Here is a 133,594-nt window from a genome sequence, read left to right on the forward strand (position 1 = left end):
ACAAATATAGTAATCGATGCTTTTCCTCTATGAGGACCATTTTATTTTCAATGTCGAATGGCTCAATCTATTTCTATCCACCTCAAGAAGCAAACACTTCAGTGAACTCTGTGCATTGATTCCTACATACTTGCTTATTGCACTTATTATATTACTCTATGTTGACAATATCCATGAGATACACATGTTACAAGTTGAAAGCAACCGCTTTCGAAACTTAATCTTCCTTTATAGTGTTGCTTCGATACCTTTACTTTGATTTATCGCTTTATGAGTTAACTCTTATGCAAGACTTATTGATGCTTGTCTTGGAAGTGCTATTCATGAAAAGTCTTTGCTTTATGATTCACTTGTTTACTCAAGCGTCATACATTGTTTTGATCGCTGCATTCTTTACATATGCTTTACAAAGATCATCGAATCATTGTTCACAAACCCTAGTTTTCATAATCGTCGAGTACTTTTCGGCTGAAACCTTCGAGATCTACTTGCCCTCTACTTCTAACTAAACCTTAGCCTATAACCCGTAGGCATTGACAAGTTAATCCCTTGTCATACATAGAGGATGACATGTGGGTCCCTGATACGTCTCCAACGTATCGATAATTTCTTGTGTTCCATGCCACATTATTGATGTTATCTACATGTTATATGCACACTTTATGTCATATTCGTGCATTTTCTGGAACTAACCTATTAACAAGATGCCGAAGTGCCGGTTCCGTTTTCTGCTGTTTTTGGTTTCGAAATCCTAGTAACGAAATATTCTCGAATCGGACGAAATCAACGCCAAAGTTCCTATTTTACCCGGAAGCCTCCGGAACACACGAGAACCGCCGGAGAAGGGAGGCGGGGCCACCAAACCCTACCCCGGCGCGGCCAGGGGGCGCGCCCCCTAGGGTGTGGGCCCCCTTCGACCTTCCCGCGCCGCCTCTCCGCCTATAAGAAGCCCCTGGATCGAAAACCCGACACCAATTGACGAAAACCACGAAACCTTCCGTAGCCGCCGCCATCGCGAAGCCAAGATCCGGGGACGAGGATCTCCGTTCCGGCACCCTCGCCGGAGCGGGGAAGTGCCCCTGAAGGCTTCTCCATCGACACCGCTGCCATCTCCACCGCCATCTTCATCACCGCCGTTGCTCCCATGAGGAGGGAGTAGTTCTCCATCGAGGCTCGGGGCTGTACCGGTAGCTATGTGGTTCATCTCTCTTCCATGTACTTCAATACAATGATCTCATTGAGATTCATATGAGTTTGTATCACAATTTATCTATGTGCTACTCTAGTGATGTGTTATTAAAGTAGTTTTATTCCTCCTGCATGTGTGCAAAGGTGACAGATGCGTGCACCATGTTAGTACTTGGTTTATGCTATGATCATGATCTCTTGAAGATTGCGAAGTTAACTATTGCTATGATAATATTGATGTGATCTATTCCTCCTACATATGCATGAAGGTGACGAGTGTGCATGCTATGCTAGTACTTGGTTTAGTCTGTTGATCTATCTTACACTAAAGGTTACTAAAATATGAGCATTATTGTGGAGCTTGTTAACTCCGGCATTGAGGGTTCGTGTAATCCTACGCAATGTGTTCATCATCCAACAAAAGTGTAGAGTATGCATTTATCTGTTCGTTATGTGATCAATGTTGAGAGTGTCCACTAGTGAAAGTGTAATCCCTAGGCCTTGTTCCTAAATACCGCTGAGTTACTACTGCTTGTTTACTTGTTTTACTCGTGTTACTACTGTCTGCAATACTACCACCATCAACTACACGCCGGCAAGCACTTTTCCGGCACCGTTGCTACTGCTCATACTTATTCATACCACCTGTATTTCACTATCTCTTCGCCGAACTAGTGCACCTATTAGGTGTGTTGGGGACACAAGAGACTTCTTGCTTTGTGGTTGCAGGGTTGCATGAGAGGGATATCTTTGACCTCTTCCTCCCTGAGTTCGATAAACCTTGGGTATCCACTTAAGGGAAACTTGCTGCTATTCTACAAACCTCTGCTCTTGGAGGCCCAACACTGTCTACAAGAATAGAAGCTCCGTAGACATCAAGCACTTTTCTGGCGCCGTTGCCGGGGAGGAAAGGTAAAAAGGCACTCATACTACGGTCCTAGGTAAAGTATTTTTCCGGCGCCGCTGTGTGTGTGCTCAAAGCTATTTCCTTTAGATCCTGCAATTGCATCTTGTTGTTTCTTGTTTACACTAGTTTGGCATAATGTACAAGAGTGAGCTTCTTATTCTATTTCCTGATTTAAAACGTGGATTGTTTGATGCGAAAATTAAAAAACCTATGAAATCTTATTTGCATGCTGGTAGTAATATTAGTATGAACGCTTTGAACACCATTGTTGATAATGATATAGAAAGTTCTAAGCTTGGGGAAGCTGGTTTTCATGATATTTTTAGTCCCCCAAGCATTGAGGAGAAAATTTTCTTTGATGATACTTTGCCTCCTATTTATGATGATTATAATGATAGTGGTCTTTTGGTGCCACCTACTATGGAGAGTAAATTTTGTTGTGATTATACTATGCCTCCTACACTTGATGAGAATAATAATGATAGCTACTTTGTTGAATTTGCTCCCACTACAACTAATAAAATTGACTATGCCTATGTGGAGAGTAATTATTTTATGCATGAGACTCATGATAAGAATGCTTTATGTGATAGTTATATTGTTGAGTTTGCTCATGATACCACTGGATATTATTATGAGAGAGGAAAATATGGTTGTACAAATTTTCATGTTACTAAAATGCCTCTCTATGTGCTGAAATTTTTGAAGCTACACTTGTTTTATCTTCCTATGCTTGTTACTTTGCTCCTCATGAACTTGTTTATTTACAAGATTCCTATGCATAGGAAGCATGTTAGACTTAAATGTGTTTTGAATTTGCCTCTTGATGCTCTCTTTTGCTTCAAATACTATTTCTTGCGAGTGCATCATTAAAACTGCTGAGCCCATCTTAATGGCTAAAAAGAAAGAACTTCTTGGGAGATAACCCATGTGTTATTTTGCTACAGTACTTTGTTTTATATTTGTGTCTTGGAAGTTGTTTACTACTGTAGCAACCTCTCCTTATCTTAGTTTTGAGTTTTGTTGTGCCAAGTTAAGCCGTTGATAGAAAAGTAAGTACTAGATTTGGATTACTGCGCAGTTCCAGATTTCTTTGCTGTCACGAATCTGGGTCTAATTCTCTGTAGGTAACTCAGAAAATTATGCCAATTTACGTGAGTGATCCTCAGATATGTACGCAACTTTCATTCAATTTGAGCATTTTCGTTTGAGAAAGTCTGGTGGCCTAATAAAATCCATCTTTACGAACTGTTCTGTTTTGACAGATTCTGCCTTTTATTTCGCATTGCCTCTTTTGCTATGTTGGATGAATTTCTTTGATCCATTAATGTCCAGTAGCTTTATGCAATGTCCAGAAGTGTTAAGAATGATTGTGTCACCTCTGAACATGTTAATTTTTATTGTCCACTAACCCTCTAATGAGTTGTTTCGAGTTTGGTGTGGAGGAAGTTTTCAAGGGTCAAGAGAGGAGGATGATATACTACGATCAAGGAGAGTGAAAGCTCTAAGCTTGGGGATGCACCCGGTGGTTCACCCCTGCATATATCAAGAAGACTCAAGCGTCTAAGCTTGGGGATGCCCAAGGCATCCCCTTCTTCATCGACAACATTATCAGGTTCCTCCCCTGAAACTACATTTTTATTCGGCCACATCTTATGTGCTTTACTTGGAGCGTCGGTTTGTTTTTGTTTTTGTTTTGTTTGAATAAAATGGATCCTAGCATTCACTTTATGGGAGAGATACACACTCCGTTGTAGCATATGGACAAATATGTCCTTGGTTTCTACTCATAGTATTCATGGCGAAGTTTCTCCTTCGTTAAATTGTTATATGGTTGGAATTGGAAAATTATACATGTAGTAATTGCTAAAAATGTCTTGGGTAATGTGATACTTGGCAATTGTTGTGCTCATGTTTAAGCTCTTGCATCATATGCTTTGCACCCATTAATGAAGAAATACATAGAGCATGCTAAAATTTGGTTTGCATATTTGGTTTCTCTAGAGTCTAGATAATTTCTAGTATTGAGTTTGAACAACAAGGAAGACGGTGTAGAGTCTTATAATGTTTTCAATATGTCTTTTATGTGAGTTTTGCTGCACCGGTTCATCCTTGTGTTTGTTTCAAATAAACCTTGCTAGCCTAAACCTTGTATCGAGAGGGAATACTTCTCATGCATCCAAAATACTTGAGCCAACCACTATGCCATTTGTGTCCACCATACCTACCTATACTACATGGTATTTTCCCGCCATTCCAAAGTAAATTGCTTGAGTGCTACCTTTAAAACTCCATCATTCACCTTTGCAATATATAGCTCATGGGACAAATAGCTTAAAAACTATTGTGGTATTGAATATGTAATTATGCACTTTATCTCTTATTAAGTTGCTTGTTGTGCGATAACCATGTTTACTGGGGAACGCCATCAACTCATTGTTGAATTTCATGTGAGTTGCTATGCATGTTCGTCTTGTCCGAAGTAAGGGCGATCTACACTGAGTTGAATGGTTTGAGCATGCATATTGTGAGAGAAGAACATTGGGCCGCTAACTAAAGCCATGATTCATGGTGGAAGTTTCAGTTTTGGACAAACATCCTCAAATCTCTAATGAGAAAAGAATTAATTGTTGTCAAATGCTTAAAGCATTAAAAGAGGAGTCCATTATCTCGTTGTCTATGTTGTCCCGGTATGGATGTCTAAGTTGAGAATAATCAAAAGCGAGAAATCCAAATGCGAGCTTTCTCCTTAGACCTTTGTACAGGCGGCATAGAGGTACCCCTTTGTGAAACTTGGTTAAAGCATATGTATTGCGGTGATAATCCGAGTAGTCCAAGCTAATTAGGACAAGGTGCGGGCACTATTAGTATACTATGCATGAGGCTTGCAACTTATAAGATATAATTTATATGATGCATATGCTTTATTACTACCGTTGACAAAATTGTTTCATGTTTTCAAAATCAAAGCTCTAGCACAAATATAGCAATCGATGCTTTTCCTCTATGAGGACCATTCTTTTACTTTTAATGTTGAGTCAGTTCACCTATTTCTCTCCATCTCAAGAAGCAAACACTTGTGTGAACTGTGCATTGATTCTTACATATTTGCATATTGCATTTGTTATATTGCTTTGCATTGACAATTATCCATGAGATATACATGTTACAAGTTGAAAGCAACCGCTGAAACTTAATCTTCTTTTGTGTTGCTTCAATGCCTTTACTTTGAATTATTGCTTTATGAGTTAACTCTTATGCAAGACTTATTGATGCTTGTCTTGAAGTGCTATTCATGAAAAGTCTTTGCTTTATGATTCACTTGTTTACTCATGTCATACACATTGTTTTGATCGCTGCATTCTATACATATGCTTTACAAATAGTATGATCAAGTTTATGATGGCATGTCACTCCGTAAATTATCTTTGTTATCGTTTTACCTGCTCGGGACGAGCAGAACTAAGCTTGGGGATGCTGATACGTCTCCAACGTATCGATAATTTCTTGTGTTCCATGCCACATTATTGATGTTATCTACATGTTATATGCACACTTTATGTCATATTCGTGCATTTTCTGGAACTAACCTATTAACAAGATGCCGAAGTGCCGCTCTCGTTTTCTCGCTGTTTTTGGTTTCGAAATCCTAGTAACGAAATATTCTCGGAATCGGACGAAATCAACGCCAAAGTTCCTATTTTACCCGAAGCCTCCGAACACACGAGAACCGCCAGAGAAGGGAGGCAGGGCCACCAAACCCTACCCGGCGCGGCCAAGGGGGGGCGCCCCTAGGGTGTGGGCCCCCTTCGACCTTCCTCGCGCCGCCTCTCCGCCTATAAGAAGCCCCCGGATCGAAAACCCGACACCAATTGACGAAAACCACGAAACCTTCCGCGAGCCGCCGCCATCGCGAAGCCAAGATCCGGGGGACAGGATCTCTGCTTCCGGCACCTGCCGAGCGGGGAAGTGCCCCGGAAGGCTTCTCCATCGACACCGCTGCCATCTCCACCGCCATCTTCATCACCGCTGCTCGCTCCCATGAGGAGGGAGTAGTTCTCCATCGAGGCTCGGGGCTGTACCGGTAGCTATGTGGTTCATCTCTCTTCCATGTACTTCAATACAATGATCTCATTGAGATTCATATGAGTTTGTATCACAATTTATCTATGTGCTACTCTAGTGATGTGTTATTAAAGTAGTTTTATTCCTCCCTGCATGTGTGCAAAGGTGACAATGCGTGCACCATGTTAGTACTTGGTTTATGCTATGATCATGATCTCTTGAAGATTGCGAAGTTAACTATTGCTATGATAATATTGATGTGATCTATTCCTCCTACATATGCATGAAGGTGACAAGTGTGCATGCTATGCTAGTACTTGGTTTAGTCTCGTTGATCTATCTTACACTAAAGGTTACTAAAATATGAGCATTATTGTGGAGCTTGTTAACTCCGGCATTGAGGGTTCGTGTAATCCTACGCAATGTGTTCATCATCCAACAAAAGTGTAGAGTATGCATTTATCTATTCTCGTTATGTGATCAATGTTGAGAGTGTCCACTAGTGAAAGTGTAATCCCTAGGCCTTGTTCCTAAATACTGCTGAGTTACTACCGCTTGTTTACTGTTTTACTCGTGTTACTACTCGTCGCAATACTACCACCATCAACTACACGCCAAGCAAGCACTTTTTCTGGCACCGTTGCTACTCGCTCATACTTATTCATACCACCTGTATTTCACTATCTCTTCGCCGAACTAGTGCACCTATTAGGTGTGTTGGGGACACAAGAGACTTCTTGCTTTGTGGTTGCAGTGGTTGCATGAGAGGGATATCTTTGACCTCTTCCTCCCTGAGTTCGATAAACCTTGGGTATCCACTTAAGGGAAACTTGCTGCTGTTCTACAAACCTCTGCTCTTGGAGGCCCAACACTGTCTACAAGAATAGAAGCTCCGTAGACATCAGTCCCATTTAGCAGCAGCGGTATCACCGTTTGAGAGGCTGCACGGGATCAAAAGAAAAAGGCAAGTGACCAAATATCAGGAGCCAAAAATAATCCAAGAAAAGAAATTTTATTGTAAATAGAGGATGACATGCGGGTCCCATTTTGCAGCAGCGGTCTCAACGTTTCCAAGGCGGCACAGGACCAAAAGAAAAATGAAGTAGCCAGAAATCAGGGGGTGAAAAAAATCCAAGAAGAAAGATTTCAATGGGCTGCATCTGGACATCTGGGCCTTCGAACTATCCTGCTTGGCCTTTTGACTCGTACAATTTCAGCCCACTCCAAAACAGGAAAGTTTGGAATTTTCTAAAAAAAAACAGGAAAGTCCTATGCTTCGCAAAAACAAAAAAACAAGGAGATTCAACATATAAGTTTGTTTATGTAAAAATAAAGATTTAATTTATCCGTTTGAAATAGCTCAGAGCGCAATACTCTGTTTATTGTCTGCAAAATAATCAAGATATCACATGTTTCTTGTACGGGGAGGCTGACATCGGGGACCCATGGGCCAGCAGCGTCGTCAACGTTTTAAAGCCGGTAGGGGATCGAAAGAAAAAATAAACCAAAAATATGTTGGTACAAAATCCAAGAAAAGAAACATTTTCGTTCTAAGAGGATGACATACGGGACCCATGAGGCAGCAGCATCCTCAGCGTTTATTGTTCATAGAGGCTGACATGTGGGACCCGTGAGCCAGCTGCGTCCTCAATGTTTTAAAGGCGGCAGGAGATCGAAAGAAAAAATTAGCCAAAAATCATTTGGTAAACAAAATCCAAGAAAAGAAACATTTACCATTCTGAGAGGATGACATGCGGGACCCATGAGGCAGCAGCATCCTCAACGATTCCAAGGCGGCAGGGGATCAAAGGAAAAAAATCCAGAAATTAATTAGGGGTTCAAAATAAATCCATCAAAGGAAATTAACTTTTATTGTTCACAGAGGATGACATGTGGGACCGACCTGCCAACAGCGTCCTCATCGTTTCAAAGGGGGGAGGAGATCAAAAGAAAAAGGCAAATTGCCAGAAATTAGGGGTAAAAAATAACTCCAAGAAAGGAAACTTTTATTGTTCGTAGAGGATGACATCCGGGACCCATGAGCCAGCAGCTTACTCAACGTTTCAAAGGCGGCATGAGATCGAAAGAAAAAGGCAAGGGACAAAATATCAGGAGCCAAAGATAATCCAAGAAAAAACTTTATTGTACATAGAGGATGACATGCGGGTCCCAATTAGCAGCAACGGTCTCAACGTTTCAAATGCGGCTTGAGATCAAAAGAAAAAGAAAGTTGATTGTACATAGAGGATGACATGCGGGTCCCATGAGTCAGCAGCTTACTCAATGTTTCCAAGGCGGCAGGGGATCAAAATAAAAAGGAAATAGCCAAAAATCAGAGGGTGAAAAAAAACCCAAGAAAATAAACTTTTATAGCACATAGAGGATGACATGCGGGTCTCATGAGCCAGCAGGGTCCTCAACGTGGCATGAGATCGAAAGAAAAAGACAAGTGCCCAAATATCAGGAGCTAAAAATAATTCAAGAAAAGAAACTAGATTATACATAGAGGATGACATGCGGGTCCCAATTAGCAGCAGCGGTATCACCGTTTGAGAAGCGGCAGGGGATCGAAAGAAAAAGGCAAGTGACCAAATATGAGGTGCCAAAAAAATCCAAGAAAAGAAAGTTTTATAGTACATAGAGGATGACATGCGGGTCCCATGAGCCACGGGTCCTCAACATTTCAAACGTGGCATGAGATTGTAAGAAAAAGGCAAGTGACCAAATATCAGGAGCCAAAAATAATTCAAGAAAAGAAAGTTTTATAGTACATAGAGATGACATGCGGGTCCCATTTAGCAGCAGCGGTCTCAACGTTTGAGAGGCGGCACGGGATCGAAAGAAAAAGGCAAGTGACCAAATATGAGGTTCCAAAAAAATCCTAGAAAAGAAAGTTTTATAGTACATAGAGGATGACATGCGGGTCCCATTTAGCAGCAGCGGTCTCACCGTTTGAGAGGCGGCAGGGATCGAAAGAAAAAGGTAAGTGACCAAATATGAGGTGCCAAAAAAATCCAAGAAAAGAAAGTTTTATAGTACATAGAGGATGACATGCGGGGCCCATTTAGCAGCGAGCGGTATCACCATTTGAGAGGCGACGGGGATCGAAAGAAAAAGGCAAGTGACCAAATTTGAGGTGCAAAAAAAACTCCAAGAAAAGAAAGTTGATTGCTCATAGAGGATGACATGCGGGTCCCAATTAGCGCAGCGGTCTCAACGTTTCCAAGGCGGCAAGGGATCAAAAGAAAAAGGAAGTAGCCGGAAATCGGGGGTCAAAAAATCCAAGAATAGAAAGAATTTTGGTTCATAGAGGATGACATGCGGGACCCATGATCCCGCATCGTAAACGGCTCGATCGGAGAGCGTTGAACGAGATGGTGCGATCGAGAAAAAAACAATGCCAGAGAGGCTGCCATCTGGGCCCTACATCCCTCGGCAGTGCGGATTTGCGTTGACTCGGCCGGCGAACCCGAGAATTCGAGATGCACCACGTCCCGGGACATCATACGCCATGTTTTGGCCGTTTTCGTCGGGCTAGGTTGCCTCAAAAACGAGAAAAAAAACGTTTTGACATGCACAACGGAGAGACCAAAAATCGTCGACCATGGTACACCAGCAACCACGGCGTGAATTCAACTTCGTCGGCCATGACAACTTTTCTTGTAGTGTGGGAACCCCGTTGCCAGCTCTTTTTGCAAAATTATTGGATAAGCGGATGTGCCACTAGCCCATTGGTGAAAGTTTGTCAGGAGTAAATGACAAGGTTGAAAGATAAAACACCACATACTTCCTCATGAGCTATAAAACATTGACACAAATAAGAGATAATAACTTTTGAATTGTTTAAAGGTAGCACATGAAGTATTTACTTGGAATGGCAGAGAAATACCACATAGTAGGTAGGTATGGTGGACACACATGGCATAGGTTTTGGCTCAAGGTTTTGGATGCACGAGAAGCATTCCCTCTCGGATACAAGGCTTTGGCTAGCAAGGTTGTTTGAAGCAAACACAAGTATGAACCGGTACAACAAAACTTACATAAGAACGTATTGCAAGCATTATAAAACTCTACACTGTCTTCCTTGTTGCTCAAACACTTTTACCAAAAAATATCTAGACCTTAGAGAGACCAATCATGCAAACCAATTTCAACAAGCTCTACGGTAGTTCTCCACTAATAGGTTTAAACTACATGATGCAAGAGCTTAAACTTGATATACTTGAGAGCTCAAAACAATTGCCAAGTATCAAATTATCCAAGACAATATGAGGCATTTTCTGTTTCCATCCAAATAACAATAAGTGCAATAGCTTCCAACTTTTATCATGAACATTAAAAGTAAAACGAAGAATACCAGTGTTCAAATGAAAAAGCGGAGCGTGTCTCTCTCCCACACAAGGATTGCTAGGATCCGAATTTATTTAAACACAAACAAAAATAAAAACACACAGACGCTCCAAGTAAAGCACATAAGATGTGACCGAATAAAAATATAGTTTCACTAGAGGTGACCTGATAAGTTGTTGATGAAGAAGGGGATGCCTTGGGCATCCCCAAGCTTAGACGCTTGAGTCTTCTTGAAATATACAGGGATGAACCACGGGGGCATCCCCAAGCTTAGACTTTTCACTCTTCTTGATCATATATCATCCTCCTCTCTTGACCCTTGAAAACTTTCTTCACACCAAACTTCTCATAAACTTCATTAGAGGGGTTAGTACTCAAAAAAACTTTAATCCACTTTACTCCTGTAGTGACACATTGCAAGAACTCAATAAAACATTAGCTACAGCTCTCCATGTCTAGAAAGCCTTGCTTAAAGTTCACAAGAGACAATGCAAAAAAACAGAGACAAAATCTGTCAAAACAGAACAACCAGTAAAGACGAATTTTTAAGAGGCACTTACGTTTCCCAAATCAGAAAACTCAAAACTAATGAAAGTTGCGTACATATCTGAGGAACACGCATGAAAATTGGTAGAATTTTTAGAGTCTCCTACAGAGAGACTTACTCAAATTCGTGACAGCTAAAAATGCTGTTTCATGCAGAAATCCAAATCTAGTATCAACTTTATATTAGAGGCTTTACTTGGCACAACATTGCAATAAAATAAAGATAAGGAGAGGTTGCTACAGTAGTAACAACTTCCAAGACACAACAAAACAGTAGCAAAATAAAAACATGGGTTATCTTCCAAGAAGTGCTTTCTTTATAGCCATTAAGATGGGCTCAACAATTTTAATGATGCTCACATAAGGAATAAGAGTTGAAGCAAAAAGAGCATCAAGAAGCAAATTCAAAACACATTTAAGTCTAACCCACTTCCTATGCATAGGAATATTGTACACAAATAAATTCATGAAGAACAAAGTGACAAGCATAAGAAGATAAAACAAGAGTAACTTCAAAAGTTTCAGCATATAGAGAGGTGTCTTAGTACCATGCAAATTTCTACAACCATATTTTCCTCTCTCATAATAATTTTCAGTAGCTTCATGAATAAACTCAACAATATAACTATCACATAAAGCATGTTTTTCATGACCCACAAACACATAATTTTTATCAAGCTCAAAAATAATAGGATCAAAACTTTCAAAACCACTTTTATCAGTAATATAACAAGATGATTGATCAATCTCAAAAGATATGGGACTCCTAGATAAACTCAAGACCTCTCCAATCCCATTTTCATTAGTAGTACAATTAATATTATCAAGTAACTTAGGACCATCATCTAGAGATTTATCATAAACATTTGCCAAGCAAAACTCTTTAGTACCATGCATATCGACATCAGGCACAAACAAAGCATTATCATACGATTTATCAAAATAGCATGGATTATCATAGATAACAGGAGCATAATTATTCTCACAAGTTTTACTCATAGGGAATATTTCAAGAGAATCCACAGGAACATAACATTCATCCTCCTTTGGTATGCATGGAGGACAATCAAATAGTGTAAGAGATAAAGAGTTACTCTCATTAGAAGGTTGGCATGGGTAGCTAATCCATTCTTCCTCCTTTTGTTCATCACTCTCCTCTTCTTTTTCATCCAATGAGCTTTCAGGTTCATCAATTTCCTCCTCTTTTTCATCCAATGAGCTTTCATGTTCATCAATTTCTTCTTTCACAGGTTCCTGCAAATTGTGAGTGCATTCTTGTGCATTAATGAGTCTCTCTTTATAATCAATAATATAAGGATCATCTCTGTAACTTTCTATGAAAAAATCAAGGATAGAAGAGACATAATATTTAAGGTCCTTACAAACAACACAAGTTTCATAATTTTTAGCCATGACGGATTCTATTTCAGAAGCTCCCATAAACAAAACAAATTGTTCTACTTCTTCGAACCCAAAATGAATATAGCTATTCCAATTATAGTTCTTAATTAAAACTTCCTCACTAAAGCCACATTGAAATTTAAGATGTTTAGTATCATGTTTAGAGCAACAGTTTATATCATGGCGTTTAAGCAAGATTTTAGCAATTGTATTCAATTTTTCTATCACGGCACTCATAACTTTTCCCGTTCTTGATTCTCTGTAATTATTATATAATTCTATAAGCTCCAAATAGGTTGTGGGTTCTTCCATAACAACAGTTTTTAATTTTTCGGTTTTTCAATTTTTTATGGATTTTTGGGTATATGAGAAAAGTAAAACAAAACAAAAACAAACTAGACAAAAGTAAACTAAGCAAAATAATACTAGACAAAAATAAACTAAGGAAAAAAAATAAAAAAAATAGAGAGAGAGGTGGAGTGTACTCCCCAGGTGAACTTATGAGTAGAGCTATGCCTCCCCGGCAACGGCGCCAGAAAATAGTCTTGAAGACCCACAAGTATAGGGGATCGCAACAGTCTTCGAGGGAAGTAAAACCTAAATTTATTGATTCGACACAAGGGGAGGTAAAGAATAGTTATAAGCCTTAACAACTGAGTTGTCAATTCAGCTGCACCTGGAAAAGTACTAGTAACAGGGGTGATGTGAAAGCAGCAGTAATATGAGAGCAGTAGTAACAGTAACACATCAGCAGTAGCAGTAATATGAGAGCAATGGCACCAGAAAATAGTTGATACTACTTCCAATGACATATAGGACCGAGTATATGATGATGAGAGATGGACCGGGGTTCCCAACTATCTACACTAGTGGTAATTCTCCAATAACAAGTGTTGGGTGAACAAATTACAGTTGGGCAATTGATAGGATTGAAATAGCATTAAGACAGAATCATCAAGATTATTAATCATGTAGCTAGGCATGTTTTCCATATATAGTCATACGTGCTCGCAATGAGAAACTTCCATAACATCTTTTGTCCTACCAGCCGGTGGCAGCCGGGCCTCTAGGGAATCTACTGGAAATTAAGGTACTCCTTTTAATAGAGCACCGGAGCAAAGCATTAACACTCCGTGAAAACATGTGATCCTCATATCTAAGCCTTCCCCTCCAGTTATCCAAGTTGCTGTCACTCTGGGGCCTCGGGTTCCGGACATAGACATGTGCAAAAAACTTGTAGATACAATCTAAACAATAAGTATAGAGCTTAAATCTAAGATCATGCCACTCGGGCCCTAGTGACAAGCATTAAACACAACAAGATTGCAGCAACAATAACTTCACAAACTTTATAGATAGACTAATCATAATGTAACAATCCATCGGATCCCAACAAACACAACACCGATTACATAAGATGAATCTCAATCATGTAAGGCAGCTCATGAGATCATTGTATTGAAGTACATGGGGGAGAGAATACCAACTAGCCACAGCTAGAACCCGTAGTCCATGGGGGAACTACTCACGGAGCATGATGGAGGCGGTGGCATCGATGGAGATGGCTTACGGGGGCACTTCCCGTCCGGCGGCGTGCCGGAACAGAGATTCTGTCCCCCGAATTGGAGTTCCGCGATGGCGGCGGCGCCCCTGGAGTCTTTCTGGAGTTTCGTCAATTGGTATCACGTTTTTAGGTCGCAAGGGCTTATATAGGCGAAGAGGCGGCGTAGGAGGGGCACCAGGGCGCCCTCCCCACACCGGTGGCGCGGCCGGGCACGGGCCCGCGCCCGGTGTGGTGTGGTGGCCCCCCGGCCCGCCTCCGGCTTTCCTTCGGTGTTCGGAACCTTAGGAAAAATAAGATATTTGGTCTTCGTTTCGTCGAATTCCGAGAATATTGCCCGAACAGCCTTTCTGGAACCAAAAACAACAGAAAACAGGAACTGGCACTGTGTTAATAGGTTAGTTCCGGAAAATGCATGAAATCATTATAAAGTGCGAGCAAAACATGTAGGTATTGTCATAAAACTAGCATGGAACATCAGAAATTATAGATACGTTGGAGACGTATCATGCCACCATTTCCCTCTCTCGCCTTCACACTCCTTGGCCTTGGAGGTCTTCTTCTGTTTAGCATCAGCAACTTTCTATGCCATTCTAGCTTGGCCTTCTTGTTCTTCTAGGATCTCAACTTCTGTCGGAATGATCTGAGATAACGGGAAGCTAACATTATAATGGCAATGTTGGGTGGAAGAAATGATAAAGGTTGAACATATAAAGGTTACAACTAGTTGAAAGGAATGGTTTTCGTCATGTTTTCAGTGGTACTGTGAGCTGGGTTTTCCGACATGTTTCCACCTACAAGTATAATGCTAAGGACTTAGGGAAAAAGCTAATGCATATTTACTTCATCATCTCAAGGTCCGGCGAAGCTTACCGGGAATGTTGTGGCAGTTCCCCATCATCGGCGGTGAGCTAGTGCGACAAGTTGAGGAAGAGGAAGACGTCTTCGCCGCTGCGATTCAAGAGCGGAGGAACACCTCCGTTCAACCATGCAGATCTTGGATGAAGGGAAGTCCTAGACTAGCGGCACGGCGAGGTCAACCGAGAGTGCTCTCCGGAAGCCTAGATCTAGGTGGCGGCGCGAGCGAGAGGTTGAAGATGAAGAGGAGGAGAGCGGTGAGAAATAAGAAGCTCACCAGCCCCTCGAGATATTTATACCCTCGGCCTCTAGATATGTGCACTGAATCCTATGGTGGCAGCTCAGCAATCGCTCCTTTACACTTCCACCACATGTCCTAGGTCTTGAGTGGTGAAACGCCACGAAGGTACTTTCTTGATGAAATCACTATCTTCCAAGAAAGCTATCTTTGCCGAGTTTCCGCCCTGAATTTAGGAAGATTCTCGGTACAAGCGTTGCCATGGAATACACGTGAAATCCGCGTAGTTACCATCGACAGATCATTTGACCGTTGGGAGTCCATCTTATGAAGTTTCTGACCAATATTGGTCTAAGACATAAATTTTGGAGTCCTTCGAGATTATCTATTATTCGTTCTAGGAGAAGACAAAGATGTACGCGCGAAGTGAGCTGGACAGAAGAATGGCGAATCTCGGAGAACTCTGGGGCCTACTGTTGGGGATATTCCAAGTAGGTATACCACAACAGGGTCTTGATTCTAGCAAGCACGGGTGGCCCATAGATGGTGGTGAGGCTTATGGCCCAACCGGGCGGGCCAATTGTCGCATAAGAACTGTGGCCGGATCCGGCTTGGAGACAAGCAGCCAGATTTGGCCCATGACTATGTCGGTCGGTTCCGTGACATGCATGTCAAGGAATACTTAGCATAAACTAGGCTTAGTTATATCCAATAGGATCTGTACCCCTAGATCCGGAGCCTTTATAAGACGGATCCTGGGAGCCCTCGATGCACAACTTAACTCATTGTAAACTCGCACTGGTTTCCTGAATAATTCTAGACAAGCAACAGTATGGCCTCGCTACCGTCGTGAGGTTTCCGAAGCTGGGTAGTTCGTGTGTTCCCGTCCTAGTGACTCCTCGCCCTATGACCCCCTTGCTCTTCCTCTCGTGAGGCTCCCCTCACTGGAGTACCTCGAACACGCAATGACAAAAGGTTACTTTTCGTCCCAAAAAATGTTTTTTTGTTTAAAACGGATCTTGAACTCTAAGAATAATCCACTTTTCATCCTTTTTCGGTTGAGTTGATGAAATCACACACATGGAAAGAAGAAACAGTCAACCAACCGAATTGGTTTTAAACCAGACCAAACATAAGCTAGTTGTGATGTGGAACCCAACATCTTAATGCAAAAAATTCAAACCCCTGTGTCCCACAACCAGTCACTCGCTTGGTTTCTTCCTCCCTCAATTCACTTGAAGCGTTGCGCCACGAAAAACCGCTTGCTTCATCCATCAGCGTTGTCCTGCCTCTCTACCCTTGCACTATTTCCTTGAGTTTTTGCCACCCGTGGCTCAACCAAGATAAGAACTCGAAGCGAATGATTCTCAAAGTTAAAGGTTTATCTTAAGCCAAACGAAAGTTCTAGTACCCAAAGTAAACTTTCACTAGAATTTAACGATGAAAATGGACTTTCTTCCTAAAAATACATTGAGCAAATTTCCGAAACTGAAAATTTTCATTTACGATCATGCCACCGCCAAGTATACCTAGCCATGTCTCGGGCTAGGCCAAGAAAAGGGTGACGATGGAAAATCAAGGCCAAGCTCGACCCAACCCAGTCAAAAGCCCGAAAAATCCATCGGGTCGCCGGGTCGCGTCGGGTCGTCAGGCCACAGGCCAGACCGCTTTGTTAAACATCGTTTTTGGGCTACCCAGACCGGCCCAGCCCAGGTGTCGGGCCAACGTTTTCAGGCTTCGGGCCGGGCTTCGGCCGGGCTGCCCGTGGCCAGGTATAGACGCCAAGTGAGACTTGTCTGTTTCATTTTGTTCCTCTGCGGCTATGCGCATGCACGTGACGTGATGCACAGGTCAATACCCGAGAGAAAGAATCGAACGATTCTGAAAAAAAAAAAATAGCAAATCGAACTCACACGGGCCCTTCCTCACCCGACGAGACGAACCCTATCGCAGCCACGATCTCCATCCCCACCGCCGCACTTCCGGCGCCAACCCTGCCGCCACCGACGCCACCCCGCCGCCGCACTGCTCCTCCTCGCGCCGCCCCCGAGGCCGCTGTCTTCTTCGTCGCGAGTACCCACCCCCGAGATCGGCCGGATCCAGTCCCCGTCTTCCTCCAGCAGCCTACTCCGTCCGCCGCGTCCCCGACCTCCTCTTCCAGCAGCAGCTCCGCCCGCCTCTGCCAAAACCTCCTCCTCCTCCTCCTGCAGCAGCTCCGGCCTCCGACCTCAACCTCCCGCTCGTGTACCCGCATCACCAGCTCAAGGTGAGGTTTCGCAGAAACCCAACGGGGCCTGTGCTACTGCTTCCACTGTTAGACTGCTATGTGAAATTGCTATTTGTCTTCCTATGTGAAATTGCTGTGTCTATTTGCATGTAAAATTGCTATGCACACGATTGGTTAGTCGGAATTGCTATATACAATTTTTTTTGGTATGAGGGTAGTGGAATTGGCTACATAAAATTGCTATGTGCAAAATTATGCGTTAGAAGTGACGCCAATTTTAAGGAAGACTTTCAACCAGTATGGTAGTATGTACATGCATGAAAAAGGGTCAAAGGGTTCTCACACCGAGTCAGAGTGGTTTAATCCACTTTTCTCAAGACACAAAAAGGGAAACCCACTGTATCTGGTGATGGCATCACCTGCTGCGCGTGGTGGGATTGCAAAAAGTCGGTGTTTGGAAATTTGCTATAAATGCAGATGCTGCTAAGTCAGTCGGTCTCCATTTGGGTGCACTCACCAAATCAGTCTCTTCCTATTATCCCTTTTATATGTCCAAATTTTGCTCCCTGAGGTCTTGCAAAGAAAAGAAAAGTCTAACTTCAGTTGACATGGTTGGTGGTATTTTGTTTAGTAGATGTGTAAACCGGTTGCTTCCATTGTTTTACAGAAGTTCTAGGGTGATCACCATTATATCTGCTCTGATATGTCATTGGTTAAATTATATATTACCACAATACATGATTGTTATATGGAAACTGTGATTATGTTCGTGCTTCTTTAGCATTGTGAGTTAATGGAACTACAAACTTGCACAATTGTTGTTGCTCACTTAAATGCTATCATGATTGTTGAACACATAAACGTGGATTTTATTTTAATCTTTATCTTCGCAATTTTATTATGCAGGAATCATAATGTCTTTCGAAGATAAAGCAATAGCTAGCCGTATGACCTCACCCTCACCGAAAGCTGCGGTATCAGAATCAGATCTTCGGATCATAAATGCTGCATCAAATGTGGATCATTCCCAAGCAAATAGCCAGGCAAATGCAGTCCTTGGTCCAGTGGCTATCTTTTGGGACATTGAGAACTGCCCTGTTCCAAGTGATGTACGGCCAGATGATGTGGCTGGGTATATAAGGACAGCAATACGGATGCATCCTTTTGTTAAGGGTGCAGTTACGATGCTATCTGCTTATGGAGACTTCAATGCTTTCCCTAGAAGACTCAGAGAGGGTTGTCAGAGAACTGGAGTCAAACTTGTTGATGTTCCAAATGGACGGAAAGATGCAGCTGATAAGGCCATACTGGTAGACATGTTTCTCTTTGCTTTGGACAATCGGCCACCGTCGTCAATTATGCTTATATCTGGTGACGTAGACTTCGCTCCTGCACTCCATATACTTGGTCAGCGTGGATACACTATTGTCCTTGCCATTCCATCTTCAGTTACTGTCGCATCAGCTTTGAGCAGTGCTGGGAGTTTTGTGTGGGACTGGCCTAGTCTTGCCCGTGGTGCAGGCAGTGTGCCCCCCAGATCCTTAGGACATCGTGCTCCTGATCCTTCATTCTGTCTCAATAGTGTAACGGTGGGGAAATTTCCTGAAATACAGACTGAAGAGGAGGCTATTGTTTATATGGGAACTTCGAGGAGCGAGTACGGTGGCAGAACAAGCAACCAGACATATTGCTATAACTCTTCACAGGTGACTGGCGAATCATGCAAAGCTTTCTATACTGTCGGAGATGGGAATTGTGGCACTAGCACATCATTGAGGTCACATAATGTATCATGTGGTTTGAATGAAGTCCCAGTGGTAGACCAAGGTTTTACAGGTGAACAGTCATGGTGGGTTCGTCCTGGTGATCTTCAGGGCTTGAAGGGTCAACTTATAAGGTTATTTGAGTTATCTGGTGGATCTGTTCCACTTTTCCGTGTTCCTTCAGAGTACTTGAAGCTCTTCGGAAGGCACCTGTATGTAGCAGAATATGGAGCTGTTAAACTTGTGCATATTTTCGAAAAGCTATCCGAGTCTTTTGTTGTCATAGGGAAGGGTCAGAGAAAGATGATTTGCCTCCGCAATTCTGGTGATAGGAACCTGAAGAAATTCTCGAGTACGCCAATGATTCTGAAAAATGATAAGAGAGGCAATGCTACTCTTGAGGTAGGTACTACCGGAACATGTCGGCAGGTGAGCAGTTCGTCAGATGATTTCTCAGAGGATGAACAGAACATTAGCCCTGATGCCATTGGAGCATATGTGTTTGATAGCCATCTGGACAATTGCAGCAAGGAGATTGAGGCTCTTCTTGTTTGCTACTTGCACTACCCTATTCCACTGTGTCAGTTTGAGGACATGTACGAGCAACGGTACAAGAAGTCTCTCGACTACCAGAGCTTTGGAGTCGATGGTCTGGAGGAACTACTTTGCAAGTTAAATGATGTTGTCGAGTTGACTGTGGATGAGGACGACACAAAGTTTATCAGAGCCAAGTTAGGGAAACGCTAGTCTCTCACAGCCAATTTAATCAGCGATTTGGCCTACTGTTGTTTTAATATCAGTAGTACAATTACTTCAGTACTTCAGATTTGGTTTCCTCGCCGAGCGTTTTTGTCAAGCACTTGAGCCGACGTCTATTTTTATCATGTCGGTACGATAAGTGCAGGCGCACAGCAAATGCTTGTAACAGTATATTGGTTACTAATCTAATCTTATACTCTTTTAGTTGTTCATCTTTTGAAACGAAGCCATCTTTTAGTTGTTCATTACTTGCATGCTGGATACCTATGTTTTGTTTAGGTTGGACATGACTTGTCTCGTGTTGGTGAAGAATTCTGGAAGTCCCTTTTATTACTCTCTCCGATCCATATTACTTGATGCGACATCTATATTAGCATCAATTAATATGAATCGGAGGGAGTAACATATGCAAATATATACCCTCTCTCCGTTCCTTAGAACGCAAATCACAAATGTAGCATCAGCTACATTTTTTGAAATAATTGAAAACGGCATTTAAATTTTTTTAAAAAAATCTGGATGTATACAATGTTTTAATCTATCAACATACAAAACTTCAACTCGAACTACCTTATAATTGGAGTAGCATATGCAAATATATACCCTCTCTCCGTTCCTTAGAACGCAAATCACAAATGTAGCATCAGCTACATTTTTTGAAATAATTGAAAACGGCATTTAAAGTTTTAAAAAAATTCTTAAAAAATCTGGATGTATACAATGTTTTAATCTATCAACATACAAAATTTCAACTTGAACTACCTTATAATTGGGATTATACAAAAATGAAAAAAATGTAACATATAGTAAAGAATAGTGTTAAATTTCAAAACCTTACAATCTGTCACATTTTGTCATTTTTGGGAAGCTTCAAATATAAGTATCTTGAGTTCAAATTTTACATTTTGGTACATTTTTCAAAAAAGGAGAAAAAACTTCAAAATGCCGTTTCCATTTTTTTAAAGAGCTACAGGCCCCGGCTAAAAAAATCCATTACAAAATAATATCTTTTGAAAACATGCAAATACGGAAGCGCATGCATGTAGTCTAGGTTAATGACACCAAGCAGTATCGACGTGCCACCCACCAGTCCTCTGCTTTCTATTCATGTCCACATTGCTTCGTTTTGTATATGTTTTCGACAATCTAGACCTCCCCATCGTGGCGGTGGTGTGCAGTGGCGGCGTCCGGAGCTAGGCGGCGGCGCGACGCGATCTCGGCCCTTGGGGCCTAGAGGAGTCCGTGTCGGCTACGCCTCTTGCGCGCGACGGGTTGCTCTGTCCGCATCATATGGAAGCTGGGATGGTGCCCTCAGGAACGATGACCACGACCTTGCGGGGGCAATGATGGTGTGGGTAGCGGCGGCCATGACCGAGTGGCGGCACGGCTACGCCGACGTTCGTCAGGCGAGCTCGATATGGGATGCTAGGCTCGTTTCTGGGCCACACGGACTAGATTTGGATCGCGCGGGCCTCAGCTGCTGCTTGTCCACCGAGCCTCCTTCATCGTCGTTGGGCGGTGGATATCGGCGTGGGGACTTGCTCGTCCGCATAGAAGAATAAAGATGGCAGTCCTAGGTTTCCTCTTCTGCGAAGATGGTGACCATCCTCAGGTCGGTCCTAATTCATCTGGCCGGAGTGGTGAGTTTCGAAAGGCTCCACCAGCGAATGTAACAGTGCACCTTATGTCTGGAGTTTCTTTGGATCGGCTGGTACTCGGTCGTGTGCACCCATGCTTTTATTCCAACCGTTTGATTCTGGAGGAAGTGGTGCGGAGCTCTGTTCTGTGTTGCCATCAGATGACATTCTGCCCCATGGTGAAATCAGAGTGGAGAATATCATGAATGCCGGATTGGAGTACTAGCAATGGAGGTTCGAGTATCTATGACGTTGAGGGACTTGCTTGGTGTTCTAAATTTCGCAGCAGCAGTATACAAGTGGGGGCGACAACACATGAGTCTCAGCTTTCAGGTCGAAAACCCAAGATCTGGCTTTAATTGGTTGTGGTTGACAGTGGTCTTGTTGAAGATATTGTTTTAAGAGTGGAAACTTTATTGCAGAGACGGTGTAAAATTGGTATCTCTCAATATTAATATATTTTGTTTATCGAGAAAAATTCGGCCCGCTTCCATTCCGATTTGTGACGTGGATGACCATGCCATACGAACAGTGTGAAAGCTTCATGCTACATAGAAGACTGAAGGGAAAGGAGCAAGGACGCACGGACAGGCAACAACCGACCAGACCAGCCCTGCGTCCCAACTGATACTACCGACTCATCAAAGCCATCGTCTGAAGGCGCGAGCGCGCACCGATAGTCGACGAGAAAAGAGGGCAGATCGCTCGTTCGCAGCTTGCATGCTGCCCGTGCTCCTGCTCCACCACCCAACAACCGGCCTCACCACCTGACATTGCGGCAGCAGGCTGCTAGCGCTCATGTTCGGGTGTGGAAAGTTTTCCCTCCACGCACCTGTGAGATGTTCACATCCACCAGGTCTCGTTGGCTATGGATAGGCCCCATTTTTCACTCATGTTGTCAGCGTTGATTAGCATTTATTTTTTGGCAGGACGATGGATATAACTACAACGTGAACGGGGCCAGAGTTGAGAGTACGATAATTGCCAAATGCAGACCGTTGTAGAAAAGGAACAAAAATTTAGTAGAGTCACGGACGGAATCCTTTCTCCCAAACCTATATACTGCTACACGATCATGCCATGTGGCCATAAGAGCATCTTAGCTCTAAATCGTACTAGCCAACAGTGATTTGGAGGTTCTGACAAAAAACTGCTCATAGCGCCGGTCCCAATAAAAATTCACGTCACTTTGCTCTCAATAAAATCGTTAGGAAACCCAACCCGCGACCTGTACAAGGGGGTTAGATTAGCGCCGGCGCGGCCGACAAACAACTCCACATCGGATTCTCTTCGATATAGCCCACATGCTAGTGACATGAACTAGCAGGCCCCATCCTTTTCTCTCTCCCGAACTACCACCACATCTCTCTATCCAACTGCGTCGACACTGGTTTGGGTTGAACACTAGTGTGGGCACCTTTCCTAAAAAATTGGCGGCATTGTCACCGACGCTCCCCAAACGTGTTCGACATGTGCACTGCCGTCTAATATTTGGGGCTGCTTAGTGAAGATTCTCTAATTAAAATCTTTCGATCTCACACACTTGTTTGAGCCGTAACAAAGAAAGGTACATATTTTCGATCAATGGTCAAGGATAGAGTCTACAAATATTAACAAGCACATTGATGGCCTTTTTTAACTATTGCCTTCAACCGGTCGAACTAATGCAAGAACAGTTAGGCGATAAAACTTAGGAAATATGATGTGCTTTTCAAATATTAAGACAATTCTGAAATCTTTTTTTTAAACGGAGGCAAAATCTTTGCCTCATCTATTAATTAAGAAGAGAGTGCTTAGTTTAGAAGAAAACCGAGCGAAAACCTACAACAACAGGGCCAAGAACACACCTACAAGAGAACAACACCAAAAGAAAGCAACCTCTAAACCAACTAGAACCGACAACCTAAGAGCACAACATCGCAAAGAAGACCCACTAAAAGAATATGACAACCCAAAAAGAGTCCAACAATTAATCAGCTTCTGAAACTTCCCTTGTTACGGCTCTCTTCCTTCTTATCCTTCTAATAGATACCTTCCTAAGAGACTTTTCCAACTTTTTGATCATGTCCTTCGAGGCCTTACCCGTCAAGACAAAGGCATTTTTCTTGCCATAACCAGAGCTAGCCGTCTCCAAACTAGCGAGCAAGCCACAAAACTCCTTTGCAAAACCACAAATTCTGAAATCTTTAGTTCTCTACATATGAATAATGAATAGCTCAATATTATCTTGTACATGCTCATGCTCATAATAAGATCCATAATAATACAAATTAACTTTACTTACATTGAACCTAAAAATGAGTCTCTTAAGTCAAGCTACAGAAGTTCCGAAGCAACTCTAAAGATAGCTCATTAAAAGTGAAGGCAAAAATCGGTGGAAACAAAGTTTATTGCAACGTAGAAGGTGCCCACACTATAAAAATAATCAATACTAATATGGTATTTTCCCATCTTTTATCTGTCCCCCCATTTGTACCATTTCATCTATAATTAGGATTGTGATGTCATTTTCTCTATGAATCGACATCTTCCAAAATAGGCTTTCAACCATCATTTCTTGCCCGGCCTCTGCAATTATTAAGCGAAAAAAGAAAAAGAAATCCTCAGCCCCAGCAAAGTGTGCGTCTCACACAGCAGCAGGAAACAATTTTCACACCATTGTTAACACGTAGAACGCGAAAGAAATGTTTTCGGAACAACAACACCTACATTACAGGAATGGAAACAGTTGAGCAGAACATGATCTTTGCGGGTTAGTAACCCTGAGCAATGGACCTTCGGCCCACATGGCAGTGACACGGCCAAGATAAACATAGCCAAAAGAACAGCGGTCCGTCAGTGGTAAACTGGTAGCTCAACAACCTCTGCAGTTTGCTCCGCTCCCCCACAAAAGTTAGCAGCCAAAGCGCCTCTTTTCCCCTTCATCATCTTCTTCCCGTCGCCCCCTATCTATCCTCCCCTCCCCTACCCTGGGCCCTGCCCTCTCTCATGTCGCCACCCATCTTCCGAGCCCACGAGGACCCGACCCAGATCTTGCCGTGAGTAGCTCAAGTGCCCAACTCCCCGTGTAGGTGAGCCGGCTCATCACCCCCACCCCACCACCGGAGACGACCAGGCGCCTCTTCTTCAAAAGCGCTCTCTTTGCTTCCCTTCTGGCGTTCCTGGAGGTTTTGGTCCGCCGAGGAGGGTTTTGGTGCGCTTGGTAGCGCCGAATCTTGGCAACAAGTGCCCCCTACTCTCCGCTCGGTTGGTTGGTAGGGGGTTGGTGCCGGTACAGTCATGGAGGCAGCCGCAATGTCGCCATCCTCCGTCTCGTCCCAGTCCCACAACCTCGACGCTGCCTCCACCAGCGACGACATGCCGTCCTTGCAAGAGGGCCTCCTCTTCTCGGACAGCCTCAAGGTACCGCAAGACGCAATCTCTGCGTTCCGCCCCTCGTTTCCTCTCTCATGGATCTAGGCAGATATGTTCTTGCGGAAATCGGGCTGCATTTCTTGATTTTGCGGCTGCGTCACCGGGAAATCTGGCGGCCGGTCTAATTTTGGGGGCCGCACTGGACTGTGGCCCGCGATGTCCCTGTCAATCACAAGATTTTCTATTTTGGGAGTCGACTCTGCACTGACCTTTCCATACTGAGTGTAGTTATTATAACTTCTGAAAATGTTCTACGAATTCCTTCTATTTTTGTAGTCCTTGTAGTTTGTATATGCAACCATGTAGTATTACTTGTTTTAATAAGATCTCATGCTGGTTACTACATAATTGGGCGTGCAACTCTGTAATGGCTGAAACTTTTTCTGCTTTTCCCCCTAATTGAGCAAAAGCGCCACCACATTAAGATTTTAAAAATGCGTGGTTTGTGCAGTGTGGTGGCTGCCTGGTACTGATGCTCTTTAACTAATAAGCCGCACCCAAGTAGGTTGCCACACATAGTTTGTAGTACAGCATCGTGTATACGGTAGCCTTTTGCTCTTTTGAAGTTTGAATTGTAGCTCCCAGGAAGCTTATTGGTCTGTTAGTGTCAACCGTTAGCACGCTGTTGTCATCCCTTGTCAAATTTGTCGCTATTCGAGGTAAAGAGATTAGGACCCTTGTTCACGACGAAACCCCACATGGCTGCAACTTAGTTAATTGGGGATGTTTCTCCAATATGGCATTTCTTATAGTATCCCTATGCTGAGCTTAAACTATGTTTGTTTGTAGGACTTGAGGAATCTGCGGTCACAACTATACTCAGCGGCAGAGTATTTTGAAGTATTCTACACAAACAACTCGCACAGATCTACGTATGATATCTTATTTTGTTTTTTTTCTTGGTCTGCTTGTTAACTTTGCTGGTATGTTGCATCTCATTTACACCGATCTTTTCTAGGGTGGTGACAAGTTTAAAAGACTACGCAGTTGAAGCCCTTGTTAGCACTGTTGACCATCTGGGTTTTGTGTCGTACAAGGTGGATAATCTTGTCAATGAAAAAGCGGATGAGGTTAACGATACAGAACTTCGAGTGTCGTCGGTTGAACAGGTATTTACGTGAATGCTGAATGAAGTGAATATTCTTTTTGTAAATCCTCTTTTTATCTATGCTGTCTATCATATCATTGAATAGATGTGAAATGCCGTCATTTGTCTCCCTGCTAAGTCCTAACTGTCACTGCATTGTTTCACATGGTTGTAGAGGGTAAGGATTTGCCAACAGACGATCGACCAAGAGGGAAGATCTCAACAGTCTCTTCTTATTAAGGCACCACGGTACCACACACGGTACATATTACCAGGTAAATTCACGGCATAATTTTGTTTGCTAGTGTTTTACATAATAACCTTCACGTGCTATTTAAATAATTGTTACTATGTTGTATAGGCGCAGATATAGCGGAGTCTGCTATCCATCCGGTCTCAGAGCCCCCGCGATATAACAGGCAATATGCGGGTCGCAAAATGCGCAAGTCTCAATCTGGTAAGTTTACTGCATTTCTGATTTCTGAATCTAAGAGAGTTTGCTGTCTAACTGGTTTTTTAATGGTTTATGTTACAGCAATTTCCACTCCAGTTAGTAGGCAGACTACAATGAGGTAAACAGTGGTTTGGATGTTTTTTTTTGGGTTGAAATGTTCATAAGACACCCTTCTGACTGTTCTTTGTCAAGAAAGACATAGTACAGGCTTATTTAAAGTATGTTCTATTGCAGGAGTATCCGTTCACAGTCTCCTACAATTCGTGAGACACATCATCGATCACGGTCCATGTCACCTTCTCGAAAAGCACGAGGGAAATCACCATCGCCGCAGCCAGGGTGGCCCCAGCCTGAAGTTGTGAACTCAAATCCAAAAGGTATAGGTATTGTTCTAATCTGACATCTGAATGAGAAATCACTGCATTTTTTTAATGATCAGCTTGCAGAAAATAATTTAAGCGGACAATAATTGCAATTTGATCTACAGAAACACCAAGGGCAGAAACAAGGGCAGAAACAAGAGCAGGTTCGCCGATACCAACTCCTAGTCCCCTTGCGCGATCTACTACAGTCGCAAGAAGACCACCTCTGGATCCGAAGCATTTTGTATGTTTTCTTTCTGTTTACTCGTATTATATATTTTGGAACCACTTTCTTTCTAGTTTCTTTCTAGTTTCTGATGTGATAATATCTTGCAGAGACAAACTTCGATGCAGCTCCATTCCGACTGGGAGAACCAAAAAGACAAAGAGCGGGAGAAAAGCTCGAGCAAAGGCCGGGGTTTCCTCAAGTCATTGCTCTCAAGACGTCGGTGGAGGAACGACGAGTCGTTGTACAATTACTTGGATGAGTATTGATTGCTAGATAAATGTTTCAAACTAAATTTCCATATAGTATGATGTTTGAGATCTCTGTTCAAGTCATGTGCCCTGTTGCTTGATGGGTGTCTGCTTGATGGGTGTCGATTTCCATGGGTTTATATAACGACGGAAACAGAAACATCCTCAATGTTGCTCATGGCATTGCGCAAGCACGTCCATGAGCAACTGAATACAATCTCAGATAAGCAACTTCAGCACGATGACCATTTTTTTTGTTTTTTGTTTTGCCATTTCTTTGATGACTGGTTTGTGATCTCAGTGGCAGCAACAGTATGCCTGAATGATGCAAGCAGGGGCCCTAAGCTAAGAGATACACAGTAATCTGTTTGTGTAAATTAAGAAAACTGGAGTCGTAGCTCTCCCGTTGCGCCCACCAAGGCCCATCATAAGGTAATGTGCAAAGCCATCATTAAGCTCTAATATAATATCATTGGATGATACATTGGAGCTAAAACTTGTAGAGGACATTTTAACCGAGACAGTGACCAAGCTGCTAAGCAAGCAGTACAGTACTAATAGTAGCCTGGTGCAGTAGTAGTGCAGTAATCTAACATGGACACTTGCTAGGTTGCTGTGCACGTCCCATTGTTTCGATTTCTTACCCTTTTTCGGAGCCCACTAGAGTCCCTTTTCTTTTCCTCTCATGTGATCACCATCAGGGTTACACGATGCAATGTCTTGTTTTAAGGAACCATGTCGTTTTGCGTGTCAGGTAACTTTCCCATAAAACATGTTCAGTCCAAATTCTTGACCATTGCCCATTTCACCTTGAGTAAACATGGACTCGACTATCCGGTTAAAAGCAAGACAGGCCTAAGTGCATCAATCTTAGCTCAAAATTCTGCAGCTCCTTGGTGGTGAGGACTTCGTGCCCTGGCGTCACGACAAACAGGCCTGTACACAGTCAAGTTGGCCTATTACCTAGCTCGATCTGAATCTTCCCATGGTGACAGAAGTGGAGATGGCCGTGGTTTATCCTCCGATGTTGGGGCTGAGGAGAAAAATTACAAGTCTTTGTGGAAAGTACTGTACAAGGTTTGGGCATGACTGACTGTTCGCCAAATGGTTTTCATTGCCAAATTAAGCCGAATACTACCAAAATGGACCACCAGTAGGTAAGCTTGAAGGCCCTTCTTGGTGGAACGCTCATATCAAACCAATTGATCTATACAAGCAACACGCATCATGCAAGCTAAATAATGGGAAATCTATCCTTTTTTTTGGTCAGAAAATTGGCAAGATCAGACACAGTAAGAGCAGATACCAGAATTATTTTCCTTCTCAGTCAACTCACAAATTTCAGCTGCAAATCTCCTGACTGTGGGCGACCTACAGGAACACTTCCGCAGACCTTTATCAATGCAAGCTTATCACCAATTCAATCAGCTGCTAGCAAATCTGGCAACTCCTGACCAATGGTCTTATACTTGGGGAACAATTACTCCTCAATGAAGATGTTTAAAGTTTTAACGCACAAGGAACCAATTCATGACTTGTATAATTCGATTTGGAGAAGTGCTTGTCAGCTAAAACACAAGGTCTTTCTTTGACTGCTAATGCAAAATAGGTTAAATACAAGGGGAATGCTGCAAAGGAAAAAACTTTCATCTTCCGAGCTATAATTGCGTTATCTGTTCTGAAGCAGTGGAATCACAATTGCACCTTTTGGACTGTAGCTTCGCTCAAGGCTGTTGGAATTCAATATTAGCATAGAGGAAAAGAGGAACATGTTCATATGATCAAATCAACGGTGGAAGCAGGAAAAAAGTTTAAGGGGGGGGCCGACCAAAGAAGCTCACAGATGGCAAAAAAAGGCAAAAACTGGCAAGAAGTGATAGAGAAATATTTCATTGATTACACCATCATTCGCTGAATAATTAATGATGACAAAAGGATGCACAAAACAATCTATTACCGAAAAGGAACAATCTAGCTAACAGGAGCTAGAGCAACTAACACTTCTAAATTAAAGTCGTCTCGGCGAGGTGCTTCATCGAACTCATCTATAATTGCATACTATCAATATTCCAACAAAAATCTCCTTTTCAATGTAAGTTACCAAGCAATCTCTTAGGAATCCATCTTTCACTTTATTCTGAAGCCTTGTTTTCACAAGTTTCATTGCAGAAAAGGCGCGTTCAGTAGTTGCGGTTAAGACCGGTAAAGTAAGAACAAGGCGAATCAATCTGTCCATTAAAAGAGTTAGTACTTTTAGCAATGATTAAATCAACTCGTATAGCAGCAAACAACAATACATACCTATCAATCAAGTGATAATCATCATTTTTCAAAGCTCTGATATAGTTGTCAAATTCTGAAACTTTGGATGTACAAGTATATCATGCTCATAATAACGCAATTGACATCTCAGAATCTCCCTTTCTTGTTCTTCAAAATCAGCGGGATAGAATTTAGAAGCTAGAAAACACACATTATCAATGTCAAATGATCTGAATGAGTTTTGGGGGTCGAAGGAAGTGCACATAATGAGAAGCTCTGTTGCTTGTCTGTTGAATCTACTATTCAACTCTTCTGCTTGTTGATCCACAACAACCATGAAAATATCACACCGATAATGGTATTCAATTGTACTCTCATCCTCTGCATGAGAATTAATGAATTCCACATATAACTCACCAAATTCTGGAGTTTTAACCCCATGTTTGGCACAAAACGAAAGCACATCAGCTTGAAGCTTGCTCCAACCATTATCTTTTAGCTTCTGAATAACTTTGCAGTCTTCACATCATCCATGGCATTCACAATATCTTGAGACTTTAATTGCAACATTTTGCATAAGATATCCGTGATTCCCATAAGTTTTTTCATGACATGCACAATAAATAGGAATTTCATCTCATTTTTATTGAAACAAGGCAAAAGACTTGCCATTTTCATTGATAAAGAAGAATTTTTAGAGTTTTACATTCCCATACTTGGCCAAGCCAAAAAACGAACACCTACTCTCGTGGAATTACATTACTCAATGCTTTCGCTCCCGTCATACTCCATGTAGCAACCTCATCTTTGACCTTTGTTATTACCATGTCCGCGATAAAATTCATTTGCTCAAACAGAATCTACATAAGCATTTTCTTTTGTGAATACATAAGCATTTTTCAATGGAAGTCATTACGCTGGGATGCTGGACCATTTGGTCAGAAAAATGGGAAAATATTAAGAATGGTCATAAAGAAATGGCAAAATATTAAAAAATAAAAGATGTTCGATTCAAAACTAGAAGAGAAACCTCAAAGAATAAATGTTCTTGTTTATCCATAGGGCTAAAAAAAAAAAATTCTGGACTGGATACGAACTTTCCTATTTTTGTTCTCCTTTATTGGTAATTATGTAAATATTTGCTATAAATGAAAATCGTGCGGTAAGGGCTTTGGCTTTACTGTTTTCCCACTCAAAAAAAAATTAAGCCGAATACATCTAAGGCCATTACTATGGTGTAAGATATGACATGATTGCTTTGATTTTTTTTCTCACGCAAACCTTTGGTTTGATCTGGTCTGAGCCTCTGAGGAGAATATTGAGCCAGGGACCGGCGGGCTCTGTCTCCATGTGTGATGTGTCCCATGGTGACCACCAACACCTGGGTCCAAGGCCTTAGTGGGCCTATGGAGTTTAAACCTCATTATGTTGGGCCAAGCCTACATAATGCTAGTCATTGACCCACGAAATACATACAGCGCGAATTCGTACACTATCATCCTACTTCTGGGAAGTAATGGTCTATAATTGATTTGCAGCCTGATTGTCCTTTAAACAAATAGAATAGAAAATACACACAGATATGTACATAAAATGCAGTCAAGCGATATTTCCATCTATGATCCTTCCTAGTTGAGTACATGATAAATGGCATCGATTTGTATAAAGTATGTTGAATGAGAATCTTCGACCAATTTGACAAGCAACAACACTACTTTTCTTTCTTCCCAACAAAAAAACATTATCTTTCTTCACAAAATTAGTGGTTGGGACCAATCAGCAGAAGCTTCACACGGTTTCTTTCTCCCTGATACTTGTGGAGCATATGGATCCATGTGTATCTTCTAGTTTTATTTATGTCTCTTGGAATCATCCGCGATTGTCAAAACAGCCGTGTGACAACAAATCTAGAAAGATAAACATTCTGTCATATTCATCAGATTTTAAAATATTTCTTCTACTCCCTCAGCAACTCAAACCCGAAAAGATCAAGGTGCAACAACCTGGCCGAAGTACAAATAGTTTTTATTTGGTCAATTAATTAAACCAACTAACCAAATCAAATGAAACTGCAGCATGTCGTAAGAGTATTGGGGGTTACATATTTATATTCGCTCCTATGTTAGCACACGGCACATCTGCATTGTATAATGCATATAAGAGGTAAAAGAAACCATTGACTTCTAATACCAAGTTTAAGTCTTGTCGAGAAGGACCATTAGTGATTAAATACCCCAGTAGATGAGGAGTTTTTGTTTAGGGTATGAGACAACTATGTGTAATCATGAGACGGGAAACGGGAATGGTTTCAGACATTCAGTTGAGTGTTTGGTTGAAGTGTGGTATTAATTAATTGGATGAGCAGAAGCAATTTAAACAAGTAAGTTAATACAATTGGAAGCCTAAGCTGCAAGCTACAAGTCACTACAGGAGAGCTGCAGTCTGCCGACGGCCGTCAGCCGTCGGCACAGCAAGGAAGGCCGTCGGCACAGGCTGTGCCGACGGTGACCGTCGGCATAGCGTCGTCGGCATAGTTCTGGTCGAGGACTACCTGATCACCGTCGGTACAGACTGGCCGTCGGCATAGATTGTTGTGCTGACGGTTTAACCGTCGGCATAGTATTTCAAAAAATTTAAATTTATTTTTAAAAAAATATTCAAATTATGTTTTTTGAATTTTTTTATTTTTTCCAATTTTCTTCTTATACTTTTTTACTTGTTAATCTTTCACAATCACACTTAGTACACCTAATCTTATGTCAAATCACACTTGTTGTCAAACTTCCCGGTTGGTCACCCATCCTCACACTACTCCCGCCCCAGCACGCTTAACTTCTTGGTTCTCTTCGGATGAGCTTCCATGAAAGAAATGACACCTTGTTGTTAATACTACCATATCAATCATATTAACCCTTTGGCCGTGATGCCACACCTCTATATTTTTGAATTCTAAACAATTACTTAAGTAAACAACAATGAATATATATAAAAATAATAATATAGAATTTGAAAAACAAATTAAATAATTTTATTTTTTTGTCTTTTTTATTTAATATGAAATAATTAATATCAGTAAATGCGAATTTGGCAAATAATATGTCTAAATTGATCATAAAAATGAGAGGAATACAAATATGACATCCATATCATATTTTGAACCAACAAAGTTAATTTCCCAAAAATCATGAGCATTAGATCAAGTACCTCTAGTTTAAATCTGATTGACTTTATCAGAAATGAGGTGGGAAATAACCTCGGCATGGCATAATTTACCGAAATGAGGTCATATTTGGCACGTGTGTGGGCCCTAGGATGGGAAGCAAGATCCCGGACGCGGATTTCAAATCCGACCCACGGACGACCATATTTTCATTTTTAGCGTGCCCAAACGGTTTTTATTTGTGAAGCAGCTACATGAGAGCCATTTTAGTATGACGTGAAACCTCTGTGTGTTGCAAGTAGACCACTTACACACCACCTATCACATGACACGTGCACGTGTTAGCTTTTTGGGAGCACATGCGGCTTCCGACGGTGTCTTGTCGAATCCGCTGGAAACTGATCGGATTTGAACTAGGGGTCAAGTATCCGTCGCTCCAGAAATTCTGGAAAAAATGTTTTTAGTTGTACGAAGCATCATTATATGTGCGAATTTTTGTCCGTTTAGTTTTTTCGCGAATGGGTGCACCCGCACACCTGGTACGGCGATACCGCATATCCCGGGGCCCTGTTTTGGCCAGATGACAATTTGAAAGAAGTAAAAAAATCTTATGGAGCCGTGCAGCGTCATTTTATATGTTATAGTAATTATTCTGTTTGTCAAAACTGGGATACGGTAATTATTTTGAAAAATCCTTCACGAAAAGGGCTATCACGTCTGGAGTTCTTTGGATTTTAGGGGAAATGAGGTGGGAAACGGCCTCGGTATGACATAGTTTGCCGAAACGAGGTCATATTTGGCACGTGTGTGGGCCCTAGGATGGTAAGCAAGACCCCGGGTGCGGAATTCTAATCCGACCCACGGGCGACCATCTTTTCATTTTTAGCGTGCTCAAACGACTTTTATTTTTGAAGAAGCTACATGGGGCGCATTTTAGTATGACGTGAAACCTCCGTATGATGATAGTAGACCACCTACGCACCACCTATCACATGACATGTGCACGCGTTAGCTTTTTGGGAACCCATGCGGCTTTCGGCGGTGTCCCGCCGAATCCCTTCACGAAAAGGGCTATCACATCTGGAGTTCTATGGATTTCAGGGGAAATGAGGCGGGAAACAGCCTCGGCATGGCATAGTTTGCCGAAACGAGGTCATATTCGGCACGTGTGTGGGCTCTAAGATGGTAAGCAATACCCCGCACGCGGATTTCTAATCCGATCCACTGGCGACCATTTTTTAATTTTTTCGTGTGTGAAAGTCATGAAACCTCGAACATTATAGCTCATTTCTAAGAAGATTTTTTAGGTATTTGAAATATTCCATTTTTTATATTTTTCTATGATAGATCTTGTTTTTCTGCAAAATTTGATATATTATACTTATTTTTCTCAATTAGAATGATTTAGTTATTCTTTTTTGAAGACTGCCGTGGAGAAAAAAAAGCTATGCCGACGGTATAACCGTCGTCACAGGTCTGTAGTGAAAAAAAAAAGAAAAAAAATGTTGTGCCGACGGCCAGACTGGTCCTGTGCCGACGGCCAGAACTGTGCCGACGGTGACCGTCGGCACCTCCCAGCTCGTACGCAGACGGCCAATTTAACGCCGACGGCCATCCTTGTCGCCGCGCTCCGGAGGCTCCTGTGCCGACGGCCCCGACATTTGGCCGTCGGCACATCGCCTGGCCGTCGGCGTACGGCAGTTCTCCCGTAGTGAGTTTAGTTACTAAGTGTATCACAAAACTATAGATTTGGGATGTATCTTGTAAAACTCAAGCCCATATGGCATGTAGATTCTCAAAATTATAGTTTTGTAATACGAGTGATTGCTAAGTCAGTGGTTTTGTGGAGGTACATCCAAGGAAAAAAAACATTTTTCTCTTGTAAAGAAGTTCTGGACAAAACGAGAGCTGTAAATGTTGTAATCCTTTATATGCATGTAATTATAATGGAAACATGTCATTGTTGCGTCGTCTGCAATAAAACAAGGTGAAGCGGAGGGATTATATTTTATATTATATGCATTATTTCGAGGTTATAGATGTTCTTTGGTACGTAGCATAAGATGATGAGTGAATATTCATTTATATGCATTTGGTATTTTATATTGTGAATACTTATTTGTACTTGTTCAGACATTAGATAGTTTAACTTTGATTAAGCTCAGAGTGCACATGATAGCTATGAACTGAGGAGGGAGTAGAGTTTCAACTAAACTAGGAATTGCTACTATTTATCGCCGGTAAGTTATACATAGCGGTACCGCGGTTTGTCCTAGTAGTTCATCCATAAGGTAACGGTCGAAATCAGTGCATATAAAAGAAAGAAATCATGAACCCCTTGTTGTCGGCCTTGGTAGCCAGCCAGGACGATCCAATAACCCAGCCGCAATCTTTTTGGACGCCCAGATCAGCCAATGGATGATCATGAGAAACGCAAGCTGAACTCGTCTGAGACTAGCTTAACCTTTACCGTCCCTGTCCTCCGATGCAAACAAAGATTGCTTGACTGACGGACGCATCGACGGGCCGGCCAGTCAATCCATGCCTGCCGGCTGCAGCTGGTGGCCGAGAAGTCGAGCGATGGTTATCCGGGATACGGGTAATGCAAGCAGCCGTCGCCGTCGCCGTCGACGTCCGGTCCCGTCCGCGGATGCGATTCCGATTCTCCCCTTGTCCCGAACGCGCGATGCGGCATCTGATGTGCTTGCGGCAGTCCACAGAGGACGGGGGTTCGGCTGCCGGAGCGGGCAAGTTGCGCCCGTCGCCGTCGGCCCCGAAAGCGACCGGAGATGCCCGTGGATCCACCGGAAAAAGCGAGCAAATCTCTAGAGTGGAGCTGACTGTGCCGGACGCGAGCGAGATTGATCGCGCGGCATAGTGAAATCCGCCGGGGAAGAAGAGGGCGTTCCGCCGTCGTTTTCACGCGGCCACGCGCGGTCGGCGGCCTGCGGCTAGATCGGCAGCCGCGCGAACTACCGGGTCTATGCTAGCACCAGGTGGATCGACATGGACCGGCGCAGGCATTTGACTGCACAAATCTTTATCGATTTTTCTTTTGACTGCACAAATAAATACTAGGAAAAAGTACAAAACAAACCCCGACCCTGTAGGTTTTTCGATAAAGGGAATATATTAATATCAAAAGATACCAATTACACCCAGCTTCTGCAACAACGCTCCACCCTAATGGCAGTACGGATGCACACAGCCAAAAAAGAGAAAAGAAAACTAAGAAATAAAAGTCCCGCTACAACCTTCTAGACCTAGCAACAGCAATACAACCACCACCGTGACAACACCTGAAGTACAGACTCTCTAAAAGCGACGCCTCCAAGAAGGAAACAGTGCACCAGTATCGTCGTCGCCCGACCAAAGGTCTTAGGATTTCTCCCTGAAGATAGTCCCCACTCTCAAAACAATACCTCCAACAAGAACATTGCCAGGCACAACCAGTTAAGGCCAGACCTTGAGTTTTCACCCTGAGAGGTAAGACTCCGAACTTCCCCTGTGCTGCCGCCCCACATGCATACCACTGCCGCAGGCCCGGAACGCCAAGCGGATCCCTCAGACATCACGTTGACTCGAACCTCGTTTAGTCGAGTCCACCAATCCGGCCTTCATGATATTCCTTCTTCCGACTTCACCATGGACCAAAAAGTCACCGGATGTCAACACGGAATATAGCTTCGCGGCGCTCCCTCCGGAACCAAACGGTCGGAATAAAAACATGGGTGCGCGCGACCGAATACCACCCGATCCGAGCAAGCTGCAGGCAAAATATGCACTGTTCCATTCGCCAGCGGAGCTTTCCGGAACTCATCTCTCCAGCCAGATCAAAGCAAACTGACCTCCTGTAGATCTTCATCTTCGCTTGCGAGAAACCCGAGGACCGCCACCAAAAACAAAGCAAGACCAGCAGCCCCCACGCCGTCAGTCCCTCATGTTGGATCACCAGGGAAGAAGACGGCGGCGCGGATCATGCGTACCACCGCTGAACCACCGGGGGCGGAGGCCGCTACCGCTCCACCGAATCCTCCATGGCTACCGACGGAGAGCATCAGGCCCCGGCCAAGTAGCCATGCCGCCCGGCTTCCTCCACCGGCGCTTCATCACCTCCCATGGAACGCCACCGTGGAAACCCTCTCCTCCCCCTCGCCGTTCGACGGAAGGGGCGCCGCCACTGCCGCCGTGGCTGAGGCCGGGGCTGTGGCCGGGCCGGGGCCGAAGCCGGGGCCAAGGCCAAGGCAGGGGCCGGGGCCGAGGCCGGCAGCAGCGGCGGCTGAGGTGCGGCGATCCGGGGGCGGCTGCTCGGAGCGGGGCAGGTAGATCCTCCGCCGCCGCCCGGGAGGGGGGCGGGAGAGGAGGAGGCGGCGGCTAGGTTAGATGAGGAGGTTGAGAAGATATACCCATGTAATAGATTTCCTGACCCTGTAGGTAAACGCTAAATTGGACGCCCAACTCCTAATCACCGAAATTGGCACTCTAAATGTACCAATCTTGATCTATTCTACTAAATCTTTAACATGTTCGACACACCAGGAAAGCAACGATTGGAACCAGTGAAAGTGCATGGAGCCCCCATGTGTGGTTTTGGTAATTAATGACAATCCCTATGGACTAATGTTTGCATTGAGTTATATTTGTAGGAGTTGTCCATAGGCAATTCTTGAACCATATGTTGGCTTCAAGGTTGCAATAAGAAGAAATTGATGAAGGATATCAAGTGTCAAGTATGTCTTGAAGATGAAGATGTAGTGAGCCCTCAAGTTGCTTCAAGACATCAACATGATGAAGAATGAAGAAATGTAGTGCAAGTTCAAGATGAGCCAACTCGAAGAGTTCATAAGCTTGAAGCTTTCCATGGAGAAATGATGTGCAAGTTCAAGATGAGCCATCTCGAAGAGATCCTTTGCTTGAGTCTTGCCATCCATATGATGATCATGGATATGTGAAGATGCGCCGAAGAAGAAGCTCTCCCATGGTGGATTATGGGGGAGCAATCCACATGGTGGTCATGGTTATGTGAAGATGCGCGAAGAAGAAGCTCTCCCATGGTGGTTTATGGGGGAGCAATCTACAAGACTTCGTCAAGCAAGCACAAGCAAGAAATGCGTTCCATCTTGTTGAGGTCAAGATCGTCGTCATCAAGCTCAAGTGGAATGCGCAAGTATAAGGTTTGCTCTTGATAAGGTTTCTTTCTCACCGGTCTCATAGTGTAGTTGGAGACCGGTTTATAGTTTAGTTGCCGTACTATCAAGAGGGCTCTCGAGTGAGTAACTCGATCGTATCGTTCGGAGAGAGCTCAAACCTTTGCATCCTTGCATCATCTTTCTTGGTTGTCATTTGGACCTTATCCATGTGATGTTTTAGAGCTTGTGCTTATTCTCATGACAAGCTCTAGTTCATCGAAAACGGATTTCGCATAGATCACTTGTTGCGTTTTCGAGTTTGGTTCATCATCTTTCTTGGTTGTCATTTGGATCTTATCCATGTGATGATTTAGAGCTTGTGCTTATTCTCATGACAAGCTCTAGTTCATCAAGAATGATTTTTGCACGGGCAACTTGTTGCATTTTCGAGATTGGAGGTTTTACCGGTATGTCTTTTTTAGATAGGTCAAACCTTTCATCATTTGTTTCTATCCTCCCTTGTTGGACTATGATGGTTACCTGCATGATCTTGTAGAGCTTGTTCCTAGCTTCAAAACAAGCCCAAGATCATCAAAATCGGAGTCCGGATGCTAAAGTTATGCCCGTTTTAGTTTTGGTGTTTCGCAGTTTACTTGGGCCGGATATTTCGGAAATATCCGGCCCCTCGAAATCGACTAAGGACTCGGGGAATTGCTGCTCAGTATAGGGGCCGGATTTTTGGCCGGATTTTGACCAGGTTTTGTCCCCGAGGCCGGATTATCCGGGGGCGGATTATCCGGCCCCAACTTAGGCCGGATTATCCGGCCCTCGAAAGTCTGCAACGGCTCGATTTTCTTGGGGGGTATAAATACCCCCTTCTTCCTCCTTGGGCTGTTGCTTCTTCCACTCTCTCTCTCCTCCATTGTTGTTCTTGAGAAGCTTGCCCTATCTCTCTATCCCTCCATGATTCTTGCCCCATTTTGAGGGAAAAGAGAGAGGAGATCTAGATCCACACTTTGACCAAACCAAATCATCTCTTTGTGAGTGAATCTTTGGGATCTAGATCTTGGAGAATTTTGTGTTCTCCTCTTTGTTCTTCCTCTCTTATTCCCCCAATAGCTTTTGTAGCTTTGTTGGAATTTGAGAGAGAAGGACTTGAGCATCTTTGTGGTGTTCTTGCCATTGCATTTGGTGCATCGGTTTGAGTTCTCCACGGTGATTCGTGGTGGTGAAAGCAAGAAGGTTGTTACTCTTGGGTTCTTGGAACCCTAGACGGATTCTAGGCCTTTGTGGCGGTTTGTTGGGAGCCTCCAATTAAGTTGTGGATGTGTGCCCCAATCTTTGTGTAAGGCCCGGTTTCCGCCTCGAAGGAAATCCCTTAGTGGAACCGTGACCTAGGCCTTTGTGGCGAGGGTCACCGGAGATTTAGGTGAGGCGCCTTCGTGGCGTTCGGTGTGTGGTGTGAGTACCGCATCTTGGGGTGAGGCCTTTGTGGCGTTGGTGTGCATCGAGCAACCACACCTCAAGGTGAGCCTCTTGTGGCGTTCGGGAGCACTAAGCAACCGCACCTCTCCACCGGAGATTAGCACTCGCAAGAGTGTGAACTCCGGGATAAATCATCGTCTCCCGCGTGCCTCGGTTATCTCTATACCCGAGCTCTTTACTTATGCACTTTACCTTGTGATAGCCATCGTGCTTGAAGTTATATATATCTTGCTATCACATACTTGCTTGTATTGCTTAGCTTAAGTTGTTGGTGCACATAGGTGAACCTTTGCTTAGAATAAGTTGTTGGTGCACATAGGTGAACCATAGTATATAGGCTTTGGGCTTGACAAAGTAAACACTAGTTTTATTCCGCATTTGTTAAGCCCATCTTGTAAAAGTTTTAAACCGCCTATTCACCCCCCCTCTAGGCGACATCCGTGTCCTTTCAATTGGTATCAGAGCAAGGTCTCTCATTCTTAGGCTTAACCGCCTTGAGAGTAAAGATGTCGGTTAGGGTATTAGTGCACAATAACTTGTTTATATTTGATGGCACAAATTATGATCTATGGAAAATTTATGTGCTTAATATTTTACGGCGTATGTCCCCGGACATGGAGCGATTTCTTGGCATGGGTTTTTCTTCTCCTAAGGATCCTCAAAATTTATCTCTTGAGGAGGAGAAAAACTCTTGCCTCGATGCTCTTGCTTCTCATGTGTTTTCCATTGTTGTGAGCAATGTAGTTACTTCTTCAATCATGCCTTTTGGGAGCGCTCATGAATTATGGACAAAGCTTCAAGATAAATATGATGTGTCCAATATCATTGAGGATGATTGTTTTGCTTCCACTTCCGGCCGTGATGAGTTCTCATCTTCATCCACTTCACCAAAGTGTGGTAAGACACAAGGTAATGATATGGTGAGTGGTGATGAAAATTGCAATGTTGATATTGAGCTTACTATTGATGATTCTTCATCTCTATCTCATTGCAATGCTTCATCTTTGGACTTAAACACATCTAGCACTAGAAATGATTTACATGCTTGTGTTGATAGTCCTTGCATATCATGTGTAAGTTGCTTAAATAAATCTCATGATGATATGCTTGATTTGTCTTGTGGCCATGATAAAAATGCTTCTATTTCCTCTAGTTGTTGTGTGTCTAACAATGTAGAGGAAACCAAAGATTCTATTGGTCAAGACAAGATCTTGAAAGGAGCCTCAAGTAACTCCTCATCTTTATCTCACGGTCCTCATATATGCCTTATGGCCAAGGGTTCCACGGTACCTCCTACCATGGAACCTAATATTTCTCGTGGTGATAAGGATGAGGATGAATATGAAGAAGAGGATTGGGTTGTCTCTCTGCGATAAAGGTGAGAGTGTATTCAAGGTTCTTTACAAAGATAAAATTGCTAGCTCTCACTTCTTTGAACTCTTGACTACCGCTATTGAGAGCCAAAAAATTATTTGGATGCATGAGAACACCATTGATAAAAAGGGTGCTCTTGAACGAGAGTATGCCGATGATGTAGCATCTTTAAAGAATGACCTTGAAGAAGAACAAGAGACCGTAGCCTCTCTTGAGGAGCAACTTGAAACCCTTGAGGTGTCTCAAAATGAAATATTTGCTAAACTCACTAAAAAAGAGACCATGCTAAAGCTAAATTAAAATTGCTTAAAAATGAAAAGTCCAAAGTTGGTGTTGGTCATGATAAACTTGTTAAGGATCTAGATGATCTAGACAAGGCCCACAAGGCCTTGGAGAGCGAACACTCTATCCTCACCAAGTCCTATGAGCAACTACAAGCTTCATATTTAAAAGAGCATGCTATGTTACCCTCTCTTCTTAATATGTCTTGTGATGATGCTTGTGCTACTAACTCTACTTCTTGTGAAGCATCTATCTTGAAGGAGAATGTTGAGCTAAGGGCTCAACTTGAGTTGCTAACTAGAAATTATGGGAAATTGGAAGAAAATCATGGAAAGCTTTCTAGCTCCCATGAGGATCTTCTAGCTTCTCATGATAGGCTAAAGTTAGCTCATGAGGCTATCATATCAAAGGAAACACCTTGTGAGCCTCATGTGGATACTAGCACTACTACCCAAAATGCTATATTGCCATGTGCTAGTCCTAGTAATTCATCAACTCATAGTATTGCTAAATCTTGTGATGAATTATCTTCCTTGCCTTGTTGCTCTAACAATGAAGGTTCTACTTCCTCTAGTACTTGTGTTGTTACTAACCATGTAGAGGAAATCAAAGAGCTCAAGGCTCAAGTCACTTATTTGAAGAATGACTTGGTAAAGAGTCATGAAGGGAAATGCAAACTTGACACGATGTTAAGTGTGCAACAATCCCCCAATGACAAGAGTGGACTTGGATTCAAGTCCAACAACAACAACAAGAAGAAGTGCCAAGTACAAGTCAAAGACCCGGCCAAGATTGTTTGCTTCAAGTGCAAAATTGAAGGGCACCATGTTAGATCTTGCCCTTTGAAGAAGAAGCAAAAAGGGAAGCGGCCTCAAGCTCAAACTCATATTCAACCTCAAGTTGAAGAAATTCCACTTCCCAAGAAGAATCAAGCCAATGCTCCCATTGTGGAGAAATCTAGTGAGAAGAAGGAGAAGAAAAGAACTTGCTACATATGCCGTGAGAAGGGCCACATCTCCTCCTTTTGCACTATTGGTACCTCATCCAACTCTATCTCCATTGATGATGTTTATTCTCTTCGTAAGGATGAGGGTGGCAATGTGTTTGCCAAATATGTTGGTGCTCAAAGTGGTGTCAAGAAAAGAACCATTTGGGTTGCCAAGCCTATTGTGACTAACCTCTTAGGACCCAACTTAGTTGGGGACCAACAATCCAAAACTTGATCAATAGGTGCTTGTTGGAGGGCATTGGAGACTTGGCTACATCATGAAGAATTAAGGGATCTTCATCATTTATATTATCTCAAGCCAAGTCTTGGTTATCTTGCTTCTATCATATGATCAATGTTCCTCCTTGCGGTAACATGTGCTCAACTCAATTATATTGAAAGTTACTCGCCCCTTTGCATGTGTTAGTTTTGTTCCTAACATGTGTTTGTATATGTTGTGCTTCCTACTTGCTTTTCTTGTGAAATCAAGTCTATGCATGTTGGGTTGCACACCATGTATTTGTGTTTGTGTTGGAGCCTCTTTGCATCTTGTTGTATCTTATATGGCTCTTATGAGCGATTAATGGACAATCCCATTTTGGGGGAGTGATATTCCTTTGGGAATTTCATGATCCTAAACAATGTGTGTACATGAGGAATATCACTTAGAATTGATATTGTGAGATTATCTAGTCAGCTATGTGGTATGTCATCTTCATGAGAAATTCAAATTCTAATGTCCATTAATATCTCTTCTTGGATCTTATTTGCCTCTTGTGAAAATAAATTCCTTATCACATTATGGGGGAGTAATAAGCTTTGTGCATATTACAAGCCTAGAAAATGTGAACATTTGAGGTTGTGTCACATAGAATTGATACCGTAAATTATCTCTCTCCTATGTGGCATGTTTGCTCAAACAAGCTCCAACTTGCTTAATGGCTTCATTGCTAATATATTTGTGGATCTTATTTGTGAAAGTTTTTCTTGGCATGGTTTGTCACAACGTGTCCCTCAATACATTTTTGGAAAACCATGTGCTTCAAGTCATACTATTGATTGCTTTGCATGTTGGTATGAATACTATTAATTGCTTTGCATGTTGGTATGAATACTATTAATTGTCTTGCATGTTGGTATGACTAAATGAAGCTATCAAAAAACTATCTTTGCATGATGGTTAACTCTTATCTTTTACCATATGCTTTGTTCGTTGTAAATATGAACTTATGTATACTTACAAACTACCACCGGGAAATATTTCCTAATACCTCTTGTCCTAGGACAATTGGTAATCAATTATGAGGTAGATATTTATTGATCATATCTACATTGGCTCTTGTATTTATATTGCCTTATTTATTTCCATGAATTTGTTATGCTTTGACTCCCATGTGTCTTCCTTGCATCTTATGGATCTAATTTGTCTATTCAAACTTTCTTAGCATTTTTAGTAGATATAGGTAGCGTGATGATCCTAGTTTTGTGCATTTTGTATCCATATTCTAAATCCTAGATAATGCACTAATCTTGGGGGAGCTCTCCTAGATTTGTTATAATGCTTAAACTTCTCTTGATCTTTATCAAAAAATTGTTTTGGGAGACATAAATTTTCTTTTTGGTACTTTGTGCCATCATAAAAAGTGTCGAGGGTTTGTTTTATTTATTGGAACCTTGCTCTCTTGGGAGTTGGTTATCTCATTCCTTTGTGCTTAGGTTTAATTAGCTTCTTATAATGAGATAAGTCTTTGGAGTCAATCTTGTGTTGATTTGATTCTTTGATATAATTTGGACAACCATTGTCTCTTGGTTTATTTGGTGTTTTTGTCCAAATTGTATCTTCCTTTGGTTCTTGAAAGTATTGTGCATGCATATTTAATATATGTATATCTTATGGCATGTGTCACTTTCTTTGATCCAATATATAGGGTAAACTCCATCAAATCCTAATTTGGCTAAGATGTGCATGAAATTCAATTTCATATCTATATGCACATAGAATTGTGGAGTTTGTCCTATATGTTGTAGTGTGTCTAACTACTTCGGACCCAATTAGTTTGGGGACATTTTGTACTTACCTTTGTGTTAGGTACAATGGATATGCATTGGATGCTTGTCTCACTCTTGGAAAGAAGTGGTGACTCAATGGTAACTTAAGGCAAGCTAGGATGGTCAACGAACACATATCTACTACATCCACACCAATGCTATCTTGGTAACAAGTATCTTCTCATGCATACTTTTCTTGTATCCAACCTTATGGTTGCATCTTGGCATGAATCTCTTGATTTGCAAATGTTGTGCTTCTTGCAATAGTCTTAATGAAACTTCTTTATTGTGAATGTGAGTAATTTGAGATGAGTGCATTTGTTGGGAAGTATTTTAAATCATGCTCATGATTCATCCATCTCAACTATGCCTATCTAGCAATTTTATTGCATATCAATTCCTCAAGGCTCTCACATGTGCAATATAGATGAAAGTGCAAATTTAGTTACTTCTTTTGGTATCCTCGTTTGTGATACTTGTTGCCTTTCTCAAATGCATCCCAACTATCTTCTATCCCTTGTTGATATTTTTGATGTATTTTATTTGTTTGTGGTTGAAATTCATGAATGTACAATAAGATAAAATTGAGCCTTTGGCCATGCTATTAAGCAAAAATTCTTATTGGTATATTGCATGACTTCGTCTTGGATATCATACTATTTTTCTTGCGTATCTATTTTGTGTGTGCATGTTTCTTTGTGGATAAATATCTTTGTGATATTGCCCACTTAGAGAAACTTATACACATAAGAGATGATACATCTCCTTTTGATATCTTATTTATTTATTGCGTGTTGATTGGTCATGCTAAGCAATATAATTCATTGAAGACTATGATGATGCTTTTTGCTCATCCTTGTAATAGTCTTATAATATGCTTTATCATGCCTTTCACGTATCATCTTGGTTGAGCCTTTTATTATGGTGCCTCTTACTTGTTGCTCAACTATTTGTTTGTTGCAAGTGTTTAGCTTACTTTTCTATCTATGATCTATTACAAATGTTTGTGTTTTAAATGAGGGAGTGAGGATTCCATGTTATGCATATTGTATTCAAATGCAACATTTTATTTTATGCATGTACATTGGGGAGCTTCCTCATTTGATTTAGAACACTATCTTGTGGTGATCATTAGAGTTTGATTCACTTGGTATCTTTTGTTTTTGAATGATATTATGGGAGTGATGATTCCATGTTTGTGCACTTTATACTCCAATGCAAATTGTCTAGTTTTGTGCACAAACCTTGGGAGCTTTCTCATATTATTTAGAGCAATCTTCTTGATCTTATCATAATATCTATCTTTCTTTTGGTATCCTCTTTGTGGTTCATTTGGTTGCTTGCTTCATTTGTTGAAGCTTCTAGACTTTGTTATCTTTTTGCAATCTTTGATCCTATCTATAGTGTGATTCCTTCCAAATATTCGTCATTGGATATGTGCATTTGATTCCACTCAAATTATGAGAAATTCACACGCTATGGAGGAACTCTCACTATATTGGCCTTCTCAATTTTTCACCCATTTCGGCAATTGGTGTCAATGGGGGAGAAGTTTGGAGGGTTTAAGGGAATTTGGTTATGTCTTTGCTTTGTGCTTAAGCATGTGCCTTTATTGCATTGCATCTTGTTGCTTTGCATAGTTGAATATTTAGAGGAAACTCCACTAGGCTTTGAATGCCAATATATGCAATGAAAGTCAAGATCATTCACACATGCATATATTATGGGGGAGTTTGCTCTATATATTCAACTTATTTGTTACTTAAATTCCTTATATAAACCCTCTCAAAGAGATTGTCATCAATTACCAAAATGGGGGAGATTGAAAGTGCATGGAGCCCCCATGTGTGGTTTTGGTAATTAATGACAATCCCTATGGACTAATGTTTGCATTGAGTTATATTTGTAGGAGTTGTCCATAGGCAATTCTTGAACCATATGTTGGCTTCAAGGTTGCAATAAGAAGAAATTGATGAAGGATATCAAGTGTCAAGTATGTCTTGAAGATGAAGATGTAGTGAGCCCTCAAGTTGCTTCAAGACATCAACATGATGAAGAATGAAGAAATGTAGTGCAAGTTCAAGATGAGCCAACTCGAAGAGTTCATAAGCTTGAAGCTTTCCATGGAGAAATGATGTGCAAGTTCAAGATGAGCCATCTCGAAGAGATCCTTTGCTTGAGTCTTGCCATCCATATGATGATCATGGATATGTGAAGATGCGCCGAAGAAGAAGCTCTCCCATGGTGGATTATGGGGGAGCAATCCACATGGTGGTCATGGTTATGTGAAGATGCGTCGAAGAAGAAGCTCTCCCATGGTGGTTTATGGGGGAGCAATCTACAAGACTTCGTCAAGCAAGCACAAGCAAGAAATGCGTTCCATCTTGTTGAGGTCAAGATCGTCGTCATCAAGCTCAAGTGGAATGCGCAAGTATAAGGTTTGCTCTTGATAAGGTTTCTTTCTCACCGGTCTCATAGTGTAGTTGGAGACCGGTTTATAGTTTAGTTGTCGTACTATCAAGAGGGCTCTCGAGTGAGTAACTCGATCGTATCGTTCGGAGAGAGCTCAAACCTTTGCATCCTTGCATCATCTTTCTTGGTTGTCATTTGGACCTTATCCATGTGATGTTTTAGAGCTTGTGCTTATTCTCATGACAAGCTCTAGTTCATCGAAAACGGATTTCGCATAGATCACTTGTTGCGTTTTCGAGTTTGGTTCATCATCTTTCTTGGTTGTCATTTGGATCTTATCCATGTGATGATTTAGAGCTTGTGCTTATTCTCATGACAAGCTCTAGTTCATCAAGAATGATTTTTGCACGGGCAACTTGTTGCATTTTCGAGATTGGAGGTTTTACCGGTATGTCTTTTTTAGATAGGTCAAACCTTTCATCATTTGTTTCTATCCTCCCTTGTTGGACTATGATGGTTACCTGCATGATCTTGTAGAGCTTGTTCCTAGCTTCAAAACAAGCCCAAGATCATCAAAATCGGAGTCCGGATGCTAAAGTTATGCCCGTTTTAGTTTTGGTGTTTCTGCAGTTTACTTGGGCCGGATATTTCGGAAATATCCGGGCCGGATTATCCGGGCCGGATATTTCGGAAATATCCGGCCCCCTCGAAATCGACTAAGGACCCGGGGAATTGCTGCTCGGTATAGGGGCCGGATTTTTGGCCGGATTTTGACCAGGTTTTGTCCCTGAGGCCGGATTATCCGGGGGGCGGATTATCCGGCCCCAACTTAGGCCGGATTATCCGGCCCTCGAAAGTCTGCAACGGCTCGATTTTCTTGGGGGGGGGTATAAATACCCCCTTCTTCCTCCTTGGGCTGTTGCTTCTTCCACTCTCTCTCTCCTCCATTGTTGTTCTTGAGAAGCTTGCCCTATCTCTCTATCCCTCCATGATTCTTGCCCCATTTTGAGGGAAAGAGAGAGGAGATCTAGATCCACACTTTGACCAAACCAAATCATCTCTTTGTGAGTGAATCTTTGGGATCTAGATCTTGGAGAATTTTGTGTTCTCCTCTTTGTTCTTCCTCTTTTATTCCCCCAATAGCTTTTGTAGCTTTGTTGGAATTTGAGAGAGAAGGACTTGAGCATCTTTGTGGTGTTCTTGCCATTGCATTTGGTGCATCGGTTTGAGTTCTCCACGGTGATTCGTGGTGGTGAAAGCAAGAAGGTTGTTACTCTTGGGTTCTTGGAACCCTAGACGGATTCTAGGCCTTTGTGGCGGTTTGTTGGGAGCCTCCAATTAAGTTGTGGATGTGTGCCCCAATCTTTGTGTAAGGCCCGGTTTCCGCCTCGAAGGAAATCCCTTAGTGGAACCGTGACCTAGGCCTTTGTGGCGAGGGTCACCGAAGATTTAGGTGAGGCGCCTTCGTGGCGTTCGGTGTGTGGTGTGAGTACCGCATCTTGGGGTGAGGCCTTTGTGGCGTTGGTGTGCATCGAGCAACCACACCTCAAGGTGAGCCTCTTGTGGCGTTCGGGAGCACTAAGCAACCGCACCTCTCCACCGGAGATTAGCACTCGCAAGAGTGTGAACTCCGGGATAAATCATCGTCTCCCGCGTGCCTCGGTTATCTCTATACCCGAGCTCTTTACTTATGCACTTTACCTTGTGATAGCCATCGTGCTTGAAGTTATATATATCTTGCTATCACATACTTGCTTGTATTGCTTAGCTTAAGTTGTTGGTGCACATAGGTGAACCTTTGCTTAGAATAAGTTGTTGGTGCACATAGGTGAACCATAGTATATAGGCTTTGGGCTTGACAAAGTAAACACTAGTTTTATTCCGCATTTGTTAAGCCCATCTTGTAAAAGTTTTAAACCGCCTATTCACCCCCCCCTCTAGGCGACATCCGTGTCCTTTCAACCAGGATTGTGATCTACTCTCGCTGAGGTCGATTTTTCTTTTGATTGCACAAATACTCATTATTTTTTCTATTTGTTTCTTCTCCCCAAAACCACGTACCTTTCTCCCCGTTCAAACCGGGAGTTGAGAGTTCGATTTAGCTGATGCCTACAATTTTAAGCTTTGTTCTAGGCTTTTTCCAAATGAGGGGATAAGAGCTTCTCCAGTCGGATGCTCCAAATCGTGCCCGAACACACTGGCGCTCGGACACAAATTGAAGACTGTCGTACAAACTTTGAAATTTGGTGGACGTAGTTACCAATCGGCATCGCCAATACGAAATGCACTCAGAGGTTGACCATGGAAGTCTCCTGCATATGGCCGTTGGGCCAACACCAGGCAGGGACCCCTACCATGGTGGCGAGCATGCGCGGCAGAGACCATGGGGATAGGAGGGGCAACAACAAGGGAGGGCCATGGTGGCGGCGCTAGTGATAGTGGCGAGGGGATCGGCGTGAGAGAATGGGGCGGGTGGGAAGAGAGAAATAGTGGGGTAGAGTTATTTTGACAAAGAAGTAGGCATGACTGTTGCAATCAAAAGGTGTGCCCAGCATTTCTGATAGAGTCCATGTGTATGTTAAATGTGTTGTGCGCCCCAAGCAATAATTGAAGCTCGCCTAGCTATAATTAGACTTTGGGCATATGTCTAATAGAGTATTTTTAGCTAGTGTTTCCCAAATTATTTTAGGAGATGGTTTAAGAAATGTAACTGATGATACTCTAAAAGAGGTCTTTTTTGCGAAACATAGTACAGACGCAGACGATCACACATACGTACATACACTCACCCTTATGAAGGCACGTATGCACTCTACCTCTATGAGTACCTTCGAGAGACTAAGTTCAGGAAACCCGATTCGATAGGTCTTGAGATGAGAAAGTCACCACGGACGTCTCGCTATCGACGGAAACGTCACCTCCCACTATATTCCGTCTTATGATGAGACACCAAAGTGTCAAATATAGAATTCGAACTCTGGTAGGCTAGGGGTGCCACTGTCCTCGTAACCATCCAACTACAAGTTGATTCTCAAAGAAGATCCCCAAAACTATTGGAGCACACATCTATAACAGCTTCAATGTCAAGTACCTGTCACGAAAGATTTCATCAACTACACGAAATTAAAAGCCAAGATTCTACCTATCGGGCAAGCACACATGACACGCCAATTTTGGAAGTGGTGCATACTGTTTCCTGCGTGGCCACCGATTAAGGCCCGATCGGCGAGAAAAAGTTCGGGAAAGGGAATCGGAGAAAGTACGCGACGCTCACACGGTACGGGCGCGCAACGACAAAACCCGACACGGTTCGGCTCACCACGTCGCAGCGCGGCGCTTTGGGCGCGCGAGCAGCGAGCTCCTGTCGTGTGCCACACGTACACGGGTTTATGCATCCATCCGACGGGCACTCGCAGGAGCCGCCCCCGACGTTCCGTATACCCCTTTGGGACAATTTGACTACTCACTTTTTTTCGCTCAAAATATCGACGACCCAATTTCTGTTTGACACTTGCACTGGAGTGCTAGTACTGATTTCCTGTGATAAACAGGTTTAGTATTCTCTAACGATTGGTTTTGACAGATCCACATGAGCACATGCGATCGACAGCATGCAACAGCTAGACCAAACTTTGCAATTTTGCGAAGCACAATATAAACGACATGCATGCATCTCGCTGTCGACGAGAATGCAGCCATCCACTAAATATTTTTTCTTTCCGAGACATCAAAGTATCTCACCGTAAGGCTTTATGCGTTGGTTCTCGCCTTAAGGTGAACCACACACGCCCGAGATCAAACGACAAGCACACAAACTTCTAACCGTTCAATCATAGGTTAGTTCTCGCAGCTAGAGGAAACTAGAGGCGGTGGTTCGGTTATAGGCTACTCTAGCACACAAACAATTTTTTCTAGAACATGGGTACTCCGGATCACGAGTGAAAAAAGTAAATTCGGTTAAATGCTTACGTACATAAATTCGAAAAACACAACAAAAAAAAATCCATGCATGTAGAGAACGTATGCATGCAAATTTTGAAACTTAAATACAAGTGTGTTGTAACTTGGGGCGAAAATATAACAAAATGCGATTGTACTTTTCCACCGTGGAAAGTTCTTTTCTGGAGACCACGTGTGATCCTACTTTTTCCTGAAAAACTTGCAGAATTAGTTGCACGAATCTTATGCAAGTGCATGATTTACTTCAAAATTTTCTGAAGCTTACATGCACCATCGTTGCACGTTGCGTGAAACTTGGGATCCACACACGTACTTATAACCAGGCTAGCGCCAGGTGTATGGACAAGGACCTGCACAGCCATTTGACTGCAGATGAAATGAAAAACAGAAAAGAAAATCGAACAGAAAATGAAGAAGATAAATGAGGACAGAAGAACACTGATTGGATCACAGCTAGCTCTCCCCAAGGTACATGTCACGAAGATCTCATGTGGTATATTCTCTTTGGAGAGAAGATTTTGTCTAGCAGTGTATGGAAAAGGCTATCGAATATCTTATCTATCGAGCAAGCACAAAATATGCAGATTTGGGAAGGTTTGCGCCGGAGGGCTTCTTCCGGCCAGCGATTATTGGCGATCGAGAAAAGTTCTCGAAAGGGAATCGAGAAGCACACAAGGCTCACACGGTACGGACGCGTCCGGGCAACACAGAATCCGGCACTGTTCTGCTCACCACGTCGCAGCGCCGCACGAGCGTGCGCAGGAGCCGCCGGCGCTCCGTACACCCCTTTGAGACACTTTGACGATTCACGCGCTTGCACTACAGCTACAAATATCTACGACCTACGTATACATTTCTTTTTGTCTAGGGTTTTAACATTCGTGCTGCTATTACCATGGGCACTGGACCATGTATCTAAAGGTATGATTGCTGCACCCCCATGGGGCTCTCACAGCGATCCTCGCTTCGTGGCCGTTGGATCACCCCATCAGCGTATCTGGTCCGTTCGTTGTTGCCTCTCCTCCCACTAGCTAAAGCCATGCAATGGCCATGTGCTACCCGCCTCCGGCTGCAAGTGGGCCCCACCATCGTCCGGGCCCGCCTGTCGGTGGATCGTGGGTGAGATTGCTCTTGGTCGGACGTGGTTAACCTCTCCTCCCACTAGATAAAGCCATGCAAGGGCCATGTGCTACCCGCCTCCGGCCGCAAGTGGGCCCCACCATCGTCCGGGCCCGCCTGTCGGTGGCTCGCGGGTGAGATTGCTCTTGGTCGGACATGATTAAAATAGGCAGCCCACGGTCCAAACCCTAGCCGCACTCCCCAATCCCCGCATGCCCCCGGTCCACGCTCTCCCCCAATCCCGCAAGCGAGGGCGGCGCGACGGCGTCGACGTGACGCGAGAGGGCGTCGGCGGCGCCGCGAGCTCCGGGCCGGCGGTGGAGAGGCGGAGCACGGGGCGGCCGAGCGGGGCCATGCTCTCCCTAATCCCGCGCGCGGGGGCGGCGCGACGGTGGGATTCCCCTTGAAGCGCGCGTCAACGTGGCGCGGAGGGCGGCGCCGCGAGACCTTCGGTCCGGCGGCGGAGAGGCGGAGCACGGGGCGGCCAAGCGGGGTCGCGGCGTCAAGTGCGGCAGCGCGACGGCCTTGTAGAGGAGCCCGACACGGAGGCGCCACGCCACGAGGCAGCCGTGGGAGCCGTAGACGCGGACCACGTCGTCGGGGTCGGGTGTCGACGGAGACGAACACGGCGGTGGATCCGGCGAGCGCATACGGGGAGACGGTGATAGGCTGTGCGGTAGGGAGGCGGGGCTCTCCGGGGTTGCTTCTTCCCCGATGTGGTTTGTTCCCTCCGCCCATTGTTTTTTCCATTATTCTTTGATATTGATGTGGATGTGGCTCGGTGGATTCGGTCGTGGGTAGCTTTCTCGTGCAAGCGTGTGTGTATTTTTGGATCTCTACTAAGCATTGGTGTGGTGGGTGCCCGGGAATTGGGGCCGATTCGTGGGTGTGTCATGCGCACGTTGTTGTGGATCCAGGGATTTTGGGTGCTTGGGATGTTCCTTGTGGTTGATTTTCTTCGATTTGTGTTCGGCGCGTGTGGGTGTGCCTAGGCTGCGCGAGACAGGTTCTGAGTCGATTTCCTACGGTCTATCCGTGTTTTGTCGACCGTCGGCGGATGCGTTGGGTGGCCTACACGGTTCTGCGTTTTTGGGTGTCTTGCGATTGGGCTGCGGAAACATTTGCATATTACTTCGTTGTGCGTGGGTGCTAATCCTTGGATGATGCTCCAGATTCGGAAACACCCCACTCAACCAAGCTGGAGGTCATGAGAGGGGAAAATCTTCGGGCATGACCACAGCCATGAGCACCACTAGCGCACTTTGTCCGAGAGTATCATCGAGGAGCAGCCGTTGTGGCTCGATGACCTACTCAACGAGCAATTGTATTTTGGAAATTCTCGCCTTAATAATACAATTGGGAACAAATGTCATCTTCCTTATTTGCTTTTCCATATTCTTTGCTGGCTTATTTTCTAATGAATATTTTAGAAATTACATCTCGCGGCATTGTGCTCATATCTATAAATTTTGTGTCGGGAGCATACACGCGAGATAAGATCACCTAATGGCTAATTCCCGGAAAACAACTAATGCGAAGCTTATAACCCTTGGATTTGGAAAACAACAAGGTACTCATGCAATGCTTACTATCCATGTACATATCATCAGTGTAATGTTACCATGTATATTGATATTTTGAGGAAATGTAGACTGGGGTTTCCTACAAGTTGTCAGTTCAAGTTTAGATTTGCTAATGCACATGCCGACATGAAAGTTGAAATATATATATGGAGATTTATTAATATTAATCTGCTGCATAGTTAGAGGTTCATCCGGTATGGTCAATAGTTGGCCCGATGAGTGTAACATTGGCTTCGAATTGTTAGACGAGATAGGCCCTGCATTTAAGTAGTGGAATCCACTCGTAGCTAATGTGATGCAACATCTTAGTTCTTGCATATGAAGGTGTGTAATGGTTGGCCTGCCTCGCAGCGCTTTGCAGTCCCTACAGCATGATAAGAACCATGGTTGATGGAACAATTAGAGCATAGCCACCGACGAACGCCACACTCCAAGAGGAGCCGCGGCTGGCTGGACGGCGGTCGGATGATCGGGCTGGTGGCGATCTAAGCAGCGTAGGCCGCTGCTTGCCATGTGTCACCGCCGGTGAGCGTCGTCCTCTCCGCACATCTCCTATCTTGTGAGGATTTTGCACTATCGGTTCTTAATATTTGCTCATGAATCACATAGGAGGATTTTAATCTTGGCCGGTGATTGGCTATCTCCACTTGGAAAACACTATGTGGGTGTGCAATTGTTCCTATAGATTTGTCCAATTCTATCTTCCACTACTCCTTTTGGTTTAATTCCCTAACATTTCATATTTATTCATTTAGATCTTTTTATTTATGGCTACAGGTTGTTTCATGAAAAGGAAAGTGGGATGGAGGGGAAGATCGACCTATGTACTATCCCTTCCCCTCAATAGATTTTATTTGCTGAAATCTAGCTTAAAATATGTGACTTAATTATATGTACACTCGCCTCTTGATTTTTTGACTTTTCTATGCAAGCTATTATTTTCTAAATAGATGAGTTATTTATAGGAGGCTTTTTGAGACAATCGTTGATGGGAGCAGCTGCTAATGAATTTTATTTGCATATCTCATGTTGTTTAGCAGGGGAGTAATGAGAAGTGCCAATTATTGTGATGGATCTAGAGGAAAATACATTCCGCACACGCGTGTCTCCACGACGGCTGCCATGGCACAGCAGGGCGGGGCCTCTTCCCTCCCCTCCCCTTGCTCGATGCACCAGCCATGGAGGACCTCTTACCCGCTTCTTGTGTCCGCAGGTGACGGTCCGTGAGCGTACCCGGCGCGAGGAGCTCTCCGCAGCGCAGGTACGACATCGGGGAGGCAAGGATGACGAGATGGTGGTCGCTTTCCCGGAGCTGCTGCTGCCGGCGATTTACGCCACCACCACCCCGAGTTGTCCGCGTCGTTCTAGACCTGCGCCTGCCGGCCACCATTCGAGTACAGCTGTAGCCCATCACATCCCCAACCTACTGCTCCCGGTGAGCTCCCTATTTTCCTCCTCTCTCTATTATTGCAAAAAAAAAAATGATGTTGAATGTGTACGAGTGCGAGAGATAGCTTCGCTGAACATCTTTCGAGTTCCGTAGATCTCATTGGTTGATCCTGTCATTCATCCAACACACATAGATGCAATTGTACAGATTGATGTCTATATTCATGTGGTAAGTCCGGTGTTCTTTTCAGGAGCCGGTCATTTGAGTATGGAGAGACGACGGCTTGAGATGAACTCAAGAACTTGCTCTTTGAAAGCGGCAATGTCAAGGTGGTAGCCTACAACTCCCTTTGCTTTACTATGATATGGTTTTCTATATTTAGAAATATCTCATTCATTCGTAATTAGTTGAGTTGTACCTAGCTTAGTAAATCAATGCATACATCAAATGGATTCTTCCATGACAATTCTAATTTCCTGTTTATGATGGGCCGGGGTTTTGGGCTCAATTACTGAGTGATGAGTGATGTTGTTGTCTACTTGCCGCAAAATGAAGAAAAGATAAATTGTTTGGATTATGCATTTTTTTGATTTGTACAGAGTCGGTTCTCGAATGCCAATTGGTTTTGTTAAAATGCAGCATATTTTCCCCTCTCATGACCTTATATTTTGGTTGTCCATCTAATCTAGAAATTGAAGGCACTATTTGGCTCACCCATGAGAAGCGCAAAATATAATACATGGAGGTGGGCTATCTCGAACACCACTTTTTTTTTCAATGCATCATGACCACATTTACTAGAAAACTTGATGATGTCATATGTTGCATACCGAGATGATCCTTAAATTTTCTCATTGTTGGAACTATTTATTTCGCTTTTCTTAGAGGTATTTACCAACTCTATGTACACGAGAGTGCTCAATTTTTGGGAGGAACTTTCAAACATATTCTATTCCATTCATGTTTATTTGATGGGCATTCATATATGTTGATTAAAGATAGTTGGAATGAGTTTAGGTGTAGTAAAATCCGAATATTATTTTATAATTGGTTAAATCAATATGTTGCACTATTGCCATCACGTCTTATCGGTTCCTAACTGCTGCTTGGTAGTACTTTTCATTTTTGGTTATTACAAGCAGAAAAGCTAAAAGTTGTCTTATTCTTGCTATGGGTAACCAGTTGTGGTTATAGCCATGGTGGAAATGAGATCCACTTCCGTATTTTGTTTTTTAGAACATACTGTATAATTATGGATTCTCTTTATTTCTCTCTTGTTGTCATGTATCTCAAACACATAGATCACATAATATATCAACGTCCACTTAAATATACAAGATTAGAAATTTGGTTGTGTAAGTAGCCGGACAAATAAACATATGGTTTGTTAGCTCAAGAAATGCTCATCTCTTATAAACTTAAATGCTTTATGTTCTTTTTCACGTGCCAATGCTTACGGAATGTAAGCGAGAATAGGGTCTATTGAAAAGTGCAGCATGCGAGTAAAGATATACTCCGTAGAACGAATATGACATTATTTAGCATTTCTAAGAATTTCCCAGGCAGCTATATCTTGGTCTGAAAAACATGTTTATTATTGTACATTAAATTTCTGTTGTACATGTTAGTTTCACTCATTATTTATTGCTAGGTTATCCCAACCAGAATCTTGATCTTGCTGCAGGTATTAGGCTGTTTATCGAAATATCACCACACTCAGCGGTACCGGTGGATTCCGACAAATCTTGCGAGTTCGAGGGCAGGCCACACCAACGGCGAAGAGAGAGCTCGGAAATTGTTTGGTATCCATCATCGGCCTTTGCACCTATTCGTGATATATGCGGCTTTGCTAGATGTACCTTCATCTATGGTAGGCCTCACCATAGGTGGTCCGCTTTATTTCAGCCGAGTTGTGCACCATGTACTATCTTCACGAAGGATGGAAATTCACATCAAATTTAAGTATCTTTGCTAATTTGAAAAGAAATTCACAAATATATTTATTTAGCTTGAAATTTGGGGATCTTCGGAGAAAATATTTAACATCAACAAGTATCTTTGAGAATTCATTTGTGCAGAGAGCTTTGTTCCATGATTCTGTTCAGGTCGTGGCTTTAAAGATAGTTACTTATCCAGTAGACATGGTCTTTTGGTTTACTTGCGCTTCGTATACTTATCGTCTGCCGGGATGTCATGTTAGGTTCTTCCAAGTGTGGTTGATGATCCGTAGGAGCTACCGGCATCATCTGATGCATCTGGAATAAATAAGAGGTAACCTCTCTTTCTATGTGTGCAAGCAGCATATCAATACATGCCTGGATGATGCTTCTATGTATCCCTTTGCTCAATAAGGTTCTGTTTAAAATCCTTTCAGTTGTAGAAAGTACAAAATGATACTTAAGAGTGAGAAGAAAATACCTAAACTATTGTCTTCCTATGGTAGCACCATCAGTTATACAGTTTAAGAGTGCGATGAAATCACTGTAAAGTCGTGCATTTCTAGGAGATGTCAGGCATCACCAAGGGTGACTGTAGTTACTGCATAAACAAGGGCTTCGACGTGGCCACCGAAATGGATGTGAAAGTTGGTCCAAGGACGAGACAGTTGCCTAATAGTACTTCATTTCGGGAGATATTGGTGGCCCAATCTTGATAACCATATATGCCTTTTTAATATAAAAACATAAATGTGGTTCCATGTTAGAGATATGCTTAGAAGTAGCACCATGTTCATGTTTTTGTTCGGTGGGAAACATAGTTTATTTCTAAAAATGTATTTAATACTAAATGACCAAATAGACGATGCATCACTTGGTGCTTATGTTTTGGCTATTGTGCTACTTGGCAGCACTACTCCTGGAGATTCTAAAGTTTTGGCTTGCATCATAGCGACATTTATAGTTTCAGTAACTTTGAGCTTCAGATTAAGGAGATACAAATGATTTTTTTGCTTATCATGGCTACCTGCTGAACTCTGAAGTTGATGAAGAAGCTTGCTACCATTATTTGATTTTCTGTTATTTCTTCAACAATCCTTTCTAATATGTTTCCTTAAATTTTATATTTTTTAAATGTGAGGACGTGGTGATTCCTATTGTGCAGCGAACCAAGTCAAAACTTTAAAATGTTTTATCTCCTCCAAAATTACTTGATAAGAAATCCTGCAAATGATTTTAGCTTATCATGGCTACCTTTCTTTTGTCTAAAAATATGTATTATCATTTTTCCGTGTTGTTTTTATCACCATGATACCAAATGTAAATCGGTGCGAATCCAATGGGGTCGTGCGCCAAGGCGCACAATTATATCTTCGCTTATATTTATTTGAATATTTTTGCCATTGACTTGTTCATTCATATGGGTGTTTTTTTATATTATGCATAAAATCCGAAGTCTAAAAGGATTACACATTATGATACTATACGGGCATGTGCATGTTCTTGACTGATCTTTTTCTCTTAAAAGCTCGTCCATATCCTTTTGGACATAATCTATGCAATCTTTTGATGCATTATCTATATTTGACACTAACCACGCAATCATCATTTAGTATCACTTTATTTTTCCCTGAATTCATTCAGAATAACCTGCAACTGTTTTTACTATTGTACAAAATCACGACGCTTCAATAGAAACAAATCTAAAAAAAAGAGAAGATGTGAGGCACCAATTTTTATGGCATCATCATGGTGCGCTGGAAATAAAAACATAATTGATCCTTTCTATCTTTCGGTGTCTAATTTCATTTGTCATTTTCATTCTCAGAGGAGAAGAATTCTAGCTTGGATAGACAGCTGGAAGATGCTAAGACTAATATGCAAGAGGAGATCATTCTGTTACAAAGATAGAAGGAACACACCCTTTATTGTTTACAAAATTCAAATGCTTCAGTCAAGAGTCTTGAATGTGAGTTAGAGTAGCAAAGAGAAAACAACTATATTCTACAGCCTGCCAATGAAGATCTGCACATTAGTAACTCTAACCTGAAGAAAGGGTCTGAAGATGTCTTGGTTAGTTTCCATGATGAAATTGTAGCAATTCAAGATAAGAAGAATAAAACCCTCTCAGAGTTGCAGCAGTTTGTGGTTTTCGTTGGGAATCTTAGAATTGAGGAGCAGATTTCGATGAAGACATGAAGAATAGCAATGCTAGCTTGACCAAGCAATGGAACGAATTAAGAGCAGCTTACTTGAGGAAACTGTAACACTACATGAAGAGAAGTAAATAACTCTGTTAGAGTTACAACATTCTCACGCTTCTACCAGGAACCTTGAGACAAAGGTAGAAAAGCAAATTGCGAGTATTTCAGTTATACAACAATGTAATGATGACTTAGTGAAGAACATTTGTGGCCTGACCCAACAGTTTGGAAAATCCAAGGTTAAGTTGCAGAAGGAGATTAAAGTGACACAAGAAAAGAGATAATGTATTAACCCAACTAAAACAATCAGAGTTTTCCTGCGACGTAGCCTCCGAAGACCATTTATAGATAATGCTTTTATTGTTTCTTTTTTATTTCTGTTGCTCTTGACATAGCCATTGAGTGTTTGCTACTATAATATATTTTCTGGTTCTATATAAACGGTTTCCTACTCCGTCCGTTATATAGAGTTTTCATCGACACGAGTTTCACGGGATCGTGCGCCAAGGCGCACATTTAAATCTAGTATAGTAGTATAGTTTAACTTGACGGGAAAAGATGGTGACGCTTGATCCAAAGTCATGGGATCGATCGCCCCTTATTCCAACAAGAATGGACATCAACAAAACTAAAAGTAGAATTTCAAACACTCAATGAAACTAGTAACCTGGATCATACCGTCGATGTACATCTTTTTGTGTGGAGCTTATCTCGAATGGAATAACCGTTGGGTATTTTATCGGGACTAACATGAACTAGATTGGTTAAACACGGCACACTGCAAAGCTTATCACACGAACTTTAGATTTGCAAACATCCAAACACCGTATAAAGAATATGTGCAAGCAAATAAAGTGAAGAAGGTGACTCTAGACTTTTCACAGTCCATCATAGCTTCACTCGGACTTGTAGAACGGTAGAGAGGGAGAGAGATTGACGGAATATGATGAATGTATTATTAAGCCTCATGGGCGAGTATATGTAGGCATACATGGATCATCTTGGAGTGCAAGACAAGACACGATATCTATCTCTATCCTAGATTACCTAAATCGTACGTATACTCTAACAGGATTTCATGCCTACATGCCTAGAATATGGTGAGCTCCTACACACTCGCGGAGCTTAGTGCAAGTCGGGGGGAGGGGGCCCTCCCCCCCCCCCGCTTTGTGCAAACTTTTGAAGAATTTTGTAGGGAGGATTTGGATACAGAAAAAACATTTCATCCCCCAAGCACTGACATTTTATATTTCGGCCCCGCTGATTTTTAGGGAAGCTCCGCCACTGCTCCTACACGCCGCTTGAAGTGGCACGCGGGCTCCTATAGCTACAAGGGTATACTCTACCATAACCTTTAAGCTACAAGGGTATACTCTACCATAACCTTTATTTTGGTTAACTATGACACCGTAGCTAAAGTACGGACTAATGTTACCTACTAGTGTATACACAGGTTTCAATCCATCAATGGTGTTGGAAGGTGATCGGAGAAGCCCCCATTCATTGAAGAAAAGATGTGCCGGTGTTTTCTTCTCATTTCTCTCTTATTATATTTGAGTCAACCAGGAAACATCACACTATTAAGAGGGGTGGTCTCGATGAGCTTGATGGAGATGTTGCCAAAGCCATACATACACATCCTACCATGTATTCTTCACACCAAAAAAGTGTTGAGAGGTATAGTTGATCCGAGGAATACATCGTTTGAGCTAAGTCAAGAATCACGACATAGAGCCCGCCGGCTGGACAAACCCTGGCGCCGGCCAGGTCGGCATGCAGCCCGGCATGCCGGATGCTGTTGTCGGGTAACCCGGCATGAAGCTCGACATACCGGGTGCTGCTGCCGGGCAGCCCGGCCTGCCGGGTATGGTGTCGGGTAACCCAGTCTCCTGCTCGGTTCCTGTCGAGTCCTATGTCGGGTGACTCGAATCTGTCCTAAACGGCTCTTTTTCTCGGGAGGACTATATAAACCACTCATTCTTCCTTGAAGAGGTAGGTTGACCAGTCCCAAGATCTGAAGATATTTCTCTCTCACACACACTCCATTGTTGAGCTCCAAAAGTTTGATATCTCCTTCCTCCACCAACCAAACTCAAATCTCTTAGGGGAAAAGCTTGAGGAGGCCTAGATCTACGATTCCACCAAGCCAAATCTCATTCTCCCTTGAGTTCATCGAGCAAGCTTATTGCTCTTTGGTTTGTGGAAACCCTAGGCGGCTAGGGTCGCGAAAGCATCCAGGTTGTGGATTTGCTCCAAGAAGAAGTTTGTGAGGGTTTGGAGACAACCTTTAAAGTCTACCACGAGTGAGCGAGCTATTCCTTCGTGGGATAGGCTCCGGAGAAGAGGTGAGCCTTTGTGGCGTTGAAAAATCCTTCGTGGGATCCCACACATCTCCAACGTGACATACCCAAGGCAAACTAGATGAGGCAACCCCTCCCTCTAGGTTACTATCTCTATCCTTTCAAAAGGGAAACAACTAGTGGGTCAAAACCATTAATGTGTCTTCTTCCTCCCCCTCTGCACCGCCATGGAAGACATATGTGCCTCCTCGTCGACCTATCCGCCGGCCCTAGCCTAACTACCGTCTCCCACCACCTGCGGTAGCGACGCCACACTGGCCCACCCTATCCGAGTCTCCACCTCCGCGGTCCGTCGCCCACGGTTGGCCCTCCTTGTACACACACGCATTCACACACACACACACGCATGCGCACACACACACGCATGCGCGTGCGCACACACACACACACACAATATCCGGTGGCCGACGACACCCCTGCTAACCCTAAATCCGGCCGCCGTTGACACCCCCGCACCCTCAGCCCTAAGAACCGCACGCCCGCCTACGAGGGGCACGCAGCGAGGCCGTTCGGCGCCGTGTTGAGCTGTGTATAGAATTTGTCCACAGAACGCGTGGGCAACCAAGCATGCCGTCTAAGACACTTTGGTGATTCACACTAGCTTTTGCACCACCACTACTACTATAGTGAAAATACCAACGACCTACATTTGTCTAGGGATTTGACATTTGTACTTGCATTCTATAATCTAACCACGACCAACCCGTGACGCCAGATCCGAAGTCAACAATAATCTTATGGCCAGCGATTATATTCTCTAAATATTAGCTTGACGGGAGGAAAAAATCATGATAGGCTCTAAGCTAGTCTCTCTATACGGTGTCCTTCAATTAATAAAAATCACACCGTAGAGGGTTTTTTTTTTTTTTTTTTTTTTTTTTTTTGCGAAACCACCGTAGAGGATTCCTGATGGTAAAGTTGTCAAAAGAAAGAAAAAATCCTAAAGCTAGATCCAAAGTCACGGGACGATCGTTCCTACCATTGCCAGCAAGAATGGACGGAGTCTCGTACTATGAACCTATGAGTGAGAGAGTTCTTTCTCCTCTCCTCTCGAAGGCTCCCCCACCACCCCTTGAGAGTCGTCCACACTTTCCCGGATCCGATCCCTCTTGCCGCCGGCGGTCGTGCTGGCCGGTATAGAGATGGATTAGGATGCCGGTCTCTCTTTGTACAGAGTAGTTTTAGGATCTCCCTTGCCCTTATGGTGGTAGTTCTTGCCTTTTTGGCTGTTGTTTGGAGCTTGGCCATGGCGGATGTGAGCTCCGCCTCGTGGCTGCTGGCTCTGCTCCCCGGTGGCTGTCTATGGTGGCCGGCGACCTTGGGGGCCGATTCAGGTGATGTCTCCATGAATAAGCTCACAGGCTACGGTGGACCTCGTTTTTGGGTGGATTTGGAGGCCTTTCTTCTTTCTCCTGGCCGTCATGGTGACGGGGCAGATGGGGAAGAAAACCTCGTCCAGCTGCTCAGATCCGAGGGTCTGCGGGAAGACGGAGTACATGCAGCATGTCCTCCGGAAATTGCAATCAATGGTGGAGTCCATCAACAGAGGCTTCTTAGCCAATGTTACCTCTGGCCAACGAGGCCACTCCATGCTCGGTTGATGAATCCGAGCTTTATCTTCCTCCAGGCTGCTATGCCGATGCGGAGGATCTTCGATCTCGGTGCAGGGTTCGCCGCCAGCTTCACTCCAAGTGGTACAGTCCCCGGTAGTGTTGCTGGTTCCTGCGCTTTGAGGTCTCCAAGGAACTGCGGTGAAGACGATGGACCTGATTGCTTTTCCCTAGTTTTCTTTGAGGTCCTGTTTGCAAAGTGTGAGGATTGGAATGTAGTTTTTCGTTTCTTTGGGATCCTCCGTGTAGTCATGTACTCACCGCTTATCTAATGCAGTTTCCTGGCCCTTTAGGGCCATTCCCTGTTCAAAAAAAAAAAAAAAAAGTCTCGTACTATGAAGCTCCCTCGCCCATGGATCGATCTTATCTGATCCGAGTCTGGCCGATAAGTACACAGCCTGATTAGATAAAAATTAACGGAGTGAGAGGGAGTGGTAGTACAGCTACGTACATCTATGCTGCCGACCACGCCACCTCGGATCACCGGCGTGGCGCTGGCCTCGGCCAATCACCGGCGTGGTCCCCGGCGAGGCTTGGCGCACTGGCCACATGTGCACCGCCGCGGCCAGCGTGCCCCCGGCTCGATCCATCAAATTTAATTCCCAGCTTAATCGCAAGTGGCGACCCATAAACTACTCTGATCGTCTACCACTACTACTGATCATCGTCTCCCTGTCGCCATCCGGTACGGCGATAGAATATAGGCGCCGATCGGTGCCCGGTCAGGGAAGCCTCATGGGGGCCACGCCGCGCCGTGCTGCGACGCGGCCGGCCGGACGTGAGGCGTCGATCTCGGGGGCGCGGTGACCGCGGTGCGCGCGCGCCCGAGCAGCGGCGAGCAGCGCCGCGCACGGCGAGCCGGCGACGTCCCATTGGCTGGCAGGGAAGCACGTGCTCGCGCGCCTTGAAGTGCGGGCGCGGTGGTGATCTTGGAGGGAGAGAACCACGTTGCTGTTCTCGGGCCGGGTGGTTATTGCACCGGCCACCACGCCGGAGTGCACCCAGGCAATGGTGCGCCGCATTTTTATCTGCTTCTGTCGATTTCTCGACCTTTTCTCTTCGCAAATGGGACGGTTGCATCTGGTCTGGGGAGATGCAAGCAAGATGCACTACCGCTGGGTTATGATCTCGGTGCTCCCAGTGACGTCATTGCATGTGTCTTCAGATGCATGTGTGGTGGGCTAGACCAAATGTGCGTGTATCTCGATATAAAAAGAAAAGAAACATCTGCACTACACTGGCAAATGTTATTTTTTCTGTATGTTTGCCTCTTTTTTAAATTGGTGGACAAAATGGAGACCGCGAGCCACTTGCTCTCTCCTCTACCGATAGCGGCGCTAAGTTACTATCGCCATAGATGTAGGTCGCACTTACACGACAATATCAACCCATTTTTAGCGAGCATTATGCAATGCTATTGTGCTACTTGACAATTAATATCGATTCGACTTGTTTCATTTTTTGTCTTTTCACTACGAAAGATGTTGCATAGTTAGACGCCACTTACATGTAACTAGGTCCACAAAGTTTAAGACTTAGTTTGAAAATATCACCAACCGACTAGCTAGTTGGATGGATCAACTTTATATGATATACGCAACCCAGTGCTTTGCTATTGAAGATGCACTGCCGCTGGGTTGTTGTGATATGGGTGCTCCCTCCGAGTGATGTCGTAGCGTGTGTCTTTAGATGCATGTGTGGTGGTTTAGAGCAAATGTGCACATATCTTCGACCAAAGTTAGTCTAATGAGTTTGCAAAAATAAAAGCATATGCACTACACCATCAAATATTATCTTCTGTGGTATCCCCTCCCTTTTAAATTCATGGAGAAAATGGAGACCGTGAACCACTTGGTCTCTCCTCTACCGATGGCAACACCAATATATTCTAACGAGTACGAAACACAGATGTAGCACTTACTTACGCAAAAATATTAACCCATTATTACAAAAAAAATCGCACTCGTTGGACCACGCCAAATTCAATATAACGAAAAAAATACATCTCTTCATATTTTTAGAGAGCAGCCAAATAGGAAATTAATATTGATTCAACTTTTTTTTTTGTATTTTCATTACCAAAGATGTTGCATAGTTAGACGGCACTTACATGTAACCAGGTCCACAAAGTTTAATTTTCAATATGACCTTGGTTTGAAATATCAGCAGCCGCCTAGCTAGTTGGATGCATCAACTTTATATGATATATGCAAACCAAGTGCTTTGCTATTGAAGATGCAAACAAGATGCACTCCGATGGGTCGTTGCGATATGGGTGCTCCCTCTGAGTAATGTCGTAGCGTCTATCTTTAGAGGCATGTGTGGTGGTTTAGATAAAATGTGCACATATCTTCGACCAAAGTTAGTCTAATGATTTGCAAAAAAAGCATGTATATGCACCACACCATCAAATACTATCTGATCACTTTTAAATTCATGGAGAAAATGGAGACCGTAAACCACTTGCTCTCTGCTCTACCGATAGCAACGCTAATATATTCTACCGAGTACGAACTGCAGATATAGCCCTTACTGACGCAACATTATTAACCCATTATCACAAAAAAATCACACTCGTTTGACCACGCCAAATTCAATATAACGAAAAAATATACGTCTCTTCATATTTTTAGCGAGCATTATACAATGTTATTGTGTGCTACCAAATACACAAATTATATTGGTTCAACTTGTTATATTCTTTTTTTATTTTCACTACCAAAGATGTTGCATAGTTAGACGCCACTCACATGTAACCATGTCCACAAATATTTAAGTTTCAATATGACCTTGGTTTGAAAATATCAGCAACCGACTAGCTAGTTGGATGCATCAACTTTATACTATGATATAGGCCGCCCACTGCTTTGCTATTGAAAGAATCATAAGAGTTGTTTAATAACTACTACAACCACCATGGTCATGGCGGACGTATTGTGCATTAGTATTTGCTTTATTTTTCTCCCACAAAAATGGAGGTCCGAAGACATCAAAGCGTACGTGATTCAACCGTGTTGTTTAGTTCTTTGCATCAGCAAATAATAACACCATTTCTACCAGTGACATCATTTGCTAACGAGATATATATAAGCTGGTCAACTCTCACATATCACTTAGTATAACCCTAATTTGGCGATGACAATCTTCAAAACGAACACCTTGCAAGATTACCAAAGATGCATATCATGCCCGGCATATAGATCGATCACAAAGCACTAGTAAGGATATCTATGCACTATAAACATGGTTCATCTCAATCATAGAACCCATGATGGTAAAGAAAATGGGTTAAGTGCATCTTTGGTCCCTCATGTCTTGCAAAAGTCTAAGTTTGGTCCCTCAACTCTGTTTTGGTCTAAACCTACCATCAAACACTTAATTAGGTCCAAATTTGGTCACTCGTAGCGGTTTAATGATGGTTGGCCGGTTTTTTACTCTCTTCTTTTGCCACCGTAGAAATATTTGACCATCTTTAATCCACGTAGGATCATCTCACTTCGAGATTAGCTATGCAATTGACATTACGAACGTTCGACAGCGAGATCGTGATCATTCTCCGTTTGGCGTAGGAACCCTAACTCTTTCCCAAGACCTAGCGGTGACGCCTAACACTAAGAGGGCAGATACGCCGGGCGTGAAAGGCAGAGGCAGCAGACATGCAAGAGCTTCTGCGTCGAGCAAGAAAGGCGGAGGTAGCTGACACGACTGCGCCTGGCGAGAAAGGCGTAGGTGGCTCAAGTGGCGAGGGCAGCTGCACCAAGTGATAAAGGCGGATGCGGCACACGTGTGTATCCAAAAGCCGACCAATTTTATTCACAGTGGCAAAAAAAGAGTAAAAAGCCAGTCAACCGGCATTAAACTACCTCTAGGGACCAAAATTAGATTTAATTAAAAAATTTAGGACATTTTTAGACCAAAATAAAATTGAGGAACCAAAATTAGACTTGTGTAAAACTTGAGGGACTAAAAGTGCACTTAAGGGCATCTCCAGCGGCGCGACGCATTTTAGCGTCCGCGCGCGTCCGTTTGTGTCGGCCCAAATGGTCGAAATCGACCGCGCGCCCGTTTGCGTCGAGGGGTGGCTCCAGCGGCACGACGCATTTTTTTGGCCGAAACTTTTTTTTAATACATGAAACATAATTTACATAGTTAAAACATGAAATAACCCTAACGCCTACTGCTGCTCTTCGTCGCTGTCGAGCACGATGAGCTCCGGTATCACCCACGGCCAGTTGCCATCCGGGGGAGCGTACGCCGGGCACGCCTACGGTGCTAGAGGTGGAGGAAGCGCCCAGGGTTGCGGCGGGGGAGGCGCCCAGATCTGCGGCTGTGGCGGCGGTGGAGGCGCCCAGGGATATGGTTGTGGCGGCGGTGGAGGAGGCGGCCAGGGCTGCGGTTGTGGCGCGGCCGAGTCCTGTAGTGCCAGTCGAAGGGATTCATCCTCCGACAGGCCCGGCGGCATGACGCGGGTGGCGTAGCGGGGCAGCGGCGGCTGCACAGGCGCGTCGTTCTCGGAGACGAGGACGCCGAGCTTCGCCATCTCGTCGTCCGTCATGTTCTTCGGGAACTCAAAAACGCGGCCCTCCGCCACGGCCTGCTGCCATTCGTGGAAGACGGCCGCGACGTAGTCATCGCTGTCGTCCTTCACCTCCTCGTTCTGGTACGCGAGCGCCTCGATGTAGTCGTCGTCGTCGTCGTAGGCGGTGGCGTCGTCGTCGTCGTTGTGCTGCGCGCGCGTCGCCGCCTGCTGACGACGCCTCGGCGCCTCCTGTCTTCGTGGACGAGTCGGCGGTGCATCCCCGAAGGGGAAATCCCTGTCGCCCATGAAGCCCGCCCTTCTTCTCTTATCCGTCTCGGTTGTCAGATACCTACGCCAGGTGTCGGAGTCGACGGCGTACGCCGGATCGGCGTGGAGGTCCGGCGGCAGGTACCGCCTCCTTCGCCGGATCTCCGCGGTCCGATCAGGCTCGCGCGCGTGGACGGGAGGAATGGGCACCGTGCGGCACCGAGCCGCCGACCGCCGTGCAGCTTGCACGTCGGACCGAGCCTCGCACGACAACCATTTGCCGTGCATGAGCCTCCCCGCCGTGACGGGAGCGGCACCCTCTTGCCGCCGTGCCGGAGGCCTCGAAGTCGTTCTTCTTCCCCATGACGCTGCGGCAATGGTGGCGCGAGTGGAGGCGTGGGGAAGGAGGAACGCGGCCGGTGGTCTTAAGGACGGCCGCGCGCGGATACGATGTCATTGAAGGCGCGCGCGAAGCCCGTCCGCCGCCCGCCGATGCGCGTGCAGCAGTGCAGCGCGCGCCATTGATGGCGATGGCTGCGGCGCAGCACGCGGAAGCGCCGACCGCCTGAGCGATGCCCTCGATGCAGCACTCGCCGCGAGCGGGCCCGGCGGAAGCGAGCGGACACTTTCCGCGTCCGCCGAACGTCCGCAGAGACGCAAACCTGGCGCATATTTGCGGCAGGTTTGCGTCTCCGCGGATGGCCCGGTCAGTTTGCGTCGCGCCGCTGGAGAGGGTGCCAGACGCATTTCCGGTCCCCGCGCGACGCAAATGGATGCTCCGCTGGAGATGCCCTAATTCAAAGAAAATTAACAAATCATGTATGCACGCACCGGTCCACCATACTTGCCCACCTGTGGGGTAGATTCCGGGAGCCCCCTAGCAAATGGAATAGCATCGCCACCAATCCTGACATTTCTGTGTGCGACGGGGGTGGTGGGGGCCCCAGCGGCAGCGGGACGCCGCAGCAGATCCCCGAGTCCACTTGTCCGCTGCCATTATCTTAACATTATTCCGGTCCACTACCCGCCACATCTCGCCCACCAGCCACATTTGATCCTCCCCTCCCCCACATATGGCACCCCGGCTCCCCCTGCCTCCCCTACTGCTCTCCCCGTCCCGTCGCCGCCTCCTCACACGCCGCCGCCGCCGCCGACGCGACGCTGCCTGAGCCCGCGCGCGCGTGTCCGGCACAGAGCGTTCTGCTATGGACATCGACCCTTCCTCCGCCGCCCACGCCGACGGCGGGGGCGACCTCTGGCCGTTCGACTCGCTCACCACCTCGCTCCTCTTCTCCTCCTCGCCGCCGCTCCACCCGCTGCCCGGCACCTCCTCGTCCTGGATGCTCACGCCGCAGTCGCCGCTCTGGCTCTTCGACGACCGCCAGATGATGCCCATCGAGGTCGGCCCCGCGCCCGCCGCGGAGGACACCAGTATCCCCGCACCCGTCGCCGCCGAGGACGTCCACCGAGCCCGCTCCGGTAAGCTCTCTCTAGTTTACTTCACTTCACCTGGAATCGTCGCTTCATTCTCGGCTTCGGCTCCCCCCGCGACTTGGAACGATTCGAACAGAAGGCTGTGGTAGCATATCATTTCGCCTTGTTTCGGTTACACCCGAGCTGGGAGGGATTGACCTGGAATGGCATGGCAGGGAACGCAGTTCAATTCCCTGTCACTGCCTCTCGATCCATACGAATCCCACTCTCAAACCCAAGTGGCATAGGGTGGTTCGTGATTTTGTTCCTATCTCTTGTTCGGTGTACCATTTGTTCCTTGGAATCTGCCTGCCTGCTCCAAAGCTGGAACAGCGGAGCAGATGGAATCTATAGCTGCTACCCTAGTCGCTAGCCTTTATCTTCGCTGTACCATCCGCGAAGTTTCCGACCTTTGTGTTTGACTTTTTTTTTTGCGCCCCCTTTCTTCTTCCTCGAGATCATGCGCGCTTTTGTGCCTCTTTTGCCACGTTTCTTCGTTGCCAATGATTCGTCTCGTCCATTTCTCCAGGAAATAGAATATTTCTACTTGCTAGCTCAACAACAAGGATAAAATGTTGTATTAGCTTTCCTTCAAAAAAAGTTGTATTGGCTCCTTCCCTTGTTGCAATGAGCCAATGATATGCCAGCGGCGTTTAATTAGTGTAACTACGTGGGGTTTCCGGTGTAAATGATTGGAAATACTGGTTGGTAGCTAATTGGATTCCACTACGAGATTGGAGTACTTGCTAATTACAACTTTATATATACTACTCCTATATATGTATACACAAAGGACGGGTGTCATTTTCTTTGTTGCCAGAGTCATTTACTTTACCTGGTGCTGCAATCTACTTTTCGCGGTGTCCTTATTAGTGGTGGTATGATGCCTCTAAAGTGATCTCGGATAATTAGTAGATTCAGTGGTGGTATGAATATGATGCCTCCAAAGCGATCTCGATTATTTAGTTAGATTTAGTTTTGGTGGGTTATGACGCCATTGGCAATTCTAGATTGTATTCAAAGTTGAAGCTGTTGGATAAGGCCTTACTTTGTCTCATTATGTTACTATTAATATTTAGAAGTGGACAATGATTTGTACTTTACCTATGTGCTAAATAAACTAGGAGTTCTCCATTTCGTTGGCTGGTGTCTCAGGCAATTGCCCTTGGATTGATGATAGAATGCGTGGCACTGTTCATTTGTTTCACTTTACTATTAGTGCTGATGCATCTGAGTTAACAAACTTGGTGGCTCTCAGAAACATATTGTCCATTCTTGAAATAAGTATTTGCTTGTCGCATATTCACATTAGCGCAAAGTTCTAGGCTGAATGGGTGGATGATCATAGAAAAAATGCATTGCTCATTTAATTAGGAAGATTATTCTTTTATTTTGTATATGTTCTTAGCCTTATTCCCTCACAATATTGATTCTCTTCTTCTAACTAGGGAATTCGGATACGCCAAGTAAGACGGTTGAACGTCTTAACAACAAATGGCAGTTTAACCTATCTCTGCATGACGATAGCACAAACAGCTCTTGTTTGTTCAAGGAGAAGCTTACACATGCTCTCAGGTGCTTCAAGGATTCAACCGATCAACACCTGTTGGTCCAGGTATGGGCACCGGTTAAGAGTGGAGATCGCTATGTGCTCACTACATCAGGACAACCATTTGTACTTGACCACCAGAGCATCGGGCTACTTCAGTACAGGGCTGTATCCATGATGTACATGTTCTCAGTAGATGGAGAGAATGCTGGAGAGCTTGGGTTACCTGGGCGTGTCTACAAGCAAAAGGTGCCTGAGTGGACACCAAATGTGCAGTATTATAGCAGCTCTGAGTACCCACGCCTTAACCATGCCATCAGTTACAACGTTCATGGCACTGTTGCCTTGCCTGTTTTTGATCCTTCTGTTCAGTCATGTGTTGCTGTTGTTGAACTTATAATGACATCGAAAAAGATAAACTATGCTGATGAGGTCGATAAAGTCTGCAAAGCTCTTGAGGTTAGCATTTTCTTTTGCATGTTATATTTTGTGTATGTCACATGAGCTTTCAGGTCACATTGCTTGGATATGTGGATTGTAGACATTATATCCTTAGCCACCAGCTGTAGCACCCATGAGCTTCCACCTCTTTTATGATTTTGTAATATTATTTCTTCTATATGCAGGCAGTTAATCTTAAAAGCACCGATATATTGGAGCATCCAAATGTCCAGGTTAGCATTGAATTAATAGGGACAATGCACTTCCGCCGTTTCTACTGCGTTGGTGATTTATGTTTTCCTTTGTTTCTCATGTACTCAGATTTGTAATGAAGGCCGTCAATCCGCCCTGGTGGAGATACTGGAGATCCTGACAGTTGTATGTGAAGAGCACAAGCTTCCTTTAGCACAAACCTGGGTCCCTTGCAAGCATCGAAGTGTCTTGGCTCATGGTGGCGGTCTTAAGAAAAGCTGCCTGAGCTTTGATGGAAGTTGCATGGGGGAAGTCTGCATGTCAACTAGTGATGTGGCATTTCACGTGGTTGATGCTCACATGTGGGGATTTCGAGATGCCTGTGTAGAACATCACCTGCAGAGGGGACAAGGAGTTTCAGGGAAGGCGTTTATCTATCACAGACCTTGCTTTTCAAAAGATATCAGTCAGTTCTGTAAGCTGGAGTATCCCCTTGTGCACTATGCCCGTATGTTTGGACTGGCTGGCTGCTTTGCTATATGTTTACAAAGTCCTTATACTGGTGATGATTATTATATGTTAGAGTTTTTCTTGCCACCCAGTTGTAGAGATGAAGATGATCAAAATGCCTTGTTGGAGTCTATATTAGGTCTGATCAATCAGTGTCTCCGTAATCTAAAGGTAGCTGGTAATGGAGACTCCAACGAAGCTTCTCTTCAACTTAGTAATGTCATAATGATCGAGAATGAAGATTCCAAGACAAATGTGCAGTTCGAGAACCCTGAAGGTTGCTTTCGTGAATCGCTGGAAGATGATACACATGGAGGAACCCATGAGTTTGATAAAGGGAATAGTAAAGCATCCGAGGTACATTTGTTGGCTGACGATAACTCTCAAAATAATGGCGCATCTGTCTCCAGGCAAAATGGTAGCGCCGCTTCTGATTCTTCGCTGCTTCACAAAAATGGCAAACCCCCTGAAAGGAGACGGGGCAAAGCTGAAAAAACAATCAGCTTAGATGTTCTTCAGCAATATTTTTCTGGAAGCCTGAAAAATGCAGCAAAAAGCCTTGGTGGTATGCTTTTAAATATTTAGCTCTTTAAGTTCACAATTCCTCTAGTTTTTAAGTTCGCAATTTCCTCTAGTTTTTTAAGTTTGCAATTCCTGTAGGTTTTAGGTTTGCAATTCCTCTAGTTTTTATGGCTACATTCAACTTTTGTTCAATTTGAAAATCTAGTTCTCTTGAGTATACAATAAAACAATTAGTTATCTGGGCAGTGCTTATTTCTTTTAAGGCTTAAACGCTAACAGAATGTTGCAGCATGCAGATTTGAGCTTCCATGTTGTATCCCTGTTGTGTTGTTTTTCTATTTTTTCGAAAATGCCATCAGTGTAGCTGGCATTTGGGATTCTATTTTCATTTTTTTCTGTCATGTCTCATGACACCATGGATGTGACACTTGTTCCTTTGAAATATAAACATGGTAGATCATATACTTACTGATGGAGGTTTCAATTTTGGAACTGATTCGGAGGCAGAAATGTGCTCATTTAGCATTCGAAGCACATCATGGTAGTGTACGGAAATGTTTTTGACAACTAATAGGCTTCACCAGATAACTCTACTTAAGGAAACGGAATTTGGGCTTGTGAATGAAACATGGTTGTGCATTTTGTAATCCGGCTTCCCATATTTTAAAATCATTTTTGTAGCTGACTTATTTTGACCCATTTGCTTTTGATCTAAAGGAGAGTTAGATGCATTGAACATCAAATCTTGTAACAGTAATAACAGTAGCAGGGTTGACAATTGGATATTGTTGACATTAGCTAATATTTTTCCTGTTTGACAGTGTGTCCTACAACCATGAAGCGCATCTGCAGGCAACATGGGATTTCTCGTTGGCCATCCCGAAAAATCAACAAGGTCAACCGGTCTCTCTCGAAGTTGAAGCAAGTAATTGAGTCTGTTCAAGGCTCAGATGCTGCATTTAATCTGACATCTATTACAGGCCCTCTTCCAACTATTCCTGTTGGCCCTTCATCAGATTCTTTCAATATAGAAAGAGCAAGTCAAAGTAAAGCAGAACTTTCAAGTCCTGTGGTCGACGGTGACAGAGATTCATCTTTACAGAAGTCACAAGAAAACGGTAGCCATTTTGGTGCACTCATGCCCCAGCAAAGATTTGTAGACGCTAGCAATAATGTCCAACTTGAAGCAGACAAAGCTTCTCACTCAAGAAGCTCGTCGGGAGAAGGCAGTATAAATTCACGTACTTCGGAGGGTTCATGCCAGGGAAGTCCTGCAAACCAGACATTCGTTTGCCAGCCTATTGCTTCAACTTTCTTGGAACCACAGTTGAATCTGCAAGGGTTCACAAAAGAGCCTTTCGAAGAAGTAGAGCTACCACTTTCTAGGATGCCCATCGAGGATTCTGGTAGCTCCAAAGATTTGAACAATCTCTTCACTTCAGCAATTGACCGACCAATATTAGCCCCTCGCGGCAATTTTGGGGCAATGCAAAATTCAAGGACTGTGACGATTAAGGCGAGTTTTAAGGAAGATATTATTAGGTTCCGCTTCCCATGTTCAAGCAGCGTTATGGGACTGAAAGATGAAGTAGCCAAAAGGCTGAGGATGGATGCTGGCATGTTTGATATCAAGTATCTGGATGATGATCATGAGTGGGTGAAGTTGGCTTGCAATGCGGACTTGGAAGAATGCATGGAGATCTCTAGGCATTCTGGTACCCATGTCATCAGGCTATTAGTTAGCGATATTGCGGCCCACATTGGTAGTTCTTGTGGAAGCTCCGGTTGATATACTGGTTCTTAACTTCTTTTTTCAATGGGTATGTACGGGTTCTTATTCCATGAAGTCAGTTTCACCTGTTGTTAAGCTAGTCCTGTCCTGTTGCTAGATAGCATTAGCAGTTTTACTGTGTTCGATTACATTACCATTTTTTGTTGTACGAATATGTGTAACTCTGCAAAACGCACGTGCTATCAATGCTGTACATATTTAGCACGTGGCGCTGGTAATTCTGGCAGTACAGTTAAAACCGAAGTTGTTGTAATATGACTGTTTGTTGTCGTTCAGAAATTGAACAGTTTTGGAAAGTTAGTTTCCTTTTACTCATTTTCGGTTATCCTCGAGTTTGAGCTCTTCTATGATTATTTGGTTCATTGCTCCCTGTTATGAAGTCTTAATTTTTTTTTTTTTGCTTTTTGGAGAACATGAGTGTTAATTTGTATCTTATCCCAGTAGTGTTGTACGGATTCTAGGTCTGCTACTACACTGATGTAATTGTTGGAAGCTTGTGTATAAAAATCCAGCTGCTAACTGTAGGCGACTTGTTCATCCTGCACTGTTCAGGAATTGTTGTTACATTGGCATCACTCATTTTTAGATATCGACGAGAAGTTTCCGGTTGGAATAGACGCCATTTCTTGGGCAACATATATAGTTCCTTTCATGCCACCTGTGTGAGTTCTGCATGATTAGGGCCTACATGGATAAATGGATGATAACGCAGTTGGCGGAAGACCAAGACCACAGTTTCCAGACGACAGCTCATAGATACAAGAGAATAGTCGAGAATAAACGATTTCTGCAGTTTTATACTAGTAGTATATGCGTGTTGAGGTGTTCCACGTAGAAGTTTGTGCTGGTGTAGCTACTGACACAAAAAAAGTCCAAGATTCGGTGAGGAGCTAGTCACCCAGCACAGGGAGGCAGAACCTTCAATCAAACTGGAATAAGCATGAGGCCAGACACAACTTCACCCTCCTGCCAGAGGCACAAAAGGAGCCATCCACTGAGAACTTTATTTCAAATCCTTTTCGAATCATTTATAACTAGGATTACATGTACACATTTCACAAATAAAAAAATCATGTATATGCACAGGCCCGGCTAACAACCCAAACGACTGACATCGAAGGCGGGCGTTGGTGTCTTCTCCTGAAGTTTAGTCTAGCTAGAAAGGTTCTGGCGTCTGACATCTTCCTAACAAACTTGGTAAACCGATTCCAATTGTGGAACTCGAACAAACTTTTGTTCATCCTAACATAATTGAAAGAGAAAGATGTTCCTGAAGTTCCACCAGAGTAGAGCCTCGAGCTTCGTATGACTTGGCTCAACGATGTATCATCCAGCCTCGTCACAGAATTTTCACCGTTGAGAGGCAGATTACATATTTTAGCGGCAGCCATAAGTTGCCGGAGAGTGCCTTCAGGACTGCTCTGAGAATTGCTTCTTTCTGCATCCCTTAGGTCGAAGCAACTGTAGCACAAGGCAGTTTTGTGTCGAGAGAACATTTGAGCAATAGGAAGATAACCGTCTCTCAACAGTGTGTTGTAGTAACCAGCTGTCAGCTCAGATGGGTGTGAACATGTATAGTAGTGCCAATGTATGCCAGAAACCTTCCCTGAGATGGCCACACCAGTGCCAGAAAAGATCGCATCAGCTACCGCACATAACCTCTCTCCATGAAGAAGAAGCATTCCTGAATACCACTCGAGGAAAAATCGACCATAAGGTGTATTCCAGCATCCTCCATCGGCGCGGAAAAAATTAGTCTCTTCAGGGTTCTGCCGCGTGTCATCTATGCCAGCTGGTCCACCATCTCCCCACTCTTGAATCCCAAGAATCCGCGCACGAGCGTTCAATGATGCTTGCATGAACTGTTGAAGTACAACAGAACAAACTGATCACAACACTATCTTTTGATGCTAAATTCCAATCTGAAGAGCCCTTCAAAAGAGGCATATGATAACACAAAGGAGATTACCAAACCATTTATTGAGGCTTATCCTAAGAAAATGCATGTGCACTGCATTTTCTGTCTAGTTCAGTATTACTTCCTCAGAAGGATACAAGGTAATGAATAAGCATGTGGCCACCGCTTTGGGCTTTTAGCTCATGAGACTGGAAACTCGAGCCAGGGCAAAAAGGACAGCTTATTTTTGTGCTCTTGGCCCTGTTTGATTGTTGAATAAACTAAAGCCACTCATACATAGAATCTGATATAAGCTGAACTATGTACCATGTGGGTTTTAAAGCTAAGTTCAAATTATCATATAAATTGGCTCATTACACAAGTTCTAGTTGCTTTAAACACGGCAAGTGTAAAACCTAAGTCATACACTAGGCCTTGTACTTGGGTCGATGATCATATACAGTTATTCTCTTAACATTAAATAAATGTCCATACTGAAGTGATAAGATTATGGATCTTCTTTCACTGCGTACCTTGTCATAACATTGAAATTCCCCAAGTTCAGATGAGCTTCCTGGCTGGTTTAGCTTCTCAGTTGGGCATGATGGATACCTAAGCTCACCTCCTGGGCCCATCCCAACTTGAACTTCCTGAAAGACAGCAATTCTAAGGGGATTACAACTTCTTGCTGGTGTAAAATTAGCATGTTGCGCTTAAACACCAAAGGAAAGAACATACTGTCACTATGCCCCCAAGATAGTCCTTGAAAGCGTCACGAAAGCTCCTCATGAAGTCCGAATAAGCTTGCATAGGTGATCTTCCCTTCAGAAGGGGGAGAATATCACATCCCAATGAGATGTATTCTTTATTTCTCCGTTGGTACCTATCAGTATATGACAAGTCTGGCATCTTCTCCATCTCCTCAAGCACCCATTGTGGGAGAGGGACCCTGAAGTACATAATTTTTCCAAAAGATAGCACAACTGAGAAATCTTGTTCATAAATGCTTGCGTATTCTCACTTGTCATTATGGCAGCAAAAAGAATGATGAAGTAGCTTGGTTTTACAAGAATAAAGAACTAAACTGAAAAGGCAACACAGTGAACATTGCAGAGTGGAAAAAGGACCAAAGTTTCTTTTATTGAGTGGAATTCTGGCACAATTATATGTGGCTAAAAGATATTTTTAAACTATATTATACTGAATAAATTCTTCAAGTTCAATACTACCACCATATGGTTGGATCATTTCGGAGTGTGACCGCTGAACCATTTGTCATTTCCAGCAACATTTTTCCAATATAAATGGCTGGGGAACGGCACCGCAAAAATGTCAGCCACCTTTACTTTTAACAGTTGCATCAACGAGCTACAATTGATATAAGACGGTCATACACCAAGCAACACCCAGTTTTCAAAATTTCAAAGGTTCGTAGCAATTTGGATGGACCCACAGTTCGTATGGGGACTTGGGCCAAATAAGTATGCTAAATGAATAACCGGTTCCTAAGGATTCTTCAGACGCTCGCGGTGATTGACAGAGCTAGATGATTCTGATGCAAGGGGACAGATATACTAAGAGTTGAACATCAAAGAGAGCTAAAATGTAATGTACAATTCTCTTATTCAAAGAGGCAGGACACAGAGTTAGGATGGCTTTCCGTACCTCCAGGTGCAAGTGTAAAAGATCATCTGTATCACCCATCATAACATTACCTTTGTAGTAATCATTATCACGATTATCACCACAAAGATGACTAACTTGGTTTTAAGCTTTTAGTCACCTTGAGTGTAAATCTTTATGCTTCATAGATCATTTGCTCCTTTGTCACCTCGCAGTGGAGACCGGCATCAATCCAGCAGCAGAGCTAGAAAATGAAGCAGGAGCAGTCAATGGAGCAAAAACAACCCAGGAGGAGGAATAGGAAAGAGTCCAGAAGAGGATATCGTAATAGCTGAGTCCATGCATGTTCCGAGTCCATATTAGGAAGCTCTTGTGTTGGTAAGCAAGTCAAGGTACCTTGTGCACAATGCTATCCTGGACAAGGCGGAGATATAGAAATATCGCAGGCGCTGCTGCTGCACGCGCGGCCTCCTGGCTAAGAGGGAGGTGTTTAGCTTAGCTTAGCACAGTCGAACATTTCTTCTATAGCTTAGCTCTGGTTTCATTTTTTCTTTTGACAGCTTTCTTCTGTTTTCCTTGCTTAGTTAAAAGCCTTTTCTTCTTTCTGGGGCCTATGCTTACCAACACTGAAGTGTGTCTGCAAGGAGTCCTCTAGTACTAGCACTCTTGCTGGAAGCATGTCTGAACTCTGAAGTGTCAACTGGACATATGAGGCTGGTCTTTCCGCCGTTTGACAGCTCCAGAGATTACAGGGAGAAGGGAATAAGTTTGAATTGTATGAGAATTTCATCAAGGTACACTGTTGCCAGCACTTTTTCTACCTTGGAGAGGTGAGTGAGGTTGACAAGGAAGAACCTCCCAGAATTCCAGCGGGGCTAATGTTGTGGTCTGAGCCCAAGGAGCAACAAGAGTAGAAAGGAAAAGAGCAGGGCCTATCCATGGTGTTAAAGTATATGTGGATTGCCTACCTTCTCTCCATCAGTTCGTACTTTTTGTTCTACTGGTTGGTGCATGAAACTTAATGCATAGAGCAAAAGATAACCAGGAGGAAGGTCGCGGAGGGATCCAGATGAGGCTGAGGTAAGCTAGAGATAGAATCATAGTTCAGTGCCAGTCATGTTAGGACTTAGGAGACCATATCAGGGAGTTATTGTCTTAGGCAAGTGAAGGTTGTCTATATTAAGATTCTTGAAAAAAAAGTAATTGCTATAGTGGAGTCAGCTATAAGTTATTAGGTAAGCATAATCCCTGAATTTTAAGAAAATTTCACACCCTTGTAAGTTTCTAATCACCGACCAGGGCACCTCCAGTTGTCGATGGTAATCCCATTCCACCAGTAAACAATCGCTTACAGAAAGCACAAACAATAATGTAAGGGGCACATATGCAAGTTTTTGTGTAAGTTTCACTGAATGTGTTATTGTGACAGTACGGCCATTACAGAATTATACATTTAAGCATAGTGGCAAGCCATACTTGACATAAATGTTATATGTAAAAACTTAAAGAGTACATTTTGTTCTCCATATATAGAAGATTTGCATATGACGCCATATAAGTGTAAGCATAATGCTCAAGTGCTAGTTTGGCTGCTTACGTGCCACATACTGTTCTTTGGAATAGGTGATACACATTAAGGAAGCTCACAGTGTTAAGATCCGCAGTGAAGAAGAGAACAACGAGACAACTAAGATAAACACAAATAGCTTCCCAAATTAAAATGCCATGAACCATAATGGCACTTCATGGAGATAAAGTTTAATTCTTTGAAGGGAAATGGCATGTCGTGCTTGGAAAAACAAAGCTGTAAACAATAATCATCCTGGTCAATTCTCAGCTTCAGAACATGTTTAGAATGCCAAAAACGCGATAAAATACTTCGTCACTTCTTTCAACAGGCATGTTCACATCAAAACAAAATTTTAAGTTTGAATATCAGAGAATTCTGAATCTTCAGAAAAGTACGATTCCACCCAATATTGACAGTAGAACATATTAGGACCACATCCTTGGAAGCATTTTACCACCTCCACGGCGCCATGTCACGACACAACTCTTGGTACTATTTATAAACGTTGACCAAAGGGGGACGGATCCCTCCCTTGACTGTCCGTTGTTAGGTAGAAGATGAAACGTCTCCAGCAGCGGATTTATACGCGCTGGATAGCACCAACGTTTAATTCGGTTACACCCTCAACTCGAACCCGGGTGGGCGAGCTCACCACCGTGAGCTCAAGCGCCACCAAGCCAGCGAATGGTTATTTCCTTTGTATTTATGATTCGGTGAGTTATTTCCTTTCTTTCCTCTAGGGTCAGCATGCTGCATAATCTGGAAAGATCTATGCCAACATCCACTGATACACCACATAAACAGTTGTGTAGAACACAAAACAAGTTTCAGATCAAATTTGTTAATACATGACACTCCTGTGGTCATGTATTGCACTGATCTCCTTGAATTCATTATAGCTCAACTGCGCTTGTATAACTAATCTAAACACGCTCCTTTTCAATAAAACCTCAGAAAATGGGTTCAAAATGCAGCCTTATCCTGCACATCTAGCAGGAGAGCTTCAACACGATGTCTCTAAACAAACTCAAATATCAACTCATTTGCATTTGACACCGAAATTGTCCGGCTCGCAAGCATATAACCTAACAGAGGAACAGCAAAACATGTTTAGAGCAGAGGCGAGAAGCGAGACGCACCAGAACGGGTCCTGCGGGCCGGCGCCGCATTGGTGGAAGGCGAGAATGGCGCGCACGCGGAGCCCGTAGCGCCGCGCCATGGCGGCGAGGTCGAGGTAGCCCGCCCAGTCGTACTCCCCAGGGCACCCGCGTTCCACGAGGCCCCACCACAGCTCCACCGCCACGCCCGTCACCCCGGCGCTGGCCAGCGCGGCGAGCGAGGCCGCCATGGCGCGCCGCCGCGCCACGCGGCCCCCGGGCCCCACGGCGTCGGCCGGGAGCGTGACGTAGACGGGCGCCCCGGGGGGCGTGGTGGGCGGGGGCGGCGGCGAGACGTAGTGGATCTCGCCCCCTCCACCGGCCCCGCTGCTCCCGCCAGTCCCGTAGGAGGAAGAGGAGGAGGAGGAGAAGGAAGCCGACGATGAGGAGGAGGAGGCCGCCACGCGGATGAGTGGAGCGCGGCGGAAGCGCAGTCCGCGGCAGGGCACGGCGGAGAATACGGCGAGGGGAGGATGCGGCGGCGCGGTGATCGCCGCCATTGGAGTGTTCTCAGCTCCGCGTGCGCGTGTTTCGCTCGCGAGCGCGGTGATGGCGACCGCAGTGGCTTGTAGCGCCGGCGCCCCAGTGGTCCGAGAACAGCTTGGCTGGAGCTTCCCTCGCCGTCCTTTTGTTCCGTTTGGGAGGCTGGTCGGCCGGTGTTCCGCTACGGCACCACGCTAAACAACGGACGGTTTCAGTTAACCCCGGAGTGTCACATCTTTTCAGGCCCCCTTCCCCACAGGGGTTTCAAGAGTTTTGGTGGGTTTCATCTAAGGAACGAGATCCTCTAACGTGAGGAAGAAAAGTCACACATGTTAACTTTGCTAGATCATCTAGGTGTAGATCTAATGCCGGGTATTACTATGTTTGTAAACGAATACTGGTACTGTGGGTTTACCTTGTCCCTGCGAGTAGGACGAACCCGTCGAAGTCTTCATGGTGGCGATGGCGACGATGACGGCGTGAGGTTGAGGGAGAGAGGTGGCGGCGGAGCTTCCCGTCGGCACTGCACTAACCCTAATCGGTGGGTCGTCTGGTGGGGCGAGTGGCGGCTCGGAGCAACCTCGTGGTGCGTGCCACGCGGCCCCCGCCACTCTATATAGTGCGGGCGACGGGGGCCCGCCAACCGGCGAACGGTTGGGCGCCCCCGATCGGGCGCGGACGAGGTCAAGGGTCGTGCCGAGCCGTTGGGCTGCAGTGCGGTGGAGATCAATCCTAACATTCTCCCCCTTGATCTCAACTTTTCTTTTAACTTTATACTTTCACTTTATTCGTTTCATTTTGGATCGAGTCCATAGGGCATGTTTCATCGTCACAGCTCTATTGCCGATAGAATCGGACGACCACAATACACTTCTCTGTTTTGAAACAAATTCTTTTACTTTTGGGCCTCTTATGATCCCGGGATAGGTAAGACTTTCCCTTAAACCCATGCCGGCTACGTGCTCCTTGAACACGCCGGGTGGTAAGCCTTTCGTTAGCGGATCCGCAAGCATATCTTTTGTCCTTATATGCTCGAGACTTATAGTTTGATCCTGGACCTTGTGTTTCACAACATAGTACTTAACCTCAATCGGTTTTCGTAGCTGTACTCGACTTGTTGTTGTGAGCATAAAATACTGCAGGCTCATTGTCGCGAGTACATCTTTAGTGGTTTGTCAATACAATCTACCACTTTCAAGTCGGGTATAAATTTCTTTAACCATAATGCACTGCCCAGTGGCTTCATAGCATGCTATAAATTCCGCATACATCGTGGATGATGCAACTATGGTCTGTTTGGAGCTTCTCCACGAAATAGCTCCCCTGCAAGGGTGAATACATATCCGGATGTGGATTTTCTATCATCTTTATCCCCGCAAATCTGCATCTGAATACCCTCTTATTTCTAGGGAATCGGATCTTACGTATGTTAGCATGTAACTCTTTGTGCCTTTCACATAACGCAATGCCTTTTTTACCATTTTCCGGTGTTCAAAACCTGGATTTTCTTTATATCTACCGAGTACTACGGTGATAAATGCTAAGTCGGGCGAGTGCACACTTGTGCATACTTGTAGGCTTCCAATAGCCGAAGCATATGGAACCGCTTTCATTTGATCGAGCTCGTATTGATTTTGGGGACTTTGATGTTTCCCAAAGCGTACGCCCTTGACTATAGGGGCAGGTGTGGCACTTGCACTTATGCATATTATACTTACTTAGAATCTTTTCTAAATAAGCCTTTTGCGATAGTCCTAATACTCCATTGTTTCTATCTCGGTGAATTTCTATGCCCAAAACATATGACGCTTCACCAAGATCTTTCATATCAAAATTTGAGGACAAGAACTTCTTTGTCTCTTGCAGTAGACTAACATCACTGCTGGCAAGCAGAATATCATCCACATACAAGATTAGGAAAATATATTTCCCACTTTTAAACTTTGCATAAACGCAATTGTCCTCAATATTTTCTTTAAATCCAAATCTCTTAATTGTTTCATTAAACTTTATATACCACTGTCTGGAGGCTTGCTTTAATCCATAAATGGATTTCTTTAGGCGGCATCCCATTTCTTTCTTGCCTTCCATGATAAAACCCTTGGGTTGTTTCATGTAGATATTTTCTTCTAAATCCCCGTTTAGAAATGTCATCTTTACATCCATTTGATGCAACTCTAAATCAAAATGTGCAACTAGTGCCATGATGATTCGAAGGAATCCTTACATGAGACCGGAGAAAATGTCTCATTGTAATCTATCCCTTCTCTTTGTGTAAATCCTTTTGCCTCTAGAGGTGGTTGTTGTTGCTCCCTTTCATGCTCAACAAATGGTTCATTCGGCTCCGATGGACGAGGTTCCGAATTTTCACTCATCGTTGTCATGGGTGGAGTTACAACAGGCGCTTGCACCATAATCGCAGGGATCGTCGGTACAGGTGCACATGGTAGCGCAAAAAATGGCTCCTGAGTCATCGGATTAGGTGCCTGCACCCTCTTCTCCTCAAGATCAATTTTCCGAGCTACCATGCTCCCCCTCATCATTTCGTCCTCTAAGAAGACAACATGTCTCGTTTCCACAAACTTTGTGTATTTCTCTGGGCAGTAGAAACGATAACCTTTTGACTTTTCAGGATAACCAATAAAATGACGATTGATTGTTTTGGTATCTAACTTTGCGACATTTGGATTGAATACTTTGGCCTCAGCAGGGCTCCCCCACACTTTCAGGTGGTTTAGAGAAGGCACTCTCCATGTCCATAGCTCATACGACGTTTTGGGCACCGATTTGCTTGGTACTCTATTTAGAATGCGAATAGCGGTTTTTAACGCCTCAATCCACAATCCCAATGGTAGGGTGGAATAGCTCATCATACTGCGCACCATATCCATAAGGGTACGGTTGCGCCTTTCAGCTACCCCATTCTGCTGAGGTTCGCCTGACATCGAGTGCCTGGGCGACTATTCCAGTCTCCTGTAGAAACCTTGCAAAAAGGTCCAGGGACTTGGCCATATGGAGTATGTTGACCGTAGTTCTCCCCTCCACGATCAGACCTGACTATCTTTATTCTTTTATCATGTTGATTTTCAACTTCAGCTTTGAATATGGTTAAATTTATCCAACGCTTCTGTTCTTTCTTTTATTGGATAAATATAACCATATCGGGAGTAATCATTTTTGAATGTTATGAACGAATCATAGCCATCCACACTTTTCACAGGAAATGATCCACATATCTCGGTGTGAATTATTTCTAGTGCTGTTGTGCATCGATTTGCACCCTTTTTAATTTGCTTTACAAATTTTTCTTTAATGCAATCGATGCGCTGAGAATTCTAATGGAGGAAGAATACCATTTTTAACAAGTCTTTCTATTCTCCCCCTCGAAATATGGCCTAAGCCATAATGCCATATTTCGACGATTCATCTGTTCTTTTCTTTTGTTCTTTGTCCAACGCGGACAACACTTTTTCACTCACATTACACACAGACAACACCCACATAAGCATTATTACACCATATGGCACACTTGCCATGTCCTTCCTGTCCATGTGTACTTTTGTGTCACCAGTTGCTACAACAGCTGGGTCGCACATATCTTTGAAGAACCAGTGAACTGGCTCTTTATTCTTTCAAGATACTCTCTTACGGAAACACACTCTGCAATTGAGCTCACAATAGCGTTCTCAATTGTATTCTTTATAAATGGCACTTAGCCACCTTTTATACTGCCATGCAGCATCATCATCCTTGTCATTTCGACTTGGATCTTTTGGTCCGACCAGTTGTGGGAAACCAGTCCACCTCAGCACAAATCGACCTTCTTTTCTCCATTCAGTGTAGTTGTCACCTTTGAGGGTTGGAACATCCTTGATGCATCTCATCAAGTAGTACCCTCCTTTATAACATAATAAAATGAGATCATAACAACAATTTGCATGCAATAATTCAACGTTGGTCAAAATTAAAACATACAACTGTTTGTGCAATTAAAACTATATCACCGTTGGGCAGAAAATAGAGATAAATGCACACCTTATTGCAACAAAACATGATCATGTCATTAATAACGTTGGTCCAAAAATAACATAACCATAATTATCACAATAATTACTTTAATCATCTCTTTAAAAATTCAATTGTCACTTTTGCACATATTATTACAACAAAACATGATAATGCCATTAACAACGTTGGTCATAAAATGACAAGATCATAATTGTTTCAACAATCACTTTTGATCAACCTTTTTAAATTTTAACCCTCACTTTTGCATTTTTCAAATTAAAAAATGCAACTTTAACTATTTGCAGCGGAAACTTTGAATTCAAACTTTGACTTTTAAACTTTTCAGAGGCATAAACTTTCACCTTTTAATTCCTGAACAAATATCATGTTGGTTCTATTTATTCAGAAAAAACTTGGATAAAATTAGGCCTAAAAGTGACCTAAAAATGCCTAAAAAGCCTCTGGAAAACAATAAAACAGTGCAAAACTGTAAAAAACTGTGTTACTGTCGCGGCCCACGCGGCCCGCACGCGGCGAGCGACGCGCAGCAACGCGCCGCGCACGCGGCTGGCAGACGCGGCGCCCACGCGGCTGGCAGACGCGGCCCGCACGCACTGCGGCCTGCTAACGCGGCCTTCCTCTGGCCCGTTCGCGGCCTGGCCAGCGCAGCCCACGCGGCCCGCACACGGCGCCGACGCGGCCCGTACTCGGTGCCCACGCGGAGGCTCTCCTGGCCGTCGGATTCGATCCGACGGCGTCCCTTCTCTTTCGGCTGGTATAAAACGGCCGAAAACGGCCGGAGAAACCCTAGCCCTAAACATTTTCTCCCCCGAGCCCCTTCTGTGTCTCTCTTTTGGCGGCGGCGCCGACCGGCAGCTCCTCGCGAGCGCGTGCCCGGCAGCTCGCCGGCGACGGGCAGAGCTCGTAGCCCCATCCCTTTTGTTCTTTGCCACTGTGAACTCCGGCGGCGGCGCGGAGGCTTCACCTCCCGCCCGCGCGCTCGGATCCGGCGGCTGCGGGGCTCTCCCGCGCCTTTCTTTACTCTCTGGCGCCTGGGAGGTGGCCGCTCGCCCTCTCCGGCAGCAGCTAGCCGGGGACAAGCCCCCCTCCCCTTTCCTTTCTCTCTGCCTCCACCACCATAACCTCAACGGCGGCGCGGTGAGAAGCAGTGGCGCCCCCCTTGGCCCTCTTGCCGGCGCGTGCGTGCACCCTTGCGTGGGCGCACTGCCGGCAAGCAGGCTCAAGTGGTGGTGCCCTTTTCCGGCGACCGTGAACAGCAGCAACAGCCGCCATAGGTAAGCCGGTGAGGTTCTTCTTTCACACTTTTCTTTTTCTTCTTCCTCCACCGAGTCAACCCGAGGGGAAAAACGGCGAGGAGAAGATGGCTCTTCTCCCCGATGTCTCGGCATGCCGATGCGCATCGGGATCGAGTGGGGCGGCGCGGCCTTGCGGCGGCACAACCTTTGCCGGCGAGCCCGAGGGCGTCGGCCGGTTACTTTTCTTTTCTCTTATGCCGTATGGGTACGGGACGATCTAGGGTTGCTTCGTTGAATTTCTTTTCTACCCGAAAAAACATCTAGATCTACACACTAGTACAGCTACGATACCAATGTTAACTTTGCTAGATCATCTAGGTGTAGATCTAATGCCGGGTATTACTATGTACGTAACGAATGCGAGTACTGTGGGTTTACCTTGTCCACTGCGAGTAGGACGAACCCGTCGAAGTCTTCATGGTGGCGATGGCGACGATGACGGCGTGAGGTTGAGGAGAGAGGTGGCGGCGGAGCTTCCCGTCGGCATCGCACTAACCCTAATCGGTGGGTCGTACGGTGGGGCGAGTGGCAGCTCAGAGCTGCCACTCGCCCCACCAGACGACCCACCGATTAGGGTTAGTGCAGTGCCGACGGGAAGCTCCGCCGCCACCTCTCTCCCTCAACCTCACGCCGTTATCGTCGCCATCGCCACCATGAAGACTTCGACGGGTTCGTCCTACTCGCAGGGACAAGGTAAACCCACAGTACCAGTATTCGTTTACAGACATAGTAATACCCGGCATTAGATCTACACCTAGATGATCTACAGTTCTCTAACTTGGCTTCTCTATATCCATATGATTAAGCCTATTTTGATCTAAATTAATTTGGACACTGTAAATATGTGGTATCCATTTAGAGTAATTACTTATAATTAAAATTATGATTGGCTATTTTTCGGTTTAGGATATTTGTATGAACAGTAATTGCGCATAGTAAATTACTACAGTACAGATTAAACAGTACTCTGACTTTACTTCTTCATTTTACACTAGCTGTGCACTGTAGTTCCCTGACTTTGCTTCTTGACGTCAGAGGATCTGGTTCCTTCATCTAAACCATCTCCAGCGACTCGATGCATTTCGGTTATAAAAATAACCGTACAAGCACGAGCTCGTTTATATTGGGTGATCACGAACGCGAAAATGGCCTTCAGGTATCGTTTGCATGTCTCACGAGGCTCACTCATCTTGTTCCGCTCGGGACCGGCCTTTGGGAAGGTCAGCATTTCCCTGGTCCTACCCAAGCTATCCTCATAAAAAACGTCGGCACAAAGCCATCAATTCATCTGGCCCGTGGGATATAAAAGATCTAGATCACAACGGAATTCCCCTCCGTCCCATGGTGGGCATAAAACTCGATACGCAAAGCTTGAACCCAAAATACTTGAGCGTGAACCCGAGAAACCGGAAAACTTTTCGGGTAGCAGTTTTGGAAACCCGAATTTTAGTAGTAAAATCGGGTGTGTACTCATGCTACCCGAATTAGGCAAAGCCTATTTGATGATTAACGCGAAGCGAACCGAGTTGACGGGTACCTCTTCCGGCGTTATAGTTTCTAAACATGCCGACCTAAGTAGATCCAAGGTGTTGTGGTTTTTCTGGTTTTAGGAGACTTCTTTTCGTTTTGGCTTCTTAGCTTTCGGTCGGGTTTCCTGGTTTTTCACTTTTTTTTTCAAATTTTGAACATTTATGAAAAATAAATTCCAAATGTGAACTTTTATATCTAAACATTAAATTTTTTTATGTGTGAACATTTTTCAAATAAGATTTTTTTTCACATTTGAACTTTTTATATTGGATTTAAAAAATATGTTTTAAAATCTGGACATTTTTCAAATCTGAACTTTTATTTAAATGTGAAAAAAATTAATTTTGTTTTTTTAATCTAGACATGTTGTTTCAAATCTGAACGACCTTTTTTTAGCATCCGACGAAAATAAACAAAAGGGTATCAACACGCACCCCCGACGGGGTTTTTTTTAGCATTAGATCCTTATTTATTAGTCAACAAAGTTTAGAGGTACAAGAGGATCACAGGAGGTTCCAAACCAGACATGACAATCCTAGTTTAAGAGTTACAACGCTCGTTAAGGTGCGCCCCCTTTCTTCAATCTCCTTCGGAATAGTGGCATATGACGAGAGGTTGCATTCCTTGATCTCTCGAGAGACTCCTAAATCGTGTGTGGCCAGCATAAGCTTTTTGATATTTAGATCTTCAGCCAGGGAGAGACCTCCCGTGGATGCCCATGCCTCCAGAGTTGCTGGGTCTATGCTTTCGATAACTCTAGCAGTACCACCTAAAAGAACACCCTTGTTCATCCATGCAAACAACACCCACTGCTCCTCCAATTTTCGCTTTGGATAAAGCTACATCAAGATTGACCTTGCATAACCCTCGTGGTGGAGCATTCTAGCGCACGGTCGATGTTTCTCGTTGCTTAATTATCACTAGCCTCGTTGAACTAGAAGCACCAAGGGCAAGTTTCAGATCTCCAAGATAGTTACGTACAAATCCCATAATGGTGGGAGGACTCTGAAATATTTGTTCATGAACTCCGTATCATCGTCCAGATTACCCATAGCGTGACTGTAACTTGGATAAAAGTCTCCTGCGATAGCTATTCCAGCAAGAAAAATAGCCACTCTTTAGCATCCCACAGTTATTTGCCCAGCAAGTGCTCAATTAGCTCCTCGTCAAGAAGTGCCTAGGTACTTCCTGCCATGTTACATTCGAGTAAAGAATACCGCCATGAGTCAGCTAGTGAGTGGCATAGCGACATTCACATGTATCAGCCATACTTCTTGCGTACAAAATCATCCCAGTTGGCAAGGAGGACCAGTGTTGTTGTTTTTTGTGTGCTCCTCTTCTACGTTTTTTTGAGGAAAAACACACTTTATTAGGCACGCGAGCCGCGTCATCAAAAACCTTCCAGTCCCCTTCGATACCTTGGTAAGAAAAACAGTGCGTCAGAAACTCGCTGCTTGACGATCACAGGTTCATTCCAATCAGCTAGAATATTTGTACAAAAACCCTCAGGCGGTCCATTGAGCCACACACAACGGCCCGGTTCATCGTAGATAGCACTCCTCGCTAAAGCATGCGTCTCCTTGTTCGAACTCTGTCATTCGTGGATGAACACCAGCTCCTGGAAAATCTTCTTCACCTCCACGATTTTCTCGAACTATGTGAGACAAAGCTCCCATAGGGCCCCTCTCCGAACTTCTCACCACGTTAGAGCAGTCGGTTGCCACCCGAACCCGCCTCAGAGAGAGGTCGCCAGCCAGAGCACACGCTTCTCGGCATGCAAGCATCTCCAGGGTCTCCGGGTCGGTGCTACTAGGGAACACAAGTGATGATCCTCCTATATACTCTCCTCGAGCACTTCTAGCGATCGCATCCACTGCCCCTTGCCCATTGTTTTTGCCCACGGCAACGTCGACATTGATCTTCACATGACCCTACGGAGGTGGGATCCAACAAGGTGCAACAGCTGTGATAGCCATAAGTATGGCTTTCTTTTCTTGCTTCTTCAAATATGCAAGGTCCGCGATGAAATTATGCATAAAATAATGCATAGACAAAGGGATCTGAAAGATATTTTCGTTAATGGCTTTCCTCCTGGCGTGCCAAATCGCCCAAAGAGTCACAAACACTATGACATATATGATCATCGCTATTCAGGGTTTCAATCATATTTGCTATCCAAGCTCTAGCGTCCCCTTCATATGTCGCACTCATGTGTTCCACTACCCCTTCATCAACATGCCTCCACACACTACGGTCCATGGCACAGTCAAGAAAAGTGTGTCGACAACACCGCAGAGTTGGCATTGATCCGTCTCTGCCATTCCTCAACGGTGACAGTCGTCATTCATTGGCACCGAATGCTTCGAGAGCCTCCACAAAAACATGTGAATCTTGGCTGGCACCTGCGTTCTCCAAAGAGACTTCCATTCCCGGGCTATCTTCTCCCATTTGAGCTCGTGACTCTGCTGTCTAGCCACTCCTCCCTCTTCTCTCTTGTAGTGATCAACATACGGTACGCTGACTTGACAGAGAATTCTCCATTTCGATGATAGTGCATTGCAATGAGATAGAGATGAAGGATCATCAATGGTAAGCTCAACGTCAACATTGCAATTTTAATCACCACTCACCATATCATTACCTTGTGTATTGCCACTGACAAGGTATCAACTTGTCCATGCCTACGGGTTATAGGCTAGGGTTTAGTTAAAAGTAGAGGGCAAGTAGATCTCGAAGGTTTCAGCCGAAAAGTACTCGACGATTATGAAAACTAGGGTTTGTGAACAATGATTCGATGATCTTCTCGTCCCTCGACTCCCCCTTTATATAAGAGGCGGAGCCGAGGGTTTCGTTTTGTACAAATTACAGAGTCCGGGACGGTTTCTAACTCATCCCACCAGATTACAAACAACACTTCCTATTACAACTCTACTTTCCTTAATATATCTTGGGCTCCCGAATCTTCTTATTCTTCGGGTAGTGGGCCTTCATTAAACCCCGGGTACTATTTCCGGCAGGCCCATTTGGGATGCCTATGTCAGTAGCCCCCGAGATTTTGCTTGAATCGTAGAGTCAGGGAAAATCTCCACTGTTTATTTTTTATTTGACAATTTAAACTTTTCTATATTTCTTCATATAAATTTCTATATTGTACAGGGATACTGGTAGTTGGGGCTAGTTCATCTGACGGATCAGGTACTAGTTAACTGCTCTAGTGGCAATCCGCAAAAACCTACTTCAAGATCACGTCCCTGGACATGATCTCGGGATACTGGTGTAAACTCCGACAGGTGCCGCTTAAGGTCTTACCATTCTGTCGAGTCCCAGTCAAATTTATCGAGTACCTAACGCGTCCGTTAGGATTTTTCTTCGTATCTGTTGATACGGATAAAAGTAGCGAAGCGCAGTCTTAGGCGATGCCACGCCCAGCAGAACGGATCGGGGTCTTACCTTCACAAATTTGCGGCATTCAGAAATTGATCGCAACTTTGGCGTTCTGAGAATATATTGTCGAGTGCTTTTCCGGCTGTTGGAATGGCACATTTTATCGAGTCAAATATGACTTATATTAATCTCCCGATGGGAGTATATGTAGAGTTAATTATAACTCGAAATATACTCTCTTGCTTTTCTATCTTTCTTCCTTTTCCTTTTTTAATTTCATCGGGCACGCGAACAGCGTTCCCGATGGGAGTAGCCCCCGAGGCTACAGCCAAGAACTTGTGCTTGGTTGTAGGCTCAAAATTTTAATCCACCTTGTCGCTATATTGTCATTATTTCCCGATATTCTCTCTCTTTTTTTTTATCTCTCGGGTGCGCGAACAGCGCTCCCGATGGGAGTAGCCCCCGAGGCTACGGCCAAGAACTTGTGCTTGGTTGTAGACTCCCGCAATTTCTATATTACCATAGTCGAAATTTTACTTTTGTCGAAGTAGCCCCCGAGCATTTGGGCAAAAACTTGTGTTTGACCAAAGGCTCCCGAAGTATTCAAATGACTTGTCCTGTCGCCATTCTCTTTTTATTTTTCTTGTCGACATACTTTCCTTTGTCAAATTCACTTCATCTCTATCAATAGTCGGGATTTTTCTGCCTTGTGGGTCCATTGTTCCCACCACGTTGACACGTCGTGCAAGTGGGGGACACACGTCCTCCGCTTTTCCTGGCGCACGTACGGTAACGCCTGTTCCATTCCATCCCAGTAAAAATACCTTCTTACCCTTGTATCTACAAGATCCTTTTTTCACCACACGATTTCTTCATCCAACGGTGCATTGCTTCGTCCGAATCCTATATAAACCTTTCTTCAACCTCGGTCCAGTCCTTCGCTTGCGCCGCACATTGTTCCCCTCTGCAAAAACTTCCCTTGCGCCCAACTCTGTTTGATCTTCCACACGCACAAGCATTGCTTTTTCCAGTGCCGTTGATGCCACCGCGCACGCGACTCACTCGCCACAGTACTCTAGAATCCAAGATGGCTGCTGAAGATCTTGAGTGGGAGAGATCTAAAATCTCCAACCAGGATGTCAACATGCTGAAGAGGCTTGGCTTGATGAAGAAAGAAGACGCCATCCGCTTTCCCAGCGAAGAAAGCTACCCCAACCCTCCAATGGAGTACCGGGTTAGTTTCGTTGATCATCTCATCCGCGGCCTTTCTACCCCAATTCACGATTTCCTCCGCGGCCTTCTCTTTGTCTATGGGATTCAGCTGCACCAGTTGACTCCCAATTCCATCCTTCATATTTCTATTTTCATCACACTCGTGCGAATGCTTCCTTGGAATTCCTCCTAATTGGGTTCTTTGGAAACGCATTTTCTGCCTTCGCCGCAATGGCGCTCACAACGCCACCTATAACATAGGTGGAGTTGTTATCTGTGTCCGAATTGACGTTGATTACTTCGACGTCAAATTTTCTGATTCTGTCCAAGGATGGCGCAAAAGGTGGCTTTACATACACGAAGAAAGTGCCAACTCTGTCGAGCACAACATAGTCCCTTTTGACGGAAGTGCCAAAATTCAACGCCGCCGTTCCTGGGATGCTGAAGCTTCCGAAGAAGAGAAAAAGGCGACAGAAGCACTTATGTCTCGTATTCATTCTCTTCAAAATACTCGAGGCAAAGAGCTGTCCGGTGTCCAAATCACCGCCTACTTTCTTAGGATTAGAGTGCAGCCTCTTCGGGCTCGCAAAAATCCCCTTTGGACATATGCTGGTGACAATGACGCCAATAGGCTCTCCAATGATCTTTCTGTGAAGGACTTGGAAAAGCTTATTCGAAGAATTTCCTCGCTGAGCAAGAGGGATCCTATTCCTTCCTCTTGCCGCGTGGAACCATACAGCTCCACCAATCCTCTCCCCAAGGTATTTTGTCTTCTCGAGTTTTTATCTTGTTCCGAATTTTTCCTGCATCTCATTGTATTGATATCTCTCTAATTTTTCTTTTGTCGTTATTTTTCTGCAGAACCATCCTACTATGGATTCTCTTCCTCCTCTTCCTGAGGGTGGAGATGTCGAGGAAAGGGTCGTTGTCGCCGATGACAACCAGGAGGCCCCCTCTTTTGTGAATGAACCCGCAGATTCTCGAAAATCTGCGGGATCTATTGAAAAGGATGCTGCTTCTGAAGGTACTACATCAGCACAATCTCCTCCTCCTGCTGTTTCTCCCAAGAACAAAAGGAAAAGGAATGATGTCGAAGATTCCGGGACCTCCCAACCCGAAGAAGTTGCTCCTTCACCGCGAAAGGCAGCGTATGACCCATATCTTGAGAGCCTCATCAGTTCGTGAGTTCCCTGTCTTTTTTTTTATTTTTCTATTCGAAGAATTTTTGTTTGCCTTGCTTTTTATGCTGCCTCCTCTTTTTCCACAGTGATGATGATGAAGAAACACCAACTTTGGATGTGGCTGCTCGAACGAGTACGTCACATACTCTAGTTATTTCGGAGAAGCCAGTTGAAGGAGAAGAATCTTCGCCTCCTCAACAAAACGTCGGCACATCTACTCCTCCTTCGAGCCCCCTTGTCCCTTCGCCGAAAAGGGCAAGGACTGAAGCAATTCCGGAGCCGAGTCTCCAATTGAGTAGCTCTTCGAATGTCAACACCCGGATTTTTAAGTCCAGATGCCTATTATGTCATTCATCGCAATCCCAGGATAATGTTGTTGCGAGGCATAATAGTCGAATATCACAGTCATTATTTATTACAAGCCATAGTGTCATACAATCTTGAATCACATGATTCATATTACACAAATAGTTGATCTCACAATCAACAACATACATAAGTTCATACATAGCGGAAGCGTAATAGTAACGGGACTCTCTAGTCCACGAGGCCAACATTTGACGTCGAAACCCCTAGTTGTCGTAGGCGTCCTGCTGGTCATCCTCATGATAGTTCTGTTCCTCCTCGTACTCGGCCATTTGAATAGCCAGGGACAAAGCCGTAAGTACTTCAAGTACTTGCAAACTAATACTATTGTAAAATGCCCATTAAAGAAACTAAACTCTAATTTAACTTGCATAAGCCAAATTTTAGTTCATAAGCTTGGATCATGTACTAACTAACTTAAGTGGAAACATTAGTGTCATTCCCACATCATTGGTTCAAAGCCCAAAGAGTCACCAAGTCACCATTCATATTTACTAGAGCTTTCGAAAATCTGACACCGGAAGCCGTATGGCCTTTCCAACCGTCCGTAACCGTGGACACGGCTATTCGAATAGGTTTACACTCTGCAGAGGTTGCACACTTGTGCCACAACATTTGATTTCATCCGTCGGAATAACTCCGAGTCACCGTAACACGATGACGCGGATCATCAACCATAACCTTTCACTTACACATCCTAGTATGAGCACCTCTCCCCATGAGCTTGGCCTCCCGGTGAAAACCAACCGTTAACCTGGGAACTGCACAGGGCTTGGCCGTACAATTTCACCTCAATTCACATCCTTTCTCAACAACGGAGGCAGCCTCAGCATAACCCCTATGATGTGTGTTCAGAGGGAACTCATACTAAAATTTATAAACTTCCAGTTAAGCCCTACCCATAATCAGGTATTGTGGGGGTACTCAAAAATTGGAAAGGTATCGCATTCAAACCAATATCAGGTTTTTATCAAAAATCACCATCTTCTCTTGTTCACCTTCAACTTCAAACTCTTCAATGGAATGCTTCATCATTCCAAGGTTTCAAAATCCACCATTCACATGCTCCCATCTAATATAGTCAAATTTTAGTATTTTAGCACTAGCACTAATCATGAGGGGTGCTACTTTGCTTTGCTATCTCTTCTCATCTAGTAATCTTGTTCTCTATCCCAATTTTAGTTCATCCTTGGAAAACACAACAAGTAGAACTTGTATGGTGTACACATAAGATAGACTTGTATAAAGAGAAGTAAGAATCATGGTGCCTTGCTCAAGGTGAGCTTTGCACTTTGCAAGAGTATTATCTTGCCTTGGTAGTTCTCTAGGTTTTCTCCTTCTTCTTCAGGGTAGAATTCTCCTTCCTCTTGATAATCTCCGGTGCTAGCGTCTAAATTTGAATACGAAGTATAGTCACCAAACAAGCTCAAAGGCTAATCTAAACACATCATTACTTCACACAAACTATACTAAGCACACACATAAAATAAGTAAGTGTATTGGTGGGTGACTTGAGGAAAAAGATTTCCTCTTATTCATATGTGAGAAGTAAGGTTCATATGGTGTTTGGGAAATAATTTCCTCTCATTGACTCTTCTTAAGATTTAATTTCTCCACAGCAATACATGATCCTATGTTGACCCAAGTCAACCATTCATCATCATTATTGGAGAAAATGATTTAAATGAGGTAGACCACCTCATACTATTTAAATAACACTACATTTGATTTAAATCTCAAGTAATTCATATAAGAGAGTTTGAAACCAGGGGTCCAAACATCCCATGAATTCATGTGAGACAAGTTTAAATGAAGTATACAACTTCACATGGTTTACTTTAGTAGTTTTGGATAATATCAACTAGTTAAACTAGTCAAATGATCCATTAATTAAACTAGGGCATGATCATGCAAAGTGACCACACCATTTTCTTGCAGAAACAATTAGTGTAAGTCAAATGTGAGCTACTAGAGTTGGAATTAACTTAATATCTATTTTGGTTGATTTTTAATAATTATTTGAATAAGTAAAAGTCCCTGTCTTGTTATTTTTATCACATTTATTCTACCAAGAATCTGACCATGGGGCCAGTGGCATTGGTTAGATCTTTTCTTAGCTTTCCAACAACATAAAGTTCATCAAATTTGGTTTAGCAAATTTCAATCTATTGAATTTCTAAGTTGGAACCAGTATTGAAATTAAATGGATTTGGATAAATCAAATTTGAATTACTGGGCTACGCGGGAAAGCTAAGTGGGCCGAAACGTTTTAAAAACGGCCCAAGGCCAGCCCACCACGCATCTGTGCACGCGCGGGCCGCCTGACAGTGGGCTCCACCCGTCAGCGACTCATAATAGCCGAAACGGTATGTTTTAAAGTGGATCGTTGGATTAGAATGAGATCGAACGGCACTCGGGCCATCGTCGTCTCCGGCGAGATGGGTTCACCGGCACGGCGGCGGTAGGGGGTCGGAGGCTCACCGTGGCTCCGGCTAGGGTTGGGCAATGTGCTCGACGTGGTTGTGGACGACGGCGAAGCGGCACTGTAGCGGCGGCGTCGTCGGGGGCGGCCTCCTTCTCCGGCGATTGCTGCGGGGCTTCCGCGGCAGTGAGGCGTCGATTGGGCGGCGGCGGTGGCTAATCGATCATGGCGAGGTGCTGGGGAGGTCGAGGAAGAAGAGGGGAAGATGGTGGTGTGCTTGGATCATCAAGGGGAGGTCTCCTTTTATAGGGCGTGAGGGGTGCCGTGGGTGCTGCGGCAAGTCGACAAGGGCGCGGCGTCTCCGGTGAGCTAGGGGGCTAAGCGACGACGGGGTCGTGTTCACCACGTCAAGGCGGTACTGCGAGCGTCAACGGCGCGGCAAATGGGGGCGTACGACGGTCGGGCGCGTCGTGTACTGCCGCGGCCGTGGCGGAAGGAAGCTTCCTCTCCGGCGGCGGTAGACGCTAGGGGGTGACGTGAGCGTGTCCGGCGAGCTCCGCGTGGCGAGAGAGGTACTACGGCGCGCGGATATGGTCGGGTACGGCGAGATCCGGCGAGCGCCGCGTGGACGTGTCCGTGCACCGGGTGACGTCGCCATGCCGTTGGCGGCGTACTCGGGCGTCCTGGGCGCGCGTCGTCCGGGGCTTGTCGGCGTCTCCTCGACCAACGGCGGGTACTGGCGATCTCCTGGGATCATGGGCGACGCGTTGGACATGGTGGCCGTGGCGATGATGAAGAGAAAGAGAGGGAGGCGTGTCGTGGGCGACGTGGCCGGCATGGCCATGGCTAGGCCGTGTTTGGTCGTGTCCAGGGGGTTCCAAGGCATGGGTTTGGTGTAGGAGGGTCTTGTGGTCAATGCTAGGTCAAGTGGTGAGCAAGTGGTGGCCTGGTTTGATCACATTTCAAAATTGGAGATTGTTACATATGTTTCAAAGTCTCATCTTGGCATGCTTCTATCTCTTGATCCATGATGAATTTGATATGGTGATCTTTACAGAAGTTGTTCACCTTGTTGAGTACTTGGATGACATGCCAAGAGTTGGATTTGTTTGGTTTGGAAAAATTGAAATAGGTAGGCTCAAAGTAGGTACCGGAGTATAAAAGTCGGAAATGACCATGATCATATGTGATCATGTTTTCAATTTTGAAAATGGTTTGAAAAGTTAATCTTTGATTCTCAAAGTTGTATTCATTCTTTAATATCATAACACAATTATTGGTGAAGATCAAATGGGTCTAAGATCAGATTTACCAAAAATGACATAGACCTTATATTAGGGTTTTTAGGGTTTTTGTGATATTTGATTTCTTTCTCTTTTGAGGTATTTAACTATGATGATCACTTGATCACTCTAGGGTTTTAGAGTTCATCACAAACACAAAGTAACAAACATCATGGCATAGCACTCAAAATGCACAAGTCCTATGCGGGGTACTATATGCAAGTAAAAGTTTTTGTTGGTTCTCAATTTTGGATAATTGAAATTGTTCTTCTTCCTTTATTTGAAATTTGGGATGTTACAAACCCTTCCCCTTACAAAAGATCTCGTCCCGAGATCTTAAAGAAATTAGGTACTAAAGAGATCCGGGTACTCCTTCTTCATATCTTCCTCTCGCTCCCAAGTGGCTTCATCTTCGGTATGGTTGCTCCATCGTATCTTCGTAAACTTGATGCTTCGGGTGCGGGTGGTTCGGTATGCTTCTTCCAAGATGCGAATCGGCACTTCGCGGTATGTCGGGTCTTGGTTGATATCTACCGAACGGTGATCGATGTTCTTGAACACTTCCGTCTTCTCGGGGACTTCCAGGCACTTTCGCAGGAGTGAGATGTGAAATACGTCGTGCACGGCCGACATTTCTTCAGGTAACTCTAATTGATAGGATACTTCGCCTCGGCGACTCAGAACTTTGAAAGGTCCAACATATCTAGGGGCAAGCTTTCCTTTTAGCTGAAATCTCTGCATTCCTTTCAGGGGGGATACCTTGAGATAGACAAAATCTCCGATCTCGAAGGTCATCTCTCGGCGTCTCTTGTCAGCGTAACTCTTCTGTCGGGACTGAGCGGTCTTGAGGTACTCTCGGATCTTGTGCACCTTCTCTTCGGCTTCACGAAGAACATCAGGTCCAAAGACTTGGCTTTCTCCAACTTCCGACCAGTTCAGGGGGGTACGGCACTTCCTTCCGTACAAAGCTTCAAAGGGGGCCATCTGCGCAGTCGGCTTGGTAACCGTTGTTGTAAGAGAATTCTGCGTAAGGCGGACAATCTTCCCACTTGGATCCGTACTCCGGTACACATGCTCTCAACATGTCCTCTAGTATCCGGTTGACTCTCTCGGTCCGTCCATCGGTCCGCGGGTGATAGGCGGTGCTCGAAGTTCGGACGGGTTCCTAGTCCTTCATGCACTTTCTCGCCGGAATCTTGAGGTGAACTGGGATCCTCTATCTGACACTATCGACTTCGGGGTTCCGTGCAGGGCGACTATTCTGGAGATGTACAGCTCAGCTAACTTTGGTCCTTGGTAGGTGGTCTTGACGGCGATGAAATGGGCTACCTTGGTCAATCTATCCACCACTACCCATATAGAATCGTTGCCTTTGCTGGATTTGGGTAAACCAGTGATAAAGTCCATTCCTACCGAGTCCCACTTCCATTCCGGTATCTGCAAGGGTTGCAGCAGTCCTGCGGGTCGCTGATGTTCAGCCTTGACTCGCTGACAGATATCACACTTGGCGATGTAGCTTCCGATCTCCCTCTTCATTCCATGCCACCAAAATTGTTCCTTCAAATCTTGGTACATCTTGGTACCTCCGGGGTGAATAGAGTATAGGGTGTCATGGGCTTCCTTCAGAATGACTTGCTTCAGATCTGAATCCGATGGTACGCAGAGACGTCCTTTGTACCAAAGAATTTCGGCTTCATCCACAGTGAATCCTGGAGCTTTTCCTGCGGCTATCTGGGTCTTGATTCCATCAATGCTGGCATTTCCCTTCTGAGCTTCTTTGATATGTCCCATCAAGGTAGGTTGTAGCTCCATGCTAGCTAAGAATCCTTCACTGACTAGCTCCATTCTAAACTGTTCAAACTCTTGGTACAAGTTGGGTTGTTCTTCCGCTATCATTGAATTTAACCGACACGGCGGTCTACTCAACGCATCCGCTACCACATTGGCCTTGCCGGGGTGGTAGTGGATCTCCATATCATAATCCTTAATCAGTTCTAACCATCTCCTTTGTCTCATGTTCAGCTCCTTCTGGGTAAAGATATACTTCGGGCTCTTGTGATCCGAATAGATCTCGCAGCGATTACCCATGAGGTAATGACGCCACACCTTCGGTGCTAAAACTACGGCTGCGAGTTCGAGGTCATGGGTGGGGTAGTTCTGCTCATGCTGCTTCGATTGCCGGGACAAATAAGAGATCACTTTGCCTTCTTGCATAAGCACACATCCGAGACCAATCTTGGATGCATCGCGAGTAAACATCAAAGGGTTTGGTGATGTCCGGCATGATCGAGATTGGGGCTGTGGTCGGTCTAAGCTTGAGTTGTTGAAAACTCTCTTCACATTTGTCCGTCCATTCGAACTTCTTATCTTTCTTCAGCAATTGGGTCATTGGTCGAGCGATACTCGAAAAGCCTTCTACAAATCTGCGGTAGTATCCGGCTAATCCAAGAAAAGCACGGACCTCGGTCTGGGTGGTTGGGGCTTTCCATTCTGCAACGGTCTTGATCTTGGCGGGGTCTACGGCAATTCCTCCTGCAGACAAGATATGTCCCAGGAATCCAACTTCCTTTAACCAAAACTCACATTTGCTGAACTTAGCATACAGCTTATGCTCTCTCAGGGTCTCTAGGACAGCTTCTAGGTGTTGTTCATGTTCTTCCTCGGATTTGGAGTAGATTAGGATGTCATCGATGAAAACGACAACAAACTTATCCAGGAAGTTCATGAAGATCTTATTCATGAGATTCATGAAATAAGCGAGGGCATTGGTTAATCCAAATGACATGACATTGTACTCGTACAATCCATATCTAGTAGTAAAGGCAGTTTTGGGAATGTCCGATGCTCGGATCTTCAGCTGGTGATATCCAGTCCTGAGATCAATCTTTGAGAACACTATGGCTCCGGTCAGCTGATCAAACAAATCTTCTATCTTCGGCAAAGGGTATTTGTTCTTGATGGTGACATCGTTAAGTTTACGATAGTCCGTACATAAACGACTGGCACCATCCTTCTTATCCACAAACAAAGCGGGGATCTCCAAGGTGACGCACTTGGTCTAATCAGACCTTTGGCTAACAGTTCATCCAGTTGCTTCTTCAGCTCTACTAGCTCTGCTGGGTTCATGCTGTAGGCTCTCTGGGCTATAGGTCCGGTTCCGGGAATTAACTCGATGATAAACTCGATATCCCGGTGCGGGGGCATACCGGGTAAACCATCCGGGAACACATCAGGATATCGACAAACGACCCTGATTTGATCCAGAGTTGGCTTGGCTACGCTCTGGTTGCAAGTAAACTTTCTAGGGAGCAGTTCAGAGACATGTTCCACTAAGATACCGGTGCTACTGGTCATGGTGATGGCTTTCTTGGCACAGTCAATCATTCCATGATGTTTCGCCATCCAATCCATTCCCAGTACTACTTCCAAACCTTTGGTTCCCAAAATTATCAAATTGGCATAGAACTCTACTTCATGAATTCGATGGGTACATTTTTACAAAATTTTCCGGCTTTAGTGGTTGATCCGGGAATTTGAACTATCATGACATGTTTCAAACTGAGGGGTTGAATTTTACTTGTTGATGCAAAGTCTTCAGTGACAAAAGAATGAGATGCTCCGGAATCAAACAACACTCTGGCAGGTACTGAGTTGACAGGAAACATACCCAGTACAACATCTGGTGCTTCCTGGGCTTCTTCGGCATTCATGTGAAAGAGACGGCCGTTGCGGTTATTGGGGTTGTTGGGGGCGAACTTCTTTCCTGTGGAAACGCGGCGTTGCTGCTGAGCAGGTGCAGCGGTATTGCCGGCGAGCTTGGCGAGTCTCTTGGGACACTCGTTGGAGTAGTGCCCCACCACTCCGCACTCATAGCAGGTGATAGTGGACTTGTCCTTGGTGGCGACAGGAACGGCGTTGCTTCCAGTCCTTGGAGCGGTGTTGGTGTTGTTGTTGTTGTTGGGAGCTCTGGGCGGAGCGCGGTTGAAGTTGTTGTTGTTGTTGTAGTTGTTGGTGTGGCCTCCTGGCCTAGAGTTTCCTCCACTCCGGTTCGATAACCGGGCGCGAGTTCTGCATAGGGGGCTTGTGGTTGTTCCTCGGAGTGAATCCTCCGCTTGAGCTGGGGCGATACTTCGGGGCATTGCTAGGCCCACTCGGTGCATCATGCGACGTTTGCGGTTCTCGTTGGCTTGGTTCAGCTTGCCTTCCATCCGGATGGCTGAGTCAACAAGGGCTTCGAGGTCGGTGAAGGGGATGTTGACGAGAACGGTCCGCATCTCATCATGCGGTCCGTTCGAGAATCTCTCCCCGCCTCTTCTCGGTGGTGTCGGTCTCATCGGGGCGTACCTTGACAGGGTAAGGAACCTGTCGCGGTATTCTACCACCGTCATGCGACCTTGCTTCGGTTCACGGAACTCATCCCTCATCTTCTTGATAAGACCCGGGGGTACATGGTACTTGCTGAACTTGAGCTTGAAGTCTGCCCAAGTCATGAAGCCGACCTCCATTCATGGCACGTGTACTAATCCACCAGGCTCGGGCAGGTCCTGCGAGGTAATGAGTGGCAAACAGGACCATCTCGTTGGGTTCCACTCCCGCTACCTCCAGATTGTTTTCCATGGTTTGAAGCCAGTCATCGGCATCGAGGGGTTCCTCCGTCTTGCTGAACACCGGAGGGTTGGTATTCTGAAAGTTCTTGAGCTTGGATCCGGGATGATCATGATTCCCATGGCCTTGGGTTGCGAGGTTTTGCAGTGCTGTGATGTTGGCTTGACGTTCAGCCCTTTCAGTCTCCCTGTCTGCCAGCAGGGTTTGCAGCAGTTGCATCATAGCATCGTTGTTGTTGCGATTGGGAGGGGCCATCTGAATATACATTAGATTATAAGATAAGAGGGAAATTCTATGGTTCATTTTGAATAAGTTCAAAAACTTGTAAAAACTTGAATGCTTTGGATGACACACACAAACATTCATTCATTCATACCACATAACACATTACAAACTAACATTTCAACACTCCAATGGTTTTAAGAACCATTTCTCATGCTACGATACAAAGGTCGGGATACAACTCATGCCTACATCAGTGCTCAAGTGCAGCTACCCTCGTCCTCCACATCGATAGGAACGACGTCATCGGGACCCGGCTCCAGAAAAGCGTAGTCCTCCTCCTCCGTGAACTCGTCCTCCTCGAAGTCGTCATCGTCACTCGGGAAGGCTCCTCCTCCCCGAATATCGATACCCGCTTCGTCTTCCTCCATCTCCTGGATCTCGCTCCTCCTGAGCCTTCACCGTGGCCTCAAGTGACGCTATCTGAGCGCGAAGGCGTGTGATGGTGGCATCCTTCTTCGCGCACCTTAGGCGAAGCTTGTTGCGGTCTCTGGATAGCATCTTGATAGCATCTCCATGGGTGGCCAGGGCGATGTGCGTCTGGTTCGCGTACACCCGGGCGTTGTCTAGATCCTGCCGTGTATGATACGGCATAAAGTCTAGGTGCTCGGCGTGGTGTCGCAGCTGCGGGTGCGGCTCGCGAGTCATGGGTGCTCCCGAGGCATCACGCCTCACTAAGTGAGCGAAGCGGGACGCAAGCGGGCGTACCACATTCCGTCCGCGAGGCGTGCCAATGCCTCCCGAAGAGCTCTCGCTAGTCCGTCGAGCCGGTTGCTCTCACGGAATGAGAACAGAATCCTCTCCTGGTTAGGAGACTCCATCGTGCCTCGCACATCTGCAGTGATAATCCACTGGAGTTCTCCACCGGGCTGATCGTTCACCTGAATTCCGTGGAACTCAGGGGGAAGTCGACCAAGGAAAGCAGCGACAGCGGTGAGGTCATGTTCGAACACGAGGCTCCCACCGTTCCCGAGCTGATAGAACTTCGCGTTGATGGGTTCATTGGGCTCCATCTGAAAGCGAAAAGGTTGAGTAAGTTAGAGAGTGAACAAGTGTGGCAAAATTTTAAGTAGATTCAATTTAGAAGAGCACATTATTCATCAAATTTCGAAATAGACTCAAAGGCAAGAATGCGAGTAAATTTTCACAAATATTTACTTCATTTGATTTCAAAGTTAAGTTTTCATGAACGTCCATTCTAACTAGGGTCTTCTAAGGTCAAATAATGGCTCGATACCAACTTGTCAACACCCGGATTTTTAAGTCCGGATGCCTATTATGTCATTCATCGCAATCCCAGGATAATGTTGTTGCGAGGCATAATAGTCGAATATCACGATCATTATTTATTACAAGCCATAGTGTCATACAATCTTGAATCACATGATTCATATTACACAAATAGTTGATCTCACAATCAACAACATACATAAGTTCATACATAGCGGAAGCGTAATAGTAACGGGACTCTCTAGTCCACGAGGCCAACATTTGACGTCGAAACCCCTAGTTGTCGTAGGCGTCCGGCTGGTCATCCTCATGATAGTTCTGTTCCTCCTCGTACTCTGGCCATTTGAATAGCCAGGGACAAAGCCGTAAGTACTTCAAGTACTTGCAAACTAATACTATTGTAAAATGCCCATTAAAGAAACTAAACTCTAATTTAACTTGCATAAGCCAAATTTTAGTTCATAAGCTTGGATCATGTACTAACTAACTTAAGTGGAAACATTAGTGTCATTCCCACATCATTGGTTCAAAGCCCAAAGAGTCACCAAGTCACCATTCATATTTACTAGAGCTTTCGAAAATCTGACACCGGAAACTGTATGGCCTTTCCAACCGTCCGTAACCGTGGACACGGCTATTCGAATAGGTTTACACTCTGCAGAGGTTGCACACTTGTGCCACAACATTTGATTTCATCCGTCGGAATAACTCCGAGTCACCGTAACACACGTACGCGGATCATCAACCATAACCTTTCACTTACACATCCTAGTATGAGCACCTCTCCCCATGAGCTTGGCCTCCCAGTGAAAACCAACCGTTAACATCGGGAACCGCACGAGGGCTTGGCCGTACAATTTCACCTCAATTCACATCCTTTCTCAACAACGGAGGCAGCCTCGAGCATAACCCCTATGATGTGTGTTCAGAGGGAACTCATACTAAAATCTATAAACTTCCAGTTAAGCCCTACCCATAATCAGGTATTGTGGGGGTACTCTAAAATTGGAAAAGGTATCGCATTCAAACCAATATCAGGTTTTATCAAAAATCACCATCTTCTCTTGTTCACCTTCAACTTCAAACTCTTCAATGGAATGCTTCATCATTCCAAGGTTTCAAAATCCACCATTCACATGCTCCCATCTAATATAGTCAAATTTTAGTATTTTAGCACTAGCACTAATCATGAGGGGTGCTACTTTGCTTTGCTATCTCTTCTCATCTAGTAATCTTGTTCTCTATCCCAATTTTAGTTCATCCTTGGAAAACACAACAAGTAGAACTTGTATGGTGTACACATAAGATAGACTTGTATAAAGAGAAGTAAGAATCATGGTGCCTTGCTCAAGGTGAGCTTTGCACTTTGCAAGAGTATTATCTTGCCTTGGTAGTTCTCTAGGTTTTCTCCTTCTTCTTCGGGGTAGAATTCTCCTTCCTCTTGATAATCTCCGGTGCTAGCGTCTAAATTTGAATACGAAGTATAGTCACCAAACAAGCTCAAAGGCTAATCTAAACACATCATTACTTCACACAAACTATACTAAGCACACACATAAAATAAGTAAGTGTATTGGTGGGTGACTTGAGGAAAAAGATTTCCTCTTATTCATATGTGAGAAGTAAGGTTCATATGGTGTTTGGGAAATAATTTCCTCTCATTGACTCTTCTTAAGATTTAATTTCTCCACAGCAATACATGATCCTATGTTGACCCAAGTCAACCATTCATCATCATTATTGGAGAAAATGATTTAAATGAGGTAGACCACCTCATACTATTTAAATAACACTACATTTGATTTAAATCTCAAGTAATTCATATAAGAGAGTTTGAAACCAGGGGTCCAAACATCCCATGAATTCATGTGAGACAAGTTTAAATGAAGTATACAACTTCACATGGTTTACTTTAGTAGTTTTGGATAATATCAACTAGTTAAACTAGTCAAATGATCCATTAATTAAACTAGGGCATGATCATGCAAAGTGACCACACCATTTTCTTGCAGAAACAATTAGTGTAAGTCAAATGTGAGCTACTAGAGTTGGAATTAACTTAATATCTATTTTGGTTGATTTTTAATAATTATTTGAATAAGTAAAAGTCCCTGTCTTGTTATTTTTATCACATTTATTCTACCAAGAATCTGACCATGGGGCCAGTGGCATTGGTTAGATCTTTTTCTTAGCTTTCCAACAACATAAAGTTCATCAAATTTGGTTTAGCAAATTTCAATCTATTGAATTTCTAAGTTGGAACCAGTATTGAAATTAAATGGATTTGGATAAATCAAATTTGAATTACTTGGGCTACGCGGGAAAGCTAAGTGGGCCGAAACGTTTTAAAAACGGCCCAAGGCCAGCCCACCACGCATCCGTGCACGCGCGGGCCGCCCGACAGTGGGCTCCACCCGTCAGCGACTCATAATAGCCGAAACGGTATGTTTTAAAGTGGATCGTTGGATTAGAATGAGATCGAACGGCACTGGGCCATCGTCGTCTCCGGCGAGATGGGTTCACTGGCACGGCGGCGGTAGGGGGTCGGAGGCTCACCGTGGCTCCAGCTAGGGTTGGGCAATGTGCTCGACGTGGTTGTGGACGACGGCGAAGCAGCCTGTAGCAGCGGCGTCGTCAGGGGCGGCCTCCTTCTCCGGCGATTGCTGCGGGGCTTCCGCGGCAGTGAGGCGTCGATTGGGCGGCGGCGGTGGCTAATCGATCATGGCGAGGTGCTGGGGAGGTCGAGGAAGAAGAGGGGAAGATGGTGGTGTGCTTGGATCATCAAGGGGAGGTCTCCTTTTATAGGGCGTGAGGGGTGCCGTGGGTGCTGCGGCAAGTCGACAAGGGCGCGGCGTCTCCGGTGAGCTAGGGGGCTAAGCGACGACGGGGTCGTGTTCACCACGTCAAGGCGGTACTGCGAGCGTCAACGGCGCGGCAAATGGGGGCGTACGACGGTCGGGCGCGTCGTGTCGTGCTGCCGCGGCCGTGGCGGAAGGAAGCTTCCTCTCCGGCGGCGGTAGACGCTAGGGGGTGACGTGAGCGTGTCCGGCGAGCTCCGCGTGGCGAGAGAGGTACTACGGCGCGCGGATATGGTCGGGTACGGCGAGATCCGGCGAGCGCCGCGTGGACGTGTCCGTGCACCGGGTGACGTCGCCATGCCGTTGGCGGCGTACACGGGGCGTCCTGGGCGCGCGTCGTCCGGGGCTTGTCGGCGTCTCCTCGACCAACGGCGGGTACGGGCGATCTCCCGGGATCATGGGCGACGCGTTGGACATGGTGGCCGTGGCGATGATGAAGAGAAAGAGAGGGAGGCGTGTCGTGGGCGACGTGGCCGGCATGGCCATGGCTAGGCCGTGTTTGGTCGTGTCCGGGGGTTCCAAGGCATGGGTTTGGTGTAGGAGGGTCTTGTGGTCAATGCTAGGTCAAGTGGTGAGCAAGTGGTGGCCTGGTTTGATCACATTTCAAAATTGGAGATTGTTACATATGTTTCAAAGTCTCATCTTGGCATGCTTCTATCTCTTGATCCATGATGAATTTGATATGGTGATCTTTACAGAAGTTGTTCACCTTGTTGAGTACTTGGATGACATGCCAAGAGTTGGATTTGTTTGGTTTGGAAAAATTGAAATAGGTAGGCTCAAAGTAGGTACCAGAGTATAAAAGTCAGAAATGACCATGATCATATGTGATCATGTTTTCAATTTTGAAAATGGTTTGAAAAGTTAATCTTTGATTCTCAAAGTTGTATTCATTCTTTAATATCATAACACAATTATTGGTGAAGATCAAATGGGTCTAAGATCAGATTTACCAAAAATGACATAGACCTTATATTAGGGTTTTTAGGGTTTTTGTGATATTTGATTTCTTTCTCTTTTTGAGGTATTTAACTATGATGATCACTTGATCACTCTAGGGTTTTAGAGTTCATCACAAACACAAAGTAACAAACATCATGGCATAGCACTCAAAATGCACAAGTCCTATGCAGGGTACTATATGCAAGTAAAAGTTTTTGTTGGTTCTCAATTTTGGATAATTGAAATTGTTCTTCTTCCTTTATTTGAAATTTGGGATGTTACATCGAACCCTCTCTTGGATGATGTAAGTTCTCCATACTCTTATCACTGTCTGTATTTCCTCTGTTTTCTTCTAAATGCCATTATATTTTCCTCATACCGAAATTTTCTTGCTTTGTCCTTTTCTTTCCTTAACAGCCCATGATCAAAGAGCTTATTCGCATCGGTGCTCAATTCATTGGGTATCGTGAATATGCTCACCAAACTGAAGGTGATGCCTTGCCGCTTTCTTTTGTACCATTACTCTGTTACTCCTTTGTTGTCGATATTTTAACAAAGTTCTATCTTTCTTGGCAGAGAAATTGGCGGCTATCAACGAGCGTTCCAATGCACTAGCTCAAAAATTAGAGCAAAGTGAAGAGGCTCGTAAGAAGGCCGAATTGGACGCTGTTCAAGCTAGAGCAGAGGCTGACAAGGCCAAGACTGAAGCTGCTGGTGTCGAAGATCTTAGAAAGAGACTTCACGCTGCCGAGAATTCGCTGAGCGAGCACATAGCTGCACAATCTGCTCGCGAGGAAGCGATCCTTAAGCGTATAAGGACGCAAAGTCGCCGCTTCCTCAGTAAGTATCTGAACCACTTCATATCCTTTGTATTTTCTTCTCTGCATTCATTTGTTGCTCAATAAGTTTCTTTCTTGACAGATAGAACATCTCAAGAGTTTGAACTTGAAGATCCCGACAATGATGCCCTTCTTGACGCCCTTTCATTCCTCGAGTTTCATGGGTCAGAGGCACGCGAAGGCATTGATCATGCCAAAGCAGGGCTGTCGCGGCTCTTTCCTTATTTCTTCCCGAAGAAAGAGGAACCCGCAACTTTCCTTAACTTGGCCAAGTGCTTTGATCCACCAGAAGATCTTGGGCTGAAGGTGCGTCATGAGAATATGAAGGTCGCCGTTGAGAGTACTGTTGCCTTGGTAGCCGATAGCCAGCAAACTATCGACTGGGCGAAAGTTGGCGATACTGAGCAGATAGAACAATCAAGGTGGAGGTCGCTGATCAAGGCAGCTAAGCCCAACACGAAAAAAATCCTGGCCTATCTCGGGATCACGCCGTCTTCGACTCCTAGCTCATCAAGGCCGGAGGTCTAGTTGAATGCCTCTTTGCTTTTTCTTTTTAGCGTACTTCGTTCTTTTGGCTTTGTCGCCGTAGTGTTCTTGGCGATAAGCTGCTCGATAGGTCTCTAGAAGGTCCTTCTTTTGTAATAGACATGTATATATTATGGGAATGAATGGAAATCTATCTTTACTCAGTGATTGATGTCAAAATATTTCTTTTTTCCAGTTAATTTTTGACAATTATACGCCAGCTCCTGGTCCTTCCAATATTTCGCCTTCTTCTCATTCAAAGAGAGCTCTTGCTGGTACTACATCTGTCGAAGATTCTTTGCCGCAAGAATTGGACGAACTTCGGCAGCAACTTCAGTATGCGAAGAAACAAACACTTGTGATGATGAAGAAGTCTCGTAAGTCATCTGAAGCCGAAAAAGTTGCACTTCAACAAGCTCGCGAGGCCGTGGCTGCCAAGGAAATTGCTGCTTCCGAGGCTGAAAAGGCGACTACCCGAGAAAATTTCATGCTCGAGTTAATGAACGAAGCCAGTGCAGATATGTCGGGTATGCTTGTTTTATCCTCCATATCTTCCGTCTTTATGCTATGTGTCTTGAAGTTTTCTGTTTCTTTGTTTTCATAGGCTCCTTTACTGATGCTGTTGCCGAAGAGGATAGGATAAATACCAGGACGAACCTCCTTGTTAACCTTTCCCTTGATCATGGTTCTCTATTTTGGGCTACCCCGCAGAGGACCCGCCGATTGTCAGATTTCAGGAGCGTGCCTCTCAAACTCGCGATTTCCTTGACTTCTGTACCAAGACCTTGTCCATGGTTTATAACTCTATGTTTCCTCGGAACGTTCCACCGAAAACTCTTCCCGAGTTAATGGAGAAATTTAAGGATGCTCATAGGATCCATGATTTTGTCAAAGCTCAACTGGTGGCTGGCGCCAGATTTGCCCTTATCATGCTGCAGATTTGTCACTCAAAGCTTGACTTGACCCAAGTTGTTGGGAAAGTTCACGCGAAGGTACGGCGCCGAAGAGTTGGTGTCGATCGTATTAACACGAAGGTTACGCCTATAGCTGAAGAAATGATCGAAGATCTTCTTCGGATGGATGCCGACTTTTTTGCAGATGGTCATTATGCTGATTTTCTTGGCGCTGCTCCTGAAGAAAACAGGATTACCCTTGACGATATATTGAATCATGACTAATTTTTTTCTTTTAGGTAGATAATTCTTCCTTGTAAATCACGATTGTGATTATATTGTGAAGCGAACATCATGTTTCTATGTTTATCTAGCCCCCGAGTGTTTTCGGTGACTATTCACTGTATTTGTATAATGCGAGGTTTTGAACCAAAGCAGTTATCCAATCTGTAGTTTTGGCGAATATCAGCCCCCGAGCTTCTTTGTTGAATACTATTTTGCATTTTTATTGACTCGCGAGGTAATTTAATACCAAGGCAAGATTTTTTCTTTTTTCGAAGGAACTATATTGAAATTCGTCGGGTTGGGGAGTTTGAGCATGTCGATGGAGAAAAGCTATATTGACACTATCTTTATTATATTGCAGCACCGCGAGCCCGCCTCATTAAAAACCTTTCCCGGCCCCACTCGGTGCCCCGAAAAAGGAAAAGAGTGCGTCTGAAAACTCGCGGGCGTTTCAGTACATTGAAGTTTTACAAGGACTATATTTAGCTCTAAGCGTAGAACCGCCTGAGTTGCGCCACGTTCCAGGGGTTTTGCTCCTCCACTCCTGTCTTCTTGTCCTTTATCCTTTATGCTCCTCCTCCGATTACTTCCGTGACAATATAAGGGCCAAGCCATGGTGACTCGAGCTTTTCATGACTTTTTTGCGTGAGCCGAAGAACTAGGTCTCCCACCTGGAAAGATCTTGGCCGCAAACGTCGACTGTGGTAATTCTTCAGGTCCTGTTGATATTTGGTTACCCTTGATAATACTTCGTCTCGAGCTTCGTCGAGTGCATCTACGTCGTCTTCCAATGCTATCCTGGAAGTTTCTTCATTATACTCTGTGACTCTAGGTGAGTCGTGCTCTATTTCTATCGGTAGGACTGCCTCTGCTCCATGGACCAGAAAAAACGGGGTTTCCTGTGTCACTGTATTTGGTGTTGTTCGGATGCTCCACAACACACCTGGTAGTTCTTCTGGCCAGGTATGTCGAGCTTTTTCCAGAGGTCCTAACAGGCGTTTCTTGATGCCATTGCAGATGATGCCATTGGCTTTCTCGACTTGCCCATTGGTTTGAGGATGTGCCACTGACGCAAAGTGCAACTTGATACCCACTTCTTTGCAATAATCTTTGAATTCGTGGGATGTAAAGTTACTGCCATTGTCCGTGACGATGCTTTGTGGGGCACTCCAAATCTGAAGACGAGGCCTTTTATGAATTTTCATTGCGGATGCTCCGTCCGGCGAATTTATCGGCTTCGCTTCTATCCACTTTGTAAATTTGTCGACTGACTACTAGCATGTATTCTTTTCCTCCTGGCCATGATTTGTGTAGCTTGCCCACCATGTCGAGTCCCCATTGTGCGAAGGGCCACGACAATGGTATTGGTGTTAGTTCCGCCAGCTGGAGAGTGAGGTTTTGCGGCAAACCTTTGACGAGCATCGCAAGTCCTTACTATTTCTTTGGCGTCCTCGATTGTTGTCAACCAATAGAATCCTGCCCGAAAAACCTTGGCTGCGATGGCTCGACTACTCGCGTGGTGGCCGCATATTCCCTCGTGTACATCTTTCAGTATTATTCTTCCTTCTTCGGGTGTTACACACCTTTGTAGAACGCCTGAAATACTTCGCTTGTACAATTCTCCTTTGATCACCGTGAAAGCTTTAGACCGTCGGATTACTCGCCTTGCCTCAACTGGGTCGTCGGGTGTTTCTTTCCTGAGGATGTATGATATATATGCTTGCATCCAAGGAACTTGTACCATCATCACAAGTTCATATTCCTCTTCCTCCTCCGTGGTTTCTGTGAGGGATGTCGAAGTTTTCTCTTTTGCTTTTTTCTGCACCTGTTTTGGTTTCGTAGATCTCTCCGCTATTTCTTCCCAGAATACTCCTGGCGGAATTGGGAGGCATTGCGACCCGATATTTGCGAGGATGTCAGCTTCATCGTTGCTCAATCTACTGATGTGATTTACCTCGCATCCATCAAATAGCTTCTCGAGTTCATTGTACACCTCCTTGTATGCTACCATGCTATCATTGACTGCGTCACATTGGTTCATAACTTGCTGAGCCACCAATTGTGAGTCGCCAAAGATTTTTAATCGAGTTGCACCGCAAGCTTTCGCCATCTTCATCCCGTGTATGAGCGCTTCGTATTCTGCTTCATTGTTAGATGCGTTAGGGAGCGTCATCCGAAGGATATACTTCAATTTGTCGCCTTCAGGTGATATAAGTACTACTCCTGCGCCAGCTCCTTCTACTCTTTTGGACCCGTCGAAATTCATGGTCCGAGTTCTCGACAAGTGCAGGGGTCCTGTGTTTTGCAGCTCCATCCATTCTGCGATGAAGTACGGCAGAACTTGCGACTTGATTGCTTTTCTTTTTTCATACGTGATGTCCCGAGGGAAAGTTCTATTCCCCAAAGGGAGACACGACCAGTAACTTCTGGATTGTTCAGTATATTTGACAAAGGAGCCTCATTGACCACTATGATTGGGTGTGCCGAAAAATAGTGGCGCAATTTTCGTGTTGTTGTGAACACTCCGTATGCTAGCTTTTGGTACTGAGGGTACCTTTGTTTTGATGGCGATAAAACTTCACTGACGAAGTATACTGGCCTCTGTACTCCGTGGAGTTTTCCTTCTTCTTCTCTTTCGACAACTAGCACCATGCTCACTACTTGGGGTGTGGCTGCAATATATAGCAGGAGAGGTTCCTTGTCTTTCGGCGCCACCAAAATTGGTGGTGTCGAAATTTTGCGCTTCAAATCTTCGAAGGCTCTGTCGGCCTCCTCGTTCCACTGGAATTTGTCTCCTTGCTTTATCAGAGCGTAAAATGGTAACGCTTTTTCTCCCAGCTTGGCGACGAATCTGCTCAAAGCTGCGACTCGCCCAGTTAGCTGTTGTATCTCTTTCAACTTTGTTGGCTTTCTCATTGTTACGATAGCTTGTATTTTATCGGGATTTGCTTCAATCCCTCTTGCTGAGACTAGAAACCCCAAGAGTTCTCCTGCTTGGACACCAAAGGAACACTTCGTTGGGTTCAACTTCGAGCAGAATTTGTTGAGGTTGTCGAAAGTTTCCTTGAGATCCTCGATCGGTGTTGTCCCCTTTTTTGATGTTATGACGACATCGTCGATATATACTTGCACGTTTTTTCCAATCTGTGTCGCCAAACACTTCGCATCATCCTCCGGTATGTTGCTCCCGCATTTTTAGACCAAAGGGCATTGTTCTGTAGCAAAACACGCCATAAGGTGTAATGAACGCGGTCTTTACTTCATCTTCTTCTTTCAATCTGATCTGGTTATAACCAGAATACGCGTCCAGGAAGGAAAGACGTTCGCATCCAGCCGTGGAGTCGATAATTTGATCGATCCTCGGGAGGGGAAAGTGATCCTTTGGACAATGTTTATTGAGACACGTAAAGTCGACGCACATGCGAAGGACCTTAGTGTTTTTCTTTGGCACCATCACGGGATTTGCTACCCATGTGGCTTCGTGAATATTTCTTTGATAAAACCAGCTTCTTGTAGTCGATTGATTTCGACGAGCATAGCTTTGCGGTTTGTCTCCAAAAACGCCGCAAAGGTTGTTTGATTGGTCTCGCTAATGGATCCAAATTTAGGTGGTGCTCGGCAAGTTCCCCAGGTACTCCTGGCATGTCAGCTGGACACCATGCGAAGATTTTCCAGTTCTCACGGAGGAACTTGACGAGCGCGTTTTCCTATGCGATATCCATGTTGTTTGCGATAGATGTCGTCTTTTTCGGGTCTGTCGGGTGAATCTGCACCTCCTTTGAATTTTTCTCGGTATTGAAAGTTGATTCTTTATTTGACCTTCCAACGTACGGCAATACATCGTAATCAGTCATACTTTTGGACGCCAAATACTCAGCTTGCATCCCGAAAGTTTCTGATAACCGATGAAAATCCTTGTCGCACTTGTCGGCTAAGGCGAAGCTTCCTTTAACTGTGATTGGTCTCTTTGGTCTAGGCAATCTCCATAACAGATATGTATAGTGTGGTACTGCCATAAACCTAGCGTATGCTGGTCGTCCCAACAAAGCGTGGTATTGCGACGGAAAATCCACGACTTCAAATTCCAGCTTCTCGATTCTATAATTCTCTCGAGTTCCAAGCCGAACGTCGAGATTTATCTTCCCCAATGGATAACTTGGTTTCTCCGGTGTGATGCCGTGGAACCTTGTGTCCGTTGGCTTCGAGTTTGCTAAGGATATGTTCATCTTCCTCAATGTATCTGCGTACATAAGGTTTAAGCTGCTGCCACCATCTATGAATACTCGGGAAACATCAAATCCCGCAATAACTGCTGGCAGAATAAGTGCTGACTGTCCTGGTCGAGGAACTTGCTGCGGATGATCCGCTATGGTGAAGCCGATGTCTTGCCCTGACCAATTGAGGTACTCAACTGTTGGTGGGGGCATTTTCTCTGCCATGAACACCTGTCTCGAGATCACTTTTTGAGTTCTGTTGGACGGCCTTCCCTTCTGAATCATCGACACCGCTCCGTTTGAGTTAGGATCAACATAAGGTGGTGGTGGAGGTGCTGCCGCTATTCTGAGCTGGTGCCGGTTGTCGTCCGTAATCGCGGGAGGTGGTGGTAGGTGAACCTCGCTTCTGGGCTCCCGAGGATTTCTCTGTGCTGCTCGAGCATGAGCGTTCTCTGCATATCTGAACATTGCTTGAAAATTTCGACAGTCTTTCTGCAGGTGCCCTGACTGTCTTTTTCCGTTGCTGTCGATGAAAAAATGCATCTGGCACGGTCCGTTCATCATTTCTTCGGGTGACACGAAAGGCCTTGGGAACCTAGGCCCGCTATTTTGCCTGTTGCGAGAGTCGTCCCTGTTTTCGCCTCGCTGCTCGCTGCTTCTCTGATAATCATCTCTATTGTTTCCCCCTGTGTTTGCCCGAAAGCCCTGCTGAAATCTGCCACGGGGCGTCATAATTCGGATGCTACGGGGAAATCGTCGCCTCGATTGGTAATTTCGACCACGGTCCTCCTGCGGTGACCTGTGCCATTTGTTGTGGACAGCGTCCTCTCCATCTGCCCATCTATTTGCTATCTCCATTAACGCGGATACTTGTCTTTGGATTGGTCCTTCCCAAGTCCTCGACAAAATCTCCACGCCTAATTCTGCGACAAACGCATCTATTGCTCTCTCGTCGGATATATTTTCTGCCGAGTTTTTTATGATGTTCCACCTTTGGATGTATTTTCTCATTGACTCATCTGGCTTTTGTCGACATGCTCTCAGCTCTTCTAACGACGCAGGTTTTTTGCACGTGGACCTGAAGTTCTTGACGAATACATCCTCGAAACTTTCCCAGCTATCGATAGATCCTGGCGGAAGCTTTTTGATCCAAGATCGTGCGGCTCCACTTAAGTGCACCTGAATACTTTGCATGGCTGTTGCCCTAGTTCCTCCAGTTAACTTCACCGTCTCGAGGTAATCAACTAGCCAATCTTCTGGATCTTGCGGACCGTCGGATTTTTGAAATGATCGGGTAGCTTGAATCTCGAGGGGACTCGAGTTTTTCGGACTCTCCTCGTGAAGCATGGTAGACCGCACATATCCTCGTCGTCAAGCTCCGGGGATTGCCGATGATCTCTTCTGCTTTGCCTCGCTCTATCGACCCTTGCTTGTGCTCCTGTGTCTCTTGCTCCACTTGGTCCTTCAGGGACTGCCGCCGTTGCTGCTGCAGGTCGTGGACTATTTTGCCTTGCCGCTCCTTCGGGAGGCGTTGATACAAACGCTGTCCCCATAGCTCCAACCCCTGCTAACGCCATATTGTATAATGTTTCCCTTGGATCACCCGGGGGTGGCCTAGATGCGAGGATATAAGCTTGTGTCGCCATATACCCAGCTTACGGTGTTTTAGGGATAATGTTTCCTCTTGTATCTATCGACATAAAGGACATGTCGAGGTTTTGAACTAAGTGCTCTCTTTCACGCCGGGTATGTGTTGTAACCTTGATCTTCCTCTCATTCCGAGCCTCCCTATGGCTGTCACCCGAAACCCTAGATTGTCGACTTAGATCTGCCCTTCTCTCGCTGGATGCGAAGCTGCCTCCTTTCTCTCGTTCAACTCAGACATGTCTGTTTTTCTATTTCTCTGGCAGCTCGTGCGAGCCTATATTGATAAGCTTGCGGTTCTTGAGCCGTAGCCGTTGTCGTCATTGGCTCCGAACCATCTAAAGCTTTTGCAGCTCTATCCCAGGCTGCTTGTGGAAGTTGAACTCTGACACGTGGTGTGGGCCCGACATATTTAGTGCCCATACCTCTCCTTAGATCTGAGGGATCGACATAGGGATTACCCAAATCGTCGAAAGCCTCTGATGTTTCCTCTTGATTTTCGATAGCATAAATCTGATGATATTTTGTACTCAGATCTATGTTGGGTTTGGTGACATCATTGTTGAGATTGATGAAGACCTTGCCCACTATGATAGATTTGTCGATGAAGTCGTAACTGTCGACATCGCTTGAGTCATCGCTTATATATGAGTCCGCAGATGACTCGAACGATATGTCGCCGAAGATCTTGGCGAGTTTCTCTCTTGCTCTGGTGCTGACGTAACGTGTTTCCGAGGTTTCTTCTTCTCCTGACTCGGTTGACGATGTATATCTTGAAAAATCGGAATCGACCGCCGACGATCCCGACGAAATCGGAATTTCGACACGATACGATCCTTCCTTCTCGACGCGAAAGTGAAATCTTCCGAACGTCATCTCCATGGGCTCCGCCAGATACGCATATGCATCCAAACGGGAGGGTGGGTGAGGAACAAAATCGACAAGACCAACGGCGATCTGTTTACCTCGATCCATTGTGTTGCTTCCGGTTGACGATGTCGAAGATCTTGAACGTGCCATCGAGATCAGATCCTTACGCCTCTAGTTCCCACAGACGGCGCCAATTGACAAGGTATCAACTTGTCAATGCCTACGGGTTATAGGCTAGGGTTTAGTTAAAAGTAGAGGGCAAGTAGATCTCGAAGGTTTCAGCCGAAAAGTACTCGACGATTATGAAAACTAGGGTTTGTGAACAATGATTCGATGATCTCCTCGTCCCTCGACTCCCCCTTTATATAAGAGGCGGAGCCGAGGGTTTCGTTTTGTACAAATTACAGAGTCCGGGACGGTTTCTAACTCATCCCACCAGATTACAAACAACACTTCCTATTACAACTCTACTTTCCTTAATATATCTTGGGCTCCCGAATTTTCTTATTCTTCGGGTAGTGGGCCTTCATTAAACCCCGGGTACTATTTCCGGCAGGCCCATTTGGGATGCCTATGTCAGCCACACATTGGTGAAGTCGATGAAGATGAGAACTCATCACGGACGGAAGTGGAAGCAATGTAATCTTCCTTAATAATACTGGACACATCATATTTATCTTGAATCTTTGTCCATAAATCATGAGTGCTTCAAAAAGGCAAGAATGAAAAAAGACTTACATCTCTCAAAGCAGTCATAAGATCATTAGAAGCATGCGCATTGAGATATAAATTTTTCTCATCCTCTAAAGATAGATTTCAGGAATCCATAGGAGGAGAAAAACCTATATCTACAATTTGCTCCATATGAGGGTCAATGTCCCGAAAATGACTAAGTGATACGTCTCCGACGTATCGATAATTTCTTATGTTCCATGCCACATTATTGATGATATCTACATGTTTTATACACATTATATGTCGTATTTATGCATTTTCCGGCACTAACCTATTAACGAGATGCCGAAGAGCCAGTTGCTGTTTTCCGCTGTTTTTGGTTTCAGAAATCCTACAAAGGAAATATTCTCGGAATTGGACGAAATCAACGCCCAGGGTCCTATTTGTAATATCCCAGGTAATGGGGTTACAACAATATAGGAAACAGATGTGTGCATTGCATTCATGCATAGAAAATCTGGGGAATTTTCGCGCTTTAAAGTAAAACAGATCCACGATAGCGAAGTTTCACTTGACCTTGGTAGAATTGAAGTAGCTCATCAAGTCAAGCGCTATAAACCTCAATGTGACTTTGCTAAAACCTTGTTTTGGGAAAAGATGATTTGATCTAAGGGGTTAGATCAAATGGAACTAAAATTAACACAACAACACTTTACTCAATGATCAATTGCTTGATCTCATAAAAGATCATAACATGGTATTCCTTGCCATAACATAAGAACATCTATTCAATTGGAAATCAAGTAACCATAAATGGAGAAACCATTCTTCACTTATCTTTTCCATGTCTTTAACAAATAAATATTCCTACCATGAACCTCATGGTATTTCTTGAATTAAACTCTTGAACTTAACCCCAACAAAGGCTTATCATTAAACCCTAGAGATGGGAGAGGTATATAACCAACAAAGAGATAAGAAGCAAACTCTAAATTATTAACACTTAAAAGTTAAGCAACTACCTTGAGGTACAATTGAATTCACTTTAAAACTAAATACCAAATACAGCAAAACCCAAGGACCTAAGTGCATAAAAGCCACACATTCTTATTGCAATCATAACTTATTAAATATGTGGAATATTGCAAAACTAAATTCGTTTACATTACGAATTATAGTTCCAACTATTTGAATAAAATAAGATATGAGTACTTTGAAACTCATATGATCATGCCTTGGTGAAATCAAACATCATCATTCAAAATTGGGGTATACTTCTTATTCTTGATATTTTGATCCCAATAATAATATCAATACAATCACATATGATATAGTGACTCAACCACAAGCATAAAATCATTCACAAGATATTTAGTAACAAAAGCCACTTGTCTATCCAAAAATAAATCACATGAGAGGATAATACCAATGCCACATAGGATGAAAATATCTACATTGCTTGCATCTTAAGCTATGCCACCTCATGCCTAAAGGATTGCTATGGATGAGAGCATGACAACCAAGCACCTTACTCATCAAATTAAAGCAAGAGTCATCCAACCATGTGTCATGTTACTAGAGCATGCCCAAGCCTATAAAAGGAGCCTCACACTTCATCCATTTCATCATCTTGCACCTTGATGCAAGAAGACCAACACATTAAGCCACTCCATAAAATAGTTAGGAACAAGATGAAGCAGCTAGGAGGTGGAGGCATGCCACAAGATGCGGGTTTATCGGAATTCCTGAAGAACAAGCTACAAAAGATAGCAAGGTAGAATTCTTAGGCAGACCATATGCTTAGATAATCATATCATCATTCCTTGAGTAGAACCCTAGAATAATCCATTCCAAAATAAGAATTGGGAGTAGAAGACATTGAGAATAAGTTGCTCATGATAATTCCATGATCATGCTTGGGAGAAATAGAAGAATAAGCCATAAGTTAAATCCTAATAGGATAAGTAGATATCATTCACCACATGAAATTATAGGGTGATCTCTAGTAAGCAAACCTAGACTTATATTTCCAACTAAATGGTGAATTACTTGATGATCACAAGTAAAGCCCTAAGCTATATCTCAATCTTAGTTTGTGTATCACTTAGGTGATCACAATTAAAACCTAGGCAACAATTGAGATTCAACTCATGTGTCAATAAGTAAATATAAATAGAACCCTAATATTGCACCCTAACTAAATCCTATGATTAATTATGAAGCATAAGATGAACCTAGTGTTAAATCCTATAATTAAACCCATAAGTGGTGATTAACCACTTAGATCAACCACTTACCCTTATAACTAAACCAAACCATGATAAGAGTAGTATCTATATTTCAAGGTGCTATTAAAATATGATAATAGTACTAACCTTGAAATAGGATTATAATAAACCTTACAAAATCTTAACAAATAGGTTCTCACATAAAATCATATGCAAGTAATCAATTTCTCAAATAGAAACAAGCCCTAATAACAATCTCAGAAATACTTTAAGTTGGAAGTATCAACTCCAATACTTCCAAACAGATTTGATTCACAAGAAAAATGGAAATTTAAAATGAGAGCATAAAATCATGCTTAATTAAAATTGTAATAAAGGTTCATATATATTAAATGCTCATTCAGAAACAATTCGAGTATTAAAATGATCTTCTTATTAGTTTTAATGAAATTCCAATTGTCACACTCCTGCAAAACAGAAAAGAGTTTAAATATGAATTCAAATCTGAAATCAAAATAGAAAATATAAAACACAAAATGGAAAAGGAGAGAAAACCATACCTGGACCTTACCAGCCGACGCAGCCCACGGCAGCAGCCCGAAGCAATCGAACCCAACAACCTCAGCCCAAGCACAGCCCAACTAAAAAAAAAACCATACCGTTTCGCTGCTTTAAAGATCGTGCGAGAAGACGTGGTCTTCGTCTTCCTCGCATGGACGCCACGAGACGCCGTGGTCGACTTCGCTGGCCACGTCCTCGTCGCCGATAAGTACCAGCCGGATGCTAGACTCGCTCCAGAACCCTAGCGCATAGCCGTGGAATCCGCAGCTCGACGAACCATCAAGATTCGGGCATCGCAAACCCTAAACCGCACCTCCACCGCATCCTGGCCGCCCGTCGCCGATGACTCGTCGTCGTTCTAGGCCACCTCGAGGCCTATAAAAACCACCAGGAGGACCGCCGTGCTACCCTTGTTGATCTCCGCCATTCCATTCTCTCTCAAACCCTCTCCATCTCTCGCTCTTACCACTTACTGGCCGTCGGAGTCGGAGAAGAAGCCGACGACTGGAGCCGCCCCGGCAACCGTGCGGAGGTCCAGGAGATGCGCCTCGACGCGTAGAGCATCTGTGCAGAAGCACGCATCCAGGGGAGCTAGTAATCGGCCCAATTTCAACGTTTTCTTCCGCAGCACCTCGCCGGAATCGGCGAATCCCTCGCCGTCTCCATCAACAATCGACGACATCGACCAAACCGTGAGCTTCAGGGTATGATTGCGCTTCTTTAGAGCCTACTCGCACATCATATAATCGTCTGTGGCTCAATTTCGTGGTCTCGCCGGAGTTGCTCCGCCGCGGACATGTATGCCGACGATGCTCCGGTGAATCATTCGAAAATCTAGCACCACCACGGTGTTCCGCGTGTCGAGGGGAGTCCAGAGAGCTTAGCCGCACATCTGGGGAGGCCGTAAATCGGCGGCGCCGTCCCCAGGTGACCACCGGCGTTTAAACGCCGGCGTGGTCAACCCGTCCGGTCAACCTTGACCAATCGCTGCTTGCGTGGCAGCCTACATGGCACAGGCCCCACGGGTCAGTGTCTAGAGCTAGGTTACGCCACGGTAACAAAAGCGTTGTTCATTTAAATTTAATTCCGGAAAATTGCTGCAACTTCAAATAAACCTAGAAAATTCATATTAGCTCGGAAAAATAAATATAATATATCAAAATTCGTAGAAAAGTAAACTCTATCCAATAAAAATATAATATGGAATTTTTATTTTTAATAAAAATTCAATTATTTAATAATTGTTAATTAAGCCTTTTTCTTTATTCTAAATTCAAATCAAATTCAATAATTAGGAAAACTATCTTACTTAAATAAAAACCAGTAAAGTAAATAAAGAAAACATTAACACTAATGTTCTTTAGTGTAACTTATTTAAATCCTTAATATTAGAGTGATTTAAACCCTGATTAATAATTACCTTAATTATTAATTGTTTAAAAAAGAATAAAATGCCAAATTCAATATTATTTTATTTACAAGTTACTAATAACTTCAACTTTAAATTGAAGTTATTAATCATAGGACTATATAGCAATTAGGAAACCCTAATCCCTTATGAAATGACATTACAACCTTATCATTTCATGTGGTTCCTAAAACCCTAATCCAAATAGGAACCCTAGCTCCATTACTTCATATGAACCCTAAATTGGTCCTAAACCTAAAACCCTAGTAACATGTGACCATGTTACTTTATTAGTAATCCTAGATTCATATTTAGCAACTAAATGCTTGTTCAAATCCACATAAAATATGGGAACCCTATCACTACTAATTAGTATCCCATGTGTTCATCTTCATCAGACCTAGATAATCAAATAGGATCGACCAAGTCTGAACCCTAGTTCCTATTACCAAAGCCATCATCCATATTCATTTCTACTTAGCATCACACCAATGTGATGAACCTCAGGAGCAACTATGCCAAAACCTGAGCATTACCTAACCATATTCCACTAAACCCTACTAGTATTGGATATTTATCAACCATCCTATTCAGGAGCCAATTACTTCTGACTTAATAGAACCGACAGTAAAACCTAGACCACTTCCACACTAATTGATATACTTCTTATTAATTAAGAAGTATGTTCTTCAAAAGTTATTCTTTTGAAGAAAATAAGGAATCATCATCAACCCTGCCTTATAGGACGGATAAACCCTAGCTAGCTATCACCAACAAGATGAACCCACCATGATAGCAACCATGTATAAATAATTGCTTAAGTTGCTCATTCTTAAGTAAAACCAATCAAGCCTAGTTGTTGATGAATCCAACCATGTTGGATCCATCTACTACTTACTCCGAAGCGAATGGAAACCATAGTAAACCATAGAACCCCACAACCCTAATTATCATACTTATTCTTTATTAAAGAACATGTTCTTCAAAAGTTATTCTTTTGAAGTATATGATAGCTAATCATTAACCATGCCATAGAGTGCTAAAACCAACCACTATTCATTACATGTTAAGATTATACCAAATGTTATTGTTGTGTGCTATTAATACTATTATTATGATATATTGCAGCACATGTTTAGGATACCAAGTAATCACACCTGAATAAGAACCTTGTTTGTGAATCACTCTAAAAGTGCAACACACCACGAAATAATCATTACAACTCACTAATCTGAAATCATCGGGGTTAGATCACGCTTAGAGCGATTGCATCTCATACTTATGCATTATTGCATCCTTGCCAATCTTTTAAACATCGTCCTTACCGGACGATGATGCTATTTCAGAATTTGGAGTTCTTGCGTATCGAAGACCTTGACTGCATAATCTTGCAGTCAAGAAAGGCAAGTTCATCGCTTGCTCATGTCATTTGAGTATCTTTATCAAATTACTTACAAAGTACTATGATTATCACTATTGCATAAAAACCAAAACCACTACTTTCATAACTATGAATATGACTATGTGGTGGGCAATGGAACCATGGATTGTGTTGATATGGTGGAGGTTCCATTGCAAGGGTTAATATCCATCTAGGATTAAACAACAAATGTCGCCAGTGATTCTTGTGCCAGTAATACCCGTGTTAACCATAAGATCCGGAGTGGGACGGAGTAGTCAAAAGTGTTTCCACCTCTCGTTCATCAACGGATGCGCTTACCGTAGCAGTTGTGTCTTGCGGAGCAACTTGAGGGTGGGGAACCCCTTCTAATTCCCCACGGTATAGCAGTGCTTACCGTAGCGGTTGCGGCTTGCGGAACAACTTGAGGGTGGGGATCCCCTTCTAATTCCCCACGGTAATGTGGTCTATGATGGGTTGCGGCTACCGGCGAAGGAGTTTGGTTAACGAGTCCCAAACTGTTGTCGTGGTCGGGGTCCACCCCGAAATTACGGGAATAATGGGACCGGCGTGGACCCAGGGTCGGGGCATGCAACAACGGGTGGGTGTTCGAGGTAGCGGAGGAACATGATTGGCTAGACCTTATACCGGGCCTCACACCAAAGGAAGTGTGGACGAGAACATGACTCGGTTGGCACCAAGGTTAAGATCTCTTATGGGTAAAGCAACACACCTCTGCGAGTGTAATAAACCGTGACCTGTCACTCCCTGTTCCGGATATGGAAGCTGCGAACGCTGCTGGAAAGGAGCTCCATGAAGTTCTAGTAAACCGGTGAAGGCCGACGGACATAGTTCTTCCGAATAAAAGCAACCTCTTGAAGAAATGGTTATGAAAACCTGCATTGGTATTAGACTTTACGGTCTAATGTCTGTAGCTAGTGCATTAAACACCTCTTTCCTATAATGAACTTGTTGAGTACGCTCGTACTCATCCCACTCTTAAATCCCCGCTTAGATATGGAGGCATCGAAGGAGGATCTACCGTGCAGCTCAAAGGCCGAGGAGTCAACAACTACTTCAAGAGAAAGGACCATGTCAGAAGAGTCAGATACCGCATCCAACAAGGAGAAAACCTAGATTAGCAATAGAAGGGGACTAGCTTCCTAAACCTAGCTCCTATTTAGCTAGAATCTATTCATAGCCACAGTAGCTAGTTAAATACTCTACAAATAGAGTTCGTGATAAGACTAGTCTACGAGTCGTTCTTCTGGAGTTTATTTGCAGTTTTACCTCATTGTAAAGTAGGAGGCGGTGAGGATCTTATGTAACAGAGTCTGTGATGTAATTCTATAGACATGCCTTGGACCCGCATATGTTTCTGTTGTACCACTCTGAGCGATATAATACTAGTGGAACGGTGTTTCATTGGTGTTATATCAGACTTGCATACTACACCATGCAGTGGTATGCCGGGTCACCACAGTTGGTATCAGAGCAAATGCTTTGACCTTAGGATTAAAACCCTTTAAAGGAGACCTATAGGATTGGTAGTGTCTATAGGAAGTTGTTTTTAGCTAAACCAAATATTTTTATGACTTGAGATGGATATTCACTTGAGAATAATCCTGACACACTTGAGTCAATATTTCTTACCTATATTTCCTAAGTAATGTTAGTTAGCTAATTCCAAACATGTAGAACACCATTAAGTCCTTAAAACAATAGATGAGTAGACCATAATTGGTATACAATACATGGTAGTCCAAAGAGAGGATACAACCATAAGGAAGATATCCTATTGGAAGATGTGTACCAAAACATGTTATGATTAAATAAAATTATCCAGACCTGTAATAGGAGTAATATCAAGTGATAAAGATAATAAAGATATCCTAATATAAGATGTAGATCAAGTTAAGTAACGAGTAATTAAAATTATCTAGACATGTGAAACAATTGATAGTAAGTGATAACTCTGAGTTATATGAGGTAGTATAGACCATGATGAGTCAATCATGGGAGGTAAGGAGGAGAGATAGGAATAACATGTGCCTACTTACATGGTAGAGATAGAAATCATATATGATTCACCTGAGAATCATTATGTGATGGACTAGAACCTCATAATTAATTAAGAGGAGTACAATAAGAAGCCAAGTGCAAAACAATAGTGTAAGAATTGTGCTTCAAAACAATGGGAAGTGTGCCAAGCACATCAAGACCATATGTTTATGGTAGAAACACTTTGAAGTATCGGAGCAATATTCCAATTGTTATGAGTTAAGAGTAGCAATGTTAGAACCCAGATATACCCTGTGAAATAGTCCTCAACCAAAATGGAAGTTAAGTTAGTACTTCCAAAGAAAATTAGGTTAATTTTAACTATCCTAGACCACTTTGTTTCAAGTTTATCTCATTGCAATTGTGCAATTCAGGTAAATGTCAAGACAAATAGTAGAAATCCAGATATTAGTGCTAAGTGTCACGATATAAACCTATCTTATGTGGTGTTATATACTACACATCAGAGCCTGATGTTTAGAGATGTCTTACTCAACTATCATATTCAGGCTTATGATGGTGTGTACTATAAACACAAAGCTGAATCTTCTTGGATTTTATTGGATTTTTATTGTTTGACTAGATCCATACATGAAGTTTGACTTTGATATGCAAGTGCATGTTGCAATATCAAGCCTTTACTTGATGCTATAGATCTAGAGGGTAATGGTAAACGTGTGAGGAAGTGACGAACTGCGGAAGATTCCGATGACAAGATGAAGATTCATCAAAGAAAGGAAGCAAAGTTGTGGGAAGTAACCACAATACTATGAAGATAGTACCAATCAAAACTCATGCTTTGCTTCAATAGAGGAGTACTTTAGTACAAAAGAAGCATGAAGGTGAGAAATATGATGATTATGGTGAAGCTCAAGCAGATCCATAGTCAACAAAGAAGAGGGAATGCATAGGAAATCACTTAGGATACTATATTCATAGTGTCACTAGTGGTTTTCTTGCAACATAAACCCTGAAGGAAGGAAGATAACCTATTAAAACATAGCAGATATAAGAAGACCATAGTTGATATCAAAAGACCACAACTGGTATAGTATCAATACTACGAGATAAAGTAGAAGATGTCTCGTCCAGTTGATCAGAACATATAATAGAATCCATTTTTTAGATATCAAATAGCCACAGTTGGTATAATAACCACAGCTGGTATCAGTTGGTATTACAAATAGTCTACGATTTAATCAGTTGTAACAAAAGTTTGTGAACAAATAAAAATCTTGTCAGCCAAATAGCTAGATCTATAATCATTTAGTCGAAGGATTCACATTGGATGTCCACAATTGAGTGGATACACCACAAACATTCTTCGCGAGACCTTAGAATAAGTACAAACCATAAGCTAGACCCAGACAAATATTCTAATCATAAGCTCAATAGTTGGAAGAAAAGGAGTCGAAGAACATAAGAAAACTCTAAGGGGTAGAGTAAAGATTGAGTTGGATGTACAATGACTCAATACTCTAAGCTAGATAGAAACAGAAGGTCTGAACTGAGAGGAAGTTCGATCTTATTTTCGTAAGATTGTTGGACATTATTTTCAGAAGGATGTCAGACCAGAAGCCGAGGTTTATACTTCGAGGAAGTAAGAAGTGGACTGTAACTTGGGAAAGTGAGTAATATTTACTCAAAAGTATGATAGCCCAAGTAAATTAAGGCTAAGGAAGTTGGATGAAGGATTGTAGGAGACCAAATAAAGCTCAAGAAGACCCAAAGACCGAAGGAAATTGACCATACCAGAACCACAGACTAATAGAATGATTCCTTTGATGGAACCTAAAGAATCCAAAATAGTTACAAGCATCAACTATAAACCATGATTGGATGGACTAAATGAGTCTAATCCATCCCTAGGAAAATAAACCATCACAACCATTTCCATGGTAAGTGCCTTACCAAGTACCATTACTGCACTTTTGGTAGTAAGGGAAAAATAAAGACCTATTTTATCAAATAGGAGAATGTTATCCAATTAGTCCTCAATTAAGACTGTCAAGACAAGAAGAAGTCTCAATCATTGAATATTCAATGAGAAAGGAAACAAGCTTATAATATTGGAGGAAATCATGGAAGTAAGGGAAGTAATAGTTGTTTGCTGTCAAACAGTAATGGATTCCAGGAAGAATCTGGACAAGGGATATATTCAATTATATCCAGTGAGATCACCACGGAGTTCGAGAAAAGTTGTAGTCTGCACAAGTCAGATCCACACTTCGGAAACGTGAGAGAGATCAAACTTCGAGGACGAAGTTTAGTTTAAGGGGTAGAGACTGTAATATCCCAGGTAATGGGGTTACAACAATATAGGAAACAGATGTGTGCATTGCATTCATGCATAGAAAATCTGGGGAATTTTCGCGCTTTAAAGTAAAACAGTCACAGTAACTGAAGTTTCACTTGACCTTGGTAGAATTGAAGTAGCTCATCAAGTCAAGCGCTATAAACCTCAATGTGACTTTGCTAAAACCTTGTTTTGGGAAAAGATGATTTGATCTAAGGGGTTAGATCAAATGGAACTAAAATTAACACAACAACACTTTACTCAATGATCAATTGCTTGATCTCATAAAAGATCATAACATGGTATTCCTTGCCATAACATAAGAACATCTATTCAATTGGAAATCAAGTAACCATAAATGGAGAAACCATTCTTCACTTATCTTTTCCATGTCTTTAACAAATAAATATTCCTACCATGAACCTCATGGTATTTCTTGAATTAAACTCTTGAACTTAACCCCAACAAAGGCTTATCATTAAACCCTAGAGATGGGAGAGGTATATAACCAACAAAGAGATAAGAAGCAAACTCTAAATTATTAACACTTAAAAGTTAAGCAACTACCTTGAGGTACAATTGAATTCACTTTAAAACTAAATACCAAATACGACAAAACCCAAGGACCTAAGTGCATAAAAGCCACACATTCTTATTGCAATCATAACTTATTAAATATGTGGAATATTGCAAAACTAAATTCGTTTACATTACGAATTATAGTTCAAACTATTTGAATAAAATAAGATATGAGTACTTTGAAACTCATATGATCATGCCTTGGTGAAATCAAACATCATCATTCAAAATTGGGGTATACTTCTTATTCTTGATATTTTGATCCCAATAATAATATCAATACAATCACATATGATATAGTGACTCAACCACAAGCATAAAATCATTCACAAGATATTTAGTAACAAAAGCCACTTGTCTATCCAAAAATAAATCACATGAGAGGATAATACCAATGCCACATAGGATGAAAATATCTACATTGCTTGCATCTTAAGCTATGCCACCTCATGCCTAAAGGATTGCTATGGATGAGAGCATGACAACCAAGCACCTTACTCATCAAATTAAAGCAAGAGTCATCCACCCATGTGTCATGTTACTAGAGCATGCCCAAGCCTATAAAAGGAGCCTCACACTTCATCCATTTCATCATCTTGCACCTTGATGCAAGAAGACCAACACATTAAGCCACTCCATAAAATAGTTAGGAACAAGATGAAGCAGCTAGGAGGTGGAGGCATGCCACAATATGCAGGTTTATCAGAATTCCTGAAGAACAAGCTACAAAAGATAGCAAGGTAGAATTCTTAGGCAGACCATATGCTTAGATAATCATATCATCATTCCTTGAGTAGAACCCTAGAATAATCCATTCCAAAATAAGAATTGGGAGTAGAAGACATTGAGAATAAGTTGCTCATGATAATTCCATGATCATGCTTGGGAGAAATAGAAGAATAAGCCATAAGTTAAATCCTAATAGGATAAGTAGATATCATTCACCACATGAAATTATAGGGTGATCTCTAGTAAGCAAACCTAGACTTATATTTCCAACTAAATGGTGAATTACTTGATGATCACAAGTAAAGCCCTAAGCTATATCTCAATCTTAGTTTGTGTATCACTTAGGTGATCACAATTAAAACCTAGGCAAAAATTGAGATTCAACTCATGTGTCAATAAGTAAATATAAATAGAACCCTAATATTGCACCCTAACTAAATCCTATGATTAATTATGAAGCATAAGATGAAACTAGTGTTAAATCCTATAATTAAACCCATAAGTGGTGATTAACCACTTAGATCAACCACTTACCCTTATAACTAAACCAAACCATGATAAGAGTAGTATCTATATTTCAAGGTGCTATTAAAATATGATAATAGTACTAACCTTGAAATAGGATTATAATAAACCTTACAAAATCTTAACAAATAGGTTCTCACATAAAATCATATGCAAGTAATCAATTTCTCAAATAGAAACAAGCCCTAATAACAATCTCAGAAATACTTTAAGTTGGAAGTATCAACTCCAATACTTCCAAACAGATTTGATTCACAAGAAAAATGGAAATTTAAAATGAGAGCATAAAATCATGCTTAATTAAAATTGTAATAAAGGTTCATATATATTAAATGCTCATTCAGAAACAATTCAGTATTAAAATGATCTTCTTATTAGTTTTAATGAAATTCCAATTGTCACACTCCTGCAAAACAGAAAAGAGTTTAAATATGAATTCAAATCTGAAATCAAAATAGAAAATATAAAACACAAAATGGAAAAGGAGAGAAAACCATACCTGGACCTTACCAGCCGACGCAGCCCAGCAGCAGCCCAGCAATCGAACCCAACAACCTCAGCCCAGCACAGCCCAACTAAAAAAAAAACCATACCGTTTCGCTGCTTTAAAGATCGTGCGAGAAGACGTGGTCTTCGTCTTCCTCGCATGGACGCCACGAGACGCCGTGGTCGACTTCGCTGGCCACGTCCTCGTCGCCGATAAGCACCAGCCGGATGCTAGACTCGCTCCAGAACCCTAGCGCATAGCCGTGGAATCCGCAGCTCGACGAACCATCAAGATTCGGGCATCGCAAACCCTAAACCGCACCTCCACCGCATCCTGGCCGCCCGTCGCCGATGACTCGTCGTCGTTCTAGGCCACCTCGAGGCCTATAAAACCACCAGGAGGACCGCCGTGCTACCCTTGTTGATCTCCGCCATTCCATTCTCTCTCAAACCCTCTCCATCTCTCGCTTTTACCACTTACTGGCCGTCGGAGTCGGAGAAGAAGCCGACGACTGGAGCCGCCCGGCAACCGTGCGGAGGTCCAGGAGATGCGCCTCGACGCGTAGAGCATCTGTGCAGAAGCACGCATCCAGGGGAGCTAGTAATCGGCCCAATTTCAACGTTTTCTTCCGCAGCACCTCGCCGGAATCGGCGAATTCCTCGCCGTCTCCGTCAACAATCGACGACATCGACCAAACCGTGAGCTTCAGGGTATGATTGCGCTTCTTTAGAGCCTACTCGCACATCATATAATCGTCTGTGGCTCAATTTCGTGGTCTCGCCGGAGTTGCTCCGCCGCGGACATGTATGCCGACGATGCTCCGGTGAATCATTCGAAAATCTAGCACCACCACGGTGTTCCGCGTGTCGAGGGGAGTCCAGAGAGCTTAGCCGCGCATCTGGGGAGGCCGTAAATCGGCGGCGCCGTCCCCAGGTGACCACCGGCGTTTAAACGCCGGCGTGGTCAACCCGTCCGGTCAACCTTGACCAATCGCTGCTTGCGTGGCAGCCTACATGGCACAGGCCCCACGGGTCAGTGTCTAGAGCTAGGTTCTGCCACGGTAACAAAAGCGTTGTTCATTTAAATTTAATTCCAGAAAATTGCTGCAACTTCAAATAAACCTAGAAAATTCATATTAGCTCAGAAAAATAAATATAATATATCAAAATTCGTAGAAAAGTAAACTCTATCCAATAAAAATATAATATGGAATTTTTATTTTTAATAAAAATTCAATTATTTAATAATTGTTAATTAAGCCTTTTTCTTTATTCTAAATTCAAATCAAATTCAATAATTAGGAAAACTATCTTACTTAAATAAAAACCAGTAAAGTAAATAAAGAAAACATTAACACTAATGTTCTTTAGTGTAACTTATTTAAATCCTTAATATTAGAGTGATTTAAACCCTGATTAATAATTACCTTAATTATTAATTGTTTAAAAAAGAATAAAATGCCAAATTCAATATTATTTTATTTACAAGTTACTAATAACTTCAACTTTAAATTGAAGTTATTAATCATAGGACTATATAGCAATTAGGAAACCCTAATCCCTTATGAAATGACATTACAACCTTATCATTTCATGTGGTTCCTAAAACCCTAATCCAAATAGGAACCCTAGCTCCATTACTTCATATGAACCCTAAATTGGTCCTAAACCTAAAACCCTAGTAACATGTGACCATGTTACTTTATTAGTAATCCTAGATTCATATTTAGCAACTAAATGCTTGTTCAAATCCACATAAAATATGGGAACCCTATCACTACTAATTAGTATCCCATGTGTTCATCTTCATCAGACCTAGATAATCAAATAGGATCGACCAAGTCTGAACCCTAGTTCCTATTACCAAAGCCATCATCCATATTCATTTCTACTTAGCATCACACCAATGTGATGAACCTCAGGAGCAACTATGCCAAAACCTGAGCATTACCTAACCATATTCCACTAAACCCTACTAGTATTGGATATTTATCAACCATCCTATTCGAGGAGCCAATTACTTCGACTTAATAGAACCGACAGTAAAACCTAGACCACTTCCACACTAATTGATATACTTCTTATTAATTAAGAAGTATGTTCTTCAAAAGTTATTCTTTTGAAGAAAATAAGGAATCATCATCAACCCTGCCTTATAGGACAGATAAACCCTAGCTAGCTATCACCAGCAAGATGAACCCACCATGATAGCAACCATGTATAAATAATTGCTTAAGTTGCTCATTCTTAAGTAAAACCAATCAAGCCTAGTTGCTGATGAATCCAACCATGTTGGATCCATCTACTACTTACTCCAGAAGCAGTGGAAACCATAGTAAACCATAGAACCCCACAACCCTAATTATCATACTTATTCTTTATTAAAGAACATGTTCTTCAAAAGTTATTCTTTTGAAGTATATGATAGCTAATCATTAACCATGCCATAGAGTGCTAAAACCAACCACTATTCATTACATGTTAAGATTATACCAAATGTTATTGTTGTGTGCTATTAATACTATTATTATGATATATTGCAGCACATGTTTAGGATACCAAGTAATCACACCTGAATAAGAACCTTGTTTGTGAATCACTCTAAAAGTGCAACACACCCTGAAATAATCATTACAACTCACTAATCTGAAATCATCGGGGTTAGATCACGCTTAGAGCGATTGCATCTCATACTTATGCATTATTGCATCCTTGCCAATCTTTTAAACATCGTCCTTACCGGACGATGATGCTATTTCAGAATTTGGAGTTCTTGCGTATCGAAGACCTTGACTGCATAATCTTGCAGTCAAGAAAGGCAAGTTCATCGCTTGCTCATGTCATTTGAGTATCTTTATCAAATTACTTACAAAGTACTATGATTATCACTATTGCATAAAAACCAAAACCACTACTTTCATAACTATGAATATGACTATGTGGTGGGCAATGGAACCATGGATTGTGTTGATATGGTGGAGGTTCCATTGCAAGGGTTAATATCCATCTAGGATTAAACAACAAATGTCGCCGATGATTCTTGTGCCGTAATACCCGTGTTAACCATAAGATCCGGAGTGGGACGGAGTAGTCAAAAGTGTTTCCACCTCTCGTTCATCAACGGATGCGCTTACCGTAGCAGTTGTGTCTTGCGGAGCAACTTGAGGGTGGGGAACCCCTTCTAATTCCCCACGGTATAGCAGTGCTTACCGTAGCGGTTGCGGCTTGCGGAACAACTTGAGGGTGGGGATCCCCTTCTAATTCCCCACGGTAATGTGGTCTATGATGGGTTGCAGCTACGGCGAAGGAGTTTGGTTAACGAGTCCCAAACTGTTGTCGTGGTCGGGGTCCACCCTGAAATTACGGGAATAATGGGACCGGCGTGGACCCAGGGTCGGGGCATGCAACAACGGGTGGGTGTTCGAGGTAGCGGAGGAACATGATTGGCTAGACCTTATACCGGGCCTCACACCAAAGGAAGTGTGGACGAGAACATGACTCGGTTGGCACCAAGGTTAAGATCTCTTATGGGTAAAGCAACACACCTCTGCAGAGTGTAATAAACCGTGACCTGTCACTCCTCGTTCCGGGATATGGAAACTGCGAACGCTGCCGGAAAGGAGCTCCATGAAGTTCTAGTAAACCGGTGAAGGCTGACGGACATAGTTCTTCTGAATAAAAGCAACCTCTTGAAGAAATGGTTATGAAAACCTGCATTGGTATTAGACTTTCTGGTCTAATGCTGTAGCTAGTGCATTAAACACCTCTTTCCTATAATGAACTTGTTGAGTACGCTCGTACTCATCCCACTCTTAAATCCCCTGCTTAGATATGGAGGCATCGAAGGAGGATCTACCGTGCAGCTCAAAGGCCGAGGAGTCAACAACTACTTCAAGAGAAAGGACCATGTCAGAAGAGTCAGATACCGCATCCAACAAGGAGAAAACCTAGATTAGCAATAGAAGGGGACTAGCTTCCTAAACCTAGCTCCTATTTAGCTAGAATCTATTCATAGCCAGAGTAGCTAGTTAAATACTCTACAAATAGAGTTCGTGATAAGACTAGTCTACGAGTCGTTCTTCTGGAGTTTATTTGCAGTTTTACCTCATTGTAAAGTAGGAGGCGGTGAGGATCTTATGTAACGAGTACGTGATGTAATTCTATA

General features: G+C 43.8%; 4 protein-coding genes and 2 long non-coding RNA genes across 7 annotated transcripts; 5 read left to right on the top strand and 1 right to left on the bottom strand.

Moving 5' to 3' along the window:
• The first annotated feature begins 17,070 nt into the window (after positions 1–17,070).
• Positions 17,071–20,078, top strand: LOC124666749. Its single transcript, XM_047204079.1, has 2 exons — positions 17,071–17,380; positions 18,248–20,078. The coding sequence occupies exon 2, from the start codon at positions 18,256–18,258 to the stop codon at positions 19,849–19,851; it is 1,596 nt and encodes a 531-aa protein (XP_047060035.1). The 5' UTR covers positions 17,071–17,380; positions 18,248–18,255; the 3' UTR covers positions 19,852–20,078.
• A 4,685-nt stretch (positions 20,079–24,763) lies between these two features.
• On the top strand, positions 24,764–27,314 carry LOC124667159 (probable protein ABIL3). The gene is made up of 9 exons (XM_047204476.1): positions 24,764–24,902; positions 25,704–25,786; positions 25,873–26,023; positions 26,177–26,276; positions 26,363–26,458; positions 26,537–26,573; positions 26,690–26,832; positions 26,970–27,061; positions 27,154–27,314. Exons 1-9 carry the CDS (start codon positions 24,780–24,782, stop codon positions 27,310–27,312), a joined length of 984 nt encoding a protein of 327 aa, XP_047060432.1. The 5' UTR covers positions 24,764–24,779; the 3' UTR covers positions 27,313–27,314.
• A 27,176-nt stretch (positions 27,315–54,490) lies between these two features.
• LOC124667475 lies at positions 54,491–56,186 on the top strand. Its single transcript, XR_006991305.1, has 4 exons — positions 54,491–54,532; positions 54,738–54,816; positions 55,177–55,232; positions 56,172–56,186. It is a non-coding gene; the product is annotated as an uncharacterized LOC124667475 (long non-coding RNA).
• Positions 56,187–56,302: 116 nt separating this feature from the next.
• LOC124665555 lies at positions 56,303–58,448 on the top strand. Its single transcript, XR_006990616.1, has 3 exons — positions 56,303–56,357; positions 56,688–56,758; positions 58,253–58,448. It is a non-coding gene; the product is annotated as an uncharacterized LOC124665555 (long non-coding RNA).
• A 10,125-nt stretch (positions 58,449–68,573) lies between these two features.
• LOC124659097 (protein NLP3-like) lies at positions 68,574–74,178 on the top strand. Of its 2 annotated transcripts, XM_047197044.1 has the most exons (6): positions 68,574–68,863; positions 70,306–70,865; positions 71,033–71,080; positions 71,169–72,114; positions 72,893–73,859; positions 73,961–74,178. In XM_047197044.1, coding segments are annotated over exons 1-6 (2,796 nt in total). In that variant the 5' UTR covers positions 68,574–68,589; the 3' UTR covers positions 73,962–74,178. The 2 variants fall into 2 exon arrangements, with proteins under 2 accessions (XP_047053000.1, XP_047052999.1); XM_047197043.1 differs by having other exon boundaries at positions 72,893–74,178.
• A 642-nt stretch (positions 74,179–74,820) lies between these two features.
• On the bottom strand, positions 74,821–80,610 carry LOC124667202 (beta-amylase 1, chloroplastic-like). Its single transcript, XM_047204516.1, has 4 exons — positions 80,093–80,610; positions 76,499–76,709; positions 76,294–76,410; positions 74,821–75,725 (listed from the first exon to the last, which is right to left on the bottom strand). Exons 1-4 carry the CDS (start codon positions 80,608–80,610, stop codon positions 74,934–74,936), a joined length of 1,638 nt encoding a protein of 545 aa, XP_047060472.1. The 3' UTR covers positions 74,821–74,933.
• Positions 80,611–133,594: the final 52,984 nt, after the last annotated feature.

Source organism: Lolium rigidum, chromosome 6 (assembly GCF_022539505.1).
Source record: "Lolium rigidum isolate FL_2022 chromosome 6, APGP_CSIRO_Lrig_0.1, whole genome shotgun sequence".
NCBI lineage: Eukaryota > Viridiplantae > Streptophyta > Magnoliopsida > Poales > Poaceae > Lolium > Lolium rigidum.

Excerpts from the sequence above, each read along its gene's own strand:
- LOC124666749 (XM_047204079.1), top strand. The coding sequence starts at position 18,256 with ATGTCTTTCGAAGATAAAGCAATAGCTAGCCGTATGACCTCACCCTCA.
- LOC124667159 (XM_047204476.1), top strand. The coding sequence starts at position 24,780 with ATGGAGGCAGCCGCAATGTCGCCATCCTCCGTCTCGTCCCAGTCCCAC. Across the intron at positions 24,903-25,703 it reads TCTTCTCGGACAGCCTCAAG|GACTTGAGGAATCTGCGGTC; the intron begins GTACCGCAAGAC and ends GTTTGTTTGTAG. Across the intron at positions 26,459-26,536 it reads AATGCGCAAGTCTCAATCTG|CAATTTCCACTCCAGTTAGT; the intron begins GTAAGTTTACTG and ends TTTATGTTACAG.
- LOC124659097 (XM_047197043.1), top strand. The coding sequence starts at position 68,590 with ATGGACATCGACCCTTCCTCCGCCGCCCACGCCGACGGCGGGGGCGAC. Across the intron at positions 68,864-70,305 it reads CGTCCACCGAGCCCGCTCCG|GGAATTCGGATACGCCAAGT; the intron begins GTAAGCTCTCTC and ends TCTTCTAACTAG. Across the intron at positions 71,081-71,168 it reads TGGAGCATCCAAATGTCCAG|ATTTGTAATGAAGGCCGTCA; the intron begins GTTAGCATTGAA and ends TCATGTACTCAG.
- LOC124667202 (XM_047204516.1), bottom strand. The coding sequence starts at position 80,610 with ATGGCGGCGATCACCGCGCCGCCGCATCCTCCCCTCGCCGTATTCTCC. Across the intron at positions 76,411-76,498 it reads ATCTTGGGGGCATAGTGACA|GAAGTTCAAGTTGGGATGGG; the intron begins GTATGTTCTTTC and ends GCTGTCTTTCAG. Across the intron at positions 75,726-76,293 it reads AATTTCAATGTTATGACAAG|TTCATGCAAGCATCATTGAA; the intron begins GTACGCAGTGAA and ends GTACTTCAACAG.